The sequence below is a fragment of the Hibiscus syriacus genome, unplaced genomic scaffold, assembly GCF_006381635.1.
Source record: "Hibiscus syriacus cultivar Baekdansim isolate YM2019G1 unplaced genomic scaffold, ASM638163v2 tig00110457_pilon, whole genome shotgun sequence".
Classification (NCBI taxonomy): domain Eukaryota; kingdom Viridiplantae; phylum Streptophyta; class Magnoliopsida; order Malvales; family Malvaceae; genus Hibiscus; species Hibiscus syriacus.
In genome coordinates this window covers 29,321-154,963 of record NW_024062744.1, presented here as the reverse complement: position 1 = coordinate 154,963, position 125,643 = coordinate 29,321, and the positions used below count along the sequence as shown (strand labels likewise).

At 33.6% G+C, this 125,643-nt stretch overlaps 3 protein-coding genes and 4 pseudogenes across 3 annotated transcripts; 4 read left to right on the top strand and 3 right to left on the bottom strand.

Moving 5' to 3' along the window:
* Positions 1 to 29,052: 29,052 nt before the first annotated feature.
* LOC120126263 lies at positions 29,053 to 49,949 on the bottom strand. The gene is made up of 5 exons (XM_039144492.1): positions 49,905 to 49,949; positions 49,730 to 49,807; positions 44,969 to 45,098; positions 29,749 to 29,798; positions 29,053 to 29,091 (listed from the first exon to the last, which is right to left on the bottom strand). The coding sequence occupies exons 1-5, from the start codon at positions 49,947 to 49,949 to the stop codon at positions 29,053 to 29,055; spliced, it is 342 nt and encodes a 113-aa protein (XP_039000423.1).
* Positions 49,950 to 56,951: 7,002 nt separating this feature from the next.
* LOC120126328 lies at positions 56,952 to 60,538 on the top strand. The gene is made up of 7 exons (XM_039144545.1): positions 56,952 to 57,502; positions 58,461 to 58,604; positions 58,965 to 59,037; positions 59,279 to 59,384; positions 59,464 to 59,560; positions 59,982 to 60,077; positions 60,156 to 60,538. The coding sequence occupies exons 1-7, from the start codon at positions 56,978 to 56,980 to the stop codon at positions 60,309 to 60,311; spliced, it is 1,197 nt and encodes a 398-aa protein (XP_039000476.1). The 5' UTR covers positions 56,952 to 56,977; the 3' UTR covers positions 60,312 to 60,538.
* Positions 60,539 to 61,960: 1,422 nt separating this feature from the next.
* Positions 61,961 to 66,170, top strand: LOC120126329 (annotated as a pseudogene).
* Positions 66,171 to 67,501: 1,331 nt separating this feature from the next.
* On the bottom strand, positions 67,502 to 82,663 carry LOC120126262 (annotated as a pseudogene).
* A 10,463-nt stretch (positions 82,664 to 93,126) lies between these two features.
* LOC120126261 (transmembrane protein DDB_G0273707/DDB_G0273361-like) lies at positions 93,127 to 98,711 on the top strand. Its single transcript, XM_039144491.1, has 6 exons — positions 93,127 to 93,250; positions 93,299 to 93,436; positions 93,561 to 93,693; positions 98,186 to 98,343; positions 98,416 to 98,521; positions 98,623 to 98,711. The coding sequence occupies exons 1-6, from the start codon at positions 93,127 to 93,129 to the stop codon at positions 98,663 to 98,665; spliced, it is 702 nt and encodes a 233-aa protein (XP_039000422.1). The 3' UTR covers positions 98,666 to 98,711.
* Positions 98,712 to 99,558: 847 nt separating this feature from the next.
* Positions 99,559 to 100,273, bottom strand: LOC120126260 (annotated as a pseudogene).
* A 20,159-nt stretch (positions 100,274 to 120,432) lies between these two features.
* On the top strand, positions 120,433 to 122,202 carry LOC120126319 (annotated as a pseudogene).
* The last annotated feature ends 3,441 nt before the right edge of the window (positions 122,203 to 125,643 follow it).

Below are 125,643 nucleotides of genomic sequence, written 5' to 3'. Positions count from 1 at the left end.
TGGTATAAGAAATAATATATTAGAGTATGTCAATTGGATACTGATAAGTATCAATGAATGATTTTGTAGAGATCGATCGAAAGTAAAGTTCCGAAAGGTCATCAGAGTAAAATACGCAAGAAAGAACAAGAGATTGGAAATGTTCATTGTGACCAGGTGAGTACATGATAGTAAGTGTAAGTTATGTTAAGGAATTAAGACTTGCGATGAGTCCAATTCCGATATTATATGATATAAGCACTAAAGCATAAACATGTAGTGATATGGTGTTTGATGTATGGTATTTGAGTAAATGCATGTATTATGATAATATGTCATATGATCATGAAATATATGAAAATAATATGACTCATATGTGCTTCTATTAGAATGATATATGATAAATTATGTATATGAAGTGAATGACATGAATACATGTTAGTATAATAAGATAGATTAGATATTATAATTTAATCAAGGGATTGTATGAGAACATGTATATGCGAACATGTGTTGTATAATAGTGATCTATGAGATATTGATAATAAGACAAAAGATTACATGCCTATGTAAGTTAAGTTAAAAGATAAGAAATAATATGTTATATGCATATGAAAAAAAGGTATATGTGATGTGACCATGTGTGAAAAGGATGAATAATGTGAATATCATGGAAAATGCTACGTGAAAGTAAACTACGTAACTATGTGATCATATGAAATGTGATAAAGAGCTATGTGAAAGAACTATGTGATATGAATATGTGAATGTGTAATGAGGTAAAAGATAATGCCCATGTCATGTGTTATGAGAGCTATAGGTATAGTTGGCATGCCAAAAGTCGAGGGTCTACGCGGTCTTTCGGGACATAGTGGTCTTTCGGGACATATGTGTTATATGTGGTCCGTCGGGACATCTACGTGGTCCTTCGGGACAAATTCTATGTGCCCCTAGTGGGATTTATACGAGCTGTGATGACATCATAGTGCACAACCTCTATGTACTCACATACCTTAAGTTCTCAATAGTGTGCATGAGCTTTAAAAAGAAACATAATTTAATGAAATGATATGTATAAGTGATAAGTTAGGATCATATGATAATAATGGTAACAAGTGCATACGTGTAATGGTGATATGAGATGTTATATCGTTATGTATGAAATAATCATAGTAATTATTCATGTATTGTTGTGTTTGGAAATTATGGTATACGTTTATGTTCAATATATGCTCATATGATGGAATTGAATTAATGAAAAGGAAATAAGTAAGGATAAACCTGTAAGTGATGGGTTCAATAGGTATATAAGTATAATAAGTATTACATAAGATGTTCATGCATTTGTTAGTTACTTTATGTATTTACATGTTTCACTAAGTCTATGACTTAGCGTGTAAGTGTTTTACACATAGGGTTGGAAAGCGAGAAGAGAAGTAAAGAGGAGCAAGACAGGTTAGCATATCCCTTATTAAGATCGGATCAGAAATATATTGAGTATATGTATTTTGTTACATAGAATTTAGTTGGCATGTAGTTACAAGATTTGAATAGAATATACTCTGGTCAGTTTTGATAAAACAATTCGATTGTAAAAATTGATGTAAAGTACCAATTTTCTTAAATGATGATTGTAAGATCTTGCGGATTTGTAAAGAACAGAGTTTTGGAAAGTCAATGGGACACCTCGGACTCGGATTCGGGTCGGGTACGGGTTGGGGTGTTACATTTAATGGTATCAGAGACAAGGTTTAGTCGATTCTATGCTAAAAACGAAGTCAAAAGTGTTTTAAAAAGTATATAAGCCAACACAAAGTGGAAAAATTTCTGATCTGATAGGGTAAGGAGTGTGTTATCTTGTTAATAGACTTAAATTGTTGGGTTATATAAGATAAATGAATACCTTAGAATGATTTATGAGATATATATGTTTATATAATATGATAGATGATATGTGAACCTATGCAAATGACATATGTTATATGATATGAATTAGATGATAATATGCACCCGTGATATGTGGCAGAAGAAATGATATGAGTATATGAATATATAAGAGCTTCCAAAGTGAAGCACAAGGCGATGGACCTGAAGGTAATATCATTCACCTGCCATGGCCGGGTAAGGAGAAGAGCAAAACCCTCAGGGAATACAAATATAAGATTTGAGAATGTTGCATGATGTGAATGAATGTATAGAAATAGTTAAAAGAGTTAAGAGCATCTGAGTTCAAGGGTGAATTTGAGAAAGGTTATGTTGTTACAGACCTTTGAATAAATGATATGAAGATAATATTAGATGGTTTTTATTTCTCCAAAGTGGAGAAATTAAATTGAGAAGTTTCGTTACTACATGAGCAAGATAGAGTATGGTGGACAAATGTCACCATAAGAACGTTAGAAGATCAAATGATGTGGTTAGAATTGTAAAAGAGTTTAAGAACAAATGCATCAGTGATATGTTTATAAGATGAATGAAATCAGAGTTATGGATTTGAAACAAAGGGGGAGCACTGTATATAAGCAAGAGTGTAGATATGATAAGGGTTTGTACTATAGAAGGAAAGAGTTAGCGTGGGCTAACGAAGTTATATGATAGTAAGTGTATTGAAGTTAAAAGATTAGAAAATAAGGTCAGGGTAAGCTGACTAAGTATGGTGTGGATTGAGAAAAGATTATGTATTTTGATTATGGGACTGTAATGTAGTAAAGGTGATAGAGTTGTAAGATTTGAAGGAAAGTACAAGTACAAGAAATGGTAAAAAAATGAAATTATTTATAAGTGAAGTTGATTATCAAAGTTATGAAAGGTGATAAAGATTGGTAATCAGAGATATGTATTGTGTAATAATAAGAGGATTGTATATAAGGATTGATTCATATGGTTATAAAGTGAAAATTCGAGGACGAATTTTCTTAAAATGAGGGGAGATTTATAACATCCCAAAATAAGGACTTATGACTAAATGTGAGTTTTGGAAATTAGAAGTCTAATTTCAAAAGATTAAAAAGTTCAAGGAATTAATTAGAACAATTTTTGTGATGGATGGTTTAGTAAAGATTGAAAGAAACAAGGGTAAAATAGTCATTTACAAGGACTAATTAAATTTCTATGGTTATATATTAGCCGCGTGGAGGAAAAGAAAGGAAAATTCAATCTTCCAGAGTTCTCTTCTTATCCTTTCTTCTTCATGCGTGAGAGCTTAAGAGAAAGGTAAGATTTCTTTGTTGTTGATTATTAGCTGAAATTTAGGTTGGTTTTTGGTCATTAGATGATAATTAAGCATAATGAAAGGTTAAGTTATCTTAAAAACAAAAGATAAAGAAGTTATGAGAGATTAAAGAGAAGAAGTTTTTAGATGAATTTCTGGAATAGAGTTGATAAGTTGAATTGGAGATCAAATTTGACTTGTCATCAACTAAATTAAGGGATATGAAGTGATAGAATTGAATTTAGAACAAGTAGAAAATTTAGTAAGATTCTTGGATTTCATATGGAAGATAAAATTTTGAGTTTACAGAAGTGATTATGAAGTAGAAATGAGTTTAAGTATGTATATGAAAGTTAGGAAATTTAAAGGAGGTGAAAGATGAAGAGTTATGCCAAAAGAGAGTGGATTTCGTGCTTAAAATGTAAATTCTGGGTTGTGTGCATCGATGCATCTTGAATGTGTATCGATGCACTCTCAAATATTGAACATCGAATGCCAATAGTGCATCGATGCATAAGGAGTGCATCGATGCATCCGTTTAAATTTCAAACATCGAATGTCATCAGTGTATCGATGCAGAAGTAGTGCATCGATGCACCCGTTAATATTAAAACATCGAAGGTGTTTTGTGTATCGATGCATGGGTAGTGCATCGATGCATATGTCAAAGGATGGATCGATGCACTGTAGAATGCATCGATGCACTTCAAGGGGAAATTGAAATAGACATTTCTTTTGGTCTAAGAAATGATAGATTAGAGTATGTTAATTGGATATTGATAAGTATCAATGAATGATTTTGTAGAGTTCGATCGAAAGAAAAGTTCCGAAAGGTCATCAGAGTAAAATACGCAAGAAAGAACAAGAGATTGGAAATGTTCATTGTGACCAGGTGAGTACATGATAGTAAGTGTACGTTATGTTAAGGAATTAAGACTTGCGATGAGTCCAATTCCGATATTATATGATATAAGCACTAAAGCATAAACATGTAGTGATATGGTGATAGATGTATGGTATTTGAGTAAATGCATGTATTATGATAATAGGTCATGTGATAATAAAATATATGAAAATAATATGACTCATATGTGCTTCTATTAGAATGATATATGATATATTATGTATATGAAGTGAATGACATGAATACATGTTACTATAATAAGATAGATTAGATGTTATAATTGAATGAAGGGATTGTATGAGAACATGTATATGCGAACATGTGTTGTATAATAGTGATCTATGAGATATTGATAGTAAGACAAAAGATTACATGCATATGTATGTTAAGTTAAAAGATAAGAAATAATATGTTATATGCATATGAAAAAAAAGGTATATGTGATGTGACCATGTATGAAAAGGATGAATAATGTGAATATCATGGAAAATACTATGTGAAAGTAAACTACGTAACTATGTGATCATATGAAATGTGATAAAGAGCTATGTGAAAGAACTATGTGATATGAATATGTGAATGTGTAATAAGGTAAAAGATAATGCCCATGTCATTTGTTATGAGAGATATAGGTATAGTTGGCATGCCAAAAATTCGAGGGTCTACGCGGTCCTTCGGGATATAGTGGTCTTTCGGGATATATGTGGTCCTTCGGGACATCTATGTGGTCCTTCAAGACAAATTCTACGCGCCCCTAGTGGGATTTATACGAGCTGTGATGACATCATAGTGCACAACCTCTATGTACTCACATACCTTAAGTTCTCAATAGTGTGCATGAGCTTTGAAAAGAAACATAATTTGATGAAATGATATGTATAAGTGATAAGTTAGGATCATATGATAATAATGGTAACAAGTGCATATGTGTAATGGTGATATTAGATGTTATATCGTTATGTATGTGTTTGGAAATTATGGTATACGTTTATGTTCAATATATGCTCATATGATGGAATTGAATTAATGAAAAGGAAATAAGTAAGGATAAACCTGTAAGTGATGGGTTCAACAGGTATATAAGTATAATAAGTATTATATAAGATGTTCATGCATTTGTTATTTACTTTATGTATTTACATGTCTCACTAAGTCTATGACTTAGCGTGTAAGTGTTTTACACGTAGGGTTGGAATGCAAGAAGAGAAGTAAAGAGGAGCAAGACAGGTTAGCATCTCTCTTACTAAGATCGGATCAGAAATATATTGAGTATATGTATTTTGTTACATAGAATTTAGTTAGCATGTAGTTACAAGATTTGAATAGAATATGCTCTGATTGGTTTTTGTAAAACAATTCGATTGTAAAAATTGATGTAAAGTACCAATTTTCTTAAATGATGATTTTAAGATCTTGCGGATTTGTAAAGAACAAAGTTTGGAAAGTCAATGTCACACCTCGGACTCTGATCCGGGTAAGCTACGGGTTGGGGTGTTACATTTAATGGTATCAGAGCCAAGGTTTAGTCGATTCTAGGCTAAAAACGAAGTCAAAAGTGTTTTAAAAAGTATACATGCCAACACAAAGTGGAAAATTTTTCTGATCTGATAGGGTAAGGAGTGTGTTATCTTGTTAATAAAGTTAAATTGTTGGGTTATATAAGATAAATGAATACCTTAGAATGATTTATGAGATATATATGTTTATATAATATGATAGACGATATGTGAATCTATACAAATGATATATGTTATATGATATGAATTAGATGATAATATGCACCCGTGATATGTGGCAGAAGAAATGATATGAGTATATGAATATATAAGAGCTTCCAAAGTGAAGCACAAGGCGATGGACCTGAAGGTAATATCATTCACCTGCCATGGCCAGGCAAGGAGAAGAGCAAAACCCTCAGGGAATACATATATAAGATTAGAGAATGTTGCATGATGTGAATGAATGTATAGAAATAGTTAAAAGAGTTAAGAGCATCTGAGTTCAAGGGTGAATTTGAGAAAGGTTATGTTGTTACAGACCTTTGAATAAATGATATGAAGATAGTATTAGATGGTTTTTATTTCTCCAAAGTGGAGAAATTAAATTGAGAAGTTTCGTTACTACATGAGTAAGATAGAGTATGGTGGACAAATGTCACCATAAGAACGTTAGAAGATCAAATGATGTGGTTAGAATTGTAGAAGAGTTTAAGAACAAATGCATCAGTGATATGTTTATAAGATGAATGAAATCAGAGTTATGGATTTGAAACAAAGGGGTAGCACTGTATATAAGCAAGAGTGTAGATATGATAAGGGTTTGTACTATAGAAGGAAAGAGTTAGCGTGGGCTAACGAAGTTATATGATAGTAAGTGTATTGAAGTAAAAAGATTAGAAAATAAGGCCAGGGTAAGCTGACTAAGTATGGTGTGGATTGAGAAAAGATTATGTATTTTGATTATGGGAATGTAATGTAGTAAAGGTGATAGAGTTATAAGATTTGAAGGAAAGTACAAGTACAAGAAATGGTAAAAAATGAAATTATGTATAAGTGAAGTTGATTATCAAAGTTATGAAAGGTGATAAAGATCGGTAATCAGAGATATGTATTGGGTAATAATAAGAGGATTGTATATAAGGATTGATTCATATGGTTATAAAGTGAAAATTCGAGGATGAATTTTCTTAAAAGGAGGGGAGATTTATAACATCCCAAAATAAGGACTTATGACTAAATGTAAGTTTTGGAAATTTGAAGTCTAATTTCAAAAGATTGAAAAGTTCAAGGAATTAATTGGAACAATTTTTATGATGGATGGTTTAGTAAAGATTGAAAGAAAGAAGGGTAAAATAGTTATTTGCAAGGACTAATTAAATTTCTATGGTTATATATTAACCACGTGGAGGAAAAGAAAGGAAAATTCAAGCTTCCAGAGTTCTCTTCTTATCCTTTCTTCTTCATGCGTGAGAGCTTAAGAGAAAGGTAAGATTTCTTTTTGTTGATTATTAGTTGAAATTTAGGTTGGGTTTTGGTCATTAGATGATAATTAAGCTTAATGAAAGCTTAAGTTATCTTAAAAACAAAAGATAAAGAAGTTATGAGAGATTAAAGAGAAGAAGTTTTTAGATGAATTTCTGGAATAAAGTTGATAAGTTGAATTTGAGGTCAAATTTGACTTGTCATCAACTAAATTAAGGGATATGAAGTGATGGAATTGAATTTAGAACAAGTAGAAAATTTAGTAAGATTATTGGATTTCATATGGAAGATAGAATTTTGAGTTTAAAGAAGTGATTATGAAGTAGAAATGAGTTTAAGTCTGTATATGAAAGTTAGGAAAATTAAAGGAGGTGAAAGATGAAGAGTTATGCTAAAAGAGAGTGGATTTCGTGCTTAAAATGTAAATTCTGGGTTGTGTGCATCGATGCGTCTTGAATGTGTATCGATGCCATCTCAAATATTGAACATCAAATGTCATCACTGTATCGATGCACAAGTAGTGCATCGATCCACCCGTTAATATTAAAACATTAAAGGTGATTTGTGTATCGATGCATGGGTAGTGTATCGATGCACATGTTAAAGGATGCATCAATGCACTGTAGAATGCATCGATGCACTTCAAGGGGAAATTGAAATAGACATTTCTTTTGGTCTAAGAAATGATAGATTAGAGTGTTTCAATTGGATACTGATAAGTATCAATGAATGATTTTGTAGAGATCGATCGAAAGCAAAGTTCAGAAAGTTCATCAGAGTAAAATACGCAAGAAAGAACAAGAGATTAGAAATGTTCATTGTGACCAGGTGAGTACATGATAGTAAGTGTACGTTATGTTAAGGAATTAAGACTTGCGATGAGTCCAATTCCGATATTATATGATATAAGCACTAAAGCATAAACATGTAGTGATATGGTGTTAGATGTATGGTATTTGAGTAAATGCCTGTATTATGAAAATAGGTCATGTGATCATGAAATATATGAAAATAATATGACTCATATGTGCTTCTATTAGAATGATATATGATATATTATGTATATGAAGTGAATGACATGAATACATGTTAGTATAATAAGATAGATTAGATGTTATAATTGAATGAAGGGATTGTATGAGAACATGTATATGCGAACATGTGTTGTATAATAGTGATCTATGAGATATTGATAATAAGACAAAAGATTACATGCATATGTATGTTAAGTTAAAAGATAAGAAATAATATGTTATATGCATATGAAAAAAAGGTATATGTGATGTGATCATGTGTGAAAAGGATGAATAATGTGAATATCATGGAAAATGCTACGTGAAAGTAAACTATGTAACTATGTGATCATATGAAATGTGATAAAGAGCTATGTGAAAGAACTATGTGATATGAATATGTGAATGTGTAATGAGGTAAAAGATAATGCCCATGTCATGTGTTATGAGAGCTATAGGTATAGTTGGCATGCCAAAAGTCGAGGGTCTACGCGGTCCTTCGGGACATAGTGGTCTTTCGGGACATATGTGTTATATGTGGTCCTTCGGGACATCTACGTGGTCCTTCGGGACAAATTCTACGCGCCCCTAGTGGGATTTATACGAGTTGTGATGACATCATAGTGCACAACCTCTATGTACTCACATACCTTAAGTTCTCAATGGTGTGCATGAGCTTTGAAAAGAAACATAATTTGATGAAATGATATGTATAAGTGATAAGTTAGGATCATATGATAATATTGGTAACAAGTGCATATGTGTAATGGTGATATGAGATGTTATATCGTTATGTATGTGTTTGGAAATTATGGTATACGTTTATGTTCAATATATGCTCATATGATGGAATTGAATTAATGAAAAGGAAATAAGTAAGGATAAACCTGTAAGTGATGGGTTCAATAGGTATATAAGTATAATAAGTATTACATAAGATGTTCATGCATTCGTTAGTTACTTTATGTATTTACATGTCTCACTAAGTCTATGACTTAGCGTGTAAGTGTTTTACACGTAGGGTTGGAAAGTGAGAAGAGAAGTAAAGAGGAGCAAGACAGGTTAGCATCTCCCTTATTAAGATCGGATCATAAATATATTTAGTATATGTATTTTGTTACATAGAATTTAGTTGGCATGTAGTTACATGATTTGAATAGAATATGCTCTGGTCGGTTTTTGTAAAACAATTCGATTGTAAAAATTGATGTAAAATACCAATTTTCTTAAATGATGATTTTAAGATCTTGCGGATTTGTAAAGAACAAAGTTTAAGAACAAATGCATCAGTTATATGTTTATAAGATGAATGAAATCAGAGTTATGGATTTGAAACAAAGGGGTAGCACTGTATATAAGCAAGAGTGTAGATATGATAAGGGTTTGTACTATAGAAGGAAAGAGTTAGCGTAGGCTAACGAAGTTATATGATAGTAAGTGTATTGAAGTTAAAAGATTAGAAAATAAGGTCAGGGTAAGCTGACTAAGTATGGTGTGGATTGATAAAAGATTATATATTTTTATTATGGGAATGTAATGTAGTAAAGGTGATAGAGTTGTAAGATTTGAAGGAAAGTACAAGTACAAGAAATGGTAAAAAATGAAATTATGTATAAGTGAAGTTGATTATCAAGGTTATGAAAGGTGATAAAGATCGGTAATCAGATATATGTATTGGGTAATAATAAGAGGATTGTATATAAGGATTGATTCATATGGTTATAAAGTGAAAATTCGAGGACAAATTTTCTTAAAAGGAGGGGAGATTTGTAACATCCCAAAATAAGGACTTTTGACTAAATGTAAGTTTTGGAAATTTGAAGTCTAATTTCAAAAGATTGAAAAGTTCAAGGAATTAATTGGAATATTTTTTGTGATGGATGGTTTAGTAAAGATTGAAAGAAAGAATGGTGAAATAGTCTTTTTCAAGGACTAATTAAATTTCTATGGTTATAAATTAGCCACGTGGAGGAAAAGAAAGGAAAATTCAAGCTTCCAGAGTTCTCTTCTTATCCTTTCTTCTTCATGCGTGAGAGCTTAAGAGAAAGGTAAGATTTCTTTGTTGTTGATTATTAGCTGAAATTTAGGTTGGGTTTTGGTCATTAGATGATAATTAAGCTTAATGAAAGCTTAAGTTATCTTAAAAACAAAAGATAAAGAAGTTATGAGAGATTAAAGAGAAGAAGTTTTTAGATGAATTTATGGAATAGAGTTGATAAGTTGAATTTGAGGCCAAATTTGACTTGTCATCAACTAAATTAAGGGATATGAAGTGATGGAATTGAATTTAGAACAAATAGAAAATTTAGTAAGATTCTTGGATTTCATATGGAAGATAGAATTTTGAGTTTAAAGAAGTGATTATGAAGTAGAAATGAGTTTAAGAATGTATATAAAAGTTAGGAAAATTAAAGGAGGTGAAAGATGAAGAGTTATGCTAAAAGAGAGTGGATTTCATACTTAAAATGTAAATCATGGGTTGTGTGCATCGATGCATCTTGAATGTGTATCGATGCACTCTCAAATATTGAACATCGAATGCCAATAGTGCATCTATGCATAAGGAGTGCATCGATGCATCCGTTTAAAATACAAAAATCAAATGTCATCAGTGTATCGATGCACAAGTAGTGCATCGATGCACCCGTTAATATTAAAACATCGAAGGTGATTTGTGTATCGATGCATGGGTAGTGCATCGATGCACATGTTAAAGGATGGATCGATGCACTGTAGAAAGCATCGATGCACTTCAAGGGGAAATTGAAATAGGCATTTCTTTTGGTCTAAGAAATGATAGATTAGAGTATGTCAATTGGATACTGATAAGTATCAATGAATGATTTTGTAGAGATCGATCGAAAGCAAAGTTCTAAAAGGTCATCAGAGTAAAATACGCAAGAAAGAACAAGAAATTGGTAGTGTTCATTATGACCAGGTGAGTACATGATAGTAAGTGTACGTTATGTTAAGGAATTAAGACTTGCGATGAGTCCAATTCCGATATTATATGATATAAGCACTAAAGCTTAAACATGTAGTGATATGGTGTTATATGTATGGTATATGAGTAAATGACTGTATTATGATAATAGGTCATATGATCATGAAATATATGAAAATAATATGACTCATATGTGCTTCTATTAGAATGTTATATTATATATTATGTATATGAAGTGAATGACATGAATACATGTTAGTATAATAAGATAGATTAGATGTTATAATTGAATGAAGGGATTGTATGAGAACATGTATATGCGAACATGTGTTGTATAATAGTGATCTATGAGATATTGATAATAAGACAAAAGATTACATGCATCTGTAAGTTAAGTTAAAAGATAAGAAATAATATGTTATATGCATATGACAAAAAGGTATATGTGATGTGACCATGTGTGAAAAGGATGAATAATGTGAATATCATGGAAAATGCTACGTAAAAGTAAACTACGTAACTATGTGATCATATGAAATGTGATAAAGAGCTATGTGAAAGAACTATGTGATATGAATATGTGAATGTGTAATGAGGTAAAAGATAATGCCCATGTCATGTGTTATGAGAGCAATAGGTATAGTTGGCATGCCAAGAGTCGAGGGTCTACGCGGTCCTTCGGGACATAGTGGTTCTTCGGGACATATGTGTTATATGTGGTCCTTCGGGGCATCTACGTGGTCCTTCGGGACAAATTCTACGCGCCCCTAGTGTGATTTATATGAGCTGTGGTGACATCATAGTGCACAACCTCTATGTACTCACATACCTTAAGTTCTCAATAATGTTCATGAGCTTTGAAAAGAAACATAATTTGATGAAGTGATATGTATAAGTGATAAGTTAGGATTATATGATAATAATGGTAACAAGTGCATATGTGTAATGGTGATATGAGATGTTATATGGTAATGTATGAAATAATCATAATAATTATTCATGTATTGTTGTGTTTGGAAATTATAGTATACGTTCATGTTCAATATATGCTCATATGATTGAATTGAATTAATGACAAGGAAATAAGTAAGGATAAACCTGTAAGTGATGGGTTCAATAGGTATGTAATTATAATAAGTATTACATAAGATGTCCATGCATTTGTTAGTTACTTTATGTATTTACATATCTCACTAAGTCTATGACTTAGTGTGTAAGTGTTTTACACGTAGGGTTGGAAAGCGAGAAGAGAAGTAAAGAGGAGCAAGACAGGTTAGTATCTCCTTTATTAAGATCAGATCAAAAATATATTGAGTATATATATTTTGTTACATAGAATTTAGTTGGCATGTAGTTACAAGATTTGAATAGAATATGCTCTGGTCGCTTTTTGTAAAACAATTCGATTATAAAAATTAATGTAAAGTACCAATTTTCTTAAATGATGATTTTAAGATCTTGCGGATTTGTAAAGAACAGAGTTTTGGAAAGTCAATGTGACACCTCGGACTCAGATCTGAGTCGGGTACGGGTTTGGTGTGTTACATTCACTCTCTAGTCCTCTGACTTGTTCTCATAAAGAGTTATTCTCCTCACGAGTAAGCCTTAAGTTCATCCACTCAGGTAGCATTTGCATTTGAAGTATGGACTCCTCAAGATGTGAGATATAATCTTTGAGCTCGCCATTCATAGCTTGAGATCGATTCAACTCCTCTTCAAAACTAGTCTGTAAATCTTCAATTTCTTCTGTTAATTGCTCCATTCTCCTGCTCTTTGTTTGGAATCTTTGCATCCAAGACCCAATTTCGGTCTGTTTTCTTTCGAGAATTCGGATCCATCATTGTCTCTCAATCCACGTTTCCTTTTTCTTTTTTTCTTTTTCTTTCTCTAATTCCTGAATCCTCTGATCCCTGGCCTCGAGTATATTATTCATTTCAGCTTCCAAACCATGGACTCGATGTTTTTCTGCTTCACATTCCTTCAAGCTAGCTTCCTTCTCAGCTTTTCATTTATCAGCTTTACGTCTTTCAATCTTAAGCTGCTTAGTCACTTTTATTTTCTCAGTTTTATATTTGTCCCGTAAATTCTTCTCGTCTTCAATTCTCCTAAGTTGGAGTTTGTTCTCAACCTTCTGACTTTGAACACGTCGTTTCTCAATTTCCAACTCTTTATCCCATTGTTGTGATGTCTTGCTAGATCCAGATATATTCTTTGCCTTTTGTAGGTTATGGTAATCCCTTTTTAAGTCAGCCAACTCGAGATCGACTTTCTCTTTATCTTTCTTCAACAACTCATATTGTTTAGCATGGAGACCCTTATAAAGATCTATCATGAACTTTTATTGTCTTGCCTCTTCCATTTTTTTGTCCCATTTTTTCTTTTTAGCTTCAAATTCAACATTAAAAATCTCAACCTGTGAAGGTACCACTTTGATATGTTCTTCCCAAGGGATATCTCCTCCTTGATCTGGCAAAGGGACATTTTTATTTTTCCTTGTAAATCTCCAAGCCTCATAGTCTGGTGTATACATAATATCTTCGGACACAACTTTTGTTCGAAAAGTTCTTTTCCATGCAATAGACAAATCTCGTGCTCTCTTCTTGTAATGGTCTCCATGGTAAGTGATTCCAGATTCATTCAAGCTGCTTATAACTTAAACAAATTGGCGAGCTCTATATTGTCTAAGAACCATTAACGGGGCATAACTGACTTCTTCCATAATCCTAGTAAAGGGACATGATCAAGATCTCCACATCTGAATAAAATACTAGTATATCCAAGCCAATGAACACACCAAGCAATATCTCGATCTTGTAAATTACTGAAAGCCGTTATCCATTTTTTCCTTGGTAACCCCTCTAGCCATTCTTTGCTCAAAAATTCTTCCAAAGGCGAGTACACAGTAGAGAAGCGGTGATAGGATATCTTGTCTACTTTCCAAAAATGATTGTGAATCCATACAGTGAGTAGTTGGGCACACCCTATGAATCGACCCCCTTCCAATCTACGACAGTTATTTAAGGATCGGAAAGTTTCTGCCAAAACTGTCGGTGCCAGATTTATACCCCTCTCCAGTCTGTCAAAGAAATCTGCAACCGCAACCTCTACGTGGAATAAGGTCTTTGGGAAAATCACCAGACCATACATGGCAAGAGAAAATGTGTCCAATCTCTTATCTTCATATATATGCTCAAGTATCACCTTTTTGAGACAATGCCAAGGAAAACATTCGCTTTCTCCTTTTTGTTGAATGTGCTCAACTATCCAATTTTCGCATGTACCAGTAATCTTTACCAGTTTACTCTTGAAGGATTGGACTTTTGGAAGTCTGGAGTAAATTTTATCCACCTGGAGACTTTCGGAGTAAAATAAAACTGTATACTCCTCGATTGTTGGCGTCAAATCCTGTCTGTTAAAAGTGAAACAACTGTATGCGGGGTTCCAGAATCGAACCAAAGCATTGAGCAACGGTTCCTCTATCTTTACATAAAGAAGTTGGGCTATGTCACCATATTTCTTGTAGAACTTCTCTTTGGTAGGTACTCTCCAACTTTCCCAAATCTCTATTAATTCTTGTAAATTGTTCTGCTTGAAATTAACATTGACATCTATGGATATCTACGATACATAACCTTGAGGCAAACTGTCTCCTTTTAGTTTTTGCGTTTTCTCAGACCAAGCTCTGACTGATGAATTGGGTTCTTCCTTGTTATAAAAACTTTTTTCCATCTTTATGATCACTCTTGATTACTTGGTTAACCAACGCCTTTCTTTTATTTATGATGATTATGCAATGCCAAATAATAATAAAAATCAAACATAGAAAATGTGTTAGTATACAAGAATCCAAATATTAAGAAAATATTATAAAAAAATAATTATAACAACTTTCCACATACTTTTCTAGTTCACATGCTTTATTCAGAAATAAAATAATACGAATAAATAAAGAAAGGAAGTTTAGTGTCGTTTCTCCTTTGTGTACACTTATTTTAGGTATCTACTGATGGACAGAGGTTCGGCATGAATTTTATCAAGGTGGGTTACTAGGGCTTACTATATGCTGTGTTGGGTTCTAAGAAAAAAGGTACTTGAATTGTCTATGTTGGTGCCTCCTTAGGTTGCCAAACCCTTAATTTTGGCCCATTATAGGCTTATGCGGATCGAGGTCAATTCGAGTTGATACATTCCCTTATGTCTATGCGGAGAAACAATTTATCTCACGTAGACATAAGGTATATGAACCCTAAAGATTACTTGCTAAAACTCGTACGGAGAAACAAATTATCTCACGTAGGCTAAGCTTTCATCTCAACTTAAAAGGGACAAAGCTCGTAAGTGAGCTTATGGTATACAAATGTACGTATAGTGTGTGAGGAGAAACTCACAAACCTTTAAAAAATGATACAACAACAACATTCTCACAATTCACAAAGATCTGTTCGAATCTGAAAAACACTTAAATCAAAATCAATTAGTAAAAAAAAATAATGCACAACATGTTGAAACTCAAAATAAATAAAATGATCGTAAATTAAATACAATTTAAATTTGTAATTCCCAAAAATAAAAACAATGTATAATAGTTTATAGCTTGACTCTCGAGGTCCCCAGTGGAGTCGCCAAGCTATCATAACCATTTTTTACAAAACAATTAATTATTATTTTAAAAATAGTTATGATTTTAATTTTAGATCTTAAAATTATTTTTAAAAGACAGTTTTAGGTATTCGACCTACCTAACCCAAATGTCGATGGCGACTCCTTTCAATTTAATTCCAAATTAATTCCAAATCACCAATTTTTCTAAAATTAAAATCATAACTATTTTTAAAATAATAATTAATTGTTTTGTAAAAAAATGGTTATGACAGTGAGTGTGCGTTGTCAATAACTAAGAAAGATTATAAACAGATGTTATCTTGTAATCACCCTAATCTATTAAAAAACATGTAATTATAAATTAATCTATTAAAATTCATGGTGAGCTAGGCAGTGAAATGCACGGTTGTGACTGAAAAAGATAGTCCTGGGAATTTTGGTCTCCTTTTTTTGGTTGTGTGTGATTAAACGCCATGGCTCACCTATGCTCATTAACCATAAATATATATAATTCATTTTTCTTTGCTTTCCCCATCTAAACTACCAGAGATATCTCCGAAAGGAATAATAAGATACATTTTTCATCTTCTCTTTTTGTCTTCTACATGCAGTACAAGTTAACAACGTACAAATATATATTTGTGTTTTGAAAATAGAGATGATGTTGATAATTTTAGATTAGGTGTGACTCATCACTTATAAAACCACCTATTACAAAAGAAGGGATTTTTGAAAATCCTTTGTAAAACAATTTTAAAAAGTCCGAACTTAAGTCAACCTAAAAAAAATTGATTCGAGAGTTACTTATACGTAAATAAAGTTAGAATATTCCCACGACGTCCAAAATCACATCTTATTAATTATATGTTGTCTTGATTCTTGAAAATTATGAATTTGATTTCAATTTTAATTTAAGATCCCTCTTTTCTCATCGAAAAATCGTTTTTTTTTTATTTCGAGTTATTTGAGTCAACTCGAATTATAAATTCTATTTTCGAGTTTGAGTCGAGTTGAGATTTTAAATTTTTGAGTTATTTGACTAAGTATTTTGATAGTTTTATGACTCTTTCATTTTAAGTCAATTTTTACCAAATATGAGTCACATGCTCCTAAACCATTATGGAATACATGTGTACTTTCAATTTCTCTTTTTGATAATAATTTTTTTCAATTTAGTCCTTCAATTTTTTATAATCTCCTTATTTCTTCAATTCACCATTTATTTTTAAGTTTGTTTTTTACCAAATTTGAGTCATATGCTCTTAAACCATAGTAGAATACATGTGTACTTTCAATTCCTCTTTTTGATAACAAATTTTTTATTTTTCAATTTAGTCATTCAATTTTTCATTATCTCCTTATTCCTTCAATTTGTGATTTATTTTAAGTATTTTTTATCAAATTTGAACCAAATGCTCATATACCACAATAGAATACCTATGTAACTTTAATTATTATTATTTGTTTTACTAAATATGTACTCTCTTTTTTATTTAGTACCTTATCTTTATATTTTACCCAATTTTTTTTTTATAAATGATGTAATCTGTTATCCAATGAAAGCAGAAACCTATTACAACCAAACAACCAAAACAAAAAAACCAGGAGAACCCACTCCCCCACAACAAACAGAGAGACAAAACAAACCAAAACTAAGACTACAAACCACCCAAAACAAAACACATACTCAAAGAAATTATTCCAACCCCCAACCCAAATAGAGTCTATGCTCCATATTCCCCACGATCAAAGTACCCAAGAGCCTAAGCCGAACATCCTCACGAATCTCAATTATCAAATCCTCAGTCCCCCTCGCAACACCTCCAAAAGCCCTTGCATTCCTCTCCCTCCAAACCCGATAAGCATTAGCACTTCATGCAAGCCTAAACAAAATAGCACGAGGGGATTTCCCCCTTCCCCTAGACAAAGCCCAAGCCAATTCTTGATTCCAGTTCCAAATCGGCCTATCCAAGCAGCAAAACTGTAAAACCCTCATCCATATCACAATGGAATACTCACAAGAAAAGAAAAAATGCTCTTTAGAATCAATCCCACTAGAACAAAGATAATAACCAGTAACACCTCCATACCCCACCTTGCCCATCTATCCTTAGCTGGTAAGCGATCCTGAACAAAAAACCAGACTAGCATTGCAAATCGAGGAATATGAAATGGAAACCACATCATTCTTACCCAAGAAATATTCTCATTTTGCATTCGAGTCACACGCCAAACCTCCTTAACCTTCCTAGACCCAATCTAACCACCAGAATCAGCATCCACAAACTGACCAGCCAACCCCCGAAGCTTCAGCAGCTTCCTCCTGTACCAACTGCAAGCAGTAGAAGGCACAAAAACCATAAACGAACTACCCTTCAACGCATAAGCATCAACCCACCTAACCCAAAGAGAATCAACATTAATAATCACCGCCCTAATGTGTTGAATCATACTAATCCTATTCCACTCAGCCAAATTCCTAAACCCAAGACCCCCTTCCGATTTAGGCCTACAAGTACTGCCCCAACCAACTTGCGCACCATAAGCAGCCGTATAGAAACTCTTCCAACAGAATCTAGAGCAAAGTTGGGCCAATCTACGAATAACCGCCTTAGGCAGCACAAAAATGCCTACCCCAAAACCCCTTAATATTGTAAATAACACTCCGAATAAGCCGAAGATGACCATCATAAGAGAGAAATTTATTCGCCCAACTCTTAACCTAATCTTCCACCTTCACCAACAGAGAGGCACAATCCTTAATTGTAAGTTTCCTACAAACGAGAGGAACCCCCAAGTAACACACAAGCAACTAACCAAATTTAAATCCTGTGATCTCCTACACATCACGCTTATCTCACTCACTCACTCCTGAACAGAAGACCTCAGTCTTAACAGAATTCAAACAGAGCCACGAGACCCTATAGAATTCCTCCAAAACACATTTCACTCCTAATAGAGTCAACACTACCTTTAGTAAAAATCAATAAATCATTCGCAAAACTTAGATGGGTAAGGCCAACCTTTTTGCATTTAGGATGATATTTGAAAACCCCTCCCTTGGCAGCCGCATCCAACATCAATGAAAGCACACTCATTGCTAAAACAAAGAGGTAAGGAGACAATAGGTTTCCTTGCCTCACTCTCCTCTTACCCTTAAAATAACCCACCAAACCCCCATTAACAGAAATAGAGAACTTCGAATGAGTAATGCAACACCTCACCCAATCAACAAACACCCTAGGAAAGTTCTAAGTTTCTAAAACACACAACACAAAACCACAATGAAGAGAGTCAAAAGCCTTTTGGAGGTCTACCTTTGTAGCACAACAAGAAGACAAAGCCTTCATCCCATAGCATAAAAACAATCTCCTGTACTAAGAGAATATTGTCAGAGATTCTTCTCCCCTTAGCAAATACCGACTGATTACTCGGAGTAATAACAGGCATCCACCTAGCTATACGAGCCACCATAATCTTAGTAATGCATTTATAAACAACTTGAAAGCAGGATATAAGCTTGAACTCAGTCACCTTACCAGGGTTCTGAACCTTACACAAGAGTAATTGATGTAGCATTGAACCCCTTCAACGGAAGAGAGGAACTAAAAAAGCAAAAAACCGCCTCCACCACATCATTACCCATAACCTCCCAGCCCCTATGGAAAAAGCTTGCTGTGAACCCATCAGGACCAGGAGACTTCTCCCCATTCAACGTGAACATCGTAACATTCACTTCCTCACGAGAAACAGGCCGACTCAACTCAGCACGAGCAGTCTCATTAAGACCATCCCCAATCAATTCCCTAAGGAAAAGGAACAACCACCAAATCATCCACCGTCCCCAACTGGCTAGAAAAATAAGACATTATCTCCTCCACGATCTCCTTCCTATACTCAAGACGAGCATCCTTCCTCGAGTAAAGCAACTTAATCGAATTGACATTATTCCTAACCTTCACAACCCTATGAAAGAACTTGAATTCTGATCACCTTGCTTAAGCCATTGCACCCGAGACTTCTTCAAGAAACCTTCCTCAGCTTCCAAAAGAAGTTTATACTTAGAAAGAAGCTGACACTCCTTAGCCACATCTTCCAAGCTAGCCATACAACCCAAATTCCTTATCTGCACCACCTCAAGGTCCCTCTTCTTATCCAGAACTAGATTTCATTTGGTCTTTTGAATACAATTATTTACAAATTCTTTCTTCTAGTTAATTCTTTAACTCATTTATACTCTCATCAATATTTTATCCTTAAAATACTTTCTTTAAAATATAATATTATAAAATATTTCATAATTTTAGACTATATTTGATATATTAAATAATATTATAATATGAAAGAATAATATATATATATATATATATATATATTATGATTAGATAAAATCAAAAAATTGAAATAAATCAATGCCATAATATTATAAATAATTATAATAAAATTAACATAGAAACTCGAATAATTCGACTCGAATTTCTTAAACTCGACTAAAAAAATTTCAAGTTAAGTTCGAGTTGTAAAATACGACTTGTTAACTCGAATAACTCAAATTTTTTTGACTCTACTCGACTCGGCTCGATCGAATGCTCATCCTTAAATGATTTCTTAGGATTATATAGTGTGCCATCGAAGACTTTTAGATAAAAAGAAAAGTCGTCAATTTTTTTTTAAATACTCCAGCAAGTTACGCCCCTTATCAAATTAGAGAACATTTTGTTCCCAACGCGAAGATTTTTTTTTACCTTGTTAGTTGTTTTAATATTTTTCACATTCACGCTAAATATATATAATAAAATATTTTTACCATCAAATCCTATTGCAATGTTTAAATAATACTAATATTAAGAAGAGTCAAATATCTTATATTACACATCTAGGATTTGAAGTTATTAATGATAATAAATGAGTTATGATCGACTATATATGGTTCATCGTTTTTAATTTAGATGGAGAGTTGTAGTCGATGAGAAATCATTTGTCGATAGATATCAATACATTCTTTCTCCATAAACGAGGTATAACAAAAGAGGGGAAAGGAAGGTGGCTTAATGTGGGATCTATCTCCCTCTCGGTCTTGATTGGTCGACAGATTTTTAAATGACTCTTAGTATTGGTGTTAGATGTACGGATATAATAACTACTCATAGGTCAACAGACTAGATGGATATGATCAGGTGACAATGAATTTGATTTGGTAGGTCACATGAACATGCTAGAAGTCATGTCAACAAGTTACTACCTATTTAAGAATCTTAGATATTCGAGGTTTTTCCTCCGAAGACATCTGACCCTTTATGTTTTTCAAATGTCAGAGGTTTAGAGATGCTTTGAATCCTTCAGAGATCATTATGTTAACAGGGATGGACGTAGAATTTTATGTTTGGGGGCAAACTTGAACTTATAAAATTTCAGGGGTAAAACAAATTTTCAATAAAAATACATAGATAAAATATAAAATATATGGTACTTTTAAATTTTAGGGGGACGACCCCATCTACCCTTGCCTAGGTCTATTCCTGTTTACGTAAGAAATTGCGAAGGACCTTTGCCAGAAATATAACAAAGTTCGAATATTAAAAATAGTATTGCAAAAATATTAACCAATTACTTGAGATGTATGAATTGCTTGTTTGAACCTCAAGAGCTATTCAATTGGTGGATTGGAAAAGTCATTATATGAAGAGCATCACCCCTTGCAAATGTATGGCGGTTATATTAACATGACCTCTATAGCATTCTATAATTGAGAAATATCATCTTGATATCGTTCCACTTCAATAATAAAAAAAAAAGTAGGAGATTCTCAAAGAAGACAAAGAAACGGTGAAGCAAGTGTTGTTGGGCTCCAAACACCCTTCATGGATGCTGTTTTCTGTGCTCCTCAATCTGTTGCTTATCACCAACACCTTTTTGGCCAACGAATGGGCGTCACTCCTCCCGAGTTGGAGCTCGAGAGCGGCGGCCGAAGCCGAAACAGTGGCGGAAATAGGCTGTTTGGGGCACGGGCGAGCTTACTTGGATGGCTTGCAGGGTGATGGAAATGAACCGGTTTGTGAATGCAATACGTGTTACAGGGAGCCTAACTGCTCTGAGTTTATACCACACTGCACTGCCAACGCTGATAGGTGAACCCTCTCCAAACAACACATGCATGATTCCATGCGTTTTAGTGAAGTTTTAATGTTTTAGTTAATGGTGTTCATGTTTGAGCTATCATCTGTAAAATAAATCTAAAAGATAAAATTGGATAAAGCACATAGTTTCTGGACAAGCCAAGACAGCATGGTAAGGGTTTACCAAAGGTGGAAGAGTCTAGGGATGCTTATCGAGCCGGTCGATCGTATGTTAAGCAGTGCTCGACTCATGCTCCTTAAAAAAATTTATTACTCGACTCGTTACTCGTTAAAATTTTGCTCGACCCGTGCTCATTAAGAAAATTTGTTGCTCGACTCGTTGCTCGTTAAGCTCGTTAAAATTTTGCTCGACTCGTGTTTGTTAAGAAAATTTATTGCTCGACCCGTTGCTCGTTAAGCTCATTAAGTTTGTTACTCAGCTCGTTGCTTGCTAAGCTCACCAAAAATTTTATTTAATTTTTTAACTATAAGTAAAATCTACTAATAATATATATAATTTAATATAAACATAAATTAATAAATTTAACCAAAAAATTATCAAGAGTATATGAAACAAATTAAAAGTCTAAACACTAAATAAAAATACATAAATATATTAAAATGTGTAATATTTTTGTGTAGCAAAATAATAATTATTAATTAATAATTTAATATTTTAAGTATTTATTATAAAATTAATAGATTAGTAATTTATCATCTTTTTTATTATCTATTAATAAATTAGTAATTTTTTTAAATGAAATAATTTTTTAACATAACTACTAAAAAGTTATAAAAAAAATTAGCGAGTTACTCACTAACTTATCGAATCAAATTGAATTTTACATAATTTAACTCGTTAAAATTTCGAGTCAAGCTCAAATTCAAGTTGAGTCAGCTCGAGTTAAATTCGAGAGGCTCACAACCCACTCAACCATGGTTTTCAGAACCGGACCGGTTAGCGAACCGGTAATGCTACTGATTCACTGGTTCAACCGGTCGAACCGGTCCGAACCGGTCCGACCGGTCGGAAGAACCAGACGACGTCATAATTATTTAAAAAATTAAATAAAAATACCAAAAATATTTAATAAAAAATAATTTTTTATATCACAAGTCATAACATATATAAGTTAAAAACCATAAAATCAAGTGAAACAAAATGATTTAAATTAACTACAACATAATATTTAAAGTAAAACATATTAAATAATAAATATAATTATATAACTATAATTAAAAAATAAATTTGGGATTAAAAAATCATAACAAAATAATATTGTTTGGTTTAATTTTTTTTTTAAAACAATCACACATGGCTAAGAAATATAGAAGAGCATCCCAAAAGTCTAAAGAGTAAAAATATGAGAACAATACAATCTCACATTGCTAAGAAACATAGAAGCGCATCACAACTAACTTCTATAAATAATAGAGGTAATATGGCATTCAAAATCATGGAGCCTTTTGGTGAGCATTAAGTGAACTATTCTTTCACTTCAATCAAACTTGAATTTTAGGCTTCAATCGAGCTTCTAATTTTTTTATGAGTTCAAGCCTTTTTGAGTTCAAGTTTCAATATTATATTTCGAGTTTGAGTTGAACTTGATAATTTTTAGCTTGTAATTTGAGTTGAGTTGAGCTTACTTTTAAAGTTTTCAAGTTCGAGTCGAGCTCAGCAATACTCGAGTTCGACTTGGCTCGTTTAACAAACGACGTTGTTTGGTTTAATTTTTTTTTTTTTAAAACAAAAATCCCGGTTTTTCCTGAATTTTTCCGATTTTCAGCCGGTTCGGTTCGAACGGTTCAGCAGTTCTGATCGGTTCACTAATAGCGGTTCAATCAGTTTAGATTAAACCGGACTAAACAACAATTCTCGATTAAACCAATTGAATCGATCGATCCGGTCCGATTTTCAAAACTGAGCACTCAACTCATTAACCATCCCTAGAAGTCTCTTAACTCTTTGGGGCGGGGAATTTACTCTTTTGTTTTCCGGTTTGAATCCACTTGAATCGAGTGGGGTCCACAATTTATTAAACTAATCTCCAATATGATTTTAACCTGAATTCATAATATGATATATTTTTTTTCTGTATAGAAGAATAAACTATACTTGGACAGAGTTAGGATGGAATTTTGATATAGGTGAAATTCTATTAAGTTTATAAATTTTAAATTAGAAGAGATTAGAATTTTATTTAATTAATATTTAAACTAACAAAACTCTAAAATATTATTTTATAAAAAAACTTTTGGGAGCTACAACCTCTCTCATCCGATAAAAATTGTCTCTTGATATTTAGATATTGATTGATAATTTAAAAAAATATTAAATCTATAGTAATAAAAATATATGGTTTAAAAATATTCATTTATCTACTAACGATCACTTGGTTTAGTGAGATGAGACACTGAATTATTTTAACAAGGTTAAAGATTTGAATCCTGATATTTAAGAATGGAGTAAACTAAGTTGGGAGTGTTGCCCTCGCCTATACCTTCAACGTTTCATTTTAAGACAAAAATACCTTTTTTTTTGGAGCGCTAATAATTTGTTGATTAACGGTTTTCATTCATAAAGGGACCTTTTTGCCCGAAGATAAAACGTTTGGGGTTAAAATACTCAAAAAATAAAAGGCCAAAGCGACTATTTAGTCAAACGTTAGAGACAATATTTGGCATTATGCCTAATGAATATGACTTGAAATCTTTTGATTCTTCTCTTCAACAAAGCTTCAATCCAAGGGTCGTATAGACCAAAAAAGTGCTCATAAAAGGATGACAAAGAACAAAAGTTCAAGTGTGAAGTTATTTGCTAGGAAAGATGGAATGATTCAGGTTTAGAAACACACAAGAAGCTAAAAGGAAAGTGGCAATTATCAGTAAGAAGGCCTACAACGTCTTCCATTGTTTCACAGCTTCACTCAGGGAATTCGGGACCATAGCCGACCAGACGTCAAATCCGGCAAAGGTCCTGTTAGGGCAAGATAATTTAGTCCTTGGCTTTCAGGCATTCTCTTCCAGTGCACCTACATCAAAAAGAAAATTAAATCTAAGATTTCCATCTAATTGATAATATCAAACAGATATCCACACCTAAATAATAATAATAATATAGTATGACTGTGAGCTACATGTCTGCCTCTTTCAGCAAGTTTTCACTACATATACATAGTTAAATTAGATATTTCATATCAATTTAAAAATTCTTCGGGCCAACTTCATCATTTGTCCACTAGCTATACATAGTTAAATTTCAGTTTGTAGTTTCATTGTTGGTTTCCCTCCAGGCCCACGTGCTAATCCAAATATTCAAGGATTGCTCATCAAGTATTTTCCTTTTTTTGATAACTTATCAAGTATGTTAAATAATAGAAAAAAAGCCAAAAACAAGCATAATCTAGATAATCCAGGTGGCTCTATAATTTCATTATTTTTGAACTTATTCAACCATTTAATAAAATATTTCTTGAGAACAGCACCATCTCCCATTCTCACTAAATAAAATAAAGTTAATAAATGACACAAATATGTCCACAAACAAAAACAGAGAAACAAACAACATACTTGTCCATGAAATGCTTCAGCCAATGCCTTGATGGTAGAATTTTGTATACAAATTTCATCATCAGATTGAAGGTGTACTTTTCCATCTATGGATGATTCACATACCCCACCGCAATTAACCATAAATCGACCATTGGGCATCAATCTATCACTTAGTTTCAACCATATTTCGACCTGACGAAGGAAATTATAGAACATGTTGCAAACTATCAAATATGGACATGAGACATGTAGCAAACAAGTCATTACTGTTTGTCTAACAGATGATGATCTTATATAGGCCTCAGTCATCAATTCTTTTGGCCAGCTCCCTGGTGTTAAACTGCAGTTTGCATGGTTCACTCTTTGCAACCAATTTAATCCGTCTTCTTTAGCGTGGGTTTATCTTATTATTTACTTCGATATTTAGCGTTTGTTATTTCCTAAGTTCATCATTTTGGGTTGTCATTATCATCAACTGATCCTAATTAATTTCCGAAGATATCCGTATCATCTAAGACAAATAAAGTCCATTACATTTGACAGAAAAAGTTATGGAACTTATGTGAAACTTTGTCAATGAAAAATGCCAAGAGAGCTTTCTCTCTCAAAAGGACTCAACTTTTTGATATTTCTTACAGTATTTTTTTTGTGTCTATCTTCCTCCAAAAGATAGAGTCTTCTGAGAAACTAACAGTAAGAGTGTATGGTGGAAGCTAAAAAGGAAAAAAGGGTCATAGCACCCTACTGAGATATGAACCCTACAAAAGAAGTGACCAAATCAGGAACAACTCAATTGGTCGAGCTGGGAAATGGTACAGGAAAGTAGGACACTTGGACTTCCTATAACATATAGATCGTGGTCTTTATTTGATGTTGTGGCTGATTTAGGACAATATATAAATAGAATTAATTTCTTCTATCATGTTTCTTCACATTTGAGTTTCAGAGCTGTACAGGTTCCTTATATATGAAGTGCAGAAAATTTTGGTAACATCTTGGTTTGCTAAAAATTTACTAGTTTTTGCGTCTAAAAGTCTGGTTTTATGTTTTGCTTATGCTAGCATATTTTCAAATAATAACTTATATTGCTCTAAGTCAGTTTGTTAGCTCTCTACTTGATAAGTCCCTGTCCAACTATAACTGGAAGATGTAGATTGGTGCAGATTGTGGAAAATTAGGGAATAGCTGCTAACATTTAGGTGGCGTTTGGTTCGCTGGAATGTTTCTGAGGGAATTAGAATCTGTGAAAGAATTGGAATCTGTCAGGAATTGGAATCTAATTTCATATTCTGTTTGGTTGTCAGGAAATTGAATTGGAATACAATTACATATTTTGTTTGGTTCGCAGACATGTCAGATGAATTTGATTTCAATAATGTAAAATGACAGGGTTGCCCTTCTTGTTTTTTTTTTGCTTAATTTTAGTTTGTTTTATAAATTACATGTAGCAATATATTATTAAAATTTTTTAAAAAATAAATTTTAATTTTATTGATTGATTATTCATTTCAATAAATTATAAAAATCATGCTAATAAACATTATAAGTTAAAATCATCCCAATTAGGGATGACCATAGGTCGGGTTTTTTGTCCACCCGACCCGACCCGAGAACAAGGGGACCTCCATCCGAGACCCGACTCGACCAAAATAAAGTTTCACCCGACCCGACCCAAATATATAAATTAGAAACTCGACCCGACCCAAAATAATAAAAAATTATTTTTATTCAATAAAAACAGTGACTTAATTGGAAATATATATATATATATAGAGGGGTATTATTGTAATTATTCCTAAATATATAAGGTAAAATTATATATTTTTTGGGTCGGGTCGGGTATTTTTCACCCTAAACCTGAACCCGACCCGGCCCGAATATCACACTTAAAAAAATCGACCCGACCCGAAATAAAAAAAAAAATTATTTTTATTCAATAAAAACAATGACTTAATTGAAAAAATTATATATAGAGGGGTATTATTGTAATTATTCCTAAATATATAAGGTAAAATTATATATATTTTCGGGTCGGTATTTTTCACCCTAAATCCGAACTCGACCCGACCTGAATATCACACTTAAAAAAACTAACCCGACCCGACCAAAATAAAGCTTCACCCGACCCGACTCGAATATATGAATTAGAAACCCGAACCGACCCGAAATAATAAAAAAAAATTATTCAATATATGAATAAATTACCAAAATATTGAGGAGGGTAGTATGGTCAAATTTCAATTCCCTCCATCAAGGGAATTGAATTCCATCATAGAATGGATGGAATTTATTTTCCCTCATTTGATGGAAAGTTGAAGTCATGAGGGATTCCAATTCCCTTGGAAAACTTGAACCAAATATGAGAAAGTGGTGGAATTGGATTCCAATTCCCCCTAATTCCAAAGGATTCATGCCAACCAAACGCTACCTTAGGGATTTTACAAATATTGTAGTTGCTGATTTTGAGTAATTAACTGATTTTATGTATTTTTTTCCCTAGATTAGAATCTCTTTGTAACCTATATATAGGTGTCATTTTTATCAATAAAACATCAAGAAATTAAGAGAAATATGATCTTCTTCTCTGTACATACCACTATTCTACATGACATCATTTTAGGTTAGCCGATCATTTAAAACCTAGCCAAATGAGAGGCCTTGAAGGATCCTAGATGGAAGGACGTTATTGAGGAAGAAATTAGAGCACTGAAAAGCAACAAGACTTGAACCCTAACCAAATTACCACAAGAAAAAAAACTTGTTGGTTGTAAGTGGGTGTTTACTATGAAGTACAATTCAAATGACAGTGTTGAAAGGTTCAAGGCAAGGCTAGTGGCTGAGGGCTTTACTCAGTCCTACGACATTGACTACCATGAGACATTTGCTCTGGTAGCCAAACTTAATACAGTTAGGGTTCTGCTCAGATTGATTGTAAATGAATATTGAGAATTACATCAGCTAAATATTAAGAATACATTCTTGAATGGAAATATAGAGGAAGAAGTGTATATGAGACTACTCCAGGAATGGAAGTAAATACAAGAACTCAGATGGCCTGCAAGGTAGAAAAGTCTCTTTATGGCCTGAAACAATCTCCTAGGGCATAGTTTGAGAGGTTTACCAAAGTTATAGTTAAAAATGGATATAAACAGTGTCAGACAAACCATACATTGTTTGTAAAGGTGACTTCAAGAAAGAAGAAAGTCATCCTCATTGTTTATGTAGATGATATCATCATTACTGTTGATGATTATGCCGAAATTAATAACCTGAAGAAAATGTTAGCTAATGAATTTGAAAATAAAGATCTGGGAAGTCTAAGGTACTTCTTAGGGATGAAAGTTGCGAGATCAAAGGCTAGTATTGTCATCAACCAGAGAATATACATTTTGGACTTATTGTCTGAAACGGGAATGTTAAGATATAAGCCAGCAGAGACTCCAATGGAAGCCAATCTAAAGTTGAGAAGAGATGAGACGGGAAGTGCAGTAAACAAGGAGCAATACCAAAGATTGGTGGGTAAATTGATTTACCTTTCTCTCACTAAACTTGATATTGCCTTCTTGGTATGCATAGTGAGCCAGCATATGACAGATCCGAGAGAAGAACATTTGGAGGCCTTAAACAGGATTCTAAGGTATCTGAAAATGACTCCGACCATGGTCTAATTTTCAGAAAAAACAAAAGACAGATCAATGAAAATTTTCACCAACTCAAGTTGGGCTGTGGAGCTGACTAATAGAAGGTCTACTAGAGGTTATTGTTCTCTGGTTTGGGGCATTTAGTCACCTGGAGAAGCAAGAAACAATCAGTTGTTGCCAGAAGTAGTACAGAAGCTGAGTATAGGGCCCTTGCACTTGGAATTTGTGAAGGTATATGGTTGAATTAGAGCTAAGTCGAGACAATAAGTTTGAGCTACTTAGTGATAGTCAGTCGCAATTAGTATAGCTGAGTAGTGCAGTAGCTGCTGATTTTATGTGATTTTTTCTTAGATTAGAATCTCTTTGTAACCTATATATAGGTGCCATTTTTATCAATAAAATATCAAGAAATACAGAGAAATATGATCTTCTTCTCTACACATACCACTATTTTACGGTCTGTACATAATGAGAGCTCATCGTAAAGAAAATGAAACTAGTCCGATGATTGATGAAGCAATGGACCTTAGATGTCAAATAAAGGATCCAAGGATAAGTTTAGTGATTTCTTCACCTTTGTTATTCTAATTTTGTGCTCATCACAAGAAATCCTATAGAAGAATGAAGCTTAATGCAAAATTTCCACAAATAGCGCTCACAGTACTAGAAACATAGCCCTTTATCCCTTATTTTCTGCACTCAGCCTCAGACCTATCATAACTCTAAACAAGCCCCACCCTTTTTCTACTAACTAAATCTATAAAAAGTTCCCTAATATGTTTCGTCATTGTGACATGGTACATACCTCTTGCAACTGCGACACCTTTCCATCAGAGAACAAGTCAATGACAATGCCTAAATGTTAATTGTTACAAGTTAGAAACAAAGGAGTGCACAAGCCAAGATCACGATTTAGCTGAAAATGTAGATCCTAACTGGCATATGAACCAAAAGCCAGAAAATAATTGCCATTTTGAGATCATCATAATAAAAACCTTGATCAACTCAATCTCCAGCAGCTTATTTCTGGGAGATATACAGGAGTCAATGAAGGTAGTGTGTGAAACAAGATTGAAGACACTAGTTTTTTATTTCATTTGTTTTATTTATTATTATTATTTTAATAATATTATTATATTATATTATTATTAAATAAATAATTTATTATTATTACAGGCCCAATTACAATAATACCCAATACCCGGAGCCCAATTCTGGCCCAACCAGATAGCTTAACTAAAACCCTAAACCAATTTAGGGTTTTAGCTAGGGTTTCTAAACCCTAGCACTGCTGCCGCCTCCTCCAAGATTCCAGAAGGCCAGCCGTCGCCTCTGCCAAGTGGTCCAACGTCCAGCTGCCGACACTCCAGTACCACGCCACCTCGCTGCCGAAGCCTCTAGAAGCTCTGCTGCCATGACTCTGATCGTCCACGTTGTTGCCTATGGTGAGTCACCACCATAGTTATGGTGACTCACCGAAAGCCTCCTAAGGGACCGGTCCGACGAAAGCCTCGGTGGTGGCTATAAAAGCCACCACACCTGCAAAATAAAAGAAAACAGAGAGGAAGAACCGGAGAAAAACAGAAACAAGAGCAAGAACTACACCAACGATCCCAGACAACTACGTAAGAGAAGCAACGAGAACACAGCAAGCATCGACAATCGAAAATAAAAACAGAGAAGAGAAGAACTTACCCTCGGATACCAAACGTCACCGGAAACTTTTGTAAACCGAGGTAAACCTTCGGTTTTTGTTTAGATCTACGTCTATTGAAAGAGTTTTAGGAGAAAAAGAAACTAGATTTGGGTTTAGGGGAAACAAAGGATCGATTTAGGCTATTTTTCCAAACTCTGGCCACCGTGAATGGTGGTCGGCGGCGGGAATCAGAGCCGGAGCATGGTGGCCGTCCGGTGGCCTTATCCCTCCGGTGAGGGAGTTTGTAGATCTGCCTTCTCTCTCTTTAGAGAGAGAAGCAGAACAAGGAAATGAGGGAGACCGGCCATTTTAGGCCGGTTTTTAGGCTTAAAAACCCATCCCCGAACGACGTCGTTTTTGGGGAGGGGTCTGTGTGTAATTTGGTAAAGGGTAAACCCTTTCCTCAATCACTACAATTTGTAATCTAATCATTTTAGTCACTGAAATCAGTTTATGTGCCTTTTAGTTTCGACTTTCAATTATACTTTATTATATTTTAGTCACTGCACCGTAGTTATATATATTTAGGTTAAATATTATGATTAGTTCCTCATAATTTAGTTAATATTTATTTTAATCACCTATTAATAAATAAGGGCTAATTACATTACTAGTAGCTATATTTTTATGATTCGAATTATGTCCCTAAATTTTGATATTTTGCATTTTGTTTCTGTTATTTTTAATTTTATTTTTTTTAGTCACTAATTTCAATTTTATTTATTTTTTTACAAGTTTTATTTATTTTAAATATATAGTTTTAATTTTATTCATTGTTTAGTTATATGTTAATTTTATATGTTTACTTTTAATTATTATTACTATTATTATTTAGCCATAAATATATATATTTATATAATAAATAATATTTATTTTATTTATTAAAATCTTATTTAATTACTTTTAACTTATTTTAATCCTGTTTTAATATTTATTTTTCAATATTAAGAAATGACAGTCTTAAAACAACTGGATGTCCATTTTCTGATATTTTTAAATAAATAAATATCCTATTTTATAAATTATATATTAATTGTTTTAATTATTTATTTTTTAGTATCGAAGAAAAAAGCTGTCTTAAGGCACCTAGAAGTCCTTTTCTGATATTTCTAAATAAATAAATATTTTATTTATAAATATATATAAATTAATATTTTTTTTATATAATTATAATTTTGAAATAATAGGATTATAAATTAAATATATTTTGAATTTTTAAATTTCTAATAATAGAGACAATTTATAATTAAAAAGTACCAATTTTGGGCTTTGTAGGGGTGCTAATCATTCCCTAAACGTAACCGACCACGAATCCCTTTTTATTATTAAAAAAACGAATTTTTGGTTAAAACGCAGATCAGTTTATCTTTTAATCGATGTTTTGTTAAAAAACTCTTTTAAATGATGATTTTTAGGTATTCGACCTACCTGATCCAAAAGACCGATGGCGACTCCCAAATTATTTTAAAAAACCATTTATTCACATCACTTTTCCCGCCAAGTAAAAAATTCGTGCCCGGGCAAAAACCGGTTTCTACAGCTTGGCGACTCCGCTGGGGACGTCAAACTTTAAAATTAATTATAAATTGTCTCTATCAATTAGAAATTAAAAATTCATATTTATTTAATTTTTAATTCTTTTATTTCAAAAAATTTATTACTTATTATTTTCATAATATTTATTATATTTTTTATTTATTATTTTATTTTCAAATATTAAATTTCATTATTTATTTGTTTGTCAGAGGTTTGAACATTTCTCCTCACACACAACACTTGCATTGCATAACATAAGCTTTCTAATCAAGCTTGTCCCTTTTTAAGTGGGAGTGAAAGCGACGTCTTCGTGAGAATTTATTCTCCGTGTCAGACCTAGCAAGTAGCTTTCGGGGTTCATATGCTCTATATCTTCGTGAGAATTTATTCTCCGTGTCAGACATAGATAAATGTGTCCCCTCGAATTGAACTCAATCCGCTTAAGTCTGTAATGGACTAGGATTGAGGGTTTGATAGCCCAATGGGGCATCAACAAGGACAATTCGAGTACCTTTACTCCTAGAACTGAAACTCTGCATATAATAAACCCTAGAAATTCACCTAATCTAAGACAGTACTGAACCTCTGTTCATAGGTGTACACAAAGGAGAAATAAGCTCTAGCTTTTAATTTATTTAATTTATTATTTTTCTCTCTAAATAAATGCATACGAATTAGTAATCATGTTGTTATGTTAATTTTTCCAAACAAAGCATGGAACTAGAAAGCATGAGGTTAGGATATATTATATACCATGATAGGTAGAATATTTTCTTTTCATTAATTGGTATTTACCAATTTATTTATTTCCTTTCTTATTTTTTATTTTTCATACATTTTATTTTGCTCTAACTTGTTTGCATAGATTTCTTTTGTTTGCATTGCATGATCATGGCATAATCAAAAGGTGTTGACTTGAAAGATTGTTCATCAAATTGGAAAGAAATCGTAAATGGACAAGACGTTTTATGATCAAACAAAATATGATGCGGCCAAAGAAAGACATCCTGAGGAAACTCCGAGGATAGAAACAAACAAAGCACACAGAGATCCTGTTATATTAATATCAAAAGTACTCCACAAAGATCCTGCCAGATTGATACCAAAAGCAGTCTATGGTAAGAGTATCAGTCAGGGCATTCAGAGTAGAGGATGTTTTTATGAAGCTCAAGCATGTTATTTGAAGGACTTGAACGACCAAAACAAGAAATTGAGCACAGAAATGAAAACCATGCATGAAGATTTTCAGAAGATCAGTCAAGCCTTTCAAAATGTTGGCATAGGAGATACCCCAGAAGAGTGGATAACAGGGGTTACCAAACTGAAAAAGAACTGTAACATATATGAAGATCTAATCCAAGAACTTCTTGGACAAAAAATTTCTCTTACAAGAGAAAATGAGCAACTCCGAGAAGTGACACAGAAGATGAAGAAACACTAGAATGTCATGGAAGAAGCTGCAGTCCAGACAAGCAATATGACCCATAAAGTGATAGATTTAGCTGATTTTACAAGGCGATGAAGCAGACTTAAAACTCAACTTTTTGAGCATGAATGGAAACTAACTGGGCTTTGGAGAAGTTAGGAGTGAAAGATATCCTTATATGTAAAGTTTTGTTTGATGTATCGAAACTTTTGTGTTCAATGAAATCTGTTCTAAGATGATCACTCTTGAGTAAACACCTTTTCATACATGCATTTGCATTTTGCATTTTTGCATTTTGCATTGTGCATTTATACTTTTATATTTGCTCTTGTACTATACAATTTGCATTTTTATTATTACATTCACATATTTACATTTGCATTTACATTTTCATTTTTACGTTTGTATTTACATTTTCATTTTTACATAATTACATTTGGTTTTAAACTATTTTACATACATTTAAACATGAAAACATGAGAGTAATTCGTGGAAGATTCCATGACAGAATTTTTGAAATCAAAGTGGAGCTAACTTGGTCTTCCTAAATAAGGATAAGAACCATGAATGAGATTTTAGCAAAGGTTGGTAGAATTGAGAAATTACAAGAGCAACTTATCAAGACTCAACAAGAGATGATTGATCAAGTAAAAAATTCCCATAATGATTCAAAAGAACAAATGATAAAACTGATGGACCTGATGAATGTTGTGATCCATGGAGAGAAACCCTTAGAGGATCCTGTTATAAAAGATTTGAATGGGGTTATGAATGATGTAGCTGATACAATGGAAACAAATGACCAAGACTTTGTCGGGGAATGTGGAAATTCGATAAATCTCCAAAAATCGGGTATGACCCCAGATAATGCGACAAAGATCAAGTTGAAGAGAAGCATGGAAGAAATTTTAGTACCATTGAAGAAAGTTAAACAAAGCAAACAGTCACAAGGTCTTCAAGAAAGCAGAGTAAACAATTGTAATTTGACAGTGATGTCAGGGGAAATTCTACCCAAGTTTTCTTCATTTTCATGCAACAAGTTATATCTTGAGTTACTCAAAGCCCAGATTATTACTCCATGTCGAGCTAAGCCTTTGTTGCTACCATACCCGAGTTGGTATAATGAGAAACTCTCTTGTGATTATCACGCTGGAGCCCAAGGATACTCCATTGAAAAGTGTGGTCGCTTCAAACAACGAGTTCAAGACCTCTTGGTTCAGGGAATCATAGAATTGGATGACCAGTCTGTTTTAGTCAAACAATCGAGAATTAAACATCAAAATGGAGTTGGTAGTATCAAAACAAGTAAAGTACATACCGCAGAAAATGAAGAAAACAAAGTACTTGAGCCAAAGATAAAACGTTCAATTATCAATACTTCTATGATTATAAATGATAAAAAAGTAAAAGGAGAGGTAATTCGAGACTGGCCCATAGGTTTAAGAATGAATGGGAAAGATGAAACTCTGAAGAAACCTCAAACGCCTGTATCAGATTTTCTAAAGACTAGTGAAAAGAGTCTGGATACAAAGAGTCTGGTGAATATTACTCCAATTACAGCCACAATATGTGTTCATAATCAGGAAAAGGCTATCATCCTTAATAAAAGTTGTTCTGAATCCAAAAATGAGCTCAATTTCCAGCCAGAGAAGGAAAAGATGATGACGGGGACTGTTCAAAATAAAGCAAAGAGTTATGTATCTGAAGGCCTACACAAAGGTCTTGACACAAGAAATGATCAAGAAATGGGGGGCAAATGAGGATAAAAAAATCTTAGGCCAATTACATACCCAACATTACTGGAATGATGGAGTAGGCTAAATAAACAAGTGGAAGTTGTTATCTACCACTGTAGTACCTTTCTATTTTCAGCATCCTGTTTAAACTTGTTTTTGTTCATTTCTCCACCTTTTGTGCAATAAATAAATTTGTGTTGCTTATTAAGGTTATGAGCATTTAGTCAATTTTGCAATCTTGCAATTCTTTTAATATCAACTGGATTAAAAAAAACTCTACATGATTAGAGTTATAATCTTTGACAAAATATCAGGATTGAAAACCAGAAAAACAAGGACCATTGACCTTACCTCAGATGAAATACACCCAAACACTATCCTATTACAAATATGAGATAACCTTCTCCTATTGAAAGGAATTACAAAAAGGCTTGGTATTTATATATATGAGCGTACAACATGGGGCACCGTTGGTATATTACATTACAAAACCGACTAGAGTATTTTTCTATTGATGACATTCGATGATGAACATAATCTTCACAAATAGGTAAATCTAGTTTAAGTCAGTTGCTTGAGAATTGAACTCTAACAAAGAGATTTTCTAAATTCCACCAAAAACACCTAGACTATAACAGGTTCTTTTTAACAAGCTTAAGAAATTGGACTTGAACACCCATGTTATATTATTATATACAATAAAGTTTGAGTTGTCCCTCTAGAGCAATTGATTAATCACCCTGGCTTTATGGATAATATTCAGCTAGCCTATTATACTATTATATGCAATAAAACTGTCCCTCTAGAGCAATTGGTTAATCGCCCCGGCTTTATGGATAAGTTTCAATTAACCTGATAAAGGTGATTATATTATTATATACAATAAAGCTGAATTCAGCTAGCCAAAATGGCAAATGTGTTAAGAGATGGACTAAGGGAGTTGTGAAACACCTGTTATAGTCAACTTCACACAATCACTCATAAATTTCATTTTTAGACCGATATTTTCGCACTACTTTGATTAGATGAGTCTAAATGAAAGATTCCAGAGAATTGAAATGGAAGGACTCTAGAAGGTCTAGTGATTGGCAATCCTAGTTGCGTCATTTTGTACGCATCCGGTTAAAATACCAAGTCCTTAAAGTGAGACATGTGACAAAGTTCACAAAGAGCGAGAGATGAGTGACATCTTAAATAGATGTAACCATAGAAAATAGGAAGGCCATCCTGAAACCAAACCAAATCTTGATACTTGTCAAAGAATTATAATTCTCAAACATTACAGAGTTGTTAATTCTTTTGATATTCTTTGAATTCATGCTTATGATTTGATTTTATTGTGAACCTATGATAGGCAACATTCTACAAAATTCTTTCATTCTTCGATAAAGAAAGGAGGAAAAACATTTTCAAACAGGACAGTCTCAAATGGAGAAGGTCCTAAAAGCAATTATTGCTTATTCTACCTCTGTTGTAGAAAAAGAAAAAAACAATGCCAGAATAATGAAGCATTTCACTTTCTTGAAAGCAAGTGGTCCAAGAAACCAGAAAGTCTGGAGAATTGAACTTGTAATGATCTCCTATGACATTATTAGATATTCATCAAGAAAGATTATCATTTATCTCATGCTGAGGGCAATAAGCATCACCAGACAAATTATTTTCCCCAGCCATCAATCCATGTTTTCTAGAAGATTACATCATAGAGCCATGAACAAGTCACTACATGCACTCTGGTTATACCGTGATGCTGGCTCAAGTCTTGATACATCATTGCTACTTCTTCTAGGTCGATCATCATTTTTTTCAAGATGATATCCATTATGTCCTTCAGAAAATTGTTGAATTCTAATTTGAGAACATATAGCACAGAATAAGACATTGGAACAAATTCTACATTTGTATGCCGTACAGGATTCCAAAAGTTGAGATAACCAGTTTTACCATCAACTAAACCTTTCCATGGTTAGGGAAGAGTGGGATATGGCAGTTTGTATTTTGGAGAAGCAGAAGAGACAGTCACTGTGGCAGTCATTGCAAGAAAATTCACCAATAAAAATCTTCTAGTTCATCCTGATTTCCAATAAGGTTGTTACACTGGATGCCATCGACGACAAGGTCGAATTCACCAAATCTACTCATCAATTGCTCCAACTGATTATCATTCAGTTCTTACTCATCTGTTATCAAAAGTATTCCAAGACAGTAAAAGACAACTTCTGCATCATTGATCCCAGAGAAAAGAGACAGGACATTGATATCACCATGGAACATGTCTCTATACAGATCCTCGTGTATGGTTTTTAGGGAAACCTAGAAGCATTTCCACCTCATCAGGTTCAAGTGGAACAATTTTATTCCTTCCAACCCATACCAGATTCCATTTTCAGCACTCATCAAGAACTTACTTCTAGACACTCGAAGGTGGCTCATCGTCATAAGCTTCAAGAGCCTTACAGATCCTTTCTGCCAATTTGGCACTTCCTGTACATGTTTATAAACAGTTCAACATTGTTCTTGGATCCCATGAAGGCCATCATTTCTTTGTCAATGGAAAAATATCATGTATAGTGCGTGGAGAAAACAAGATAAGAGGAAATATGTTCTCAATTGGCAGATTATGAATATAGCCCCTTTTCAGTGTAGCATCATGAAAATGCTTCGAATCTATAAATTCTGGCTCTACATCGAATAAGTACTGTGATATTACAGTCCAAACATTAACTGGAGCAAGTGCCACGTTCTCATAGCAGAAATAAGGAGACCCAATAGCATCTTCTGAAAGTGTTCTTTGAATTATCTGATCTGATTTGGTATGAACCCCAAAACCAATCATTGGATTTGAAAGATGAACATGATCATCTTCATTAAGAAGCTTCTTTTCAAGCTTCCTCTTCTTCTTCCTTTTCCACAAATCATTGCCCGAGTTTCACATTTTTATGTAATTGGGATCATTGCATAATGGCTTCCTATCTTCTACCGGAAGAAGTGTGTCAGCAACCTTATCTATTTGATCAGCACATATAAAATCTGTCAACTCTGCAATTGATGAATCCAGACCACATCTCTCCATGGCTATTGAAGCCTCAACCTCTGAATATCCTGTTTTTATCAAGTATAACAGTTTATTCTCCTCATCAGAATCAGAATTCAGGATTTTCTCGGTATCAGAAGAACTATCAATATCTGTGAAATCATCCTGAAAGATCGCTTCATAATCAGATGAGTGGTTATCAGAATCAACATGTTGCATGGGTGTGGATTTTTGATGAGCATGTACCAATTTATATGTAGTCTTGCTATTGCATCAGATTACTATTTGCATAAATTGGTTTCTCTCCCACATAAAAGTATATTTCAGAGATGGCCTTCACTGAAAGATGATAAGCCACTGTGTCAGCCTGGAATGGATTACCAAGCTATTTTTACTGCTCTGTCCGACTAAATCCCTCCAGATACAGAAAATGGTCACCTCATTCAAAAGACACATATCTCAGACATTTCTGCCAGAATGATTGAGTACTTCTTAAGTTTTTCTCCAGTTACTTGACAATATTATTGTTTAGTGACACCAGAATGAGAGTATTCAAGATAAACATATTTGGGGTACGAATAAAGCTACAAGTACCTACAACAGTTCATTGTCAAAATTGAACCTCGTGGGGATCATGACAATTTAGTCAAACAGACATTGAGAGTGAATCAGACAGATCTAGAGGGACATCTTGAGGGCCCATTTCAACCAGAAATAGAATATTGGGGCATTTTGAAGGCTCACAACAATATGAATATTTGGGCTTTCTTGGAGGCTCATCTCAATAAGAAATAATATTAAGCACACTTTCAATATCTGTATCAGCAAATGTTGGAGCATTTTAAAGGTTCTTTCAAACAGATCCATGTGGAGCATTTTGAAGGCTCAAATCAACAAGAAGCAAATGTTGGGGTATGCTGAAAATCCATTTCAATTATAATCAGGAATATTGACGCGTTTTGAATATTCACGTCAACAAATGCTGGGGCATGTTGAAAGCCCATTTTAATCAGAAATTGGAATAACATTTTGAATATTCATATTAGAAAATGTTGAGGCATGCTGAAGGCCCACATCATTATGTGTTAAAGATCATTGCTTTGAGCAAAAATTTCCAATGAGATAGAAACGTATGAAGAATGAAAATGGTGAAACAATGACAGTGAAGTTGACTATACATAATTGCTTCGTTCATCAGGCAGTTACATTATGATCATGTCGTTGAACAAATATCTACTCAGCAAGTATGTTTTCAAATACCCAATCTTCTTAACCGTGTTTCACATGACATCGTGTTCTTTGTTAAGCTACATCACGGTTGCATGAATAAAGATGGTCCTCAGGTAGACTACTCGATCCAGGGTTCATTTCCTCAAGATCTCAGCTTTGAATTTTGCATTATGTGTGTCGGTGATGATTGGAAATATTTCTTTGAGATTCCTGGCAGTTAGTTTCAACCATAAAGTTAAGATTATGAAGTTGTTTTTCACATCAGTTTTTGCTTACTTGATGACATTGAAAAGGGAGACTCGACTCTCACTTATATTACTGTTATTCCCGTTGTTATTGGGATCATCATTGCTAGCCAAGATGAACTAAGTTTCCATCTATTTTGGTTTTATCATGTACGTTTCATCCCCAGAAGCAAGAATTCTACGGATATCTTTCTGTACATGGATCCTATAGCTGAAGTGTTTCTACTTTCTACAATGTTCATTACAGAAGAAAATGTGATCAGTATTACATTTGCCTTTGCCCGAGATGAAAACGTGATCAGTTGGTATCTCATATTCAATTCGACAGTAGCACATTTTGTGAATTTGATCAACTTTTTGGTCATACTAACATCACACTTGAATCCCCACTGAGTTTTGTTCTCAAATGGTCTTGTGACATCATACAAAAATTTTGAACACCATGCAAAGAGCTTCAATGATTGAGAAATCTTGGCAGAAGCCATAAAAAAGGATGAATGTGTTGTCAAATGCTTTACGAACATCTGAGATGAAACTACATGAGATGAAGAATGTGTTGTCAAATATTTTACGAACCAGTTATTCTGATGTTGAACCAATGTTGTGATCATATGGTTTCCATTTTTGATCCAAGATAAAGTTTGTCTTCTTCAACTTCAAGATTATAAGATGAGATATGATGAAGATTTCTTTCCGCAGAAGGAGAGCTGAAATTTTAACCACAAGAAACTAGTTGAACGACAGGTTGTGGTTAAGCATCTCGACATGATATGGTCCAAGTTGCTTTGTTCGAGAACCAATTAAATGTGGAGACATGAAAGGAATTGAGATAAATTCTCCTTATGATGTGTTTCAAGAGTCAAATCAGAACAGACTCTACTCCCCTAATTAATCCCCGCTGAGTCAGACATATCTACATCTACACTCTTTTCAAAGATGATAGATTATCTTTTTAAAGATGACAGATTCTCTTTTCAAAAATGAAAGCTTTATTGGATTTCTACACAAGTCCAAGCAAAGAAAGTTGTTTTTATCCAAGACAAGATGGGGCATCAAGGTCATAACTCTGACTACGGCAAGAGTTCCACAAATGAAACATTTCTTCTGAGACTTAAATGAAGTCAATAAGACACAAAGATACAAGTTGACCAGATGATTCTGCAGAAATGCAAGCTTGATAGCGTAAGTTGCTACACTGATATCCAGAGTTAACCTTGGCAATAAATAATGAAGTGAAAGAAGACCAAGTTAACCACTTTGAAGTCAAATGAAGATTGCATCAACATTCATGCATTCATAAGAACATCATTTGCACAATAGATAATACATTACATTGATACATCTGAGTACATTCAAATATAAAGTTTTACAGATCTTCGTAAGAACAAGAAGATTCATGATGAAAATACCTTACAAGAAGAAGGTAGAATTCAAAACCGCAAATACAGGAATCATGCAAACATCTGAAGAATATATGGACGTAATCCACGAAAATAAGCATTATCTTGAGATTGGGTCATGTTACCCAATCAACATGATATTTTGAAAAATAATGAGAAAACGATTTCCATAGTTTCTCATTTTATCTTTCCTAAAAAGAAATTGTTGAAAAGTAAGAAAACGATTTTCTTAGTTAGTAAACTATTTCCAACAACCTTATCTTAAGATTGGGGCATGTTACCCAATCAATATGTTATTTTAAAAAATAATGAGAAAACGATTTCCATAGTTTCTCATTCAATCTTTTCTAAAAATAAAATTGTTGAAAAGTAAGAAAACGATTTTCATAGTTTCTTACTTAGTAAACTATTTCCCACATCTATAAGTCCTACAGTGCATGATGTTTCCAAAAAGCCTTCGGGAGCTTTTTGATGTTTTCAAAGCCTTAGGGTCATCTATAAGTCCTACAGTGCATGATGTGTCCAAAAAGCCTTCGGGAGCTTTTTGATGTTTTCAAAACTTTTGAGTCAGCTGTAAGCCCTACAGTGCAGAATGTTTTTTTTCTTAAAAAATTTCCAGGTAGAGTTCATAATGAGAAGAACTCATCTGAAGAAGGAAGAAGAAGTTCATAATGAGAAGAACTTGTTCAACTTTTTGCTTGAATTCATCATTTGATGGATCAGCTTTTCCAGAGAAAGTTCATAATGAGAAGAACTCATCTGAAGAAGGAAGAATAAGTTCATAATGAGAAGAGCTTATTCAACCTTTTGCTCAAATCCATCACTTGATGGATCAAAATTTCCAGAGAAAGTTCATATGAGAAGAACTTATCTGAAGAAGAATAATAAGTTCATAATGAGAACAGCTTGTTCAACCTTTTGCTCGAATTCATCACTCGATGGATCAGCTTTTCCAGAGAAAGTTCATAATGAGAAGAACTTATCTGAAGAAGAAGAAGAAGTTCATAATGAGAAGAACTCATCTGAAGAATGAGAAGAACTTGTTCAAACTTTTTATTTGAATTCATCATTCGATGGATCATCATTACCAGGTAGAGTTCATAATGAGAAGAACTCATCTGAAGAAGGAAGAATAAGTTCATAATGAGAAGAACTTGTTCAACTTTTTGCTCGAATTCATCACTTGATGGATCAACCTTTCCAGAGAGAGTTCATAATGAGAAGAACTCATCTGAAGAAGGAAGAACTTGCTCAATCTTTTTCATGATTCTATCACAAAAGGAGATAGATCAGCATCAACATTACCAGAAGTGTTCATAATGAGAAGAACTAATCCCAAAGAAGAAGAACTTGTTCAACATTTCCATCATAATCAAGTGAAGTCAAATGAAAAAAAAACTTATTGTCTTTTCGTCTTTGCCTTATTCTCGTTAACACAAGAATGAACAAAGAGGGGCAGCTGAAGACACTAGTTTTTTATTTCATTTGTTTTATTTATTATTATTATTTTAATATTATTATTATATTATATTATTATTAAATAAATAATTTATTATTATTACAGGCCCAATTACAATAATACCTAATACCCGGAGCCCAATTCTGGCCCAACCAGATAGCCTAACTAAAACCCTAAACTAATTTAGGGTTTCAACTAGGGTTTCTAAACCCTAGCACTGCTGCCTCCGCCTCCAAGATTCCAGAAGACCAGCCGTCGCCTCTGCCAGGTGGTCCAACATCCAGCTGCCGACACTCTAGTACCATGCCACCTCGTCGCCGAAGCCTCTAGAAGCTCTGCTGCCATGACTCTGATCGTCCACGTTGTTGCCTATGGTGAGTCACCACCATAGTTATGGTGACTCACCGAAAGCCTCCTAAGGGACCGGTCCGACGAAAGCCTCGGTGGTGGCTATAAAAGTCACCACACCTGTAAAATAAAAGAAAACAGAGAGGAAGAACCGGAGAAAAACATAAACAAGAGCAAGAACTACACCAACGATCCCAGACAACTACGTAAGAGAAGCAACGAGAACACAGCAATCATCAACAATCGAAAATAAAAACAGAGAAGAGAAAAACTTACCCTCGAGATACCAAACGTCACCGGAAACTTTTGTAAACTGAGGTAAACCTTCGGTTTTTGTTTAGATCTACGTCTATTGAAAGAGTTTTAGGAGAAAAAGAAACTAGATTTGGGTTTAGGGGAAACAAAGGATCGATTTAGGCTATTTTTCCAAACTCTGGCCACCGTGAATGGTGGTCGGCGGCGGGAATCAGAGCCGGAGCATGGTGGCCGTCTGGTGGCCTTATCCCTCCGGTGAGGGAGTTTGTAGAGAGAAGGGCTTCTCTCTCTTTAGAGAGAGAAGCAAAACAAGGAAATGAGGGAGACCGACCATTTTAGGCCAGTTTTTGGGCTTAAAAACCCCTCCCCGAACGACGTCATTTTTGGGGAGGGGTCTGTGTGTAATTTGGTAAAGGGTAAACCCTTTCCTTAGTCACTACAATTTGTAATCTAATCATTTTAGTCACTGAAATCAGTTTATGTGCCTTTTAGTTTCGACTTTCAATTATACTTTATTATATTTTAGTCACTGCACCGTAGTTATATATATTTAGGTTAAATATTATGATTAGTCCCTCATAATTTAGTTAATATTTATTTTAATCACCTATTAATAAATAAGGGCTAATTACATTACTAGTAGCTATATTTTTATGATTCGAATTATGTCCCTAAATTTTGATATTTTGCATTTTGTTTCTGTTATTTTTTAATTTTATTTATTTTAGTCACTAATTTCAATTTTTATTTATTTTTTTACAAGTTTTATTTATTTTAAATATATAGTTTTAATTTTATTCATTGTTTAGTTATATGTTAATTTTATATGTTTACTTTTAATTATTATTACTATTATTATTTAGCCATAAATATATATATTTATATAATAAATAATATTTATTTTATTTATTAAAATCTTATTTAATTACTTTTAACTTATTTTAATCATGTTTTAATATTTATTTTTCAATATTAAGAAATGGCAGTCTTAAAACAACTGGATGTCCATTTTCTGATATTTTTAAATAAATAAATATCATATTTTATAAATTATATATTAATTGTTTTAATTATTTATTTTTTAATATCGAAGAAAAGAGCTGTCTTAAGGCACCTAGAAGTCTTTTTCTGATATTTCTAAATAAATAAATATTTTATTTATAAATATATATAAATTAATATTTTTTTATATAATTATAATTTTGAAATAATAGGATTATAAATTAAAATATATTTTGAATTTTTAAATTTCTAATAATAGAGACAATTTATAATTAAAAAGTACCAATTTTGGGCGTTGTAGGGGTGCTAATCATTCCCAAAACGTAACCGACCACGAATCCCTTTTTATTATTAAAAAAAACTAATTTTTGGTTAAAACGCATATCAGTTTATCTTTTAATCGATGTTTTGTTAAAAAACTCTTTTAAAGGATGATTTTTAGGTATTCGACCTACCTGATCCAAAAGGCCGATGGCGACTCCCAAATTATTTTAAAAAACCATTTATTCACATCACTTTTCCCGCCAAGTAAAAAATTCGTGCCCGGACGAAAATCGGTTACTACAAAGATAATATATCCAGGAGAAAGTGTGTGTTTTTATCATCTTAGAAAGTCAACTAAACATATTTATGCATAAAACTAAAACTGAAATCTCACCAGCATAGCTTGAAGGATGATGCTGTTCAGGTGAAAAGACATCACCAATGTGAACTTGAAGCCCACCACCAACTTCATTACACATCTCAAGATTGGATAGCCCAAAATATTCTCTTGCTTTATCAATTAATTATTGTAAAAAAGAAGAAGAAATAATCACCATCTTTCAATAAAGGAATCAATTGAGAGTGCAATCTTCATTGATTTAAATATTTAAACCATGAAAAGACGGTTCGTAAGTACAACAAAAATGGCACCTCTTACTAAATTCTTGAAGTGGTATGGAACTATGATGCATAAGATAATCAGATCCCTATTTTAAATGAGTCAAAATAAAGATGAGAAATTCAGCTACCTGTTATCAAATTTTTTAATAACTTATATCCCAATTTACGTTAATAATTTTAGACTGTGACTGCCTAGTGTTTTATACTATGTTGCTCTAACTCTTGCTTTTTCTTACAGTATCCAACTTAGACAAATATGGGTACGCAGGTCCAACCCTCCAAATATATGAAAAACCTTAGAAAGTCCACATTTTACCATGTCAGACACATATCCAAAGCCAACACTAAAATCTGAATCCATGTAATATAACTTCTATAAGGTTCATCAAGGAAAATATGTAAACCTGTAAAACCTTGACTTTTATGCATTCAGAAGAGTTCAAATGTTAAAAAAAAATAAGAAAATAATGAAAAATAAATAGACTTTCTGCTTTTTCTTTCTTTTTCCTTTTAAGAAACGACCAGATACACTTAAAGGAAGTTACTTGATTTGCCGTGGTTTAACCAAGGGCATCTCTTCAAGAAACAAAAGCTGCCGTTGTAAAACCTTTTCCTATTTGTTTGCTTCCCTTGTACTGCATATACTAATCCTATAATGATGGGTGCAAAATTCACCGCCAATTAGAGAAGTCATGAGAGAAGATGACGACATACTTTTATCCATGTGTCATCGTTTTGCTAAAACACAAGATACCGATAGAATTTCATTAGAACCTAAAACTTTAAAACATCAAATCTTCTCTCTCTCTCTTTCTATATTAGCAATTTTATAACATATCCCTAATCCTCCTTGTATTAGTGTCAAAGCATTGCATGGTCTAACCCAGTTACCTTTCAAATTAGGGAACGAAATCAACAATAATATTGAAACTTTATGAAACCAAGTTAGCGAAACTCTTACGAACAGTTTTTATTCCTCTAAGAAATGATCAAATCCTATCAGTTATAAGGCCCTATTTGAAATGATGTGAGATAAAACAGTGGTGGACGTTGGATTGACAGCCCAGTGGTTAGATGAAAACCAATGATGAGCCAAAATATGATTGGGAAAACCCAACAGCGGCGGTAAGATGAAATGTGGTGACATGAGAAATCACTACTAGGAATATTAAGATAAATTCAGTACACCAAATCTTAGGAAGTAATAAATTGAGATTTACTTTTCATCAAAAATTTTGTTTATATGACCTAGTTATGGCTTGAGGACATGAATTCTATTTGGACTAAGAGAAACTGAGACTGAATGCATAGTAGTAAACACAAGAAAAGAGAATAACCCCATAAAATGCCTCTTGAAAGTCACTTACCAAATCCTGCAAAAGTGGAGTGATATTGAAAGAAATCAAAGCAACTACTAATTGGCATCAGCAATGTAGGGTTGTGAAAATCCGGGTACCCGGGTTTTCGGGTACCCACAACATCCGGGTTGGTGATTTCTCTGCTCGTGTCCCGACCCGAATGTTACCGGATACCCAGATTTTGCAGGTTTCCGGTTTTTTTCATTTTTAAATTATTAATTTTAAAAAATATATACATAAATTTAAATGTTCGAAACTTCGAATTACATACTCCAACATCCGAACATAAAATTTAAAAGTTCGAAATACAAAATCTAATAATCCATAATATAAAACACCCTTAATTAATAGAAATGCATCACGCATCTTGAAATAATATTTTTCCCAGAAATAACACATTATTAGATAGTATGTTTCTTAGGCTAAGAGTTATTGAAATTCTAAGTAATGGACTTTAATTAACAACACTCCTATGTCAAATTAGCACAAAACCAAAACATATTATGGTCAATTAAGAGACTAAGACTTACCACTGAGAATCAACAATATTAATTATATTTGTAATTGTGCATAGGAAAAGACATTATACGGCCAAAAGAATGATAGTGATACTTGTCGAAACGGTCCTTACAACTTTTTAGGGCTATAGCAGGGATCGATCTAACTTAATTTTAGAAAATGTTGGGATTTTAAGATGAAGAACAAATAAATATTTTTAAAGTCATCATCGACTTTTGGGTTAGGTAAGTCAAATACCTAAAAATACCTTTTAAAATAAGTTTAAGAAAAATAATTTCAAAAGATAACAAATTTGATTTGCGCTTAACCATAAATTCGTTTTGAAAAAGGGTTCAGGAGTCGGTTACGTATAGGGAAGGATTAGAACCATCACAACGCCCGAAATCGGTACCTAAGTGATTATACGTCATCTAAATATTGAAATTGACAAATTTGAATATCATTTAAATTATGATCATTTTTAGAAAAATAAAAAAGAGATATTATTTTGTACGAATAATCCTCGAAAATACCTTCCTAGTCAATTAAAGGGGTATTTTTATGGATTACTCGTACAAAATAGTATTATCCTAAATTTTAGATACAAAAAATAAAACAAATTCTTTTAAAACATAAAATATATTATTTTATTCGAGCAATCCTTAGAAACACACTCCTTGTCAGTTAAGGTACGTTTCTTTAAATTTCTTGTATAAAATAATATAATAAAATATTTTAATTTACAAATATGTAAATAAAGGATTAAAATAATAAATATAATAATTTTAGGGATTAAATTATAAAACTAACAAAAGATCAAGATCACATATGCAAATATTTTATATTTTAGGCACTTCAAACGTAAATAAACCAATATTATTATTAAAAATTAAACTTAATGATTAAACTGTAAAATAAGCAAAAGTAATGGTCATAAACAAAAATAACAAGTAATATAAGTATTGGAATTGTAATTTAATCATTATCACTATTAATTATTAAAATAGAAACCACTAAAATAATTGATACTAAATCAGATATTTACCCAAAAGTGAGTATAAATAAAAGAAGTGATTAAATCATAAATATGGAAAAATAGAAGCTCAAAATAGAAAGACAACTTTAATTTGATGACTAAAACACAAAGTTACAAAGATCCATGGATCTAAAACGTAATTAACCCATACGAGGAAAATTACTCTCAAGTCTCTTAATAAACATCGTCATTTACTCCAGGGTATAAATACCCTTTAAACTGGCCATTTGGCCTTCAACCTATCATTTCTCTATTTTCCCTCTCTCTCTCCATTTTTGAGAGAGAAAAGTTCTCTCCATTCTCTCATTTCTCTTCCTCCAGCTAGTTATGGCGAACCTAACCAACCACCGTCGATCACTGTCCATGGTGGCCGAAAACTTGAAAAATTACCCAAAATGATCCCGACTTTTTCTCTACCCAAATCCGAACACCACTTACCTTAAAAATAACCCCACTGTCCTAGATCTAAAGGAAAACAAAGGGTTACCTTCGATTTTCTAAGGCTTTTTCAGTTTTTCTCATGGTTGTTTGGTTGTTGTTGTTGTGTTTGGTTGCTATTGATGGTTGTTTTTGGTCTATTTTTGTTCGTATCTCCTGTTGATTTTTTATTTGCTGGTTTTGTTGAGTTCCTTTTATAGGAATCTTAACACCATCTTTCGGATCAGTAGGGGGAGGAGCCCTCTTAGTCATCGGGCTATGGCGGTGGCCCTCTTAGGGGAGGCACTGATTTTAGGTAGATGGGCCATTTAATGCCTCATATTTGTGTTATTTGGCCGATGATATCGGCGGTGGCGGCTCGGGTTAAGACAAAACCCTTGCATCTTTCGATCTGGACAATTAGATTGGTCCAGATATGACGGTCTAGATCCGTGCGGTGGCGGTGAACTGCTAAGGGTTTAAGAAACCCTAAATATAATCTCATCTAAGTCGTTGGATTGGCCATAGATCCAACGGTTCAAATCCTCTAGTGGTTAGGAAAATGATACAAAACCCTAGCTACTGTCTTGTATGTATGCCTGATCTGCTGAGTTGCTTCCTGGCCTTGAACGGGTTGACCTGCTGGGTCAAGCTTGTGAGCCCGGTTGGGCTTGGACACTTACCAAACTTCTAGACTTGATTTGGACATGAACCTACAATTAAAATACAAATATATATATAATAATAATAATAATAATATATAAACTTTCAAAACCATAAATTATATTTTTAATACTATTTTTATTTTTAAATTATATTATATATGTTTCAAAACTATATTATATATATTTTTCAAAACTAATTTCAAAACTATACTATATATTTTTTTCAAAACTATTTTCAAAATTATATTATATATTATTTCATAACTATTTTCAAAATTATACTATATATATATTTTCCAAAATTATTTTCAAAATTATATATATTTTTAAAACTATATTATATATTTTTTCCAAACTATATATTTTAAAACTATATTATATATATTTTTCCAAACTATATATTTTATAAAACTATATATTTTACAAAACTATATATATAACCAAAATAAAACTAAACAAAAATAAACTAAACAATAAGAAACTATAGGATGAAAACACATGTCTACAATACTAAATTGGAGAATGTTACCATGCACTTGCCAACATAAGTTTATCCTTACTGTTTCATCAATCTCCCAACCTTCAAGCTGTAAAGAAGGCCACACGTCAAGGATCAGATGTACAGTTGTTCCACCACCCTACAATAGAATATAGCTTCACAAGCAAATTCACTAATTTCAAATTAGCAAGAACAAAATTGCAGGTCAGAATAAGATAAAAGATGAAATGTGTTACCAATCCGTAGATCGTGATGGGACCTTCAGGAAAAATGGTGGCCATTAGAGCGACCCAGACTGAAAATCCTGGGAAATTTAAAAATTTCATTGATCTATTTAAAACTGTAAAATAATTTATAGATAAAATACAAGTTCAGAACATCATTTATATATTAGAAGTTGAATTCAACAATAACTAGTAATAAAACAAGTTTCAGACTCGAATATAAAAACATAATACAACCTACATGCCCCCTAATCACATGCACCGTACTCCGCAAGCAACGACGGTGGAACTTCTCTACTGATATTGGTAAAAGCACATAATCAACCTCTTTAACCTGAAATGGTAATTAACATAGTGAGCTTTGGAAAGCTCAGTAATACAGAACTACCAGATGAATGTAATAGGTTCCCGGGTATATGGTAAAACATAGCTTTCCTTACTGGGACAAACATCATTAGATTCTATCGATGATTTCAGATTCCATTAGTCTTCAGTTGCAAACAGGGATTTACGGTCCGAATGAAGTATTCAAAGAGAAGTATTCATAAGATTAAATTGAGGAGTCTAGTGTGTTCCAACAAAACGGAGAAATGTGTATAGATATTTTAAAAACATTAGTAGTATAAAACATATTTTAAAACCACAATAATACCCTCCAACCGAACACCTATATGCAGTTTCCCCAGAACTGCATCTATAAGGACTTATCATAAGCACACAGCAAAGGAACCACCCTAAGGGAGTACCTTGGGGCCTACCCAAGGGTCTCCTTAGGTCCGTAAGGAATTATCAACTTGATCAGAGTTGAACCTCCATACTCCAGAATCCTACCCATACAATATCCAGTAGAAATCATATTGAGCAGTAACTTTAATATCAAAATCATGATCCAATAGAATATTGTAAAAATGACAATGTAGTTATTTAAATCACATGAATGCCCTCCATCCGTACACTAAAATATAGTCTCCATACTAAGGCAGTGCCTTGGGGCCTTAGAGCCTACCCAAGGAATACCGTAGGTCCGTAAAGAATTATCAGCTTGATCAGAGTTGCACCTCCATACTCCAGAATCCTACCCAGATAATGTCTCAATAAAACAGTTCAAGTAATAACCAATAGATTTAATGATCCATAAATCATAAACGATTGTATTTTCTAGTGAAAACATGTAACCAGAGATCACATATCAGGTAGACATAGTTCATAAATAGTAAATCAGAATATTGAACAGTTAAAAGATTCATTAAAATAGTAACTTCAATAAATCACATTTTGGGACAGATAAAAAAATCATATAGCACATATGTAACACACTAGACGATCCAATTATTCCCCGGAGGTACTTGGTATTTATCCGGTAGGGAACCAAGAAACTTTTGTAAATTGATAGAATTTTAGAAACAAGATCCCTATAAAAAAAAAGGGTTTGATAGCTAACGGATTCATCAGTCATTCGAGAAGTGATTTAACAAGATCATATATTATTTAGATTTTTTCAGATGCACTAAGTAATCAAGAAGGTATTCAGAGTCTTTTACATCAAAGTTACTTGAGATTTCATATACGATATGAGTGATTCCATTATTCAAGAAATTAGAGGCATTTTAGACATTTTGGTTCTTGAATAATTCTTAGTAATTTAACCCAATGAGAGTGAAAAAACAATTCATATTATTTAGGATTTAAATTGAATTATCAGGATTTTGAGTCTAATTAAACTATCCAATCCTAACATTGCGATACTTGCCAATCATTCAGACCGAGGTTCTTCACCATTATTCACTTCTTAATAATGATTGCTCTAGTTGAACTGACTACCTTCATAATCATCGTTGAATGGATCTTGGGGAGACGAACAGATAGTCTAATGATATTTATTTCATTTCTGTATTGAAATGGTATCAAGAAATGTTGATGTGCTTGATTTGGGGTTCCTAACCCTTATAGACGATACAACATATAAGTTCATCAGCATTTCCAAACTTATCAAGTCATCCACTTAATTCTAGGTCATAGAGGGTACTTAGGTCATTTAGTATTCAAGTTTATCCCGGTCATTTCGGAGTTTCCAGAGTAATTCGATCGTTTCAACGATTCAGATACATACATTACTTTCATTCAGTTCAACTTTGTCATATAATATAGTCATTTCGAGTAATTCAGATGTGTAAAGTACTTTCGGTAATTAGCCTCTGGGTGTTCGCTCAGGAAGAAGAAATTTTGAATCTCAGGAGCTACAATAGCAAGATTCAGGTTGTCCAAGGTGATAGCTAAGTGATCTCTATTTTCGTGGTCTTGCAATATTCCTTGCATTTTTATTTGCCACATAATTTAATTCTTTAGGTTCATCCACTTCATTTTAAACTTCATATATAATTCTTTTAGCTCTTTGAACAGCTCTTTCTTAACTGAAGAGTTGCTCGATTTCAAGTTCAAACTGAGATAATGGTTCTTTGGGTCTTCTACAGGTTAAGCAACAACTCAACACCTGAAAAAGGTAAACAAAAACAGTAAATAAATCCATACAAAATAATAAAGAAATAAAATAATGCTATAACAGAACTTTTAAAAACACCAATTGTCAATCCCTGACAACGGCGCCAAAAACTTGATCGCATGTAAATATGTGTGTTGTGAGACACAATTTGGTGCAAGTATACACAATTGATGCAAGTAATATAGTAGTGAGTGAGTATCGCCTCCACAAGGATTGAGGGCTTTTAAAAGATTGATACAGATAGGAATAGGTGTCACTAACTAATCTTAAATTTCTAAGTCCAAAGATATAAACAAATGAGAAATGTGGTACGACAGATAGTATGAACAAATGGAAAATGTTTACTGAGGCAAGAAATGTGTTAAGTGAGCAGATAATTTTTTCGTGACAAGAAAAATATGCAAGAGTAAACAAATAAAAATTTCTAGGGAAAAAATTAATTACAAGAGTAAGTAAATAAAAGTTGCTAAGACGAATTTTTTTAACGCTGAAAATAGACTGGAAACGTCACTAATCAAGCTTCTAACAGAGTAATTGGTTGGATTTGTTACAGTGAGAAATTATTCTGTGCCTAGGATGATCTAAGTACATTATGTCTATGTTGCCTGACATGATTTACTAGAAGTGTTCCTAGGCCATCTCTAGTAAGGAACCTGATAAAACTATTGCCACAACAATAACTCTCAGCGTAAATTATGACCCAAGCCTATAAATTGAGTATTATTCCTTTTAGTTGATTGAAACCCTCTTCTCATCTCTAAGATGGATTATAACCTCACCATCCTGAATTAGTTCATTTATTCATGTAAATATAACCTAACTCTTTCGATATTAGGTATCAACACTTAGAAAACGACTATCTCTCGAAAGCTCTTACAATGACTAAGCATGTTAGGCTATGACAAATGGCAATCTCTCAAAAGCTCTTACATTGCCACAACATAAAGTTAAAATAGTGAACAAAACAACATTAAACATAAACATACTAAAAATCATCCATTAACATGAAATAAATATCAATCATAACAAATCAACACCAAATAGATTAGTTCGTGGTGTGACTAAGTTCAAACAAGATAATCTTTAAAAATAAACCCAACAAAGATAAGAAAATGGAAAGCAAAGGAGAAGGAAACTCCCAAAACGGGGTTGTTACCTTGACACATAGACCACCACCATGACTGCTCCAGTAGGCTAGTCTCTCTCGAAGGCCTAGCCGCTACCTCAATGAAGCTCGACTATGGAGGTTACCACTAAAAAGGAAGAAAGAATAAGATAAAGAAAATGGTGTTGTTGCCTCAAAAATCTCAAAATATGGAAATTGTAGGGGTCCCTAAAAATATGGGCATCATTTTCTATTTATAGTGGAGAATTTCTAGGGTTTTGTTCCCTTGATTTCTTGCCCAAAATGTGACAACAAGGCAGGTGGTTGTGGTCCTAAATTAGCAGCAGGGGTAGGGGTTCACGGGAGTCTCATGGGACAACAGGCCACGCGACATTAGCTAATTTGTCTTGTACTGCGTCCAGAATTTCAAGAAAAACTTATCGCGGAAATATTGTTCCTCACGGTCATTGTCTTCAGTTCCTTTGGCCCTCGCACAAAATTTGTCATGGCAAATAATTTCCTCCTCGATAATTTCCTATCACATGCATCATCACAACCAACACATAACCCTTCTCATCAACAACATCAACTTTATAAAGAAAAACTAGACGAGACAAAACTTTTCCACCACATGCAATAAATGTCCTAAATGCAACTACATGCAACTAAAATATTATGAAAATGACTTTTAGATAATCAATAACTTAAGTAAAAAGACCCAAAAATAATTTTTTACAGTTATCAGTCATCGTTTACATAAACGACAAAATTGTTCAAGGACATCATGTCTACTCTCTAGCCAGTAAAGTAAATATATTGTCACAAGGGAATGTTCAAGGAGGACACCTATTTATCTTATGCAACTATCGATCGTAGAGTTTATTATCACATCGTGTCAAAATGTTTTGATAAAATCTCCAATTTCATTCATGTGGGCAACTGTTGAAAAGAAGAAGAAGATGAATTTAATTGATGGATTTAATATTTATATTAAATTCATATTCCTTTTAAATATTTCAAATTAAAATATATTATTTAATTTGAATGTTAGTAGAATAATTACTCTTTGAATATATCAAATTAAAAGGTATTTATTATCTATTTAACTTTATTAAAGATAATTATATACTTTTGAATATTTCAGATTATATATTTAAGTTTGAATAATAAAAGAAGTTCATATCTTTTGAATATTTCAAATTAAAATATATTATATATGTTTAAATTGGGATATTAAAAGATATCTGGTTGGAGTAAAACTCTCTTGAAAATTCGCTATAAATATTGAGCTAACATGCTAGGTTTTTCATATCTCAGAATTCAAGAACTTCTATTTTCTTGAAAAAAATATTTTCTCTCGTTCTTAGTCTTTCGACTATAGACGAAGTCAATGATAGTTAATGATTTCGAAAGTTTGTGCAATTGTTTGTTGATCATTTAGTTATCGTATCTTGCGAGACATACGACCAAATATCTTGAGCACTAAAAGAGTGAAAAAAAATGTCTTTAAGGAAACTGTGTAGTGACATGTCTTAACTGTTTCCGATCACAAGATCAAAAATAAAAAGAGTATTTTTTCAATTTTTTTCTTTTATTTTTAAAGAAATTTGATTTCTTCAGGTTTGATTTCCTCTCAGATTGTTATTTTGAATAACAATCTTAAGACATAATAAACTCGTTCTTTCTCTTGATTTTATAATTATATTTCAATCATTATTATTTTTATATTATTTTTGGATTAACAATCATTTTCTAACCATATCTCTTTTGTGGTTCGTTTACTGATGAAGTCATATTTATCATATTTATTTTTCGTTAGAGTCTTTTTGTTAAAATTTTAAACTTTTTATGTATGGTTCTTATATGATCTAAAGTGGCTAGTTTCAATGTTATAGAAAAATATTCAAATTATGTATTTAATTTATGATGATACTTGTAAATCCTTATTATAATTTTAGATATTTTCATTTTTAAATAAGACTAGAGACTTCTATAAAAAAATAGTTTGAATACAATTCATTTTATTTGAAATTAAATTAGGGTTGTAGATGAGTCAAGTTGAATGGAGTATTGTTGAGCTCAACTCAATTCAAAAAGTTTAAAGTTGAGGTTGACTCGACTCAAAAGCTTTCGAACTTAAAATTGTCAAACTCAACTCGAATTCAAAATCATAAATTGAAGCTCAACTCGACTTGAAAACTCGCGAGCTTAAATTTTTCAAGCTCGACTTGAAATAAAAAATTGAAGCTCAAGTCTAGCCGAAAAAATTTGAACTCAAAACATTCTCAGACTTATTCAATTAAAGCTCAAACTCGAGCTCGATTTAAGCTCGAACTCAAGTTCGAACTGAACCTTAAGCATATTAAAATATTATATTATATTATATTATATTATTTTAAAAAAATATCATAAAAGTGTTAATATTGTTAATAATTTAATTTTAAAAATAAAAAATTTTAATATATTATTTTTTTGATTTGTTCACGAGCTTTTCGAGTAGAGTATCAAGTAGTCCGTTTTGCCTCATTAAGAACTAGAATCGAGTCGAGTCCATTCAATTAGAATATTGACTAAACTTTAATCGAATTAAACTAAAATAATTCTCGAGATGTCTCGTCTCATTTATAATCTTAATTTATGTATAACCATAATTTAAATACTTTCAAGGATAGATTCTGTCAAGAATGAAATACTACTGTTGAGATTAATCATTAATATTTGATGGATTCAATTTCTTTGAATGGATCAATTTTACATCTTTTTTTTCCCTATAAAATTTAAGCTAATAATCCAGCTTTAAATTTTGTTCTCGTTTTCTTCTAACCTCTAGTTTGGAACAAGAAACAAAAATAAGAAAGGATGAGTGGAAAGAAACATTTTCATGGAATCATTTTGATGAAAAAATGTTTAGCGAACAATTCTAAACAAAGAAGACAGCTTTTGTTCGGCAAAAACCGCATCTTAAGACAACAATTTAAATGTTCCCAAATCATAACCCAACAAAACCCAAACCCAAAACCAAATAATTTTCTACTTTTTTGGCTAAACCACGGTTTTAGTCACCTAACTGTTTCCATAGTTTCATTTTAGTCACTCAACTTTTTTTTAAAATCATATTTAAATGTACATTTTAATCGGCCAATATTAAAAAATTAATGATAATACTGATTCATCTTCATAAAATAATGTCACTTCATCATTGTTTAAAATTGGAAAAAATAATTACATCAATGATTTTGTTTATTTTTAACAACAAATAACCAAAACATGATAAAAATAATTATAAATATAATTTTGGATAAAAAAATTATGTAATCAAAATAAAATCGTCAGAATAATTGAATGGATAAGTATTTTGGTAAATAATATAACGCATTAAGCCCAAAAAAAACTTGAAATTGAATGTATTAGTAATGAGTTTCAAGACGGTACCAAAACAGCAGGTAGTTGTTTCAGTTCTTCTCATTGTTTGTTCCGTCAATGTCTTCTCTTTTCATTTCCCACACTTTCCCTTCATCTCCCATAAAATCTAGCTCTTTTCTCACCCTTTCCCCGCACCCTCGTGCTTTCACTTCCTTCATCGTCATGAACTCCTCGAAAAACAACAATAACCTCACAACTCCACCCTCACAAGATAAGAATGAAAAAGTGTCTTTCGCCGTGGCAACAGGGGAGTTTTTCGTGGGAATTGCATCCAGATTAATTAAAAGCAGTTCGAATTCTAAAGATTCAAGCTCAACAATCCCTGTTTTGAGCAGACCCAGAAAGAAAATCAGTGAGAATGAGCTTGGAAATGGTGGAAACAGCGGTAAGGAGAGAATTGGGTTAGTGATGGAGGATGAGATAGAGCCAGAGGTGATATGGGAACAAAGAGTGAAGGATATTGAAGCTGAGAAAGAAAGAAGAGTAGTTACAAGCCCTGGGTTTAGTTTTTCTGCTGCTGGCCTTTTGTTCCCTTATCACCTTGGAGTTGCCCAGTTTCTCATTGAAAAGGGTTACATAAAGGTTTAATCTTTACTCTTTTTCTCAACTATACATGAATTGCTTCTTTGATTGTCCACCATTTCCGTTTGATTTCTATTAATTGGCATTTTTCTTCTAATGTGGAATTGTTGATGGGAATAAGTTTGTCTCGTCGGTCATGGGCGGTTCATCTCTTCTAGTTTAGGTAACATTCGGTTAATCTGTGTGACGAGGGAGTCGAGGTAGAAGAAGATGAACAATGTAGGTGAGAGAACAGAAAGGGTGAGAGAGTCCTCCTATCAGGTCTGTTTGATGGTTTTTTATGGTGGGGTTTTCAGGCCTAGGGTCATCATGCCTGTTAGGAAATCGAAAGGAAGAATCTTGGCTTCCTTAAGCTTTAAGTTTATGTTATAAGCAAGCATATCAAGTTAGCATGTAAATTCTTGCAGGCTTTGGAAACAGCCACCGGTGGTATCTGTTTTAAAGTTAGAGGAGGGTACGACTATTTTCTAGCTAGTAACAAATTGAAAACATAATCTAAATCACTATTCTGTCAATGTCGGTTCTTTTCTTAACGAATTTCCATGGTCCAGTTTGGATATTGAACATATATCTGACTTAACTGACCTTCTGTGATCATGAACATCCTTTTTGATTATACAAATATATCTGCTCTGGCTTTCGAATGACTGTTGAATTGCATTTGCCATGAAATTTAGCCGTCTAGTTTCCAGAGGAGATTATGGAGACAATAAAGGGTTATTTTGGTTGGTGTTTCTGTAGCTTGGGAATGGTAATCATGTCAACGATACAGGTCCGGAATACTTGTTCCTATTAAGTATATCTTTCACCTTAGAAAGGGCTTTCGAAGTATGTGTTTTAGGCAAGTACTCTATGAGTTTGAGAACACTGGCAAACTCTTTACCCGACTCTGTGCAGTGATATTTCATCATGAAACACACTGACCATACCTGATACTGCTTTTTCCCCTCTGATTTAGGAAACCACACCATTGTCTGGTTCATCTGCTGGTGCTATAGTATGTGCAGTGATTGCTTCTGGAGCTAGCATGGATGAAGCCCTAAAAGCAACTAAAATCCTGGCTAATGATTGCCGGCTTAAAGGGACTGCTTTTCGTCTTGGGGTATGCCTAGGCCTAGCACAATGATTGTATTTGTTGTTTAATGCACTTATTGTGATGTTTTAATAAATTTAGTTACTTTATATTTTTGTAGTGTGGATGATTGATGGTCACTAATTGCTAATAAGCATGTACATTTGTGGTCTACTTGCTCACTAAAAACGAATGCAGAGATTAATAATTATATTTAATCATCAATGCTTTAAAGGATCCTGATTTCTTCACCTTTAATATTTTGGTGGCTTAGTATCTCATACATTTTTGGTCATTTGCTTAATATTTCACTAAAAAACTCATGTTTCTGCATCAGCTTCTGATCAAGTTTAAGTTTTATGTTAACTCATCCTTTTCTAAAACCAACAGGCTGTTCTCCGAGATGTTCTTGACAATTTTCTGCCTCATGATATTCATACTAGGTCCAACGGGAGGGTTCGTGGTGAGTATGGTAACTTGAAAACAAATTAGACACTGTTTGTATATTACTTTACACGGAGTATAAAGGTCTCATAAATAAATTTTCTTGAAGCATGCACGGGCATACGGCAAAATAATGTTACTATCCTACAATCAGAATCTGTAAATCACACATTTAGATCATGATAACATTGTAACTATTATTTGCATGCATGAGCATACAACTAACATTTCTTTTATTTTATTTGCAACTATTATGTCAGTTGCTGTAACTCAGGTTCTTTGGAGGCCTAGAGGTTTACTGGTGGATCAATTTGATTCTAAAGAAGATCTAATCAATGCAGTCATTACATCTTCCTTCATTCCTGGGTAATTGGTTAAGGCACAGTTCTGAATTGAACAACTTGCCATGAAGTTGCCTGAACCTGATAAAACCATATATTTGCAGGTATCTTGCTCCTCGCCCAGCGACAATGTTTCGGAATCGTCTATGCATTGATGGGGGTTTAACATTATTTATTCCCCCAACATCTGCATCTAAAACGGTATAAATTTCTTGAGATCATTTAAAACTGAACTTGCCTCCGAAAATTATGGGAAACTATTTGTTCCAAGACATTATATTTTAAGAAAATTTTCAATCAAATAGAAGGCTGAAACAAGGATGGTTGATCATAAATGGTTTTGAATTAAATTGCTAGGGTGTTAAGTGGTATTTCGATATTCTGAGTAGTACTGCAATAATATTTTTATTCTCAAATGTTGCTGAAGTTTTGTGGCTATATTATACAAAGCTAGGATTCAATCAGATCTGTTCTAAGATTCGTATATCACATTCTGTGTGATTATTGTTAAGACTTGAAGAAAGCCTTGTATGATAATCCACCATTGTCAAGCAATGAAGGCACTAATGATTACATAAACTTACTCCTGAAAGAGATATTATGGTTGATTTTGCCTTTGCAGGTCCGAGTTTGTGCTTTCCCAGCCAGTCTGTTGGGATTGCGTGGAATTGGGATAAGTCCAGACTGCAATCCTGAAAATAGGGCTACTGGAAGACAGGTAATCTCGTAGCTCTGCAAATGTTAATCGTCTTCCTCGGGTGTAAGCCTCTGAATTCTTGTTTCAAACTACTTACAGCTTTTCAACTGGGCGCTGGAGCCGGCAGATGATGAAATTCTCGATAGACTTTTTGAGCTTGGATATCTAGATGCAGCTGTATGGGGAGAGCAGAACCCTGTGGAGAACGTTGTTGTAGAACGAAGTCCCCTTGTTGGGAATGGTTCTGCAAAGTAAATACTTAAGACGGTCCTTAATTTTAATGGATAGCTTTCCAGGGTAACTCTCAACCTTGACAATTTGGAGTAGACCTGGCAAACTTGATATGAACCCGATTACCCTGACAAATAGGGTAATTCTAATTTTACATCATTTCAACTCTACTTGTATCCAGGTCATGAAATTTTTATGAACCAAAATAGGGTCGACCTAAAGCTTTTCAATGCCATTATAGTATCTTTTTAGTTCCTCGTTATCAATATGTGAATATGCTATTTGGTTTGAATTTGCTGTCGAGCATTATTATTTATAAAGAAAATATCATAAAGCAATATTATTTCTTGATATTTTCATGAAATTTGAAGAGCTCAAACGCTGTGGATGTGGAATTTTCCGAATTTTTGATTTCAAAGATTCCCAGGTCCAGTCATTATTTTTGTTTTGCTCTAACAAGTTTGTAAAAACCTGGATTTTATTGGGTAGGACATTGCAGAGAGATCTGGACAGAGTTACATGTTAATGGAATTATTATGGGTAAGTTGAAGAAGACAGATTCCCTATGCTAATATGCATTCAAACGAATATTCATGCAGGATCTACTGGTTTCATATGTTGCCTCGTTCTATAAATAGCTGAACTTTTTCTCCTGAGAAATATAATCTGATTTCTCTCTAAATCCATGTATGCTTTCGGAATACATACCTGAATAAGAAATTCTTCTCTCCAGTTGTTGAAGTCATACACAAGATCACAACGATCAACATCACGGTAGAAAGTAACATATAGTAAATGTAAAAATTTTATTGAATTTTTAGCAAACAAAAACGAAAAAACAAAACAAAACGATGTGGATATTTTTAGAATATAGTGCTACAACAAAAATCATCTGTCTCGATTCGTTAAATTTTGGATATAAAAACACTCGTATGAAAATATATAAAACTTAGACATACATTGAATTTTTTAAAAATTTAAATTATATAATATAAAGATAAAACTTAGGAATCTAAAAAAAGAAATATAATTAAATTTAGGGTAAACTATACGAACGATCACCAAGTATGGGGTTGAAGTCAATATGACCACCATTTTCAAAATTGAGTCTATATGATATGATCACCAAACTATTTAATTGGTTCCAATACGCAGATAAAAGTTCAACTAAAGTACTTCCATTTTTGTAGCAGAAATGCCATAACATTATGGCTATCTACTTTTCATATGTTGGAACTTGTAACTCCTAATTGTATGGTTAATTTATTAAATAAAATTAAAATTAGGACAAAATTTATTGAATGTGCAAGTATCGAGGATCAAATATATAATTATACTAATTTTATTAACTATCACGTAAGCACTCCTGATAAATACTAACGACAAATGGTTATATTAGAACAAATTAAATAGTTAGGTGATAATATCATATTGACTCAATTTTAAAAATGATGGTCATATTGACACTAACCCCATATTTGGGTGGTCATTCGTATTAGTTTACCCTTAAGTTTAAAATATTTTGAGAAATAATTTAAAAATTAGGATGAAATAATTTCAAAAATAGAGAGTTGAAAATATTAGTGTGAAAAAGCTTGAGAACTGATAATGAAAAATATAAAATAAAATAATAATCATCCCAAGCCCGAGAAGATCTCACGCTCAGGCTCAAATACAAACTCCCTCACAACCTCACGCCAGAAAGAAAAAAAAAACACAAAAGAAGCGATCTTCAGAACCAAAAAGCAAGAATTAGGGTTCGTGTTCAGAAATGGCGATGGCAGCGTGCGTTAGATCCACTTCCTCCCTCTTCGACAGGCTGCTGAGATCCGATCTTCTCTCTTCTCACGCTCCCAGATCCACTCTTCACCAAACTCTCCTCTGCCCCGAGGTAATTGTCATCTCTCTCATCGGTACCTTCTTCTATTCTGTATTGTATTTCATACTCTAGTTCGATCGCACCTTGTATTTTCAGGGGTGAGATGATCCAAGTCTGATTTTCGATATGATTTCCTTTTTGTATGTTTACATGTCTTTGTTTTTATACTACTGTTATGTTTTCGTTGTGAGATGTAATGGCGATGTCCAAATTGATTGCTTAGGCGGGATATTGCAAAGCTTTATTATCTTGTCATCGGATTTTTTTTACCTTCCATTTCACGGCAGTGCAATGGTCGTGCTATATTTTAAAGTTTGCTCTGTCTGATTTTTCCCGTCGTGTTTCGTACAGCTTTCGAAGAATTATTCCACGGCTTCCCCAAAAAAGGACGAGAAAGTTAAGGTACATAAGCTGTTTCTTTTAACTTAAAAAAAATGTTCTTTTCCATGAATTCATGATAGTTTTGGTTTACATGTTTTAGTTAGTTCATGGTTTTAAACAATTTCATTGCCCCATTTACCTTGGTTGTAAAATGCTCAGGGTTGAATTAAGGGTCTATTTGTTTGGCTGTAATTGGTTTTTCAGAAAATGAAATACTGCAATTTGAATTACTGAAAAATGAATTACTGGAATTTAAATTCTGGAAAATGAATTACATTTCTGGAAAATGAATTACATTTCTGGAAAACATCTTGAAAACGTTTTATGATGTTTGAAAGATGTTATTTAAATCTTTTTTCCACTAGTTGAAGAGTTTTTTAAAAATTATTTATTACAAATATTAAATATAATAAATAATATTATTTATCATAAAATTTAATATTATTATTTTAAAATATTAAAATAATTTTATTTATTATTAAATATTATTTTTATAATTTTATTAATAAAAATATTAATATTGGTATATTTTAGTGAAATAAAATATTATAAATTATATTAATTATTTATTAAAGTAATAGTGTTATATTATATTTTAAAAATATTAATTAATATATTTTAAATATCTTTACTAAAATATTATTTAAATATATAAATAATATTATTCATTATTAAATATATAAAACAATATTAAATATTATTAAAATAAAAATATAATATCTTATATTATATTATATTATTATAATATAATTGATTATTTTATATAATATTAAAAATATTATATTATATTATTATAAATATTAATAAATATATTTTAAATATTTTAATAAATAATATTTTGATGAAAATGATATTAAAATATTTTATTAATATTAAATTTATAAAATAAAAATTATTTTGAGTATTTTTGCTTTAAAGTGAAAAGTTCGGAAAATGACTTACGGAAAATGAATCCGTAAGTCATTTTACAGAAAACACAAAGGAAATTCTGTTACTAGGAAAATGAATTACATTCCGGAAAATGAATTACGTGAAATAAACACGGGAAAACATTTTCCGGAAAACGAATTACGTGAAACAAACACGGGAAAACATTTTCCGGAAAATGAATTACATGAAACAAACACGGGATTTCGGGGAAAACCAATTCCGTAATTGGTTTTACGGCAAACAAACAGACCCTTAAGTTTAGGTGTTCTAACTCTGTTTTGTTTGTTGTTATTGCCATTCAGGTGCCTTTGGCTTTGTTTGGGGGATCTGGAAACTATGCGTCTGCACTGTACCTTGCAGCAGTTAAAGGAAATGCTCTGAAAAACGTCGAGACTGAACTTCTTGACCTAGTTCAGGCATCGAAAAACAGTCAATTGTTTTCTCAATTCACCAAGGATCTGTCGGTACCTGCAGAGACACGAGTCAAAGCCATTAATGATATATGCGGGGAAGCTGAATTTTCAGATCTTACAAAGAACTTTTTGGGTATGGAAACCGGAAAATAGATTAACGAAGTTTTTATCTGAAGTATGTAAATTGGTTAGAGCTGTTGCCGGCTTTCCTGAAGTTCAATTTTGTGTGATTGTGATGAACTGTGAAATTGAGACCAAGGATACCTTGATCATTCTTTATGAACATAGGGTGTCTGATGTCCAACTGAAATGCTAATCATTAGGTGATCAGCTTACTTGGTATTTCAGGGAAGAATGAGTCTCAAGTAGCTACTTTGCTATTAAACTGATGCAGGAAATCTTGATTGTTATCATTGGCATATAAAAGCGTATGATGTTACATGCATGGTTTCAATGAGTTTTTTAATTGTATGATAGTAATCTACCTAGATGTTGCTATCTAGCTAATCTTTTATACAGGATATATAGCTTGCCATATCGTGGTTGACCTTTTCCTTTGTTCTAGTTTATTATGTACCGAGTTTCTTTCACTTTGTATTTGGCCAAATCATGCTCCATATGATCTTGTTATTATAGACTATAATATAGAAAACCCCCTTTCACCCATGTTTATGTTTTATTGATGTTTTTCCTGTTGTTGAGACTTTTTTTGCCCCTTTAATTTTGTAGTTGTTTTTGATCTAAGAGATTCTTTCTCAGCTATATGTGTTTCTCTTTTCCTTTTCCCTAAATATATAGGGTTCAATATAGTGATTTCGTGTCTGCTATGATTTGCAAATCATAATAGCTGCAGTTGCTTGTTTGGCATTCCATTAGGAGTTTGTTCATTGCATGTTAGCCTGTGCTACAACTGCACTTGTTCATTGTCAATGGCTTTGTATTCCTTATTGCTCTTGATTCCTTGTTTTTAAGGATTAAATACTTCCCTGATGTTTTTATATATATCCATGCTAGTTATATTGGCTGAGAATGGAAGGCTCAGGAACATAGAAAGCATTGCAAAGTGATTTGTGGAGTTGACCATGGCTCATAGGGGAGAAGTTAAAGTAATTGTCACAAGTTTTATTGTAAGTGTACTATTTAAGTTTAGTTCTCTGTAAGACAACTTTCATCACCATTTCAAGGAAACGTGTTCTTTAATCTGAGATGTCAATCTATCCTCTTTTTCTCCCTTTGAAGGAAAAGAATGCACCTTAACAAATGAAAGCAATTAAGTAGATATTTGATATTTTGGTCTAATTGTCGATTTTATATATGCACTGTTAGTCTGTTGAGGTCTTTGTGATTGCAAACTTTTTTTTCTTAACCTATAAAGCCAGATGTTGGTGATATCAAATGTTTACTAGCATCTATTCGGCTGCATCCTAGTGTTAAGCGTATGCATTTGGAAGTCATCGTCTTCTCAATGTGACATGTGTCTTTTATGTACCAGCCCCTTCCCTCTCAGGAGGAGAAAGAACATAAGGAGACGTTGCAGGAAATACTTGAGCAGGGGAAGCAGGCTAAGTTGGAACAGAAGGTATTTATTCTTGTTTTTGCTACCCTGGCCTCACCTCTTTCGTGAATAGCGTTGTAAATATTATAATGCTGTGATTGTGGCAGATCGACCCTAGTATTCTTGGTGGGATTGTGGTAGAGTTTGGACAAAAGGTGTTTGACATGTCCATTAAGACTAGGGCACGATAGATGGAGAGGTTCCTGCGTGATCCTGTCAACTTAAGTGCTATCTGAACAATAATTAGTGGCCTTTCTTTCTTTCTGTTACTTTGTCACAACATGCGATGGAATGCGTCCATTCACAATAAAAGCAACTTTCTCGGCATTTATTGTTTTATATTTGTTTGGCGTTTTGCTCTTAAGAGCTAATATTGACCCACCTGTTCAGATTACTGTTTTTGAAGCCAAATTTATAACATGTTTTCAGAAGCTACGGTGTTAAAGTTAAACTGCTTTATGACTTAATTAATTTGCAGATTTTCCTTTTGCTACTTTATGTAGAACCTCCTATGATTCCAACCCTTTTATCTCTACCTTATTGTAGTTGGCAGGAGATAACAGATTTTCTTTTTGCTGCAAGGATGAATGTAGGATTCGAGTCCAGGTGGCCGAAGTCTTGCATGAACCTGTTTAGTAAAATATACTGAAAGATACTTTCTTTTTGTCTTCAAATTGAATACCTGTCATGGAGTGGGCATGAAGATCAAGAAAATGGTTTCCAAATCAAACTTCCCAACAATTTTTGGTTGATCCTAGAAATTGTGATGTAATTCGTATTTGTCTGTATAATCTGATAGCTTTTTCCATGAACAAAATGAAATTTTGTATAAAAAATATTATAGCGGTTCTTATTCTCTTCAGTTGAGTGGTATGTGTATGTTATTCAGTGCACAGTTCTACTTAAAATCTCCATTTCCCTCTAAACTTTAGTTACTCTTTGCATAAAAAGTAAAAGAAAATATAAAAATTATCCGTAAGTATAACAATTGAAAATTATTAAGAGAATAAAAACATGTTCTTTGTAGAGGTGTACAAAAAATTCGAATATCTGATTTTGTGCAAAAAATATCCGAAATCGGATTTGAGAAAAACCGGTTTTTTTTTTAAACTGGATCGGATATTTTAAAACCGGATAGTATAACCGGTTTGAGAAAAAATTGGACGACCGGATTTTTTACCGGATTAAAAACCGGTTTGAAAAAAAACGGATAAAAAACTGGTTTTTTATCCGGAAAAAAATCCGGTATGGGGTTTAAAAATCCGGTCTGGGTTTAAAAAATTGGATGATCGGATTTTTTACCGGATTAAAAATTGATTTTTTAAAAAAACCGGTTTTTTTCAAACCGAAACCGGTTACACCGGTTACATCATCCGATCCTCCAAACCGGTTATGATCCGAACCGATTTTTTTATAAACCGGGTTTTTGGCTTAGTGAAAAAACCGGATCGATTTTTATCCCATCCGGATCGGATTTAAATCCGACTATGTGCATCTCTAGTTCTTTGTTTTGTTAATATTTTTTGGCAGATTAGTCCCCAAAATCATTCCATTTGCTTTTTTCATATATATATTTTATTTGTTTGACTATTATTCTTATTAGCATATTCCTTTTTCTTTTGTAGTGTCATTTTCCAGGTGATAAGTGTTTCCATTGACATCTATATTTATGTTCTTTGCTATTGTTTATTATTATTATTAAAATATTATCGAAACATTTTCCCTTGTGCACTGTTTTTGAAATTTTCCGTGTTATGTCATATGTGATTGGCTTTAGGTTCACTTATGGCTGGTCTATATATCACAAAAACTTTGATTCTACCATTTAACATTACATGAGCACCATAATTTCAAGATGGCCAATGATTGGTTAATGCATGCCCATTTGAACAAACAATTACGATGCACATAAGTGGTACCATGAGCCTGCTTACAACACTTCAGAAAAATAAAATGCAGTACCGCAGTTCTACCAAATTTTTCTGACTGAAAAAACCATCTCCGCCATGTGTATGATAGCACACGAATTTCAACTCGACAATGATTCCGCACAAAATCAAGTGTTTACTTCGTTCATTCCGAATTCAGAGGAATCCATTGAGTTGATGTTCTGCTTTGGTGTCTCCTCTTTCACTTCGTTTTTCTCGAATTCAGTGGCGTCAGTTGAGTTCTTGTTGATAATATGTTTTCTCTCTTCGTCATCGACCTTCATTGTTTCTTCAACACTTCTCATTTCATCATGTTCTCCATTGCAGATGTCTCCCTTGTTTGGAACCAGAATATCTGCAATCCATTTGCGTAATTGCTCCGTCGATGTCCCGTCTACGTGCAGAGATGGATGGAGTTATTGGAGTAAGTGTTAGAGACCCCAAGATTTATTTCAAGATTGAAAACAATTTGGAGATGGAAATCCCGACACAGTGAATATGATAATGGAGAAGGCAACAAGTTGTGAGCATTGGACGGGACGTACGTACCCAAGCCAGGGACGGTGTGGCCTTGGGGATGCCTTATGATGAGAGGATCATGGAAGGCATTGGCTAGCTCCTCCGAAGGCAACCTTAACCAGTCCTTAGCTCCGATGAAGTGCACCGATTTCGTCTCGATTTTGTCTTTGTAGGCCACCTCGCATATGCTTGGATCTCTGGATTTTGAACCAGATATGGATACGAACATTTTGAAGGGTGGATGCTCCTTTAACACCTTCCCCTGTTTTGCCACAACATTTTACATCATCAGGCCATAGAATGGTACAAGTTCCAGCTTTATGACAGTAAACAAAAGGGATGCCAAGAAATGTCGGTAACAATTTGATTAAACAAACATTTTAATTTTAATCTTTTTAGTATTTTGACACCAACGTTTCATTCTAAAACAAAAATTTTAACGTTGGACTAAATAGTCGCTTTAATCTTTGTTCTTTATTGAAGCATTTTGGTCCTCCCATTTCACTTGGGCCAAAAAAACTTCTATTTTAAAATGATATCCATTTGTTGACTAACGATTTCCATATATGAAGGTGACATTTTATTGAAAAGTTATGATTCAAAATATTCAAAAGAGATATAATACAAGTCAAAGTGACTATTTAATCAAATATTTTTAGTTAAATTAGGAACATTTTTATCAATATACCTGAACAAAACTTATAAATTACCTTCCCCTATTTTGCCACAACCTCTTACACGATAGAAGACGACAGTATCTACTTATACGGGTAGTTATTTAATCATAGAAGAAACATATTTAGTATAAATTTATTCAAACTACAGTTTCTACTTTAATCAACATGAAGTAAATTCAATCCAACTAAATTTTTTATTTTTGTAAATCAGTGAGATTGAATTTGAGTCAAACTCTAACGTTTAATCATCACCAATTAAAAGGCCATAGAACAGACCAGGTTCCAGTTTTTGAAAATGAACAAAACTTATAAATTACCTGTGCCTTGTAACCCAAGAGAAAAGCACAAAGAGTTGCACCCTAAAACAGGGACAGCACCTAATGTTACCATTTCAATACAAGCCAAAATTGGAAAAATGGATGTTAGTTTAAGGAAGAATACTTGAGAAAAGCCAAGCAAGCCATGGAAAGGGCCATTGTGGGTGATGTATTGACACAAATAAGAGATGCATTCCTCGAGGTTTGTGTATTATGTGAAATCCTTGTCGAGTTGGAACCACTCGAAGTATGGAGGAGGGAACATCCCCTCTATATCCGACTTCCTTCCAACATCATATAATCCGTTTGGGTAATCCTGTTTTTTTTTTCCCTTTCATATTTACTTGATCAGTGATGGACTTAGAGGATTGAGGGATCTGTCATCCTCCTTATATATTCTCTTTATATTTTCTATTGATAATTTATTTTCGCTCCCCTTAAAATTTTATAAGTTTGTTCTCCTTAAACTTGTCATAATACCAAAATTAGCCTCAAACATTTACCAAAATAATCATTTTGACCCTTATTTTTTGTGTGGAGCATTTTGGTCCCCAATATTTGATTTTGAGGTAAAAAAGTCCCTCCATGGATGGAAATCATTAATCAAACATCGGGGGGGCCTTTTTTCCATAAAATGAGACATTAGGGGTCAAAATGTTCTAAAAATAATAATAAGGCTAAAATGATCATTCTGTTAAACGTTGGACGACTAATTTTAGCATCATGCCCTTAGAATTTTATAAGTTTGACTCTAACGTAAAATTCTGCCTCCGTCCCTATTCATGATTGGATCATATTAACTTATTTATACAGAAATCCAAAAGAAAAAGAAAATCAAAGAAATGAGACATGCAATAATTTATGGAAAATGATGAAGTATCTTGATAGTGGTGCATGCATGCATACCAAGTGAAAGTATTTTGGAGTTTTTTGGAGTTTTTTGAATTTTGTGAAAATAGAAAAAAAATATTTTGGATTAGGAAATTTAAAAGTATTTTGGAGTTTTTTGAATTTTGTGAAAATAGAAAAAAATATTTTATTTGAAAATTTATTAATTTTATTTATCTATTGTTGTCTCATATGAGTGACAAGTCAAGCAAGTTGACGTCAACAATACCTTTCTAAAAGGGGACTTAAATGAATAGGTGTATATGTGGCAGCCTGAAGGTTTTGAAGAATGTGGTACGAATGAAGTGCTTGTGTGCAAGCTTAAAAAGTATCTTCATGGCTTGAGACAAGCTCTAGGAATTGGTTCAACAAGTTTTATGGGTTCTTGTGTGCCTTGGGGTTTAAATCCTCACGTGCTGACAATTCTCTCTTTGTGTATTCTGCCGATAATGTTACCACTTATGTGGCAGTGTATGTGGATGACATCCTGATCACTGGATCTTCTGAGGCTCATGTTTGAGCTATCATTGACAGTCTTCACCAAAGATTTTCTCTTAAGGATTTAGGATTTGTGCATTATTTTTTGGGTATTGAAGTTGTTCATACCTCTGATGGAATTTTCTTAAGTCAAAGGAAGTATGAAGATGAGTTACTAGTTAGACACAATATGCACAATGCTAAGCCTGTAGATACCCCCATTCCAGCAACTCCTAAACTCAGTAGAGTAAATGCTGGTCATGAGGTTGATGCTCATCGTTATAGAAGTGTTGTTGGGGCCCTATTGTATGTTTTTCATACAAGGCCTGATATTTCATTCGTTGTTCATAAGGTTGGTCAGTTCATGCAAGCACCCTGTGAGGCATACTGGGTAGGTGTCAAATGCATACTTCGATATCTCAAAGGAACTATGGATTTTGGTATATGGATTGCTACTCAAAAGATTTGACTATGTTGCATGCTTTCTTAGATACTGACTGGGGCAGTGATCCTGATGATAGACGTTCAGTCTTGGGGCATTATGTGTTTTTGGTGTTGAAAAACGAATACAGGGGAAAATGCATAACAATGAAGTGTAGAAAATGCGATGTACAGTGCACCTGAGAAAGTGTATCTAATTTGTTGTTTATAGCTCATCATCAATAAAAAAAAAACACGTTCAAGAACTTACTGAGCACCTGAACCATCAAATAAAGCACTGCATGATGTGAACACTCACGCAACAACTGGCATCCTTCAAGGAGGACTACATCTGCCAAGAAAACAAAGAACAAAGGAGAAATGGGGGCTAAAAGTTAATCTACCCTTTCTACATGAAGCACATTGATATATCCCAAGACTTAGTTTGATGGGGTTTAGCTTGACCCAAGTGGACCCTCCGAATGGTCTAAAAGGTTAGCCATTGACGCTATTGGATCTTTACTGAATATATTGGCTGAAGTTGCTTCACCTGCCCTTTGAATTCTCTACACGTACTCTTATATATTTTTGTATTTTTTTATGTTTCATATAAATACATGAATTTTAAATTTTAAATTGATTTGTTATATGAATTATAAGAATATATATATATAAAGTTAAAATTAAATATTTTATATAACTGATAATTATAAAAATATAAATTTATTTAATTTAAAATATGTTAAGAATTTTTAAATTTACTATTAAATAAATATATACTAAATCTATGAATATAAAAAATAATCATGCATTTCTAGTCATCTTATTCCCTTGTTTACATTATATTTAAAATTAAAATTTCTAAAAAAAAAATTAAAATTTTTTTCTTGAAAGATTTTTTTAATGATACGAGATAATTACAAAGTAATATATGATTAATTTTTTTAATTATTAAGAATACATATATAGCATATATAGTCACTTGAATTTAAAATTTCTAAAAAAATAACATTCTTTTTAACGATTAAAATTATTTAACGTGTTGAATGTCTTAATTTGTATTTACCTTTAGAAAATTTCATTCTTATTCTTATCATATATGACATAATATGATAAAATAAGTCATGATGGACCACCCATCATCTAATACTTCTTAATTGTTTATGGAAACACTACAACATAAGACGACATACTTTTACTGTATATATCCACCCACAATACAGAATATAATACGGCAACAAAAAAATTGGACACAAAGGATTAAATTCTTTAGTTCAAATGGTAAAAATAGTATTTTAACTACTAGCATACAAATTTCGACCTTTGTTTTCACTATTTATATTTCTATTCTTGATTTAATTTGAAAAAAAAAAGTTGATGTCGTCACTATAGATGATAATGGCATGGGATTAGAGATGGTAACGAATCAAGTTGGATCAAATTTATTATCAACTCAATTTGACTCGAAAGTATACTTGTTTACTTAAATTCGATATGACTTGATAAGTATACTCTCTTCGTCCGAATTCAAGTTGATCCGAGAAGTATATCTCATCCACATGATTTCAACCCACCTCAAATTTTGAGGTAAAAAACTCACATTTAACATAATCCGACATAAATAAATAAATAAATATATTGATCAATTAATCCGGATCAGGTACTGCAGAAGTAAGAGCGACCATTCCAACCTATTTTACTTCATTCGTAATTGCCCAGACTCGACCAAAAATATAGAATTGATGTCAATCAAATCAAAAAGTTTCACCCCCATAATTTGAATTCACCCTCCATAAAATCTAACCAAATCAATTCAACGTTAATTTTTAAATATTTTTCAAGATGTATATATACAAAATAATAATTTACTTTTATTAAATTTTATAAAAATATAAAATATCGTGATGACGATGATAAAATATATAAATACAAGGCGAATACATGAGTATAAAAGCTATAGCCAAAAGTTCAACTTCAATAGTGAATGATTAATCTCTACATTGAAAAACAAAGAATGATTATTCTATACATTTTTAAACCGTTAAATAATATTTTGAAATTCTAGTTGACACATAAGTTATTATCAAAGACAAATGATTTTGATTCTTCGTAGAAGACAAATAGGCACATAACTAAATAAGAGGCTATGATTTGTTTTCATTTTTTCGATTTATTTAATATTTATGAAAATTAAAGAAAATGTTAAAACAAACTTCCCATTTCAAGTATCATTTCCTTTCCTTTAACAATGACAACTAATTTTTATTAATAAAAATAAAAAAAATAAAATTATAATAAATCAAACATAGAGAGAAAATGAAGACAGTATTCATCAGAAAAATTTATATAAAAATAAAAATATTAAACCTAAAAATACGAAGGAAAATGAAATATTTTTTAAAGATAAGGACCTACACCAAAAGAATTGAATAACCGTCACGAAAACTCATTTAGCCTAATCCAACAAGCCCGGTGGAAGCCCAACAAGGCCCAAACATGTCTGCCTGACCCAGTAATGGCTAGGATTTCATACTTTAACAGGGGCGCCACATCAATCAGAACCGTTGGATCTAGCTCTTTGATCCAACGACCAAAATACATTAGGTCACTGTTTCAGCGGCACGTGGTGGCTATGCGTCAGCATGGTTACCAACTAGTCGAAATCCTCCGCTGGATATCGTAAAATTGGAGCAACAACTCACATGAACTCAGTCGGTTGGATTTCCAGTGAAAATTCCATCCCTTTCGGGACTACAATGGCCATATTCAAGGCTATAAAAAGCCTCCGGCGATGCCAAGCAAAACACAGAGAAAAACAAGCAATATACTACAAGAAACCCCAAGTGATCGAACAACAAAGCAAAAACGAAATAACTAAGCAAAGAGTATTCAAAAATAGTAAGGAAAAATCACAAAAAAATAAATAAATCAAAAGCCTTCGTCTGAAATGCAAAGAGGCCTCATCAGAAAAGGATGGTCCCTAGAAATCAAAGAGTCACTGATTTAAAGTAAAAAAAATCAAGACTTTGAACGTAGATCTACACCGTTTGAGGTTTTTTTAAGGAAATTTGGGGCTCGGGTTTGGTGTCAGGGTGTCGAGAGGAGTGTTCGGGGATGATTTTAAGTTTTTCGGCCACCGATGGTGGTAGCCGAAGCAGCAACCAACGGTGGTCCGGGCGGCCAACTCGATGTCGGCTTATGGCCGATTCCTTGGTTGGGTTGACAATTTGAGAGGAAAAAAAGGCTTTAAAATTTGAGAAATGCTAGAAATGAAATTTTTGGGGGGTTTAAAGGGTTATTTATAGGAAGGGTAATTGTGTAATTATGATATAGTTAAATTATTTTCGTAGTCCCTGCAGTTTTGATGCGTAATTCATTTTGGTCACCTATTATAATTTTGCCCTCAAATTTTGAATCAATTCAATTTAATCCCTTATTTATATTTTTATATTTTTGCAATTTGGTACCCTAACCTTTTTATTTCTTTATGTAGCTCACTTTTAGCATCAATTTGACCTCTAAACTTCAACTTATTTCATTATAATCCTTTTTAATATTTATATTGTTAATTTAACATTTTTAATTTTTTACTTATTTCTTTTATATTTTAAAATTTGAGAAATGCTAGAAATGAAATTTTTGGGGTTTAAAGAGCTATTTATAAGAAGGGTCATTGTGCAATTATGATATAGTTAAATTATTTTTGCAGTCCCTGCAGTTTCGATGCATAATTCATTTTGGTCACCTATTATAATTTTCTCTCAAATTTTGAATTAATTCAATTTAATCCCTTATTTATATTTTGTCGTAACCATTTTTCGACAGTAACAATCGTTTAATTGTTTTTAAAAAACATGTTTCGATTTTTAATTTTGGAAAATTGAGTATTTTGAATTAATTGGATAAAATTGAAAGAGTCGCCATCAACCTTTGGGTTAGGTAGGTAGAATACCTAAAAATGTCTTTTAAAAACAATTTTTAAGAAAAATCATTTTTAAGACAAAAATTGGTCTGCGTTTACCAAAGATTCGATTAAAACGGGTTCGGGAGTAGGTTACGCGTGAAGAAGGATTAGCACTCCCACAGCGCCCAAAACTGGCACTGTGTCGCTTATACGTTGTCGTAAATGGTGAAAATCCTGAATCAAATATCAAGTTAAAATATGATCCGTTTATTGGAATTTAATTAATTTACTTTAGATTAATAACTTAAAGAAAATAAAATAAGTAGTTAAACTTATAAGAACTAAAATGCAACAAATCAAAAACCTGAAGGCTAAATTACAATTAAACCAAATTAAAACAAGGACTAAAACATGTAATAATGTCGAGTTATGCACATGAAGATATCATACAAAAATTAATTAAATAAAACAAATGATTATTTAACTCATGAAAATTACCATAACATTCTAATACAAAAATTATATAATTAAATAAAACAAATGATTATTTAACTCATGAAAATTACCATGACATTCTAATACAAAAATTATATGCATTTATTTAGATTATAAACTATATCTTATATATGATTACCATAAATAAGTTTTGAACGTTTGAACCATAACTAATACTCAATATTAATATATAAAGATTTAATTCAATCTAGGATACACAAATATATGTAAGGTACTATATGAATTTATATTAACTAATCATATATACATACTATCATACAAACATGTACGTATATTATGAACAAGTAATAGACCACTATACTTATTAAATAAATGATATAAAGAATGTAAAAGTAAATACAAGTATGCATCTAATATAATAAAAATATATTAAAATTGATCATGCATGGGCTAATTAAATATAATATATACCCCAATATTTTTATATATATATATATATATATACTAATCCAACTAAGTTATTCTTCCTACAGACACGTTAAATAAATATATATGAACAAAGAATCAGTTTCAAAGGTAAATGTACAAGTGAGCTAAAAATTAATTGTTCCAAATATTTTAATATAAAATCTAACTTTAGCCTAAACCTAATACTAAACTAAACTACCCGGCCGTTTTCAACTTCAAAGAAATCTCAACTCTCTCTTCTACTTCCCATGCCCGAGAAGCTCAAAGTTAACACTCACAATGCTGACAGCTTCTCCAAAGGATGTTCCTTGCTCCGACCACATACCACGTTAACCAGGTAAGACTTGCTAAACCCTTCCCTATTTCTTAAACGGCGATGCTCTCCTTCATGATGACTCCCATCTTTTTCAGCAAAGACCCAAACACTATAAGGTAAACTAAATCGAAACTATATTTCACTCTTTATTTTATATTTTTATTTTGCTTTAATTTAATCCTCTCATCCGAATCCTTTTAGAATCTACTCAAGACTCATTGTTTCAGAACCGACCACCTAGCCCCTTAAACATGAGGACAATCACTCCGGCAGTTAAAGCTCACAAAACTAAGGTAAAATCTCTTTCCTCCCTTTTTCAATTGTTTTTTTTTTATTTCGAAACACACATGCACACATAGAGAAAACGGAAAATGAAAACAATCCAAAAAAAAAAATACCTTGAACCCAAATTGTATTTTTATTGCTTTCGATTTTTTTAATACAAAAGTGAGATTCTTGCTACAATGGTTTTCTGTTGGCTTTTCGAAGGGTGAATGAAAATTCTCGTCTCCTTTTCTTTTTTGTTGAAAACCAAGACCCCTCTATAGTTCTATCGTTGGTGAAAATTTCTCTTTTTTTCTTTCTCTCTCGCTTCCCCTGATAATTTTTTTGTTCTCACCGAATATTCCTCCCCCCTCTTTTTTCTCGATTCCTTTTCGATTTTATTATTGAAATCTTCACCGAATATCCTTGGATGCATCTGCATTTTCTTTGCGTTTGGTATGATGTTGATGGGTTAGGTAAAATCATTAATTTTGTTTGACTTTGGTGCATGTGATTTGATGAGTTCGATTGAAATGGCCCGAGCTGTTGGTGAGGATAAGATCTTGTCATTGACACAAAGGCTAATTAGAGTTGGCGGTGTGGGCAGTGAGTGTATACTCTGGATATATAATTGTCACTTGTTGGCCTGCATAAAATATAAATAAAATGATATTAGTAGTAATAATAATAATAATAATAATCATACTATAGTATATAATAATAAATATAATATATATTTTAATCCCAATCAAAAAATGGGTTTCTATAGCTACTCCTCTTTGCACATTCTTGTGTTAACAAGAATAAGGCAAAGATGAAAAAGACAACCAGTTTTTTATCTATTCTTCCTTCGTCGTTGGATTGAACAAGTTCTTCTCATTATGAACTTCTTCTCAATCGTGGATGAGTTCTTCTCATTATGAACTCTTCACTGAAAATGTTGAGTCACCTATTTCTGTGGTAGACTTGAAAGGAAAAAGTTCTTCTCATTATGAACTTTCTCCTTTAAGACGAGTTCTTCTCATTATGAACTCTTTTGGAAATGTCAATCCCTCTAACGAGGCGTCACTGATTCAAAATGTCATGAATCGAGTGATAGGTCGAACAAGCTCTTCTCATTATGAACTTCTTCTCTCTCTATCGAATGTGTTCTTCTCATTATGAACTCTCCATTGGAAATACTGATCCCTCAAGCGAGGTATCACTGATTCGAAATGCCATGAATCGAGTGATAGGTCGAACAAGCTCTTCTCATTATGAACTTTTCTCCCTCTGTCGAATGAGTTATTCTCATTATGAACTCTTCACTGGAAATGTTGATCCCTCAAGCTAGGTGCCACTGATTCAAAATGTCGTGAATCGAGTGATAGGACGAACAAGCTCTTCTCATTATGAACTTCTTCTCCCTCTGTTGGATGAGTTCTTCTCATTATAAACTCTTCACTGGAAATGTTGATCCCTCAAGCGAGGTGCCACTGATTCGAAATACCGTGAATCGAGTGATAGGTCGAACAAGCTCTTCTCATTATGAACTTCTTCTCCCACTTTCGGATGAGTTCTTCTCATTATGAACTCTCCATTGGAAATACTGATCCCTCAAGCGAGGTATCACTGATTCGAAATGCCATGAATCGAGTGATAGGTCGAACAAGCTCTTCTCATTATGAACTTGTTCTCCCTCTGTTGGATGAGTTCTTCTTATTATGAACTCTCCATTGGAAATGTTGGTTCACCTCCTTCTGTGGTGAATCTTAATTGTTATTGACTCTCTCTGAATTTCTGTCAAAACATTCAAAGCATTTCAATGAATATGAATGAATAAGCATGCTCCTATTTATAGATGCTTACTGATGTATGCTTGATGTCATTTTAATATTATGAACTTTGTGGTCCTGCAAATCTTCATTTTAAATGTGTCATTTGTCCTTTTGTTTGCACTCCACATTTTGCTTGGGCTATTTTATACAAATTCTCATTTCTCTTGTTCCCATGCAAATTATTTTCTGTTTCCTTTTTAACTGCTCATCTTTGTCAGCGTATCAAAATATCAGTGTTTTCAATGTGCTTTCTTTTCTCAACTCACATGCATTTTCTTTGGCCATGTCATACCCTAATCTTTTCAATCATTAGGGTTAGAATCTCTGATATGGAAGTATTAATTCAGAGTAATACCAAAAAATCTTTTATTTTTTAATGCCATGGCAATCTACTTATAAGAAAAATGAATAAAATTGGGACTTGAAATAACAAACTTCGAATTTACTGACAAGAAATTGAAGTTACAAAGTTATGGCAATCACATGAATAATGGAAATTTAAAACCATAAGTCAAATGTCCTTATGGATCATTAGCACGAATATTCCTGAATCAATCCACTTGATATAACTATTGAGTTGAGCTTCTGTCTGGAAGACTTCGAGAATTGCCAAAATGTCTATAGATGTGAAGCTTCTCTCAAAATATCAGACCCTCAAGAAGATTTAGTTGTCTGATGCCTAATCTCAAAATGCCTTTGAGCTGCCTTTTCAGGTTTTCAACTCAAAGTCTTCATTTGGTTTCAAGATGTCCTTTGCGGATTTTCATCTCAAACCCTCCTTTTTTTTCTTTTCATTTTTTCATTTCATTTTTTCATTTTTTTTCATTTTTTTCATTTTTTCATCTTTTTATTTGTTCCTTTTTTTCTTCAAGCATAGTACTTCTTGACAGAGTCTGAGTTTACTGGATTTCTCAATTTTTCTCCATCCATCTCTGCCAAGATCAATGCTCCCCCAGAGAAGGCCTTATTGACAACATATGGACCTTCCCAATTAGGCATTCATTTTCCTCAGAAATCTTTATGAATTGGCATGATCTTTTTTAGCACTAGATCACCCTCTCGAAATTCTCTTGGATGAACTTTCTTATCATGAGCTCTCATCATCCGTTTCTGATACATCTGACCATGGAAAATAGCTTTTAATCTCTTTTCTTCAATGAGATTCAATTGGTCAAACCGAGCCTGAACCCATTCAGCTTCATCCAACTTCACCTCTTTCAAAATTCGAAGTGATGGGATTTCTACGTCCACTGGCAAGACTGCCTCCATCCCGTAGACTAAAGAGAAAGGCGTGGCCCCTGTCGAAGTTCGCAGTGTAGTTCGATATGCATACAAGGCAAAAGGTAATTTGTCATGCCAATCTCTGTAAGTATCACTGGTCTTTGTGATGATCCTTTTAATATTTTTATTTGTTGCTTCCACTGCTTCATTCATCATTGGACGGTAGGTCACAAAATTAGAATGTTTTATCTTGAACTAAGTACAAAGTTCTACCATCATCTTGTTATTCAGATTGATGGCATTATCTGTGACAATTCTTTCTGGCAACCCATACCGGCGAATTATCTCTCTATATATGAATTTGCAAATTGTAGATCTCGTGATATTTGTATATGAAGCAGCCTCAACCCACTTAGTAAAATAATCAATTGCCACAAATATGAAGCGATGTCCATTCGAAGCCTTTGGTGTAATTGCCCCAATGACATCCATGCCCCACATAGAAAACGACCATGGTGCGGTCATCACTTGCAAAGGTGACGGAAATGTATGAATCTTATCTCCATATATTTGACATTTGTGACATTTTCGTGCATAATCAACACAATCTGAATGCATAGTGGCCCAATAGTATCCATATCTCATGATCTTCCTGGCCATAGAAAGCCCATTCGCATGTGTTCCACATATACCTTCATGCACTTCTTCAAGTATACTTTTTGCTTCTCGGGCATCTACACGTCTCATCAAAACTTGATCATTACCTTTTTTGTATAGAACTTCCCCATCTAATACATATACGGCAGCCATTCTCCTTATTGTCTTTTTATCGATCTCAGAAGCACCTTGTGGGTAAGTTTGATGCTTGATGTATTGCAAAATGTCATAATACCATGGATGACCATCTTCCTCTTCTTCGATATTATAACAGTGTGCCGGGGTTTTATACATTTGCATTTTAATTGGCATCATGTCAGCTCTTCTATTTACTTGGAACATTGTAGCAAGTGTTGCCAAAGCATCTGCCATTTGATTATCTTCTCGAGGGAGATAATTGAAAGTGACATCTTCAAATTCTTTTACCAATTCAAGGATCAATCTTCGGTATTCCACTAACTTTGGATCATTTGTCTCTCATTCTCCTCGCAATTGATACACCACTAATGAAGAGTTTACATATACTTGGAGCACTTTGATTTTTCTTTCTACAGCTGCTCTTAACCCCATAGCATAAGCCTCATACTCTGCCATATTGTTGGTGCAAAAGAACTCCAATTTCCTTGTAAAAGGATAATACACATTTTTCGGGGAAATCAGTACTGCTCCAATTCCTTGTCCTAAAGCATTAGATGCCCCATCAAAATACAGCCTCCAGGATTTATCATCTGAAATTATTTCCTCCCTGGTTGTAATGCACATCAGATCCTCATCTGGAAAATTAAAGTTCAAGGACTCATAATCATCTGAGGCACGACTTGTAAGGAAATCTGTTATGGTACTCCCTTTGACTGCTTTTTGGTTCACATATACAATGTCAAATTCTGATAACAACATCTGCCATCTAGCCAATCTACCAGTTAAAGCCGGTGATTCCATTAAATATTTCAAAGGGTCGAGCTTAGATATCAACCAAGTAGTGTGGTATAACATGTATTGCCCGAGCCTTCGAGTAACCCATACCAAAGCACATCATAGCTTTTGAATTTATGGGTATCGAATTTCATAATCGGTGAACTTTTTGCTTAGATAATAGATAGCTCTCACTTTCTTTCCAGATTCGTCATGCTGCCCCAACACACATCCCATTGAATTCTCAAATACCGTTAGATAAATGATCAATGGTCTACCAGGGATTGGTGACACCAGAATTGGAGTATTAGATAAATATCCCTTGATTATCTCCAAATCCTTTTGGCACTCGTCATTCTAAACTTTGGGGTTATTCTTTCGAAGCAATTTGAAAAATGGGTCACATTTTTCAGTTAATTATGAAATGAATCGAGATATATAATTTAATCTTCCTAGGAAACCTCAAATTTCTTTCTGTGTACGAGGTGGTGGGCGATCTTGAATGGCCTTTACTTTATCTGGATCGATCTCAATTCCTCTTTGACTAACCACGAAACCCAAGAGTTTCCCTGACTTTACCTTTGGAAAAGCCTCCTCAAGTTTGGAATGTGTTCACCTTCAGTCATGGATTTGGCAATCATATCATCTACATACACCTCAATCTCTTTGTGCATCATGTCACGGAAAACATTCACCATAGCTCTTTGATAAGTTGCCCAGTATTTTTCATGCCAAATGGCATCACTTTATAGCAAAATATGCCCCACATAGTCACAAATGTAATTTTTTCCATGTCTTCAATGTACATTTTTATTCGGTTATACCCCGAGAAGCCATCCATAAAAGAAAACCATAAATGACCAGCAGTGTTATCCACTAAAGTATCTATATGAGGCAATGGAAAATTATCTTTTGGGCTTGCTCTATTGAGATCTCTGTAATCCACACACATGCAAACTTTCCCATTTTTCTTTGGCACAGGAACTATGTTAGCGACCCATTCTGGATACTTTACCGCTTGAAGAAACCCTGTATCAATCTGTTTCATCACTTCCTCTTTAATTTTTAACAACATTATGGCTTCATTCTTCTGAGCTTTTGCTGAACTGGCTTACACTCAGGCTTTATCGGAAGCTTGTGCACTACTATGCCTGTACTCAATCTAGGCATGTCTTGGTAAGACCACACAAAGATGTCCTTGAATTCTCGAAGCAGATCTATCAAGTCTTGCCTTATCTCAACAAAAAGTACGCTGCCAATTTTCACTTCCCTCTTGTTGTCATCAGTTCCCAAGTTTATAACCTCAGTTTCTTCCTGGTGAGGTAAAATCTGTTTGTCCTAATTTTCTACCAGTCTTAATAGTTCGTTAGGAACATCACATTCTACCTCATCCTGACACTCATTGATTTCTTCCAGACATATGGGCTGTTCAAAGTTTATCTCATTATTAAATTCAGAAACATTCATGCTATTGATATTGTGACACCTGCAAAGGGAAAAATTAAATTGAATATATATTTGGAATGAGACCAAAATTTATGAAATGAATGTAAAGAATAAAGAACGAAAAAATGAAAATGTAAATAATGATGGCCATTTAAGAAACAAAAGACTGTCTTTTATTGAAAGCAAGTAGAGTTAACATAGTTGCCCTTAAGAAAATTCCTTAATACTTGCGGGCACAAGTATAAGGATTAGTACTGGGTATTAATCTGAATTAATCTTAAAAACTACAGGGAGATCCTCTGTAGTCCAATTTTTCAGTGTTTCCCCTAGGAAGCAAGGATGGATTCTAGTCAAATATCTTCTTGCTTTATCATCTCTAGATATCATGTTAATGACCAAACCCTCCATAGCTTCATTGAACAAGTCTTTGTCTTTCATCTGCTCTTCTTCATCAATTGCTCTGGCTAACTGTTGCTCTATATCAAACACTCCTCCAAATTTGAAAGATCTCTCAAGGGGAGGGAAATACATATTCTCCCACAGAATGTCTTCTCCTTTCAATCTAGCTCTTCTTATTTCACCTCTCTTTTTCAATTATTTCTTTCTTTGCAGAAAATCAGGCTTAAATCCTAGTCCGAAGCGATCACTCTTCATCATGACAAATTTGGGATATAACGTCCCTTGCAGGCATCTACCAAGACCCCTTCCTATCTTGGCTCCTTTTCCTAGAGTCTCTCGTATAATCATCTTAGTACAATTAGATAAGCGTGGGCGAGGAATCTTGTTTCCTTTAGTAACAAAAGTAGCATTGACAAATTCTAAGGCTCTGAAGGAACACTCTAGAGCATTCTCATTCGTCTCAATATATGGGGTGTCAGTCGTCACAGAAGCAATAATTTCTTCCTCTGCCCCAATACTGATCAACTGACCATCTGACACTAATTTCAATTTTTGGTGTAAAGACCAAGGGACTGCCCCTGCAGAATGAATCCATGGCCTCCTAAGCAAGTAATTATATGAAGGGTTGATGTCCATCACCACAAAATCAATATTGTAGACAGTTAGTCCAATCAACAGTGGTACCTCTATCTTTCCAAGCACATCCCGCTAAGTTCCATCAAAGGCTCTGACAATGTTTTGGTAGGCCCTCATATGTGAGTTGTCCACCGGTAACCTTCGTAATGTGGCCATAGGCATAACATTAAGTGCAGACCCATTGTCAATCAAAACACCTGGTAAGACATGACCATGACAGTGAGTTGTGATATTGAGGGCTTTTACCGATCCCATTCCACCATCAGGAATTTCATCATCAGCGAAAGTTATGTCGTTATCAGCAGCTATGTGCCCTACAATTCGATCCAACTTGTTCACTGGTATATCCTCAGGCACAAACGTTTGATTGAGCACTCTCAGTAAAGCATTCCGATGTACCTATGAATTTATTAACAAATCCATAATCGAAATCTGTGCTTGTTGCTTGTGTAGCTGCTCAACTACACTATACTCACTATGTTTTAAAAACTTCAAGAATTCTTGAGCTTGTGTTTCTGTTACCGGCTCATTGATCATTGGTGGGGGTTCATCGTTGAATATCTTCTGCGGTACCACTACAACTTTTCCTTTTGCTTTCACTTTGTCTACTTCTTTCGATATCTCGGGAGAATATCACCTCCCACTTCTTGTGAAGTGACTAACTTCATTCACTATTTCAGTCATCAAGTTACCTCCTGGTGCTTCACCTTCAACTACTTTTATTTTCTCTATAGAACCAGATTCCCTTATCAATGAAACATTGGCAGTGTAGTTCCAAGGCACCTTGCGAGTGTCTTTAAATAGGAATGGTGAAGGAGCTGTTATTACAACTTTTGGCGTTGACGACCCAGAATTCATTGTTGATGGTTTCACAGTAATGACCACTGGCTTGCTTGTTCTGTGAACGGGCTCGAAATTTTCTGTCGTGAAGACATCTTTTTCTCTTTTTTCCTTATCTTCCTCAACGAACTCTACCTCCTTATTATCCATCAATCTTTGTAATAACCCCCTGAATTCAGGGCAAAACTGAATTTCATGTCCTTCTTCTCGATGGTATTTGCAATAGTGTCCACACTCGTTGGTCTTTGGCTTAGGATCTTGTCGAATCATGCCAGCCTGACAGAGTTGTTGGAATACCCAACTGAAGGGAGATTTAATTTCATGAACGTCTTTCTTTGCCTTCCTCCTATTCTCCTCATGGATTGCATTTACCCCTTTACCTCCATGATTCGGTAGTGGGTATGTTGATACATCTGGTGAGTCAAACTGTAATCCTCTTGTGTTAATCAGATTTTGCACTATCTTTTTGAAGGCAAAACAATTCTCAATAGAATGGCCAGCAATTCCATCGTGGAAATCACAATGTGCATTTGTGTCATACCAATGAGGGTACGGTGGTTGAAAACGGCAGGGGCGTGCCACATCTTCTTTTAATAATGAGGCGTATATCTCTGAATAGGGTACGGGTAGTGGCATGAAGGATACTTTTTCTCTCTCATTGTAAGGTCTCTTGAAATCATTTCTGGCGGTGTTCATGTCATTCCTCTCCGCCCTTGATTAGGTTATTGTGACACTATTTGTAGTATTCTTGTGGTAGACACTTGCAACTTCATTCTCCTTTTTCTGGTATACAAGTTTTTTAGAGCTAGACCCTTCAGCTACTTCAATCTTGCCACTTTTTATAGCATTTTCGATGAGCTCACCAGAGATGATCAAATCAGCAAAATTTTTGGTGGTATTTCCAAGCAAATGCCGCAAGTATGGAGCTTTCAAAGTGTTGACAAAAAGTACAGTAGCTTCTTTTTCGAGTAAAATGGGTTGGACTTGTGCAGCAACATCACGCCACCTTTGGGCATGTTATCGGAAAGTCTCATTGCTTCTTTTTTCCATATTCTGAAGAGTCTACCGATCAGGAACCATATCTGTAACATGTTGGTACTGCTCTAGGAATGCTTTTGCCAAGTCTTTTCATGATTTGATGTGAGCCCTAGTTAATTGGTTATACCACTTGGCGGCAGAACCTGTTAAACTGTCTTGAAAACATTGAATCAACAGCTTTTCATCATTCACATGACCAGCCATCCTCCAGCAAAACATGGTAATATGAGATGAAGGGAAAGTGGTTCCATTATATTTTTTGAATTCAGGAACCTTGAATTTCATAGGGATGATCAAGTATGAGACCAAGCTCAACTCTCTAGCGTCAGACCTATAGAACGGTTCAATCATTTCTACTGATTTTACTATTTCTTCCAATTTCTTCAACTGCTGAGTTATTTGTTCATTGGATTTTTCCTTTTCGGTTAACTCATTTAGATCTGGAGTTAAGTGTTCAATAACAGACTGATAATTGTTTGGGAATGCAGATCCCATGTGGTGCTGCTGATTCTCATTATTGACATATACATGAGGTCGTGCTTCTTGAGGTACCGAAGGGTGAGCAGAGATGTGTATATGTGTGAAACCAGGAGGAGGACCGGATTCTGATGTAAACCCTGATGAGTGCTGGGGGTCAAAAGTAAGCCCGCAGGATGTGATGCTCATGGTCCAAACCCTGGAGGATGCGATAAATCTTTCTCGGATGATGTTAGTTGGTCATCCGCGATCCTTCCACATATATCATGTTTCTTAAACATTTCTTCCATCCTTTGTAGTAGACCGGTTTGCGAATTTGTTATCTCTGCTTCCATCTTATTTAATCTCTCTCTCATTTCTTCTTGAGCTTGTTTTTGTTCTTGTTCAAGTTGGATCATTCTTGCTTCCATTTTCTTAGTTGTATTTCTAGTACCGTACGGGTGTGGAGTGAATGCCATAATAACTACAATGATTGGAAATTCTATTTTATATTATTTTTGGTATTTTAATGAATGCATGTAAAATAGTTTAAAACAAACTACAAATGCATGATATAAGACTATATTATGCAAATATGCAAATGTAAATACAAAAGGTATCGATTTCCAAAAGTAACAATTCTTAGAAAAGTTTCATTCTTACAAAAGAGCTTTCATCTTTACAAGAAATATCAATTCTACAAATACGGTTTGGCTCTGTTATTTAATTCCATAATTTCATTCATGATCCCAACGACCTTCTCCCCATATTCAGATAATAAACTAGTACAAAACAGAATAATTTCAGCCATGTTGGCTAGTTCTTGTGTATAATGGGCCACCTCACTAATTTGTGCTATTGTTTCGCCCATCATGCGTTCACGTTCCTCAACCAACATCCGGTGGTGTTCATATGTATCCTTCCATCCCTCTTTAACTTGAGTAATTTTCCTTTTGAGATTGGTAATGTGTACTCGACAGCGTTGAAACTCACTCTCTAGCCCTCTAACTTGCTCTCGTAAAGAGTTATTCTCCTCACGGGTAAGCCTTAAGTTCATCCATTCAGGTGGCACTTGCATTTGAAGTAAGGACTCCTCAAGATGTGAGATATGATCTTTTAGCTCACCATTCATAGATCGAGACCGATTCAACTCCTCTTCATAACTGGTCTGTAAACCTTCAATTTCTTCGGTTAATTGCCCCACTCTCCTGCTCTTTGTTTGAAATCTTTGCATCCAAGACCCAATTTCGACCTGTTTTCTTTCAAGAATTCGGTTTCATCCTTGTCTCTCAGTCTATATTTCATTTTTCTTTTGTTCTTTTTCTTTCTCTAATTCCTGAATCTTCTGATCTCTGGCTTCAATTTCCTCGAGTATATTATTCATCTCAGCTTCCAAACCACTGACTCGATGTTTTTCTGCTTCCCACTCCTTCAATACAGCTTCCTTCTCAGTCTTCAATTTCTTGACTCTACGGCTTCCAATCTTAAGATGCTTAGTCACTTTTATTTTCTCAGCTTTTATTTGTCCCGTAATTTCTTCTCGGCTTCAATTCTCCTAAGTTGGCATTTGTTCTTAGCCTCCAGACTTTGAACTCATTGCCTCTCAATTGCTAACTCTTTAGCCCATTACTGTGATGTCTTGCTAGACCCATATTTTTTTGCCTTTTGTAGATTGCGGTATTCCCTTTTTAAATCAGCCAGCTCGAGATTGACTTTCTCTTTATCTTTCTTCAACAAATCACATTGTTTAACATGGAGACCCCTATCAGGATCTATTATGAACTTTTCTTGTCTTGCTTCTTCCATTGCTTTGTCCCATTTTTTCCTTTCAACTTCAAACACGGCAGTAAGAATCTCAACCTGTGAATGTACCACCTTGATAAGTTATTCCCAAGGGATATCTCCTCCTGGATCTGGCAAAGGGACATTTTCATTCGTCCTTGTAAATCTCCAAGCCTCATAGTCGGGTGTATACATAACATCTCCAGACACAGCTCTTGTTCTAAAGGTTCTTTTCTAGGCAAGAGATAGATCCCGTGCTTTCTTCTTGTAATGGTCTCCACGATAAGTGGTTTCAGATTCCTTTAAGCCACTTGTTACTGGAACAAATTGTCGAGCTCTATATTGTCTGAGAACCATTAATGGGGCATAGCTGACTCCTCCCCATAATCCCAGCAAAGGGACATGGTCAAGATCCCCATATCTAAATAAAATATCGATATATCTAAGCCAGGGAACACACCAAGCAATATCTTGGTCTTGTAAATTACTGAAAGTTGTTATCCATTTCTTCTTTGGTAACCCTTCTGGCCACTCTTTGCTCAGAAATTCTTTCAAAGGTGAGTACATCGTAGAAAAACGATGGTATGATGCCTTGTCTTCTTTCCAGAAGTGACTGCGAATCCATACAGTGAGTAATTGAGCACATCCTACAAATCGACCCCCTTCCAATCTTCGATAATTGTTTAGGGATCGAAAAGTTTCTACCAAAACTGCTGGTGCTGGATTTATACCCTTCTCCAATGTGTCAAAGAAATCTGCAACAACACTCTCCACATGGAACAAAGTCTTTGGAAATATTACTAGACCATATATGACAAGAGAAAATGTGTCCAATCTCTTATCTTCATCTATATGCTCGAGTATCTCCTTCTTAAGATAATGCCAAGGAAAACATTGGCTTTCTCCTTTTTGTTAAATGTGTTGTACTATCCAATTTTCACCTATACCGGTAATCTTTACCAGTTTATTCTCGAAGGATTGAACTTTCGGAGGTCTGGAATAAACTTTATCCACGTGGATGCTTTCGAAATTAAACAGAATTGTATACTCCTTGATTTTTGGTGTCAATTCCTGCTTGTTAAAAGTAAAACAACTGTACGCAGGATTCCAGAATCAGACTAGAGCCTTGAGCAATGATTTATCCATCTTTACATAAAGAAGTTGCGCTACGTCACCATATTTCTTGTAAAACCTCTCTTTGGTGGGTGTTCTCCAACTTTCCCAAATCTCTGTCAATTCTCGTAAATCGTTGTGCTTGAGATTAGCATTGACATCCGTGGATAGCTGCGATACATAACCTTCAGGCAAACTATCTCCTTTTACTTTTTGCATTTCCTCCGACCAAGCTCATACAGCTGGATTGAGTTCTTCCTTGTTATGAAAACTTTTTTCCATTGCAATGATCGCTCTTCTAATATGATGATTACTTGGTTAATCAACACCTTTATTTTATTCATGATGATTATGCAAAAATGCCAATGCAAGCAAACAAAATAAATTAGAATTACAAACAAAAGAGGAAAAAATGAATTAGTAATAGCAAGATAATCAATAGAATTAAGATATGTTATCTACAAATAAATATAACACCTACCCAATCATGATATCTACCCAAGCATGCTTTAAATAGATAATAATCATACCCGAACATGCTTTCTATTTCAAGAAATGATCCTAACCGCATGATATCTAGTTCGCATGCTTTTATTCGAAAAGAAAATTTAAAGCAAAAAGAAAGATTCTGAAACACTTCTCCTTTGTGTATACTTAATTTGGGTACCTACTGACAGTCAGAGGTTCGATATGTCTATACCTAGGGTAACAGTTCTACGGTTCAATATATGCATGGTTTTGGCTCTAACAGAAAAAAGGTACTCGAATTGTCCTTAATGTTGGTGCCCCCTTGGGCTACCAAACCCTCAATCCTGGCCCATTACAGGCTCGTACGGATTGAGTTCAATTCGAGAGGATACATTCCCTTATGTCCATGCGGAGAAACAATTTATCTCACATAGACATAATGTATATGAACCCCAAAGATTTCTTGCTAAAACCCGTACGGAGAAACAGATTATCTCACATAGGTTAAGCTTTCATCTCAACTTCAAAGGGACAAAACTTGTAATTGATCTTATGGTATGCAAATGTCGGTGATGTTTAAGAGGGGGAACATTCAGCCCTTTGACTCAAAAGGAAAACGAAACTACTCGACAAAACTTTGAACAAATCTGAAAACAAAGATAAAAATGTTAATAAGACAATAATAAAACGAATCAATTAAAAACTTCAATAAAATGATCATATGTTAACTAAAGACTCGAACTCATAATTTCTATCAAACGACAATGTGCAAGCGACTTACAGACTGACTCTCTAAAAAAATGTCCCCAGCGGAGTCGCCAAGCTGTCGTAACCGTTTTTCGACGGGAACAATCGTATAATTGTTTTAAAAAAAACATGTTACGACTTTTAATTTTGGAAAATTGGGTATTTTGAATTAATTGGATAAAATTGAAAGAGTCGCCATCAACCTTTGGGTTAGGTAGGTTGAACACCTAAAAATGTCTTTTAAAAACAATTTTTAAGAAAAAACATTTTTTAAGACAAAAATTGGTCTGCGTTTACCAAAGATTCGATTAAAACGGGTTCGGGAGTAGGTTACGCGTGGAGAAGGATTAGTACCCCCACAGCACCCAAAATTGGTACTGTGTCGCTTATACATTGTCGTAAATGGTGAAAATCCTGAATCAAATATCAAGTTAAAATATGATCCGTTTATTGGAATTTAATTAATTTACTTCAGATTAATAACCTAAAGAAAATAAAATAAAATAAGTAGTTAAACTTATAAGAACTAAAATGCAACAAATCAAAAACCTGAACGCTAAATTACAATTAAACCAAATTAAAACAAGGACTAAAACATGTAATAATGTCAAGTTATGCACATGAAGATATCATACAAAAACTAATTAAATAAAATAAATGATTATTTGACTCATGAAAATTACCATGACATTCTAATACAAAAATTATATAATTAAATAAAACAAATGATTATTTAACTCATGAAAATTACCATGACATTCTAATACAAAAATTATATGCATTTATTTAGATTATAAACTATATCTTATATATGATTACCATAAATAAGTTTTGAACATTTGAACCATAACTAATACTCAATATTAAAATATAAAGATTTAATTCAATCTAGGATACACAAATATATGTAAGGTACTATATGAATTTATATTAACTAATCATATATACATACTATCATACAAACATGTACGCATATTATGAACAAGTAATGGACCACTATACTTATTAAATAAATGATATAAAGAATGTAAAAGTAAATACAAGTATGCATCCAATATAATAAAAATATATTAAAATTGATCATGCATGAGCTAATTAAATATAATATATACTCCAATAATTTTAAATATATATATATATATATATATATATATATATATATACTAATCCAACTAAGCTATTCTTCCTACAGACACATTAAACAAATATATATGAACAAAGAATCAGTTTCCAAGGTAAATGTACAAGTGAGCTAAAAATTAATTGTTCCAAATATTTTAATATAAAATCTAACTTTAGCCTAAACCTAATACTAAACTAAAATACCCGGCCGTTTTCAACTTCAAAGAAATCTCAACTCTCTCTTCTACTTCCCATGCCCGAGAAGCTCAAGGTTAACACTCACAACGCCGGCAGCTTCTCCGAAGGATGTTCCTTGCTCCGACCACATACCACGTTAACCAGGTAAGACTTGCTAAACCCTTCCCTATTTCTTAAACGGCGATGCTCTCCTCACGATGACTCCCATCTTTTTCAGTAAAGACCCAAACACCATAAGGTAAACTAAATCGAAACTATATTTCAATCTTTATTTTATATTTTTATTTTGCTTTAATCTAATCCTCTCATCCGAATCCTTTTAGAATCTACTCAAGACTCATTGTTTTGGAACCGACCACCTAGCCCCTTAAACATCAGGACAATCACTCCGGTAGTTAAAGCTCACAACACTAAGGTAAAATCTCTTTCCTCCCTTTTTCAATTGGTTTTTTATTTTGAAACACACATGCACACACAGAGAAAACGGAAAATGAAAACAATAAAAAAAAACCTTGAACCCAAATTGTATTTCTATTGCTTTCGATTTTTTTTTAATACAAAAGTGAGATTCTTGCTACAATGGTGTTCTGTTGGCTTTTCGAAGGGTGAATGAAAATTCTCGTCTTCTTTGCTTTTCTGTTGAAAACCAAGACCCCTCTATCGTTGGTGAAAATTTCTCGTTTTTTTCTTTCTCTCTCGCTTCTCTTGATAATTTTTTTGTTCTCACCGAATGTTCCTCCCCCCTCCTTTTTCTCGATTCCTCTTCGATTTTATTGTTGAAATCTTCACCGAATCTCCTTGGATGCATCTGCATTTTCTTTGCGTTTGGTATGATGTTGATGGGTTAGGTAAAATCATTAATTTTGCTTGACTTTGGTGCATGTGATTTGATGAGTTCGATTGAAATGGCCCGAGCTGTTGGTGAGAATAAGATCTTGTCGTTGACACAAAGGCTAATTGGAGTTGGCTGTGTGGGCAGTGAGTGTATACTCTGGACATATAATTGTCACTTGTTGGCCTGCATAAAATATAAATAAAATGATATTAATAGTAATAATAATAATAATCATACTATAGTATAGTATATAATAATAAATATAATATATATTTTAATCTCAATCAAAAAACGGGTGTCTACATATTTTTTATATTTTTTCAATTTGGTACCCTAGCCTTTTTATTTCTTAACGTAGTTCACTTTTAGCGTCAATTTGACCTCTAAACTTCAACTTATTTCATTATAATCCTTTTTAATATTTATATTGTTAACTTAACATTTTTTATTTTTTACTTATTTCTTTTATATTTTAATTTAACCTTTTTTTATCTAAAAATAATTTCATATTTTTTAGGCTATTCTAAAATTCGTCAAAGTAAGTAGTTCGGATAGAACTTTTAAATTTTAATTTAACTTTTAATTTTCGTAATTAAGACAATCGGGAAATCAAATTGGTATCGAAAGGGCAGTACAGAGATGCTAATATTCCTATAATCGACTCCCGAATCTGACAAATTTACGGTAAATCGTAGATTAGGACAACAATAAGTTATGGTATACGATCAACCAATTTAAAATGATCGGTGGCGACTCCAACACACCAAATTAAGTCGGAACCCGATTTCGAGACCACCTTAAGGACAATTATGACAAAAAGAAATGGGAGGAATAAAGGGGAAGTTAATTCTCCACTAAGAATCCAATGCCCTTCCATATTGGGGGTGCTGGCAAATGGGAGTAAATCCTCTAACATAAGCATAAAAAGTGTCAATCAGATAAGAAGGGGCTTTTCTGGGTATAAATAATAGATTAAGGGCTTTTCTGGGTATAAATAATAGATTAAGGGCTTATTTGACTACAAAACAAATATGAGGGATTATATATAGAGGGTATTGTAGTTTGAGGGCTATTTGAGTATATTAACCTTTTAAATCAAAAAGTCCTGAGAAAACAAGGGAGCCTCGAAGGGAAAAAAGAAAACAGGGACAATGTCGTCTTGCCTTATCCAATGAATGCCCTTTCGAAGCCTCCAAAAGGCTGCGGTTCACCTCTATTTCCCCACTGGAGAACCCTTCACATTATGCAATTGTTTTGACTTTTGGTCATGTTCCTTCATAACCACCAGAATTAATTAAGTAGATATTAGGGGAAACGACCGCGGCGGCGGTGGCAGCGGCGGAATTGAAAGAACTAAGAGATGGCCAATCACTATTATCCTCAAAGCAATGTCATGGCCGTATCAACACCTTCAACATCTCTGAATTCACTCTCTCCATTGTTGCTCAGAGGAAATCATAGTTTCTTCCGAAATAAGAAGATTGGTGTGGAGAGATCTCTCGCGTTTGAAAGAAAAACAACCGGAAATTGAGAAAAAAACAAGGGAAGAGAATACACGGTGGTTGTTGCTTCAAGCGGCAACGTCGCTTCGTCTGATCTCTGGGAGTCATGGAAACCTCAGAAGAGTTCTCCGGCTCCTTCACTCAGCGACGTCCTTTGGCCCTCTGCAGGTTAGTTCATCACCGCTGATAAGTTAAGATTCTGGAGAAGAATGCAAATTGAGGGAGTGATTAAGGAGTTAGATGTTGATTAATGAAGTTATGAGGACCAATGTATGATAATTTTGATGAACAGGAGCGTTCGCTGCAATGGCGATACTGGGAAAGATGGATCAGATTTTAGCACCAAAAGGGGTTTCAATGACGATTGCTCCTTTCGGGGCGGTTTGTGCTGTCCTCTTTGCTTCACCCTCCTCTCCTGCGGGTATGTCACTCTCGTTAAATTATACTTTTCTTAACTAATGAAGGACTTAATAAATTCAATTAAATAACAATGTTATACATTATGATAAAATATAAACTTCAACAATTTATATGAAAAAATAACTAAAAGTATCAGGACATTTTTATTAAAAAATCTAAAAATTTATTTATTAGACTAATAACCCCAAATAGTATTAATTGAAAAAATATTCCCTAAACTACGCATGTAGTATTACTTCACATCTTACGAAATGTGTGTAAAAATCTTATGTTTTATAAGGCGCGATACGACTCCAACGTGCAAACACTTTTCAGAGTTTTAGAGGATACAATTTAATAACAGGTTAAACAAACTCACGTTCTACAAAATGTGAGATTCATGAGAAATTGAATTGTTACACCAATTTATTGTGGTATTTAACAAACCTCACTTTTCATCCCATATTGCAAGTGTTTATAAGCATGTTCGAGGATATTCTCGGATAGTTAATCTAAAAATTTTCATAATTTATAAAATTAAAGGCGTAGTATTAGAATTTATCTTTCAGTTGAGGTCAATATCGACACATACGAGATATTGTAAGCGGATTAAAAAATTTTGAAAGTATGAATACTTTTCCACAAGTATTGATACTTTTGAATTTTAAAAAAAAAGGAAATCAAAGAAGGGTGTAAAGTTTCTATACTTTTTTACAAATACCGATACTTTTGAATTTAAAAAAAATAATATTTTAACTTTTGAATTTAAAAATATTGATATTTGTGCAAAAGTATCGATACTTTGCTATCTTCTCTCATTTTTCATTTTTTTTAATTTGAAAATATTGATACTTGTGGAAAAATATCCATACTTTCGAATTTTTATATAAAAATTTTAACATTCTAGGTCGTAACCTATTTCTTAGTGAACCATGACATTTTTTGACACAACTCATTTCAGATCACAACCCAATTCTTAATGAAACATGACATTCTTGAGCAAAACTCATGACATTTTTGAGCACAACTCATGACATTTTTTTGGCACAACTCACTTCATATCACAACCTATTTCTTAATGAAACATGATATTCTTGGACACAACTCATTCAAGATTGTAACTTATTTCTTAGTGAACCATGATATTCTTAGGCGCAACTCATGTTATTAATAAAATATAAACATTCCAGATCACAACCTATTTCTTAGTGAACAATGACATTCTTAGGCGCAACTCATTTTATTAATAAAAATATTAACATTCCAAATCGTAATCTATTTCTTAGTGAACCATGATATTTTTAGTTTCAACCGTATTTCTTATATATATATTCATAACATTTTCAGTTTTTAACTAATTTTCTTATTCGAGAAATGTCTAAGGCCCATCAGTGGCAAATCCAGAAATATTTTGTAGGGTTGGCACACATATGTTAACAACATAAAATTATTAAGGCATAATGTAATAAAATAACCCTAACGTTTCACAGTAGTGTCAAATTTACCCGTATTTATTTGGAATATTTGTGCACTAAACGTTTATTTTTGGTAAAAAATAACCCACGGTAGATAAAAATCGTCAGTCAACTGACGGTTAACGTCGGATACTGACGAAGCGCGCACACGTAGAAGAAAAAACTAACGTGGTCATCAGGTCAACGAATAATTGATATGGCACTGTGACGTCATTTCTAAAAATTATTATTTATATTTTTATGTTATTAATTCGCACCAGTCACAGAATGACACGTGTTGCTATTCCCCAACATGGTCTGATCTGATCACCTCTTTCATTTCCAATTTTTATCCCTTACCTCTCTCCTTCATTTCCTACATCCTGCCCCCTAAACTCACAAAGCCCACTCTTGGTTCCGTCACCTGCTTGATCCGACGAAAATTTCGGCGAAAATGATGTCGCTTGAGCTTTAATCCCGCTCATTCCGCCCCTACATCTCGTGTCGATCAGCACCCCTTCTTTCTCTTCCTTCACCGACAACCCTTCCTCCTCCGTTTACTCATCCGACGATCACGACCCAAACCCTGACCCTAATCCCAATTCCAAATCCAGCTTCCCTTTCTTCCCCTCCTCTTCCTCCTCTCGATCCCTCAAGCACTCCCGCTTCTCTCCTTCCTCTTTCGCCCACAACTCCCGCCTCGCCATCGCCCTCATCCTATGCGCCGCCTTCCTCCTCAACATCGGCGGTACTCCTGTCGTCGTAATGTTGACTTTGGGGTTCATGATCACTTACATAGTCAATTCACTCAATTTCAAATCCGGCGCTTTCTTCGGCGTTTGGTTCTCTCTCATCGCTACTCAGATTGCTTTATTCTTAAGCGCTTCTCTTTACTATACCTTGAACTCGGTTCCCCTTTCTATCCTCGCGACTTTTCTTTGCATCGAGACGAATTTCTTCATCGACGCCTGGGCCTCGCTTCTGTTCAAGTGGATTCAGATTGAAAACCCTTCGATTGTTCTGGCTTTGGAGCGGCTCATTTTTGCTTGCGTTCCTTTTGCTGCTTCTACGATCTTTACTTGGGCTATCGTCTTTGCTGTTGGTATGAACAATGCTTCTTACTATTTGACGACTTTCAACTACGTTTTCTATTGGGTTTTCGCAATTCCTAGAGTTTCTTCTTTTAAAACCAAACAAGAAGGGAGGTACCACGGTGGTGAAGTTCCTGATGATAATTTGATTCTTGGTCCACTCGAGAGTTGTCTCCAAACTTTGAATTTATTGTTTTTTCCTCTCCTTTTCCATATCGCTTCGCATTACTCTGTGATGTTCTTGTTTGTTGCTTCCATCAGTTATTTGCTTCTTCTCTTCTTTATTCCTTTCCTATTCTAATTGTATGCTTCGACAAGAGGAGCATTGTGGTGGGTTAGAGAGTGACACGTGTCACTCTGTGATTGATGCGAAATAATAACATAAAAATATAGATAATAATTTTTAAATATGATGTGGCAGTGCCATGTTAGTGATCTCGAAATCCTGGACGTCCACATCAGTTTTTTTCTCTACATGTGTGTGATTCGTCAACACCCGACGTTGACCGTAAGTTGATTGACGGTTTTCATCCATCGTGTTTTATTTTTGACCAAAAAATAAACATGAGTGCACAAATGTTAAAAAACCAATACGGATAAATTTGACACTACTGTCAAATATTAGAGTTATTTTATTGTATTATGCCAATTATTAAATGGGACGAGTATAAATAAAATTTCAAGGTGGACATCATCCGCAAAATAAGTAACTAATCGAAGAAAACTCATATTTTATGGTGGGCACGAAAAAATTCAGGGTGGGCACCATCATTAAAATAAGTAAATAATCGAAGAAAATTCGGATTTCAGGGTAGACACATGCCTACCTGTCCAAGTCGTGGCTCCGCCACTTGACCCCATCAGTTTAAACTTTGATAACATTTTAGACGCAACCTAAATTATTAACGATATTCATAACATTTACTGCTATGATTTATTTTCTTATTGTTTATAATATTTCAGGTGCAACTTGTTATGTTAGTACATTGATAATTTTTCCGGTTTCGCATTATAACATTTTGTTCCGCTTTAACCTGATACCTTTTTCACCGATCACGTTATTTATTAGTCTTATTTTCGACGCCTCATAGCAAAACTCCCCACTCTGTCGACATACATAACTTTCAAACCCGACACTCACCAATATCGAGGTTAGTTTTATTATAGTTACTTAAATTAGGAGTTCGATCGGGTTGAGTCAGGCAAAAAAAAAAAATGAATTATTCGAGTTAACGAATCCTATTTTACAACTCAAAGTTGACTTGAAATTTTTTTCGAGTCGAGTAGTATCGAATTTTAGAGTTTATGTTTAAATTTAATTGTAAATATGTATACTACTATGATATTATTTGATTATAATTTAAGTGATTTTTTATAACTATATACAATATATATATATATATATATATATATATTCATATTTTTTCATATGTGATATACATATATTAGAGTTATTTGAGTTATATGGAGTTTATAAAATTGCAACTAGAAATTAATTCGAGTAGAATTTTCTCGAGTTGAGTAAAAAATATTTTTTTGTGTTGAGTTGACTTTTTCACACCCATATCTTAAACCTCCACAACTATCGATTTTGATCTCTGCTTGTGTTTTCATCTTCTTTTCTTTCTTTATATATATATATATAATTTATCATGACATTTTTTTAATAGAAAACAATTCTTAAAAGTTCAATAAAAGAGTAAAAAAACTTATCTCTATTATAGAAAAATATGTAGTTAAAATTATTGTGTTTTTAATTAATATTTACATAAATACGACAGTGAACTAAAATTACTTTGGTAAAAGGGTTTCAAGGCCAATGTGTTAAATGATAATTTAGAAAAATAAATAAATAAATTTATAAAAGTCTGATGGTAAATATATAATGAAATAAGAATGCATAAGTTGTGTAAATGTGTAAAAGTAATTTAATTTTGCATTAGATGAGTAGCATGAAACCTGACAACCTGTAGTGTGGTGCAGAAGTACAATATGTTCATGGCACAAATAGGTTGTGCAGCGATTGGTGTTGCAGCGTTCGCTCTATTTGGGCCTGGCTGGCTTGCTAAAAGTGCTGCCCTGGCTGCCTCCATAGCTTTCATGATCTACACACGTTCAACCCATCCACCAGGTACTCCCTCCCATCTTCGACTTCAGAAACTTATCTGCACGTCCGAATGCTGATTTTGGGTTGTGAATATAGCTGCAAGTTTGCCGGTTCTATTCATCGACGGAGTTAAGTTACACCACTTGAGTTTCTGGTATGCTTTTTTCCCTGGTGCCGCTGGATGTATCATTCTTTCTTTGATTATAGGTTCCTTAACAACTTCAGTTTAACACGAATACAGCCCTTTTCTTTGAGATCCCCCTGTCCCTCAAGTGATGTGCGTTTTCTGTTTGATGTGGTGCAGCAAGAAGTGGTTTGTTACTTGAAAGACAATCTCAAGTTTTGATCTCTATAAACTTGGATGGATGGATGGATGGTCGCAACATGTTGGAACAAGGTATTTTCACTCTGCTTCTGCCTACTGCAGTAGCTACGAGCTTTCCCGATGCTCTACGGCAGTATTGGGAGAAGTATGGATTGAGATTTGAGAATGCACAAATTTGTAAAGTAACAAATTGTATTCAGATTACTATTTCAATCCCATTAAATATCTAAATAAATCAAAAGAGTCTGCTTTGAGTAAGGGAATGGGATTTGCCTACTTTTGAATCAGCTGGTTGGTGATCAAATATTAGGTGAATGACTTGCTTGACGCTTACCAGCCCATAGAAATAGGATATAATCGAGTTGAGTTGAGTTTGAGTGTTGTTCAACTTGATTCGATTCGAAATATTTAAAGTTGAGTTAGTCTCGATTCGAAAACCCACGATTTTAACATTGTCAAGTTCGACTCGAACTCGAGATAGAAAATTGAACCTCGAAAAAACGTAAACTCGAAACATTCCTAGATTTAGTTCAATTGAAGTTCGAACTCGAAATTTAACTTTAACTACATGAAAATCTTATATTGAATTTAATATATATATATATATATATGCTAATATTATTAATAATTGAATTTAAATAAATTTAAAAATATTTTTTTCAATTGATTACGAGTATAAATTTTTTTAATCGAATATTAAATAAACCACTTCGATTCATTAAGAATTTGAATCGAATACAAACCTATATCAAATTTATTCAATTTAAACAACAATTAAATCCTATCAAATTAAACTTAAATAACTTATTATTTATTTCATCTCATTTATATATCTACATAGAAAGCAACAAACTCAAATAATTAGAAGACATTAGGAGTAGTAACACCATTTAGAACTTTTTTTTTTTGGATTTGAAGAGAAAAACTAAGCTTAGGTAAATAACATTACAAAATGAAACGTGTGAAGATTAATCAGCTTCTTGTAAACCACCCAATACAACCGACCCCACAAACAATCCAGCAGCACCAACAAGAAGTGCCCCAGCCACCACCGCTTGCAACGCCACCAGCCCAACCGAGTCATCCGGTATAATCACTACAGCCAACAGCGCCGCCACCAAAGCTGGAAGTGCCACCGAAGCCAGCGTGGAAGGGGAAACGCTGGCCGCCTTCTCCAACAAGCTGAGCAGCCCCAGCTCCTCGGCTTTGGAAAAAACGCCGACTTTCTCTATCGACGAAAGGGTGAGTCCAAGCTCCTCTGCCTTGGATAACAGCCCCGCCTTCTCAACGTTGCTCAGAACCTTTCTATTCTCTAGCTTCTTAAACACGTCCACTTCTACTTCTTCGCTTCCTTCGTAGAAGATCCCTGCTCCAAACCATTGCTTTTCCTACCCGGAATCGTACTTATTTACCTGAAACAAAAAGCAAACAAACCGCATCAATCTTTTTTCTTGAGAACCAAAAATGGGCTAGGATTTGAGGATGATACCTTCTTTTTGGGGGCCATGCTTACGATTGTTAATGGCTTTTTTTATGGAAAAAGGGGTTGAATTGTGGGTTTTTCGAGGGAAACTTGGAATGTTCGATTCCGGTAAGGTAAGCAACTGGGGATGATGTAGAGACCGCCATTGATGAATCAAAGGTGATCAAGAGTGTGGAAGAATTAGTTTTCTTTTACTTCTGAGGGGATGCCAATTGCCACGTAGGATGATATACGTAATCTCGAGTTATGAAATGTCCGATTCTTCGCCAATCAAAAATAATCACACCTTTCTTTGGGGAAATAATGTTTTTTTTTCTTATCAATTATCTTTTTATAGATTATTCATTGAAAATAAAGCAGGTATTACACCATAGACATATTTTCTGTTTCAATAAAAATATCACTGTTGATATTTCTTTATCAAAATTTTCCAACAGAGACCCAAAAAACACGTTTTACTTTTATCGGGCTAAATACATTTTTATGTATTTAATTTATATCTTAAATTACTTTTTGATGTTTAATTTTTTTTGTTAAAAATAAGTATTTAACGTTTTCTAACGTTATACTTTAGGTATCTGGATCGCAACGGTCGTTAGATTTAATCGTTATTTGATACGTGTCATGCATATAAAAGTTCAAAAAAGCTATTTAAAAAGATACACTTTTAGGTGCTTAAACTATATCTCAAATTATCTTTGGGTGCCTAAAGAATTTTTTCATTAAAAATAATTGCCTAACGTTTTCTTTGTTAAACTTTTAGGTGCATACTGTTATATTTTTAGATTTTTTAATAATAAAAATATTTTTTTTAAAAAAAATTCTAAAACAAATCAAACCTTCTTCTTATGTCGTCCCTCTCCTATCTTCGACGACAACGAAGGGTCATCACCGGCTGAGTTTTGTTCGGAGCAAGACGAGAAACCTAATAGTGATAGTCATGTAGGTTCGACCAGCTGTAGCCGTCGAAATCGTTGAAAAATAGAAAAAGAAAACTTAAAAAACTGGTGACCCTTCACAATGTTTTTCACGACGATCAACGTAATTTCACAGTAGGTGGGAGATTGGGTATTAGTCACAATGACAAGATGATTATGATGGTGTCAACGATGACAATCACATCGGCGTAGTTTCACGACGATCTTTTTAAAATATTTTTTAAAATTTTATATGTATGACATGTTTCCGATAACAACCAAATTTAACTATTGTTACGGTCTAGGCACATATTTTAAGCAAAAAATTCTTTAGGTAATAAAAGTTCATTTGAGGTATAGTTTGAGCACCTAGAAGTGTATTAAACCTTAAAAATAAAAAAATATAACGGTAGGCACCTAAAGTGTAGCGAAAAAATGTTAAATACCTATTTTTAACGAAAAATATTTTAAACACCAAAAGTCAATTTGAGATATAATTTAGTGTAACACCCTAATTTGATTCGACTCGAAACCCAGTGGATTAGAATGTCACACGAAACCATCCAAGTGGCTAACCTTTTTTTAAAACCATTTGACCAATTGACTTACGCATATAACATAAACCAAATATATTATGTTTACAAAACTTAAGTATTTAAAATATGAGGGAGCTCATAACATCAGTCACCAAAATATTTAAATACAAAATAACATAGTTTACGAATCAAATAAAAAAAGGGTCTATGATAGTACATGTCCACTAAATAATCGAGACATACTCTAAAAAAGGTTGAGTATGGAATCCAAGTCTAGCAATAAGCTCCTCAGATGACACCTAAGAACCTGTAAACGAAAACACATTCTATACGCTAAGCTGACAAGCTCAGTTCCACACAAATAACCCTACTATAGTATATACATTCAACATATGAGTATGCTAAAAACATGATTATGAACATTTGCATACACTCACATAACAACCAAATTAAGCTTCATGGTATAGCTCAGGGTCACTTAGCATTACGAAACTTGCACCCCTCATTGCTTGCTTAAGAACCTTAGAGAGACCTGATTCACAAAGAATCAACATCTCCTTATACCTTGAACTGAGTCCGGGTTAGTTAGCATCAGAGCTCACTCAACTAGTCTACTCTTCTAGAGTACTTGGGATTTGCCCTGGTCACATAGCACCGGTGCAATATCCAACTAGCATTTAAAATGCACCAGCACTTATTTGGATATATTTGGATAATCCTCATACTACCTCACTAACGTCATTTAAGTAACTCAAGTGTCCTCTTTGTTTTCTAGAATCAAACAAATGAATAAGTCTTATGGAATCTTACCTCATTAACACCTTATATTATCACACAATTATTAAGGTTTCCACTTGTATTCTTATGGAAGGGTATCCATTCTTAATGAAATCCCATTATCTTTCCTCTAACCCAAACTAACCTTGTAACATCCTCATTACCGGGTTAGTGACCAAATTGTAAAATTTCAGGAATTGGTGATTAAAGTAGGATAATTGAATAGTTCAATGATTTATTGGAAATATGATGAAGGTTATTTAGTAATTATTGAATGAATTAAAGAGTAAAATGGTAAATTGACAAGTAAGATTTTTATATTCCTTTTATAAGAAAAAGAACCACGTGGGAATGGAGAATTATCTAGAGTTTCTTTCTTCTTCTTCCTCCTCCCGTATCTCCAAGCTCAAATGTGAGTTTCTTTGTTTATGGATTAATTGTTGATTTTAAGGTTGGGTTTTGATTATTAGATGATAACTAAGCTTAAGGAAAGCTTAAGTTATCTTAAAATCAAAGTATGATGAAGTTAGGAGGGATTAAAGATTTGAGGTTCTTGGGTGAAATCTTGAAATAAAGTTCATAACTAGAGTTGGAAGTTAAATTTGACTTGTCAAGGGTCTAATTAAGAAGTTAGAAGCCATAGAATTGGAATTAAAACATATTGCAAAGTTGGTTTAATTATTGAGTTACATATGAGGAATAGAATTTTGAAGTTAAAGATGGTTTATATGGATATAAATTGGTTTAAGCATGTGTATATGAGTTGAAAACATGAAAGGGGTTGACAGATGAAGCATTTGAGTTGATTTGAGTAGATTTTCGGGCTTAAAAATGAATTCTGGGCTATGTGCATCGATGCACATTCAAGGTGCACCGATGCATCAAGGGCAAATTTCCAGAAATTGTTCAGAGTGTATCGATGCACAGGAAGTGTATCGATGCACATGAAGTGCATCGATGCACCCATTAAAAATGGAAACATCGAATGCAATTAATGCATCGATGTATAAGGAGTGCATCGATGCACATGTTAAGGGATGCATCGATGCACGGTAGGATTCATCGATGCACTTCAAGGGGAAATAGAAATAAACCTTTCTTTTGGTCTAAGAAATGATATATTAGCGTATATCAATTGAATACTGATATGTATCAATGTATGATCATATAGATATCGAGCACGAACAAGTCCCGGAACGAAGATTCGATCGAAAGAGATGAAAGCATAAAAGTGGATTAAAACTTAGTGAGGCCAATGTGAGTGCATATACATTAGTATATGATGTGTGTGGAAAAGACTCGCGATGAGTCTACTTCCAACATTTGATTACATGATTTTATGAATATTAATATGGGTGATTTGATTATTATTTATGCATGAATATAGTCATAGGTGTTATATGTGAACATGTGAATTATATGAAAAGTGATATGAATTATATGAAAAGAAGCTATATGTCTACATGTATATGTGAAAGAAGCTATGAGCTTATATGAACAGATGATATGAAAATGTATATGTGAAATGATATAAGTGAAAATGCCCATGTTATGTGTAAAGAGAGTTAGAGGTATAGTTGGCATGCCAATAGTCGAGGGTTCTACGTGGTCCTTCGGGACATATATGTATTCTTTGGAATATTTACAGGGTCTTGTGAGACACATATGTGATCCATTGAAATATGTATATGGTTCTTAAGGAGTGGTCCTTCGGGACAAATGTAGTACATAGGTCCTTCGGTTCAAAATTCATAGCCCTAGTGGGACCCCATATGAGCTGTGGTGATATCATAGTGCACAACCTCAATAGACTCACATATCTACAGTTCTCACAGATGTACATGGGCTAACAAAGAGATAACAATAAAAATATATTACATGTAAAGTATATGCTTTTGTGATATGAATTGTATTATATGATTGATATGATGATGTGTATATGTGTACATTTGATTACATGAAATGTTATATTGTTTTGTGTGATAGCATGATATGATATGTTCATGCATGATTAAGTAGTTAGAGTTACTTTAATGTGTTTAATGTCTCACTAAGTCATAGACTTAGTGTGTGATTGTTTCACACGTAGGTTACCGAAGTGAGAAGAGTAAAGAGCAATGTGGAGCAAGACAGGCCAGTTCTCCTTACCAAAGGTCAGATCAGAAGAAAGGTGAATAATATGTACTTTAATATATAAAGTTCTAGTTGGCATGTATCCAAAATAATACATTGTATAAGCTTTGAATAGTTCGGTAAAGGTTTTGAAAAGTCAATATGACACTTCAGACTCGGATCCGGGTCGGATACGGGTTGGGGGTGTTACATTTAATGGTATCAGAGCTAAGGTTTAGCCGATTCTAGGCTTAAACCAAAGTCCAATGAGGTTTAAAAAAGTGTACATGCCAACTAAAAGTGAAAATTTCTGATCTGATAGTGTAAGGAGTATGTTGTCTTGCTAATAGAATAAGATTTGTATGATGTAGTAGGAATTGATTATAGAAATTGTTAAAGTAAAGTAAATCGATAGCTGACAAATATGATGGTGATAGCAATTCACCTGCCCTGTCCAGGCAGGATGAAGAGCGGAAACCTCAAAAAATATCTTATAAGATTAAAGGTTGATTTTAGAAAGTTGAAATCATACTAGAATAGTGAAAGAAGATCTTTATTGTTTTGAATCGAAAAAGTGATATGAATTAGTTTTGTTAGTATGTGGATAAGATAGAATATGGTGAACAAGTGTTACCATAAGAACTTTAAAAAGATCGAATGACGTGGTGAGTACTTATAGAAGAACTCAAGGATAAGTGCATCAGTGACAAGCGTATAAGATGTATAAAGTCAGAGCTTATGAGTTTGAAACGAAGTGATAATATCATAAACAAGAGTATGTTTATGATAAGGGTTTACAGTTAAGATGAAAAGAGTTAGCGTTGGCTAACCAGAGTATGTGATAAAAATGTACTGGAATTATAAGATTATAAGATATTGTCAGGATATGATAACCAAATATAAAATGGATCTGGATACAGTTGTATATTTGGATCATAGTAATGTGGTATAGTAAAGGAAAAGGAAGTAAGGATTTGTATATTTGTAAAGCTGAGGATTGATAAGAAGAGTTTGAGAATGTATATATATCAATGATTAGTTTATAAGACAAAGGAAGTTATGATGTTGAGTTTGAATAACGAAAATTTCAGGATGTATGAGAATGGAGGTGAAATTGACAAGTTAAGTAAACAAATTTTGAGATAATTTTGATTGGAAAGGATGTATATGATTGGTTGACTAGGGCTTGTGCCCTAGATTGGACAGATATTATTGACTAGCTGTCAGAGTAAAGATGATAGAGTTATAAAATTGGAGGAAAAGATAGAGTTGAGTTAATCAATTATGATGTGAAACTGAATATAGTTGTGTATTCTGATCAGATAGTTATGATGTAGAAAAGAAGATAAGTATTTGCATGGAACCTTAAGAAAGGAAAATACAAGTATAAGAAATGATAAAGAATGAAGTTTTGTATAAGTAAATGGGTTATCAAAGTTATGAGGATGCCATGAAGATTGGTACATAGAGATGAGTATAGGTGATAAGACAAGAATATGTGAACATGAAATGAAAGATATGATTTGGGTATAAGGAATAAATAAAGGAATAATGGAATAAAGAAATGAAAGGGATGAGTTAAAGGATCAGATACGATAAAGGTTATATGGAAGTGTAGATGACAATTTTGATATAGAAGTAAGAAAAGTGTGCAAGGTGATGTGAAAAGATTCTTTAAAAGTGTATGTTAATTATATTTAAAGAAGATCTAATGTTGTGTTCTCGATCAAATGATATTGGAAAACGAGTTGGTTATTGTTATAAGACAATTAAAGAGGGATTTATGAGGTTAAGTGATGAAAATGGATGTTATTGTCTACATGATTAGTGATATTATATGAAGTCGCAGAAATGGTCAAAGGAAAATGCATAATGGAAAGAGAGAAAAGACAGAAAGGGATTAAAGTTACTAGTTATTATTTATATGATCAGTTACAGCAGATAAATGTATAAAGGAAAAAAGTAATTGAAGAAATAAAGGAAGAAAATATTAAGAAAGGAGGTAATATGAGAACAATAGAAGATGTGTTCTTATTGATTTGTTCAGTGAAAATTCGAGGACGAATTTTCTTTAAAGGAGGGGAGATTTGTAACATCCTCAATACTGGGTTAGCAACCAAATTGTAAAATTTCAGGAATTGGTGATTAAAGTGGGATAATTGAATAGTTCAATGATTTATTGGAAATATGATGAAGGTTATTTAGTAATTATTGAATGAATTAAAGGGTAAAATGGTAAATTGACAAGTAAGATTTTTATATTCCTTTTATAAGAAAATGAACCACGTGGGAAAAGAGAATTATCCAGAGTTTTCTTTCTTCTTCTTCCTCCTCCCGTATCTCCAAGCTTAAAGGTGAGTTTATTTGTTTATGGATTAATTGTTGATTTTAAGGTTGGGTTTTGATTATTAGATGATAACTAAGCTTAAGGAAAGCTTAAGTTATCTTAAAATCAAAGTATGATGGAGTTAGGAGGGATTAAAGATTTGAGGTTCTTGGGTGAAATCTTGAAATAGAGTTCATAACTAGAGTTAGAAGTTAAATTTGACTTGTCAATGGTCTAATTAAGAAGTTAGAAGCCATAGAATTGGAATTAAAACATATTGCAAAGTTGGTTTAATTCTTGAGTTACATATGAGGAATAGAATTTTGAAGTTAAAGATGGTTTATATGGATATAGATTGGTTTAATCATGTGTATATGAGTTGAGAATATGAAAGGGGTTGAAAGATAAAGCATTTGAGTTGATTTGAATAGATTTTCGGGCTTAAAAATAAATTCTGGGCTATGTGCATCGATGCACATTCAAGGTGCACCGATGCATCAAGGGTAAATTTCCAGAAATTGTTCAGAGTGTATCGATGCATAGGAAGTGCATCGATGCACCCATTAAAAATGGAAACATCTAATTCAATTAATGCATCGATGCATAAGGAGTGCATCGATGCACTTTAATGGGAAATAGAAATAAACCTTTCTTTTGGTCTAAGAAATGATAGATTAGAGTATATCAATTGAATACTGATATGTATCAATGTATGATCATATAGATATCGAGCACGAACAAGTCCCGGAACGATTATCAAGTCAAGATTTGATCGAAAGAGATGAAAGCATAAAAGTGGATTAAAACTTAGTGAGGCCAAGGTGAGTGCATATACATTAGTATATGATGTGTGTGGAAAAGACTCGCGATGAGTCTACTTCCAACATTTGATTACATGATTTTATGAATATTAATATGGGTGATATGATTATTATTTATACATGAATATAGTTATAGGTGTTATATGTGAACATGTGAATTATATAAAAAGTGATATGAATTATATGAAAAGAAGCTATATGTCTACATGTATATGTGAAAGAAGCTATGAGCTTATATGAACAGGTGATATGAAAATGTATATGTGAAATGATATAAGTGAAAATGCCCATGTTATGTGTAAAGAGAGCTAGAGGTATAATTGGCATGCCAAGAGTCGAGGGTTCTACGTGGTCCTTCGAGAAATATATGTATTCTTTGGAACATTTACAAGGTTTTGTGAGACATATATGTGATCCATTGAAATATGTATATGGTTCTTAAGGAGTGGTCCTTCGGGATAAATATAGTACATAGGTCCTTTGGGACAAAATTCATAGCCCCTAGTGGGACCCCATACGAGCTGTGGTGACAGCATAGTGCATAACCTCAATAGACTCACATATCTACAGTTCTCACATATGTACATGGGCTAACAAAGAGATAACAATAAAAATATATTACAGGTAAAGTATATGCTTTTGTGATATGAATTGTATTATATGATTGATATGATGATGTGTATATGTGTACATTTGATTACATGAAATGCTATATTGTTTTGTGTGATAGCATGATATGAAATGTTCATGCATGATTAAGTAGTTAGAGTTACTTTAATGTGTTTAATGCCTCACTAAGTCATAGACATAGCATGTGATTGTTTCACACGTAGGTTACCGAAGTGAGAAGAGTAAAGAGCAATGTGGAGCAAGACAGGTCAGTTCTCCTTACCAAAGGTCAGATCAGAATAAAGGTGAATAATATGTACTTTAATATATAAAGTTCTAGTTGGCATGTATACAAAATAATACATTGTATAAGCTCTGAATAGTTCGGTAAAGGTTTTGAAAAGTCAATGTGACACTTCGGACTCGGATCCGGGTTGTGGGTGTTACAAACCTCACTGCCAAAAAATTTACGCGGGTACCGATACTCCCCCTTAGGTATCGGTACACCCCTTTTAGTGGTATCAATACTCACCCTCTTCAGTATCAATATTCACCTGAGTTTCGTTACTAAAATTGCATTTGATGTTTTAAAAAAGTACCCCAGTATCGATACCCCTATGGGGAGTATCAATACTCCACCCTTGGTATCAATACTCCTGTGAGTACTGATACAAAAATTGGCTACAAAAATATGATCTAGGTCCCTGAGTATCCATACTAGCTCTCGAGTATCGATACCATACGGACAATATGGTACTCCTTGTTGGGTTATCAATACTATCCTAAAAAACTCTATGAGTTTTGCCCTTTCACGACGGGATGTATTGGTATTGTTCTTACAGTACCGATGCCCTCTACTCAAAAAACTCTATTTAACTCAACCAAAGTCCCCCAAATTGTTCTTAAAGTGTCCCTAAGTCAAGCGGTGAATAAAACTTATTTAATACTTAAGGAACATGAAATGTCATTACTTTACTCAAAAACAACAACAAATCCCATTTTCCATGGTTTGAACCCCCAAGTGCGTCCAATGGCTCAAACACCCAAACATGCATCCAAACTACACATGCTAGAGTTGTAAGAACAACCTCAAGCTCACCCAAGTACCTCCTTCCATTTTCCTTGACCCTTTGAGCTTTCACCCAATTCTATCACTAGAATAATCAATGGAAGTGAGTTATTAACTCTTTTAAGAGCTTAAGAAAGTTAGAAAAATGATTCCAATTCTCCATGACTAAAGCTTGTAAAAGAACACTTGGTTGAAAGCTTAGAGAATGAGGATTTTAATTCTTACCTTAGACTTCTTTGGCAACAAATGAAATTCACAAAGTTCTCATATTTTTTTCTCTCAATATACTAAGAGGGGAGAAGGAGTTTGAATGGGAAGAGGTATAAGACAAATGATAAAGAAAAAGATGAATGAAAAACTCTGCCCATATGACCTCATTATAATAAAAGGTTTTTAGCCTTTGAAACAATTTATGGGATATTTACTCTCCTAATCATCCTCATTTCTTGCACAAATCAAAAGAACCTTTTTTAAGCCTTAATGGGCTCAAGCCCAACTAAAATAAGCCAAATCTTAACCCAACACTTTTAATTTGTTTATTGGTCTATACAAAATTCACTCGGGTTTACCCAAAAATACCAACTCAAAAATCGGGGCATTACATATGGGCACATAAAATGTATTAAGTTTTTTATCAAAATTTTCTAACAGAGATCGGAAAAAGAACACACTTTTTTATTATTTTGCAATATATTATAGAGTAAATTACGAGTTTAGTTTCTAAACTATTAGTTTTAATCCATTTTAATACCTAAATTTTTAGTTTTTTAAAATAATACTTAATATTTAGTTTTTGTTTCATTTTAGAACCTCGACGTTAAAATCTCAACGAAGCTGCATTTTTATGGGTAAATTACATCATTATCACTCAATTAGCTTCTCACTCCTATTTTGGTACTAATGTTTAAAATTTTTCAATTTAACTACTCGATTTTCGGATTGCTCTTATTTTAATCACTCTAATTTATTTTGTTAAGGGTAAATTACAAATTTGGTAACTGAACTTTCATATGATTTCTATTTTACTCACTATACTTTCAAAATTTTCAATTTACTCACTCAACTTTATAGATCGAGTTTTTTTTCTTCACTTTATCGTTAAACTTCTCACGCCGTTCTGACGTGGCTTAGAGAAATAATTTTTTAATCGTTAAAAGCCACGGACGCTCTAACAGGTTAGAAAAAATATAATGTAAATTACAAATTTGATAACTAAACTTTCATATAATTCTTATTTTACTCACTCAACTTTATATATTATTTTTTTGGTTATTCTGCTATTAAACTTTTGATTGCCAACGATCATCCACTGCTACCCGTCATTGATCTTCGTCACTGTTGGACGGTGACTATAACTGCCAGTATCGGTGTGAGCATCAGGCCACTGCGACTAAAACCCTAGTGGTTGACCGTCAAGGCTCCTCTTCGTTCATCATATAGAAATCGTCGAAGGTTTATTGGGAAACTAAAGCTTCCCATCAATTTTCGTCATTTTTTTGCCACCCAGGATACCCGTTCATCTCACTGTCGCCACTGCTAAAGTCATCTCCTCTTTCATACCTAAACCCAGTTGATTTGCCCTATCATCGTTGTATCCTCTATCGTCAGTTGTTGGATAAGTAGTTCGAATCTATTTTCCGACCACCCTGCGTCTCTTCGTCTCACCCTAACAAAAAAATCAATCTATAAAGTTGAGTGAGTAAATTGAAAATTTTGAAAGTACGATGAGTAAAATAAAAATCATATAAAAGTTCAGTTATCAAATTTGTAATTTACCGTTATTATTATTATTACGTGGAAATCTGATGTGGCATGTTTAATATTAAAATATTCCATGTCAACGAGCTGTTAGTGATATAACGATGGAGTGACCAAAAAAGTTCAATCCAAAAAGTTGAGTGAGCAAATTGAAAATTTTAAAAGTAAAGTAAGAAAAACAGTTACCAAATTTGTAATTTATCCTTTTGTTAATAATTTTTATGATATAATTTTTCTTTTCTTTTATTAATATATAATTAAAAATAAAAAATAAATTTGAAAGTTAGAGTGATTAAATTAGGAGTAATTTGAAAGTTAAGTAATTAAATTAAAAAATTATATTTATGTATGATTTTGAGTGATGAATGATGCAATTTACCCATAAAAAGGGTATCATGTACAGATCAACCGTTAAGTTTTTAACGACGAGGTACTAAAATAAAACAAAAACTAAACGTTAGATATGATTTTAAAAAACTGAAAGTTTAGGTACAAAAATGAACTAAAATTGATCATCTAGGTACCAAATACATAATTTACCCTATATTGTATCGATTAAAACTAAAATGAAATATATATACCCTCCATAATAGGGCACAGTCGACTTTATTTAATGAAATACGACAAATGCTACAGTACAAGGGGAACTCCTCAGCTCCATTGGATTTATTATTTTATTGGTCCTAGTTGAGTGGGATCCTTATGGACCATTATTTTAATGTATTTAGTGGGATTAGTTAAAGAAATTATTTTTTAAAATAAAAAATAGTAGAACTTGTCACCTCAAGGTGATGAGTCCATTTTGAATTAAAAAAATAGTCGTTGGGCAATGGGCAACAACAACAGTCAGTTGCCAATAGCCACCATGGAACTCTTCACCTCAAGTAATGAGTTTGGTCTGTTTTCTGAAAAAAAAATTTGCCATTTATAATTGTTAGGATTGGGGCTATAAATATGGGTTTGGTGTTTAAAATTTTTACTATCCATTGTTACGAAAAAATTAAGAAAAAATCGTAGTTTCTGAATAATTCCCCAAAAATGTCTTCCCGATAAGAAATGTTACGCCTTGATGATGTTTATATTTCTTCGTTTGAATTCCATACGAAATAAGAATGAGGCATTCATTAACACGGAATGACATCGAGAGATCCACATCAGTGGATGATTATATATCTTTAGCAATCTGGTCTGTGTCCATTCATATTTATGTGTGGTTTTAAGATGAACCTGACATTGATTTTGACTCTGATTGAATGTTGGAGGTCCGAGACTCACACTTTCCATCTTCTGAGTGGTGAAGCGACGATTACTTTGGAAAATATCTCTTACCAACTAGGTGTTCCCGTTAATGGTACTTCCGTCGTGAGGTGGAACAAATTTCAAGTGACAGAAGAACCTACAGATGAGGAGGTTGTTTGCATCCCGAGCGTATCTTGTCCAACTGGTTGGAGGAATATTATTATCGAATAAATATGGTAATTTGGCGCACACTCAGTATTTTCCTATATTAAATAATTTTATTGAGTGTCGTAATACTAGTTGGGGCTCGACAATTTTGGCCTTTTTGTACTGGGAAATTTGTAAGGCTGTAATTATCGAGATGGGTCAAAAAGTCGATGTAACGAGCTGTCTATTATTGCTATTGGTTCATTAATCTAACTAACTCTTTATTTGTTTTCGTGTATTTTTCATTTAAAGTTTGAATAAAGTCTTTCTTTTTTTGTTTAGGTGCATGAAACGTGTGGATTGATTCAAGCCAAGGGAGAGAACTTTCAAATTTGGCATGGAGACAAGCAATTGATGACCATCTTTATTCATATAATCAAGGCAGTTAAAGGCTGAATTATCACCTAATTACAAGGGTTGTTCATATTGTTCTTGAAGCAATGCATTCAAGCCTTCATAATTCACCTATTCAAGGCTCATTTATCATCCTTTGGAGGCTATTCATGTTCAAGCAATAAGACTTGCAATATCTAGCCTCTAAACCTTATTTATCATCTTTTGAAGGTTAATCATATTCTACAAGGGAACAAGTAATGAAGGTTGGTTTTATTTCATTTAATCACCAAATTAAGTGATAAAATCAACAAGTAATGTGAAGAGACAAGATGATTTGGACATGTAGGATGTCCACATTCATCATATGTCATTATTTATCCTCTTTTATTTCATTTGTAAGCAAAGCAGGGAAACCAAAAAGTCACCCCTTATTTTGGATGAAATTAAGGATACATTCATCCTAAATTAAGTCCAAATTCATCCCAAGAACACTATATTAATCAACCACACAAAGAGAGATGAAAGGACAAAGCATTCAAGTAAATTCAAGTGCATTTAAATAATTGTTTTAATACTTTTGTAAACCTTTTCATATGATGCCTATTCTTACTATAAATAGGTACCTTATGTTCATTTGTAAACAGACTAGTTTTGGCATATATAAAACTCTTTGAAAGATTGTTTTCACTCTAGTTCTTTTGGAAGAACTCTATCGGCTTTAAATCCGTCTTGTAGTCTTCAACCATTCCATTTGTTTATAGCATTGATTCCTAGCTCTTCTATAGTTAGTGGGTCGCGTTCCATATCCTACCAATTCGATTCCACTTTGTTATATTGTTGGTTCCTAGCTCTATATAGCTAGCGGGTCATAATCTGTTTTCCTTTTCAACCTACAAATTCCACACCACCATCATTACACCATTTCCACTTTGTCTTTTATTTCATTCAACCATATTATCTATCACAGTTCCATATCCTTAAAAACATCTATCATCCTTTCATCTCCCTATTATCATTATTATCATATCATTTCTTATTTACGTTCTTTGTTTATGCAAATACAGAAGCATTACGAGATTTCTTACTTGAATCACGATCGGCCAACATCATATGACTCGGTAATATAACAACCGGGATCATATCATATGGTATCAGAGCGAGTCAATTCAGTAAGAGTGTGATTTTCTTTCTCTCGGGTTAGTAAAAAAAGAAAAAAGAAAAGATTAAAAAAATTTAAAAGAGGGAGAGAGTATTCTTTTCATCTTTGAGAAAAAAAGATTATACATATAATCAAGAAGGTTCAAATCTTTTTATTTCATCTTTTCATTACCCATTTCTTAATTCCCTTTACCTATTCTCAAATCTTTTCTTGTTTCTTCCAACCACTTTATTACCTATACACTTCTATTTTCCTTTAACCAGTTGTTTCAGCTGAATCCATAAGAAATTTTTGTCAAGCCTTGAGAAAGTTCTTAAAAAGACTTGATTGAGAGCAAGAATGGAAAAATGCATGAGAGCATGCTAAGGGTAAAAACCATCCCTAGTGAAATACGAGTGGGAGTGACTTTCCTTGGAGTGATTGGTGAGGTTTTATGTTGGTGATGTTTATTTTTTTCATTTTTTTTACTAGTAATGTCTCGTAATTCTAGAGAAAATTCCCAAGTTTCAGGGGAATGAGACACATCCAACTTGCAAATGCAAGCCATGACACGAGAGATGAGGAGATTGCTCAAACAACATTTTGACCCAATCTCAATGAATTGGAGCGAATGATCTAAATACCTTTTTGTTCACCGGAGGTCAAAACACAACTAAAAAGGAGAGACATAACTTGATCATTTTCTAGTTCTACAACAAAGTGGGGAAAAACTCTTACAAAAATAGTTATCTATTTCCACCAAATGAAATAGTCGAACTACCCATGAGTAATAAGTCCATTGCCAAAACTAGCAAGGGAAAGAGTTCAGCCAATCCTGTTCATTCTCGAGATGTACACTGCTTCAAGTGCTTGGGGCGAGGCCAAATTATTAGCCAATGCCTAAATCGTAACACTATGCTTATTCGAGATGAAAAGGAAATTGAAATAGATCAAGAGAAGGATAAAGAATATGCCATTCCCATCCAAGAAAAAGAAAAGTCAGTTTTATTTCATTTAATCACTACATTATTATCTAATGCCCAAACTGCAACACTATGTATTTTTCATTTAAAGTTTAAATAAAGTCTTTCTTTTTTTGTTTAGGTGCATGGGACATGTGGATTGATTCAAGCCAAGGGAGAGACCTTTCAACTTTAGCATGGAGAAAAACAATTGATTACCATCTTTATTCATATAATCAATGTAATTAAAGACTGAATTATCACCTAATTACAAGGTTGTTCATATTCTTCTTGAAGCAATGCATTCAAGCCTTTATAATTCACCTATTCAAGGCTCATTTATCATCCTTTGGAGGCTATTAACGGTCAAGAAAGAAGACATGCAATAACTAGCCTTCAAACATTGCATTCAAGCCTTATTTATCATCTTTTGAAGGCTGATCATATTTCTACAAGAGAACAAGCAATGAAGGACGGTTTGATTTCATTTAATCACCAAATTAAATGATAAAATCAGTAAGTAATGTGAAGAGACAAACTGATTTGGACATATAGGGTGTCCACATTCATCCTATGTCTTTATTATCCTCTTTTCTTTTATTTGCAAGCAAAGCAAGGCAACCTAAGAGTCGCCCCTTCTTTTGGATGAAATTAAGGATACATTCATCCTAAATTAAGTCCAAATTCATCCCAAGAACACTATATTAATCAGCCACACAAAGAGAGATAAAAAGACAAAGCATTTAAGTGAATTCAAGTGCATTTAGATAATTGTTTTAATGCTTTTGTAAACCTTTTCATATGTTGCCTATTCTTACTATAAATAGGAACCTTATGTTCATTTGTAAACATACAAGTTTTGATATGTATAAAACTCTTGGAAAGATTGATGTCGAAAACATTTTAATGTTTCGATATAACAAATTAAGGGTTATTGAATTTTAAGATTTCACAATCATTTTTAAAGTATATTCGATTCAATTATTCGAATATCGAAATTTTACTCCAAGTTTTTCAAATATCAATTTCAAACCTTACTCAAGTGTAAAATTGTATTTTAAACTTAAAATATTTTTGAAACAATTTTTACAAAGTATTTCAAAGCAAAATCGAGCCAAAAATCAATTTTGTGAAGGAATGTACAGATGCACTCATTTGATGCATCGATGCACACCCATTTCGAATGTATTTTGTGTACCGATGCACAGACCATACATCGATGCACTCTTGGCTCTTTTGAAACATCGAATTTTATTAGTATATCGCACCCCTAGTGTATAGATGCACTAAGCCGTATAACAGTCGAAATATTTTAATTTTACACATAGTATACCGAGGCACCTTGACTATGCATCGATGCACCCCACGCTCCCACCAGATTTTTAAATGATAATTACACAATAATAGCTCTATTGACTTCACCAATGATCCCCAACGTTCAAAAGTGATTCAAGGTGTATTTAAACAAGCTTAGGAGTCATTGATCAACAACAATTAAGAAGAATAGAGAGATAATCAAAGAGAAATCATCAAACTCCAAGTTTGAGCATTTTCAAGCCTATTTCATTCAATATTCATTTTTGCTTTCAAGAATACTTATTGTGCTCAATTGTATTATTCTTGAGTGTTCTTTCTTTGTTCTAGAATTGTGCAAACATCTTGCCTTGTGAGGTTTTTTTGTAAGTTTGCGAAATTTGTATTGTTCTCTTTGGGAGAGAGTGTTCTCAAGAATTTGGGGTATAATTCTTGAGGGATTTGTAAGGTTACTCTTTGTCCTCAAAAGAAAGAAAAATTAGTGAATTTGTGGAAAATCCTTAGTGTGGATAGCTAAGGTAATGGACGTAGACTTTGGTTGAGAAAGTCGAACCACTCTAAATCGTTGTGCAATTATTTTCTATTTTTTACAAAAGCTTCCACCAAAATTTTTATTGCCAATTCACCCCCCCTTCTTGGCTATTTCGTCGATCGATTAACTCAACAATTGATTTCATTCTAGTTCTTTTGGAAGAACTCTATCGGCTTCAAGTTCGTCTTGTAGTCTTCAACCATTCCATTTGTTTATACCATTGATTCCTAGCTCTTCTATAGCTAGTGGGTCGTGTTTCATATCCTACCACTCAATTCCACTTTGTTATATTGTTGGTTCCTAGCTCCATATAGCTAGCGGGTCACTATCCGTTTTCCTTTTCAACCTACAAATTCTACACCACCATTATTACACCTTTTCCACTTTACCTTTTATTTCATTCAACTATATTATCCATCACACTTCCATATCTGTAAAAAACATCTATCATCCTTTCATCTCCATATTATCATTATTATCATATCATTTCCTACTTACGTTCTTTGTTTATGCAACTACAAAAACACTATGTGATTTCTTACTTGAATTACGATCGGACAACATCATATGACTCGGTAATATCACAATCGGGATCATATAAACTACTGTCTTAAACTTGGTACTGATTCCCTTTTTTACACCAATTACAACAGTCCCGGTTGAGTTTATTTTAGCTACATGGTAATTTTTTAACTATTTTTTAAAATTTATTTTTATATGTTTTCAATCGTTTTTTTGTATTTTTTATATGGTGCCATAAATTACCCGAAATCAAGTTTTCAAGTGCAACAAAAAAAATATGATTAAGGATCGACATCATCGATCGACATGCGGTAAATATTAGTTTTTTTAGTTGTTTAATTTATATATACCAACTTTTATAATCAATGTTTATAGTTTTCTTGGCTTTCGTATTATGACAAAGAGATCTATCAGTTACTATCATCAAGATTTCTTGATGGGTCAGAGATATGGTGTGTCGTAATGCCTTTATTACAATTTATGATTATTGAGATGCACGCCGCCGATAGAGTGTTGCGACAATTTACATCTCATAAACCAATTCCTTTGTAAATGTTTGATATGTACATGCTCCATAATATTGATACACGTGGGAAACATATCGAAAATTGTCGAGGAAACACACTTTCTACATTGAACAATGGAATAAGCGTTATTTATTGGTCCCCGTGCGTTATGAGATTACACCTATCGACCTAGATTTTGACCTTTCTCCTTTTTCCGAAATTACGAAGAAAATAAGAAATCATATCTCACGATACTGTAATAGAGGAGAGAATAAGAGCAATACAAGACCAGATTCGCAAAGTCAAAGAAATCATCTTCATCTTCTACTTTTGCACGTATATCTCAAGATTATTATTTTGTATCTCATGCTAGTTTTGGTTTTTATCATTCATATCATACTTCAACCGAGACTTAGCCGACTTGGGTTGGATGTTTATGGGATGTAATGCAAAACATTCAAACATCTTTGACAGAACATGAGGGTGAGGGTGAATGGGATCATATCATATATGATCAACAAGGTAGCCAAGTCGATTTTATTACGGCAATGATGGCATCAATTGCCATATGTATCTTATCACCGTATTTTGAAGGTGGATTTTAGAGCACGTTCAACACTCCTCTTTAGCAACCAAACGAAGATGATCAAGGCGAACGACCCCGACGCACTCGACAAGCCTCACACTATTATCATTCTACCACTCCTCGGCATCGTCAAGAACTACGAAAATATAAATAAATTTTACTATGTATGTATTAGTTTGTAAACACTATTTTATTATTTTATTTGTAATAAATTAGTAATTTATATTTTTTAATTGATATAATTTTTTAAAATTAAAACCAACTGAATCTGTCACCTCGAGGTGACGAGTTCTATGGTGATCCTTGGCAAATTGACTGTTGTTGTTGCTCGTTTCCCAATGATTATTTTTTTTTAATTCAAATGAACTCTTCACGTCGAGGTGACGAATTTTATCTATTTTTAAAGATTTTTTTTAATTTAAAAAATTATTTTAAAATAATAGTTATTAAATAAATTAAAATAATGACCTAGTAGGGTCCACTCAACTGGGACCAACAAAATAATATATCCAATGGGTGACGAGTTCCCCTATACCGTAGCATTTGTCGTATTTCGCAAAATAAAACCGATTATTTCATGTTGGGCCAAATAAATTCTCTGTTTGCCCTACTGGGTAAAAAAAACCTTTATAAAATTAGCTGACCCTTATTCCCATATGTAATGGGGTAATGGGGAGGTAAGATAGTATGCTGCTCCCAACACCAGGTTGAGAGCAGCTTCCGTGAGAGACCTCCAAATTATGAAATGTCTTCCGTGGGACTCGATCACACGACCTCAAGATTAAGAACCTTGTTAAAAAAGTGATTGATCTTTTAACTATAATAAATATTATAGTTTTTGAAAAAGTTTTTGTTAAAAAAGTTAGATGATTTTTAAGAAATATTTAGAAGATACAGCATATTCTTTGAACTTTATGTTACTTGTAAAATTGTTTTTTCAAAAAATATTAAGGGTTTGTTTATTTCACGAAAAATATTTTTTGAAATTTTCCCCCTCATTTTCTAGTGTTTAATTGGAGAAAAATTAGTTGGTCAATCTAAAACATTTTTTTGATCAATTGAATCTCCTTTAGATTTTCTGGAAAACGACTTATTGTCTAATTTTTCGTAAGTCATTTTCTGAACATTTCACTTTAAAGAATAAATACTTAAAATAATTTTATTTTATTATTTAATATTAATATATCATTTTAATATCATTTTAACAAAATATTAATTATTAAAATATTTAAAATATATTTATTATTTTTACTAATAAAATATTACATTTTTAATATTATAATAATATAATCAATTATAAATTTATATTATTATAATAATATAATTTTAATAGTGTGATTCGTGAAGATACAATCATACAACACAGTAGAACTAGAAGAGAGTCTCTTGTGCTCTTCTAACATGATTTGAAGATCATCATCGGTTAAAATGGAGATGAGCGAGTCAAGGTCGCTTGCCCAGTCTCTTCCATCCCTTCTCAAACTTAAACATTTTTCATGAACATGGCAGAGAAAAATGCAGCCTTCCTCATTGAGCTTGTTTGATCTCTTATCAACCTAAAATACTGGAGGTCCTAAAAGGTGGTTTGTTTTAATACTCAAATAAATAAGTCACGTCTTCACTATGTTATCTTGAAAACGATGGAGCGATAAAAAAATAATAAATAAAGTTTATTGAATATATTGAAAAAACAAAATATATAGTAAATAAAATAAGAAAGAAAGTAAAATTTAATAATAGGATATTATTTGATTATTTCATTGTTTGGGCCATAAAAATATAAAAATATCAAACAAGGTCTTAAGTGTCATGAATCAAAAACCAAGGGGCGTGAAAGGCACACTATAAATCCTTGGGCCATGCAGCCATGCTCAGAAAGAAACAGAGTAGTCAGAAAGATGGAGATCACACGTGTCAGTATTCGATTCACAGATCCAGATTTCGTTGTACGAGAGATTCAATCAATTGTCCCTCGCCTATAACTCAAACACCTTCTCCTTCAACCTCCTAGCTTCTGTCTTCACCATCTCCACCAAAAATGGCAACTGAAATGGCATTCGTAAAGCCTATCTCCAAGTTCAGTTCAAGCACTCCAATCTTCACTAACTCACGTTATGTGAAGTTCACCACCATCAGGATGTCATCCACTTCACAGCCAACAACAAAGACCGCCGTCAAGGGCGGCAAGAAAGCCGCCAAAACAGCAATCAAATAGACCCTTCTGATGCCAAAGTTCTACACCACGGACTTCGACGAGATGGAGACCCTTTTTAACACCGAAATAGACAAGAACCTCAACCAGTCCGAATTCGAGGTGCTGCTTCAAGAGTTCAAGACGGATTACAACCAGACACACTTCGTGAGGAACAAGGAGTTCAAGGAGGCTGCTGATAAGATCGATGGTCCTTTGAGACAGATTTTCGTTGAGCTCTTGGAGAGGTCTTGCACTGCTGAGTTCTATGGTTTTCTCCTCTACAAAGAACTCGGAAGGAGACTCAAGGTAATTCTAATATTATCCATTTACACTCTTTTCTCTCCATAGATATATATATATATATATATTCATTTGTTTAACCAAATTCTGCAGAAAACAAATCCAGTTGTGGCTGAGATTTTCTCTCTTATGTCAAGGGATGAAGCCAGGCATGCGGGGTATGCACATTGATAATTTTCTCTCTGTTTATGGCCATTATGAACGTATTAACTTACCATTTTGTTGATTTACAGGTTTCTGAACAAGGGTTTGTCTGATTTCAACTTGGCATTGGGCCTAGGGTTCTTGACAAAGGCTAGGAAGTACACTTTTTTCAAGCCAAAGTTCATTTTCTATGTTACTTATTTATCTGAGAAAATTGGGTATTGGAGATACATTACCATTTACAGACATCTCAAAGAGAACCCTGAATACCAATGTTACCCTATTTTCAAGTACTTTGAGAACTGGTGCCAGGACGAAAACCGACACGGCGATTTCTTCTCGGCGTTGCTCAAGGCGCAACATCAGTTCCTTAATGATTGGAAGGCGAAGCTCTGGTCCAGATTCTTCTGCCTCTCGGTAATCAATTTGTTTCTTTCATGATATATCATATTTATGTCATACTACATTCATGGTGTTAACAGTTTTGTTCTGTAGGTGTATGTTACCATGTACCTTAACGACTGTCAGCGTACTGCATTCTATGAGGGCATTGGACTCGACACAAAAGAATTCGACATGCATGTCATCATTGAGGTTAGATTGCGTTTATTTATACTTATAATCTTATTGAGCCATGATACTGGGGATTCTGCATCTTCCCAAGCTTATTAGAAGCTACTAGTTAGCTGCTATATGGTTGTACAAGGCCTTGGCATTCAAAATACAATGAAATCTTGGAGCTTTGGCTGTTATATACTTGTTAATCTTGGAATTCCTTGCGTACAGACGAACCGAACGACGGCCAGGATTTTCCCTGCTGTTCTGGATGTTGAGAATCCGGAGTTCAAGAGGAGGTTGGACAAAATGGTTGAGATCAACGAACAACTGATTGCTGCTGGGGAGAGCGACGATATCCACTTGGTGAAAGACTTGAAGAGGATTCCACTAATTGCAGCATTGGCCTCGGAGCTCTTGGCTACGTTTTTGATGCGGCCTATCGAGTCGGGATCCGTTGATTTCGCTGAATTTGAAGCACAGCTTGTGTACTAGATTTTTATTCTCGTAAGAGTTCCATTTTTCTGGTTCATTTTCAGCTTTAGCCATGCTGCTGTCGTGTTATGATATGATGGCAAGATTTAGGAAATGAAACTGAGAAACAGTTTAATGCCGTGTGACCCTTTTATTTATTTTGTAAATGTGTTATGACCCAAGAGCAGTCCATGCCAACTCAGCACGCACATCAATCATTGCCAAGTCAGCAAATGGTGAGGAAGAATACACGTAAGAAAGGGCATTCCAAAATCGATTCGTTTGGTGGTTACATTAGCTGGCTATTAAAGGCAATAGAAGATAGAAGGAAAGGATGAAAAATATTGTTGAAATCTGTTATCCTCTTTCCTCTCTAATTCTCTCTCGTCTTCTCTGTGTTTCTTCTATCCTATCTCCCTTCTATCTTCTTCTTAGTTACTGTAATTTTCTTGTTATTCAGTGAAAATACAGGTTTATCATCTTCAATTCATATCAGTGTGTTCTTGAGTTCACAACATTGGTGCTTTCATTGAGAGATTGAGCTATGATGAATGAAACAGAGGCCATTAAAAGTTTGCATGAGACTGTCGCTCGCCACGAACAACTATTGGGTTCTCTTGAAGCTCATGCTGAGGAGCAGAAGCAAGTAAACGAAAAGACCCATCAAATTCTTCAGGATGTAATGCGTCAAATAACTGCAATCTCAATGCAGTTGGGGCTGACGTTCAATGAACACCCTGAAATCGATGGATCTGAGAAAGTTGAGGCTAAACAAAATGACTTAAGCATAAATGCTCACTACATGTTCGACGATTTGCCAACACCAAAGAAATCTGGCGTTGAAGACCAAACAAATCGAAACAGTGAGAAAATTGATTTTCCAAGTGATATAACGGGAATCATAGGTTCATCTAAACCTGTGGAAACAACAGAAATTCCGATTGAAGATCAGAATATTAAATTACAAGAGCAGTTACCAAATGAGATGGGGAACCTACATGTGAGGAGCATCCAAAATCATGTCAATGGCAGTAAGTGTGGAAACCATCACTTTGAATTAAGTTTTCATATCGTTAGGTATCTAAGATTAAATTCTTGGATGTTGTGTGCATCGTATGTTCCTGACAATGGATATAAATTACAGCTTATGGGAGTTGCATATAAGAGATTATCTGTTAGGAATTTCATGTTTCTAATTGTTCATATTTGGGAAAAGTTTAGAGGGATTCATTCATGGGTGTTTCCACATATGAAGGTGCTGGTTAAGTTTAATGATCCTTCCAAGTTTAGGCTTCTGCTAATGGAAAAGTATATGCCTCAAATCATTAGAATTTTTGAATTCATTGCCGTCATTTTCATTTCTCAGTGGTTCTTCTTTTGGAGGCTTCATATTGATGTTTATGGAGATGGTGATCAAATCCTTAGCGCTATAATTAATTTTGTTAAAGCTGATGGACTTGTTAAACTTGCAAAACATATCGAGACAGTTGTTGAAGATCCGCAATATATCAACTATTTGTTAGCTTGGAATGAAGTGAATGCTCAAAGTGATACGTTTATTGGTAAACATTTACCGGCAATTGTTTTTCGAAGCAGTGGGGGACAAGCTTTATCAGGATATTGTTATTATGCTAACCTACCAAAGGACTTCGACAACTTCGGATGGATTAAGTATTTGATTGAAATGCAAAACAGGTTAGCACCGAGCAAAGATGGTATTAATCATGAGGCAAGTGTAACAAGCGATTTGGTTTTTGACAAATTACAACCAAACCGGCAGCTACCACTTTGCTTTCAGAACAATCCGCAGTTAAGTCGAATGTACTTTGGGTCATTCGGTGGTCTTGAATGGATTGAAAGTGTTGGATATAAACTGGATGTGCGCACAACTTCAAGAATTTCCCATGTTCGTATGTTTTCTCTTAAGAAATGTGTGCGATCTATGGGTACGCAAATCATACCACTATTGATGTCAGAAACAATTGATGATAAATACAAACTGTTTCATTTTCTAGCACCATGGGAATTAATGATAAATGGAGTTCTGGAGCCTGAAGTGTTAGTTCAATGGGAGGATCTATGTAATGAGACAACTAATTGGATGACTATGGAGGAGTTTCGGAAAGCAAATTTTACTTGGGACCTTGTGGACAAGGTCCTATTCAGAGATGGGAGTAATGTTATGCATCAGAATTGGAGAAATCATGAGAATATTGATCCAAATTTTGGAGGAGATAGATTGTTGATACAACGAGATACATTGTGGCTAGGATTAGAGTCAAATTTAACTCGAGAACAACAAAGAATGAAAATGCAAGTTGACCATAAGCGTCGAGATAATACCCTGCAAGTTGGTAGTTGGATGTTTTTATGCTTGCAATCATATTGTCAGAGGTCACTTTGGTTTCACAAGCAGCACGATATTGGACCCAATTATTTCAGACTCTACGACATTCTTCAAAGGATGAGTATTGGGACGTATAAGCCGGAGCTACATGCATCTCCTCGACTACATCGAGTTGTTCATGCAGCCATGCTTAAGCCATGTCATGACATTCTTCTACAACTGATCACTCCACAACCACGGTTGGAAAATTCAGGCTCAACATCTGCTTCGAACCTTGAGGACAAGGTTCTTTTCCAAGATGAGGGTATTGTTATGACCCAAGAGCAGTCCATGCCAACTCAGCACGCACATCAATCATTGCCAAGTCAGCAAATGGTGAGGAAGAATACACGTAAGAAAGGGCATTCCAAAATCGATTCGTTTGGTGGTTACATTAGCTGGCTATTAAAGGCAATAGAAGATAGAAGGAAAGGATGAAAAATATTGTTGAAATCTGTTATCCTCTTTCCTCTCTAATTCTCTCTCGTCTTCTCTGTGTTTCTTCTATCCTATCTCCCTTCTATCTTCTTCTTAGTTACTGTAATTTTCTTGTTATTCAGTGAAAATACAGGTTTATCATCTTCAATTCATATCAGTGTGTTCTTGAGTTCACAACAAAATGTTAAAGTTTATGCCATTTTGCACATCTTTTCTCCTTCTCTGGGATGAAATCGATCCTCGACCTTCTTGCTATGACAAAACAGAAAACCAACGTTGCAATAGCACAACTTTGAACCAGATTCTCTTATGAAGGTGCAACTGTGCAACGAAAACTCAAAGGAAACGACATCCTTTAGCAATCTTCTAATGGTATGGTTTCATCATTCTTCACTTGAAAAGCTAAAATCATCATTCAACATTTACTAAAATTCAATCTTTTTGAAGGAGACTTGCCCGAAGAGAAACTATCCCCATTTCTCTCACTCCCGGACTATTCAAATTGTCTTAATGACTTCCTTCATTCATCCCATTTTGCACTGAAACCGATGCGGATATGAGGACGAGGACGGGGACGGGAAATAATAATTTCTAAAGTTACAGGATATGACCCTACGGATACAACAGAAGTACGGTTCTTAAACTATGCTACCATTGCCACTTATCTGTCAAACCATTCATCAACGCCACCAAAAGCTAAAAATCCAGGTAGCCTTTCATCAAGGCTTAAATATAAAATAATAACCTAAATTATAATT

What these genes read in the sequence shown, in the direction of transcription:
- LOC120126263 (XM_039144492.1), bottom strand. Translation starts at nt 49,949, where the DNA reads ATGGCCACCATTTTTCCTGAAGGTCCCATCACGATCTACGGATTG. An exon ending in TCATCCTTCAAGCTATGCTG is followed by an intron (nt 29,799 to 44,968) that starts GTGAGATTTCAG and finishes ATTAACATTTAG; the next exon opens with GCATTGTCATTGACTTGTTC. An exon ending in AGGTGTCGCAGTTGCAAGAG is followed by an intron (nt 29,092 to 29,748) that starts GTATGTACCATG and finishes TTGCTTCTCCAG; the next exon opens with GTGACTAAATGCCCCAAACC.
- LOC120126328 (XM_039144545.1), top strand. Translation starts at nt 56,978, where the DNA reads ATGTCTTCTCTTTTCATTTCCCACACTTTCCCTTCATCTCCCATAAAA. An exon ending in TTGAAAAGGGTTACATAAAG is followed by an intron (nt 57,503 to 58,460) that starts GTTTAATCTTTA and finishes CCTCTGATTTAG; the next exon opens with GAAACCACACCATTGTCTGG. An exon ending in GGACTGCTTTTCGTCTTGGG is followed by an intron (nt 58,605 to 58,964) that starts GTATGCCTAGGC and finishes TAAAACCAACAG; the next exon opens with GCTGTTCTCCGAGATGTTCT.
- LOC120126261 (XM_039144491.1), top strand. Translation starts at nt 93,127, where the DNA reads ATGGCCAATCACTATTATCCTCAAAGCAATGTCATGGCCGTATCAACA. An exon ending in CTTCCGAAATAAGAAGATTG is followed by an intron (nt 93,251 to 93,298) that starts GTGTGGAGAGAT and finishes CCGGAAATTGAG; the next exon opens with AAAAAAACAAGGGAAGAGAA. An exon ending in TGTATCATTCTTTCTTTGAT is followed by an intron (nt 98,522 to 98,622) that starts TATAGGTTCCTT and finishes TGATGTGGTGCA; the next exon opens with GCAAGAAGTGGTTTGTTACT.